Raw genomic sequence first — 121,896 nt, 5'->3', positions numbered from 1 at the left:
ACCTGAACGTACAGCTTCCGATCTATGTGATGAATGATTAAACCTTATCAAATTTTATTAACATATATTATTATTAGATTTCCTGCATAGTTTTTTGATTATTTGACGATGTCAATATTGTCTACAAAAAAAAATAAAAAATTTTGTCTCAAGATGAAAAGTATGCAATCATCAGGAAAGTACAGCCAGAAAAAGCACAATCTACATGTATGTATCCTTCCTTATTACACTATATCAGTTGTTATTTTAACATGAATGGCGTGGTAGTTTCGATGTCCCGAATAAAGTACGCGTTGAGGTTCGGTGAGGAGTATCTAATATAACGGACGTTCCATCACTTTCATCCTCTGCATGCACAAATTCGGGTCATACTTGCATCATGCTTTTCATTTCTCCTTTGCTTGGACACTTAACGTTGGAATATGAATTGAGTGGAAACCATTTGTCAAAACTTTTATTGCATATTTTACTGTAGAAAAACTAAAAATATCTTATTTCAAACATTGGATAATTTCGAAACCAAATTTAATGAAAATAAATTAAAGGTTTCTCAAAGATAAAAAATTGCCCTGTTACTTTTTTTTTACCATTTTGTTAGATATAGAATAAAAAAACGTTGAAGATCCCAAACCTTTAAATTCTCCAGTTATTTTATAAGATCCATAATGAATAGGCACGTGCATCGATTTTGAAAGGGGGGGGGGGGAGGTCGACAACTTACCTTAAAAAATGTTTGACAAACGGGAAAAAAGAGAATTTTCTCAACCCGAAAATTCCATCCAGTGGACGGGGAGTGTATGTGTGGGTGTAGGTGGGTGGGTAGTTGGTTCCATCTTAATTTTAGATACATTTGCATTGGAGAATTTCACTATACAAGTACTGTATGAAGGTCTTATGAGGGGGTAGGGAGATAACCGACTTCTTAATGAACATTTTCATACTTAATTGATAATAAGAATTTAAGTTCGGATACAAGCTCTATATATAAATGGCGTTTAACACATCACATCTGGGTATTGAATTTCAAATCGCTACATATCTGAAAAAGCTGAGGAGATCAGGAATCTGTATCCATGTTTCCTGCAAAGTCAAATGTACATCTCTCTTCATTTCAAATTCGATATACATTAGTGAAAATCGATTTCTCTTTTTTCCCTTTTTTTTTTTTGGGGGGGGGGGGTGTTTAAAAGCGGAAAAATCTTAAAATTCAAGTAAAAATTATTATACACATGTAATAAAATGAAAAATAAGCAAAGAAAAAGTAAATAAAAAAGTAAATAAGAGTGAAAAAAAGAATATACATTCTCGATGTAAGTTCCGATTCCGAAGAAACTGACTGAAACATTAGTGTTATCCAAATGTTCCGCATTTGTTTCTGTTATAAATGTCGCAGAAGTATACAGTTTATTTGATATAACAATAATATTAAATGCCATTGCATTAATTCAAAAAGAAAGGTGATTTATAAATTCTACACTTTGAGTAGTTCCCCTTATTTTAAAGTCCGAAGTCTGTTGTCCACTGTGCGCTATTCCGCAAATGTCCACTGACAGATAAGTTGATGTTACAGGGATTTTAACAACCTCATTTAAAGCAAAGGCGCTTGACGTTTTTAACCTTTCTTTTCATAAATAAAAAAAATCCCCATACTATAATAATAACAAGTATTATTATAGTATTGGGATTTTTTTTTAATTTATGAACAGAAAGGTTAAAAACGTCAAGCGCCTGTGCTTTAAAGTTAGCATTTCTTAAATTCTATGGTCGTTATGACCTTCTTGGCATATACGATCTATCATTGGGTCGTATTTTAACTGACATATATCACACCAATTGTTAGGCTTTTTTAAATACTAAATTTCACTAAGGAGTATTCCGTCTACCTGATCAATACAAAGGCTTAACGGCGGGTGTGACCAGTCGACAGGGAATGCTTACTCCTCCTATGCACCTGATTCCAACTCTGGAATGTCTGGGGGCCCGTATTTTATGCCCTGTTCACAGATTTGTATAGTTTTTTTCCTGAGATAAATCACTTCGTTTTCAGCTTTATCGTTCAATTTCTAATTTAACATGTATGTCAATTTCAAATATTAGTTATTAAGCAGCTTCAAACCGTGTTATGTAACTATCTAATAAGGGTGTCATCTTAATCATAATAATAAGGAAACGGATTAGTATAAGTTTTCAAACTTGTTTCCGAATCCTTTTTGATTTTTGTACTACTTGCCTGTATTTTCTGCTTGTCATTTTCAAAATATGGGTTAAACTAACTTCCAACAAGTGCAAGCTATTGCTTTCCCTTTACAAGAATTAGGATAAAATCAAGTAGGCCTTTGACCATAAATGATACATTTTTTGGTCTTAATTTTCCCGTTTGTTGAAACTAAGGACTGCACTAGTAGGATTATCCAAAAATCACGTAGTCAATCGTCATAAATTTTTATTTCATATCATACTATAACAAAAATTTAAAAAAAGGGTCACAGAGCCTGTCAAATTTTGTAATTTATTAAAAATGCACAATATAATGTCTATATTCATACTTCCGTAATGGGAACGGTTTTAATCATTAAAGTCCGACAGACTAGGTGTGGAATAAAGAAGGGGATGTTTTTTTTTAAATTAGAAACTGACATGATGTTACATGTATGTTGTTGACGTTACAATCTTCTGAAAGAGTGCTCCGTGGTGACAAAACATACTGATCTCAAAATTATGTCACGCGTTCCATTTGATCAAATAGATTGAATTGCAAACATTGGAGAGAAAAAACTAGAAATATGTCCATAGGACATAAATGCCCCGCCGAGGGTATATCAGTAATGCAACATAAAAATTTGTTTTAATGTATGAAAGAGCTAGAGCCACGAACCATCAAAATGTGCCTTAAATTTTAGACAAAATTTAAGTTTGAAACCACTAAGCCTGTCATATGTTATATTGTAGTGCACAATGTCATGCTACTCTACATACAATTTTTGGCCACACAGACCACCGTCTTTAGCACATGCGCAGCATCAAATATACAAATGAAGTTAAAAACTGCTAAAAAAAAAAAACGTCGATTTTATGGTAGTTATTTCAAAATTTGAATGTGGCCACACTCAAGTGCCGATTCCAAACTTTGCAGAGAGAAAAATATTACATATATGCATTTTTAAGCAAATATCTTAGAGGTACTCGAGTGTGGCCAATATGAATTTTACATTTTATGAACGATGAGCTATCAGAAAATGAAGCAAGGTCCTCCATTTTAACAGTAGTTATGAGTTCATTATATACGTAAATAGCTTAAATCAGTTATTAGTATATGAGATTTATTCTTGATAACTACATTATCCCTAATTTGTCAATTATTTTGTTTTAGAATATCTTAAACTCACATTTAACATGTGTTGTTTCATATAAAATTTAAAATTACGTTCTTTTCCTTCATGCTTACGTACATCAATGATGACGTCATAATTTGACGTTTTTGACGTCGACTGCATCTCATAGATAATTTGAAGAAGTTTGTCAAAATAATTTCAAAATAGATAATTGAAAAGTGTCGAAATCCAGTTTCCGATTTTTTGCCAGTACTACATGTTGAACGTAAAATTTATTTTCAGATTTATTATATTAATAAAAATACAAATGCCTAATTCAAAGGTTATTATCTAAAATACATACAATACGCAAAAATTATGCGCGTTTTAGATATACATGAAGCGGAAATAGTTTGACTTGTTCACACACTGACATTTTATATGAAGAAATTATACGGTTAATTGTGTTCTCGATCCAATTATCAATAATTTTATTTAGCTAACAGCTTACATATCATATACCCGTTTAAAAAATAAAACGACTTAGAATTTTTTGACGACCACAAAAAGGGAAAAAAGAAAAAAAATTCCAATGCGCGGAAAGGGGGGGGGGTTGTTTTGACAATAAAAAAAAAATCCCTGAAAGGGGGTGCGGGTGTAAGACATTTGTCTTGAACAAGCCTCTAAACAGACTCTTCTTACCAATTTACAGGGGTCCCTGTTTCTTGTGTGCATGTGTGGAGGAGTGTTTTCAAGGACATCTATCGGTCATTTTATTATATAGATCTAATAACTCTGAAATTGAATAACTCCGGAACATCCCCCCCCCCCTCCCCTATAGATCCGCGCATACGTATATGCATCATTTTGTATCTATAGAAAAGTGTCCGACCCAATGTCAAATGTATCCGAAATTCTATTACATCTGAATGCATTTTGAGGTACAATACCGAGGTGATCCAAATAAACTGAAAAAAGGTGTCCGACTTACGATTTGCACACATAGGATATATAAGATAGTAATGCCTTTCCAATACATATTTTGGACCCGCATTTACTATTAGATGGTTTGCCTACATGTACCGGCTTTCTAAATCACATCTAGGGTGATCAGACATAGCATGGATCGGACGGCTTTAACAAATTAGATCATTAAGGTAAAAAATTAGATTCAAAGGATTATTAGTTTAGTTAGAAGGGAATTCCTACGGAAGTGATGTAAAAATGTTACTTAAGGGGGTGACAATTAAACAGAAAGAATAAAGCTTTTGAAATATGAATAGTCCAGGACATACTTTATTTGTCAATCTATATTATATACTACCTATTTTAATACTACAATAAACGTGAAATTGGGACAATTATTTTGTTAGAAAAGGCCCTTCACTTAAGACTGGTAGTTTAGCTGGTTAAGCTTCAATTATTTAAATAAAATGTGGCAAGGTGGTAATTTTGACGGAATGGAGGAGTATGGGGAGAAGAGCAGCGATGAAAAAGTTTATTTAATCTAATAAAAAAGTAGAGGAAGGTCTCCAAACATAATTTGACCCTGCCCCTTTCCCGGGTACTACTCTTCTGAATGTGCATCTTTTCTTTGTGCGATTTTAAATGATGATATTTTTATAAACACATGAAACACAGAAACAATCATTTACTGATGTAAATACTTGAAATGTTCAACAATATAACAAAGAATAAACATACGTACTGTTTCCTATGCAGTACATTCTCATGTATACGTTTCGAAATTAAAATGCATGTGTAACGTGGTTCCGCTACGATACCCCCCCCCCCCCCCCCCGGACCAAAAAAAAAACAAAAAAAACCACAAATGGAAGCGATAATAAATTAAAAACTAAACATGATTCTGCTTTTAGGGCAAGATACATGTCTGATAGGAAAAAAAAAAACTTAATTCAAATACGTGTATTTAGGGGAGGGGGTCAAGAATTTTTTGTTGTCTAATATCGATAATTATTGTACATGAAACTTTATGTAAATGTTTATATGAATCAACAATTATAAGACATACCATTTATTTACAGTTTATAAATAATAGTACGTTATAATTAAATTTCATTCAACATTCATCATATTTACTTTTAAAAGGGAGGTCATGTTGAAAACTATGTGAATTGGGTTTTATGTTAGAAACACAGGCACTTGTTTCGGTAATAAATTTTTGACCTGTAGTATAATATAATAGCACTTGTTTCGGTAATAATGACTTGTTTTGGTATGTGCTAATCCCGGGCAGAGATTTTGATCGGCTAAAAATCTGCTTCTAAAATTACATCGCATAAACATCGTAATGTTTTCAGGGAAAATCAGACTTAAACAAATTCTTTTTATTCACTGCAATATTTAAACACTGGAATTGAATTATTAAACCCAGTCATTTTTTAATTTTGTTCTCTGTCCGGGATTAGCACATACCATTTCATGGGTTAAATCGACTTTTCCACTCGGCGAGCAGAGATTTGACGCTCACATGCTCGCTACGAAAAGGATTTGACAATTACCATACTGGACACCACTTTCTATTGAAAATATGTATTTGTATTTATATTTCTATCCAGTTCAGATGAAGCTTTCAAGAATTTATTTTTGATATCAGAAAATAATGTAGATTATAGCATTTATAAGTTATACGTCTATAGTATAAGATACTTTAATACTAAACAAAAGGACTATTGCAATACTCATGTGTACAAAGATAGCAGATACTGTAGAACGCTCCTTCGTCAAATGATTCCCAGTCTCGGGGATACAGATTACATGTATGCTTCAATGTACTATAGGATATAATGCAATCGGTTTACACTCGCGCAGAGTTATTGCATAAACTGCAATATGAAATCAACACCTTTGTTTGTTCGTTTGTTTTTTAATATATTGGTAAAATGATTATGATGCTTATTAGATACTTCTCTATTCCAATTTAAGTTTTTAAATGTGTTCATATAATTGCAATCATGGATTTTTTACGACGTTACGATGTAACATAATGACGTTACGTTACAAATAATGACGTTCCTCACGCAAATTTCAATCAAAACAATACCATAATGTAAAATCTCTTCTTGAAAAAGCATAATAGATATCTAAAAAAGAAAAACAGTAATGAAAAGCTAGAAGTCTCTACTATCTATATTGAAATCCTCGTTCATTTTTGAGTTAAGGCACATTTTGATGGTTCGTGGCTCTAGCTCTTTGATGAGAATATCTTGAATAAATTCTTAAAAATTGAAATTGAAATCTAAAAAGTTGGAAATAGATGATAAATTCTCACCAAATTATGTACAAGTGCATAAGCTTACATAAATATATATTAAATGGTTTCTTTAAAATTAAGCAAAATGCAAATTTAAGAAAAGTGAGGTCAAGGTCACAGGAAAGTTCAACCGTTTTTGATGCAGTTGAATAGTTCTCACAAATACGTATCAGGATATTAAGTTTAATAAAAATATTTTGAATGGTTTATTTAAACTGAGCTTAACACTAATTTACAATAAATGAAGTTAAGGTCAAAGGAAAGATAAAAAAATGTTGATGCAGTTGAAAGGTTACATCAGTATGTATTAGCATATGAAATTTAACACTAATTTAAGAAAAGTGAGGTCAAGGTCAAAGGAAAGGTCAAGGTCAAAAAATATTGATGCAGTTGAATAGATTACACCAGTATGTATCAGCATATGAAGTTTGACACTAATTTAAGAAAAGTGAGGTCAAGGTCAAAGGAAAGGTAAAAAAAATGTTGATGCAGTTGAATAGCTTTCATCAGTATGTTAATGTTTACATTTCACTGGGTGTGTTCAACTTGTTAAACTCTGCACACATTATTGAGCACCGACTGGCAAAACTAGTGAGTTGGTTTTGCTTTCTCACTTTTCTACTCTGAATTTTCTGGATAATAGTTTTAATATTTTTCATTAATAAACAACAAAATTTCTACTTTTCTTCAGTATTAAGTTTCCTTTGTGAAAGTGCAAGGATGTGTCAATCAAACGCGTCCATAATTCGTAGTTTTAATAATTTCCAGATAAAAGAAGTTTCTGAACACGCATTTATTATATTTTCGTGTGAAATGATACAGCAATATATGTCATGATATTATTCAGAAAAATTGAAAAAAAAAATACTAACTTCAAATCTCTGTCCAGGCCCTTTATTCTTAGAAATTATATATTCAGTAGAAATCATAGGTCAATTTTATAATCCAATGCAAGACTAAAGAATGTAAACTGAGACACACAAACATCAGCCATTCGTCTTTCGTGCAGGTAAATCTTGTTAATACTTTGAATCAAATTTACTACTCACAAGGAAGCACAAAGATACAGTATCCAAATTAAGTTTGGTTGTGTTCACGCCTTTTTTATCCACAACCTGAAACTATGCAAAACTCTTGAAATTTTCAATGAAAATTTACTCTCTTAACATGTTTAAACTACAATAAACATATTCTATATTCAGATTTTAAACAATGTTTAATATTATTCATATTGCACAATAAAATGTTCATATACATACTGTAAATTTCTAGGATGAATCACCAGCAAGTTATAATTTTATTCATAGTCAAAAAACTGCCAAAGGTATTATATAAGGCACTTGTATGACAGCCCTTTATCATTTTATATCAGGGACCAAGATTTTTAATCATTTACTGGTAAAATAATTGCTGTAATAACTACCACTCCTACTTAGAAAACTGAAATAAATTTCTAGGATGAATCACCAGTAAGTTATAATCTTATTCATAGTCAAAAAACTGCCACAGGTACTATATAAGGCACTTGTATGACAGCCCTTTATCATTTTATATCAGGGACCAAGATATAAACTGTTTTAAGTTTATCAAGGAACATTCCACTTTATATCACTGCTAAAAAAATTTAATTCTACAATGTATGTGCTTAAGTCCTTCTTGATCGAAGGCTACGAGAACTATTAACATCAGGGGAAGAGTACCTCTGAATCTGAGGAGATAAATTCGGGATATCTGATGATCTCCCACCATAAGATTTGATGATTCTTTTGCTTCCCTGGGGTGAAAGATAAGGCATGGAGTCAACGTCATCAATACATTCAGATCCATCTCCACAAAGTTCTCTGTCACTGTTACGTTTTGACTTTCGTCCACTCATATTTGAAAATTTACTTGGAAAATGTCTATTTGGAAAACTATCAATTTCAGAATCACTCTTGGTTAACGATTCCTTTCTTTCAGAACTCCTCAATTTTTTTCTCTTTACCACTTTTTTCTTTTTTTCTTGAATCAAAGATCCTGTTTCTCTGTCCTCTTTTACAGGTAATCCATAATCGAGAGACTTCCCTGATTTATGTTCAATGGATTTATTTTTTATTACTTTAGACTTGCGCTTATTTGGACTGGAAAAATTAAACTGAATATCTTCATCAACCTGTGCAGACACATCATTAATCATAAAACTCTGAAACTCTTCTTCTTCTTCCACTTTCCTTCTCTTCCTTAGTCTGTGAAGCTGATTTTCTGTATAACCTTCAGGAATGGATTCAAGTCTTCTTCTTCTTCTCCTCGGAGAACACAATGATGCTGCTTCAGCCTTGAGTAAAGTAATATTCTTCCTAGGAGACTTCTTTCTACTAGACAATTGAGTATCTATAAAATCCACAAATCCAGTGTCCCACGAGGAATCGGATCTCTTGCCTGGGGAAGAAAGTATTTCTGGTAACATACCAACTCCATCATCTTCTCTGTTTCCTTCAACATCTTCTTGCTCCAGATCCCACTCACGGTCTGAATTTTCATCAAATTCAACTTCATTTATTTCTACAAAAGATGCATCACTACAAAGGGAGCTGTGACCAGTTAAATCTCCTTCCTCAAACCCTTCAAAATTAGACTCCGAGTCACTCTCATGTAGAAGTTTATTGACACTACGGTCACTCAACACAGACCAGCTTTTGTTGAGCTTGATTCTTTTTTTCCTTCCCTTTGGGGTACTGCCCTTTGCATTTCTCCACACCAAAGGTGTTGACACTCGTCGGGGAGACACACATTTTTTCTCAACTGAGGTTTGTTTCAATGGAGATTTGAATTTATTGTCCTTCAAAGGTGATTTTAAATTGTCTTTCAGTGTTTCTTTCACAGTAATAAGCTTGTCTGACTGCTCCTTTTTAAAATTCAGAAATTTTTTTGAGGTAGTATTATCAACCAGTTTATTTTTAGCACCAGAAGTAAGCTGGATATCTTTGATTGCATTATCTGTGTTGGTTACCTTCTCACAGCTTTTCCCATTAGCAGTAGGATATTTCAACTTTTCCAATCTTTTCACTTTACAAGCATTGGAAGTTGTGTCATTATTCTTGGATTCTCTTCTTTTATTCCATCTTTTCCTTTTATTTGACCTTGGTGTATTGCTCAGACCACTCTTTGGACTTGACACAACTGGAGTTGTCTGATTCACATTTTCAGACAATGAAAAGATTCTCTTATTTGGAGTTTGCAATCCAGCAAGACTTGGAGATGATTTAAACAAAGGTGAGGCAGCGATGCAGTTATCTCTGATCCTTTCCCCAGGTACAGGACTGTTTGGACGCGAATTTCTTTCCTGCACTTTAACAGATATATCTTGCAGCTCACGGTCCACAGAATTCTGCCTCTGATCAGTCGACCTTAAACGGTGAACTCTATCTATATAATACAAAGACTTTTCCACCTGTGCATCAAACACCTTCTCTTCTTCAAAAGTTTCTTGCAAATTTTCAGATTGACCTACGACACCTTCTTTCCCTGGTTTAAAATCATAACAAGTTTTAAAGGTTTTAACTGTAAGTGTTGTCTCTTTTTCATTTAAAGACTGAAGTCTTTCACTTGTTAATGGTGCCGAAAGATTAGCATTTTTTATTGCTATTTTTTTGTTTATAACAGATGGACTATCACTGGTTTGTTGTTGATGAACTTTCACTGATCCTTCTGTTTTTTCAACTTCATATTGACTTGTATCATCAGGATATTCAGTCATCAGATATTTCCTTGACCTCAAGCTTCTCTGCTTCTGTGGTGAGATATCCTTGTGTGCAGCATCTAGATTTCTAGTCCTACTCTTTTTATCATTTTGCACAGTTGAAATAGAAGGTTCATAATTCCCAGTTTCTTCTTCTGATGCAGTGTTTAACACCTTTTCCTCTATATCATTTATCTCTCTATGTGACTCCAATTTTTTTGCCGATTCTTTTCCTGACATTCTTTTATCTGAGTCAAGATTAATTAGATCACTTTCCTTTTGTGCAAGTTCTGAATCATGACTCCCATGTGAACGCTTCGATTTCCTAGGCAGTCTGAGAATTTCTGACAATTTTTCCTTTGTAAAACGTTCACTTTCATTATAGTCTGTATTATCATAAGTTTTAGAGCTTCTCAATGTTTTAGGAGACTTGATAACTGTAGACACAAAATCAACAAATGTGTTCTCCATCTGACTTGTGATCACCTCTCTTAGAATATCCACTGAAGTCTCCAATTCTCCATAATTACATGAATGACAAGAACAATTATCTGGTTCCCCCACATTTTCGATTCTATACTGCACACCACTGGCATTTTTATTGTTTACATCACTTGGTCTATTAACAACCCCATCACCTCCTGAACTATCATCACAACTGACAATTTCAACATCTTCATGGTCTTCCTCATCAAATTCAACATTTGTCACTTTTGAGGAAGAACTCTTTCCTGAACATTTCTTGAACTTGCATCTAGCCCTTGCATCACCCAGTCCCTGTTTTTCCTCACATTTTTCTTGGGAACCTGCGGACTGACTAGTTTTTAAGTGTTCAGCACGACCCCTCTTTTTCTCATTACCTGCTTCTGCCTTCTGCGTGTCAACTTTAGTTGATTTACTGTCTTTAATATCATTTTTCATTGGATTCATTGTTTCTTCCCTTTCTTTTTTACTTTCCACTCCTTTGGCCTGTGTGTCTTTCTTGCTTTCAGCAGTTTCTTTATTTGGGAGAGTTGCCATCTTTGGAGATCGAAGCCTTCTTTTGAGAATGCATTCTTCTACATTGTGTTTTGTTTCTGTTGTTAACTTCCTTGCTGATTGTTCTGAAGTTACAGCCTGATTAGAATTCCCCTCACAAACAACATTTGAAGAATCAACCTCCTCTCTAGATTCTCTACCTTGTCGTGGTTGTTTTTTGGGAGATTTTAATGTCTTTTCACAATCTTCAATATCTTCATTAATACAAGGTGATTGTAACTGTTTATCTTTGTTCCTTCTATTATTAATTTTGTACTCTTGGGTCTGAATTTTACTGCCTTCTTGAAGAGCTTTGGAACATGTCGTTGTTTTTGGACTGTTTTTATTACCTGTGATCAAATCTTTCATAACTGCAGAATGATTCTGTTCATTTCTTCTGCTAATTACAACAGAACAATCTATTACTTTATTACTACCAATTTCGCCCTGATTATCTGTTCTTATATCGCTTTTTCCTATGCCAGTTCTGTCACTATGTTGACTTGATGTTCCTTGAACAAAGAGGAAATTTCTTGTCCTTGTTGGCACGTAATGTTTATCAAGCTGCAAGTCTATTTCTGCACTCCTTCGAACTTCTTTGCGCTGGCGAATATCTTGTTCTATGCTGTCTTTCAGTAATATGGTCTGTTCATGTTCACTTGCATTCTGCCAGACTTTTCTAGGGCTTTGTCTCCTTCTTCTTTTAACTTCAGAGTTCACAATTTTAAGGGTTGTTTTACTGGAAGTGTTTTTCATGACTTTTTGGACAGGCACTGCTGTTGCTCCTTCCTTAAAGGATTTTCCTCCTTCACTGCAAAGGTAATTAAAAACTGTAAATTTGCTGTAAACATTGGGCTAATAAGAATACATAAACAACATCTGAATTACAATGAAACATGAAGCTTTGAGATTTTTAATTTTTGTCATAAGGAATGAATTAACCATAGTTTTTAATTTGACTTTCATTGAAACTTAAGCTCCACCCACCAGTTATACAAAGACTGAGAAACCAACCATGAAAATGAGGATTGCGGACCACAGCACTCACCAGGGATGGGGTAATCGTAATCGAGTAATCGTAATCAATTGTAATGATTACTTTTTTCAAGTAATCGACAGTAATCTGTAATCGAAGAGATTTTCGATTCCTTGTAATCGTAATTTAATCGATTACAGCTAAAATTTTCAATGTAATTATAATTACTTTTTCAATTACTTTCGATTATTTTATGCATAAATGGATGTTATATTGGAGAATTAATTCCTGTCATTCACACACAAATATCAAATATAAACAACCTAGTGTAATGTTTGGATTACCTAACTTTTATTATCATAAGTTTAATAATGTTCTCAATAAAATTTGCATTATAGACCTACTGGTCTAGTATTAAATAATTCAGAAGTGTATTTCAACTATTTATTATTAAAATATATAGATTTTTTGTATGCATTTTACATTTGACCCATAGTCCTCTTGCTGCATGTCCTTTTTCATATTTCAAATATTGAAAAACTTTGCGGTTGCAATAGAAAATTATAAATAGCAAAAACAGATTTAAGTGCTGTATTAAATATAAATGATTTGGTAAATAAACTACATTGTACTCGAAAAAAAGAAGATGGAAATACTTATTCATATCTGAAAATGTTTAAACAACTTCAAACTTGTTGTTTAAGTAACTTTAAAATTTGCAAAATCATTCTTATGTTTTCATTCAAAATTGTAAGATTTCTTTTGTATCAGTGAGGGGTTATAAGTGTCTTTAAGAGAGGGAGTAAGTGTCACTGTGTTTGCTTATCTTGGCTAATTAATTGACTGAGACATCCCTGACTTGCAGATAATGAGGTGTAAACTGTGAACTACCTAGTTCTAACTTTTATTATTCATAGTTCTATTGAAGACAAACAATATTATTAAAACAATTAATTAATAGCTCTCAAAACACTTATTTCAATACAGAATGAAATTGTGCTATTAGTTTAATTACTTAAAGACACATTTGATTTACATGTTTATTACTAAGAGTTCTAATTTACTTATTTTTTTTAAAGAAGACACAAGAATGTTTAATGTGTACTGTCAACATACGGGCAGCCCAAATACTTCTAATGAAGTTATTCACAAAAAAATTATTTTATAATAAATAATTTTTGCAACAAGTCAAATCTGAATATGGAGGTTCAGATCCAAGGTTGAAAGGAATACATGTAATTAATTCCTTGACATATTTTATTGTAGGAATCATGTCTCCACTTTTCATGGTACAGAATCCCTCATTTGGGCATTTAGTGAGAATGTTAGCCAGAATAAAACCTTAAAAGAATCTGCACTGAAACTGCAGGAACACATTCAAACTTCAGTGGATATCATCAACATTACCATTTAAATATTGCTTTGATATTTGAAGGGATAAAAACTTGGGAGTAATCAATTATTAATCGATTACATCTTCCAAAGTAATCGATTACAGGACAAAAATGAGCGTAATCGATTAATAATCGATTACACAAAATTCCTCTAAGTAATCGATTATTAATCGATTACATTTTTCAGTAATCGTGCCCATCCCTGGCACTCACCTTGTAAAACTTTGATCCCCCAGTGTGGTCCCATCCTACCCCGGGTCTTGATTTGAACATACTTGAATCTACACTTTGTTAGAATACTTGCATATCATTATAACTAATTATGGCTTTGCTGTTTTTGAGAATATCTTGTCCTATTCATTCCTATGTAAAATTTGATCACCCATAATGGCCCGACCCTGGGGCTTGTGATTTGAACAAACTTGAATCTACAAGGATGCTTCCATTTTAATGTGACTAATCATGGCTTTGCTGTTCTTGAGAAGAAGATTTTTAAACATTTTTTTTCTATATACATGTATATATTCCTATGTAAAATTTATATCCCCCTTTGTGGTCCCATCCTATCCCCCAAGGGTCAAAATTTGAACAAACTTGAATCTACAGTACCTAAGCCTAAAGGATGCTTCCATTTTAATGTGACTAATCAAGACTTTGCTGTTCTTGAGAAGAAGTTTTGTGAAAAGTTTTTTCCAATACATTTCTTGTTAAAACTTTGATTCCCCATTGTGGCCCTACCCTACCAACAGGGGTTATTATTTGAACAAAATGGAATATTCACCATGTAATGAAGATTTCCTATAAATTTTATCTTTTCTGGCCCAGTGGTTCTTGAGAAGAATTTTATAAGATGCAACTCAATTTTCAGTAATTCATAATACTGTATAGGGGATTAATTTCACGGGTTGTAATTTTCACGTTTTTCTCTCCTCTGGCACGATCGCGGTTTGTTGAATTCGCGGAATCGGTATATAATAAAAGTTACCTCCCTTGTCTATATCCGTTTAATCCCTATCATATATAGAACGACATTAATCAGCGTTATGTATTCACTTCACGAAAAACAGTGTTGGTTTATATAAAATAGTTAGATTTAATAATTAATTTACGATTAATTAAAACAAGTGCAGTTATTAAAAGTCCTTGACTATAAACGTCGAATGACTCTCCTATATGCTGTTACGATGAGTGCATGTACACCCCAAGATCTTCTTTCCGAAGGGATAATACACTGCGGCGAAATATCACTGGACGATAATAAATGTGTTAATGTATGTCAACAAAATAATATCCTTCCACATCTTCAGCAAGTTCGATAGTTATTTGAATGATTTTTTAAAACCAAATGACGATAAAAACTACTACGCATGATAATGCAGGTAACACATTAGTTACGCACGGGTAATCAAAACCCATGACCAACGTCTTTTGATTCATGAAACATGTAGTGTTGGCTATTAAAACAGCGTTTTAACAAATACAGGTTATTATCTGCAGATTTGAATTAAAGTAAAGCGTGATAATTAAAATAATTGAATGACAAGTACTACTCGTAATTACTGAAATGACCATGTACTGCACGTATATATACCTATCGAAATCTATTCTCAAATTTCCAAATAAGACATGGAGGTTATTGAAAACTAATTCACTGTTTCTTGATTTCACGGATTTATTAACACCGTGAATATAGCGAATATTAACACCGCGAGTTAATTTCCCCCTATACAGTATTCACCTCTTTAAAGAGGACCCCATTCACCCAAAAATGCTTTGTGGCCAGTTTGATTGAAATTGGCAAAGTGGTTCTGAAGAAGTAGAAAATGTGAGGTTTTAGGACATAGGGATGCCAGACAAAATGAGATCAGAAAAGCTTACTTGGGTTTTCAGATCAGTTAACCTCAAAATGCAGAAATTAATTTGCTACTTTTCAGTGGTCAAATTGCTAAAATTTCCAACTAGTAAAATTAATCATTATACAGTAATTAGCTTATGTTACCTGTGTGTTCCACCAGCTTTACTACATTGCTGCTCTAAAACTCTCTTTAGGAAAGTGGCATCACTAGGACCAGAATTAATTAAGCTGTCCAGATCTTGATAGTGTTTCTTATCTCGGATGAATTCTTTATGCTGTTCCTCTCTAACATGCTACAAAAAAATCATAAATATGGTTTAGTGAAATAAACAAGAATTAGATTTACAAGAAACAAACACAGTTGAACTTCGGTGTCTTGAACACTGATATCTTGAATATCATGGATATGCCAAAGTGAATAGGAAGTTCCAACCACCTATTAAGCAGGGTTGTCTACAAGACCCAGAGGCCAGAGAATTTCCCTGCCTATAATGACATAATTCCCCAGTTATTTTGGTATCCCCCCCTCAACCCCCTGTTAAGGAAGGAACCCCAGACGCTCTTCTACTTTTTTAAAATCCCCCATTATTTCAACCCTGGTTAAATATTTAACCCTTGCTATCTCGAATTCTTGGATTTTTCGATGTCTTTTTTCCGTTGAGTCGATTTAGAGATAATGTGGTTTGACTGATATTGCCTCTGGATACTGCACAGTGCAATGTCAGGGAATATATAATATTTTATAATCAGGTCAAGAGGATTCAGTTAAAAAAAGAAAATAGTGACAATTCAGATTCTCTCTAAAAGCTATCAGTAAAATATATACTACTGTGAAGTTCTAAAATAAATTAAAGAAATTCATAAATGATGTTTTGTGGATCACTAAAAATTCTGTTATTGGAATGACTTTACTTTACCGGTCCCCAGGAAAATGCGCTAAAATATAGTGTCGCCATAGGCGACTTTAATATATATGAGATCGCATGAGCGATCAAAAAAAAATAAAAAGTATGAGGTTTTAAGCCTTTTGAGCCCAAATTGAATTCGATGGCTAAAAGTTTAGTTTAAAACTTTATTTTAAACGAAGTTTTTGACCTCGTTCTCTGGAAAAAAGCAATAAATATTGTTTATTCAGTGAAAAGGAGACAAAAAATAAATGTCAACGAAGCGCGTGTGGTGCATGCTTAGTGCCGTTTCTTTCGTACTTAGACATTTTTTCATGTAAACAAACCAACGAGATATCGTTGAAGCTGAATTAAGATCTTGCGAAAAATGCTGGAGCAACTGAATTTCTTACTTAATCTAAAAGAACAAGACACTAACCCTAATCTCTTAGATGTATGCGAGGATTAACCCAAATCTCCCGAGCGGATGCTAGACTAACCAATGTGCGAGGACTAGCCCTAGTCTCTCCGATGGATGCTAGACTAACCAATGTGCGAAGACTAGCCCTAGTCTCTCCGATGGATGCTAGACTAAGCCTAATCAGTAGAAAAACTTGTGCAAGGACTAACCCTAATCTTTCAGGTGGGTGCAAGACTAGCCCTAACCAGTTGAAAAATGTGCAAGACTAACCCTTATCAGTTGAGGTAAATCTTATGTCATGGTGCAATGACCGGCCGGTAAAGTCTACCCGTTATTATGCAAACAGACGGGTTCTTTGATGAGATTTATATGCATGTTATAAACTAAAATATTTATACATTATATTATATGCAATACCTAGGGCTGGGTATTGGATGGGAATTTTGCATTGCGATACATTACGATATTTTAAACGGTATTGCGATATGTATTGCAATATTTTTAATAACAGTTAAAATGCTCTTTTCTTATTTTATCAACCTTTATTTATAATCAGGGTGAATAAACCACATGTGTGTTATAAATACGTTATAGCAAAAAAAAGTTCTTGTTGATTTCACTTCAGATTTGCAACAAAATACGACCATACAACAGCAACCTTATTATTGGGCATGCTTGAAGGGTGTCTGGCATCTTAAATTTCATATTTTACTTTAGAAAATCCAAGCCCAAGCATTTTACTGATATACCGGTACTGGAAAAACTTATTGCAATACAATATTTTTTGTTAACGAATCGCAATATACCGGAATATAGATATTATTGCGCATCCCTAGCAATACCTTTACCGATGTTTACAGTAATCCACATGGTTATTCTTGTTGCTAACAAAAGTATTTATGAAAAATATTTCAGTGCATTTTACTCCACTTCTTGTCAGATGAATTTTTTGCTCCAAAGCAACACAGAGCTCCTAAAGTTTTGGTTCAATTTTGGTTTTGATACCACACACAGTGGATAAAACATGTACAAGTATTGATCATAAACAAATTTATCCTTGTTAGCTATTTAAAATTAATATAATTACTGATCAATCACTCTCACCACTAGTTTTACTTTTTTTTAATGTGACATACTTTGGTTAGATCATTGTATAATTGCTGATCTACTAATTTTACTTTTTTTCTGTGACATACTTTAGTTAGACCATCATATTTTACTTCTTTTTCTGTTACATACTTTGGTTAGATCATCGTATTTGTGACATACTTTGGTTAGATTATCGTATTTGTGACATACTTTGGTTAGATCATCGTATTTGTGACATACTTTTGTTAGATCATCGTATTTGCAGGGTTCTCATTAAGTGCTGGCGACCGGCGATTTCGCCGTCTATTTACACAATGGCGCCGGTTACTTCACTTTCAAAAATCAGTATAATCATGTCAAGAAAAATCAGTATAGTGCAGCAGAGGTCTTCGGTTATCACTTTTGTTTTATCAAACATAGTGAATAAAAAACGTAAACATAAAATCGTCATTTGACGCTTTTCTTAACAGATTACGAACCCTTTTTTAAACGTGGTGATGATTCCGGAATCACGATCAGTCTGGTTTAAGTTTTACTAAGCATTTTTCATTTCTGGTTTTGAAGCAGCATGGGCGATGGCTGCTGCCAGTGCTGGCTGCAGCCGAGAAAAATACAGACGTATAACTATTGATTGTGATTCAGGCAGCAGTGAGGAAAGTGAAAGTGAACTAGAGCTAGAATATGAATATGAATTTAACTAAAAAATGGTTTCAGTACAAATAAAATCAGATTCATTAGTCAGTCTATAAATTTGTGTCATATTTTTCTAACAAGAATAACCAGGGTACCTATTACTTTCTGAATGGATTTCAATGAAACTTGCAGATTCTTTTTAATTGTGATAATACATGTATCTACTCAATAAGCTGCAGACACTCAGACTCTTTAGTCTCCCATACACCTAAACATAAATATTAATATGCATTTAATCAAAAAACTGCTACAAAAATCATTAATGCAACAAAAATTTGTTAAAAAAATCTTTATTTACAATGAATTACAAACATCCAAGAAGTCAGATGGATAGGCCGTGTGCTACTTTTTTTTTTTTTTTTTTTGCAAAATGGGCTCCTTAAATGTAACATATTGAGAAAAAATAAAACAATTCAAAATATGCCGAAAGAGGTCCCAGATGCCACCTCCTGCAATGTAAATTTTATGGCGGAAAGGGGGGAAACCCCCCTCTCGGACTCACCCCCCCCTCGGGCCAATGGTCCTCAGTTCCGGCCTTCAGCACTCAAGTCAACAGTGCCCCCTACTTTTTCTTTTTCTCCACCTACTCTAAAAATTAATGAGAACCCTGATTTGTGACATACTTTGCAGGGTTCTCCACATTTAAAAATTTAACCATGGAGGAAGCTGCGCGAAAGGAACATGTGATTGAAAGCACGAACGCCTGTTAGACTCTATAAGCTTCATTAATCAATGATTGATTTCACAAAACTTAACCAATGCAAAACAAAAAAATTGAAATACCCCCCCCCCCTTTAAAAAAAAAAAAAAAAGAAAAGAAAATAAATAAAAATTAAACAATAAAAAGGATTATGTATCTTAATTTACAAAAGTACCAAAATTGAACCAAAACTTTTGGAGCATTTTAAAAGAATTTCATTTTTTTTATTTTAATATATAAAACATTGCAACAATAATCGTTGAATTTTATTCTAAAACTAATACATGTATACAGAATTGATTTTGCCTGTTGAATGAAAAGCTTTATTTAAATACATGTAGGACCAAAACTGATGAACGAGTAGTATTTTGAACACAAAAATTTACAGACACACAAACAAACACATGAACGAATACTGACATCTTAACACTGCCTGAGCTTTTAACTGCATGTTCTTTGAAAACTTACTGAAGGTATAAGTATCAAAACTTAACATAACCTGAGGGGCATAAATTTGAAATAACTGTAATATTGCTTTCTCTGTTCTGTTCTCTCTTAAAGTTTTTTTTTTTCCTACACTGCATTTTTCACCAATTTTCCTCCATTGTTTACTTCTCCATGTGCTCCACGGCTAAAAATAGTGCCACGCAATGTTTAAAAAAATGGGAGGTAACTCTAAAACTTGGACATGGTGATTGGCCTTCGTAGCCATTTTATCAGAATATATTAAAATTAATATTTAAAAACGGAGCTAGAGGAATTAATTGAATACAAGGGATAGAAAATTTTGAAAGGGTGAAATTTTTTTTGGCCTCAGAAACTTGATTCGAATGTTTGTCGATTATTAGACATCGTTATGTTAATACGCACGGTGTTATCTTTCGTAAATCTGTTATTATGTAACACGTTGGAGTTCCCCGAAATTACAAGTGTACAGGAAAATTAACTCTAATCATCAGCTGATTGACTCTTGTCACGCTTCACGGTATACAGATAAATTCGCCTATCAACGACCGTGGTTACTTCGCACGTACAGAACGCTTTCTCTCGAGGTGCATGCCAGTCGTAGTATAAGCATAATTAACTACTCAGGTCATTAAAAATTAAATGTCAATACTGAAATGCAATAAAATTTAATCATGGTGGCCGCCGATTTTAACCATGGCACAGCTCGTTTAACCATGGCGCACATAAATTTAACCATGGCAGGCGCCATGGTAAAACCCCTTGTGGAGAACCCTGCTTTAATTAGTTCATCGTATAACTACTGATCAATCACTCACACCACTAATTTAACTATTTTTTTATGTGACATACTTTGTTCAGATCATCATATTTAGCTTCACAGCATTCACAGTATCCTCTTCTCTTTTCCTGCAGTCTTTTCATCTCCTTCCGTCGTCTTATGTCTCCTGCGGTGATAATCCTGACGCCACCTATGATACTGGTTCTCTGTCTTTTCTGTGGTTCTTTTCTGTAAGATAGTGGAACCAAATCAAATGATGACTATCATTACTTCCAGGTGTAAAGGAACTCTTCTGTATTGGAGTAGCAAATGAGATGGGGACAAATGATGAAAATTAGATATCTTTCAACTTCATATTTCAAAACAATGAAATTTCCAAGTAAAAATAAATGATATCTGTTGTAAAATGTATTTTCCAAATTATCTTAACTTTGTATTTCAAAAAAAATATGCTTGTTTACGGTTACACGACCGACTCTATTTTTAATCGCTGACCCAATTTTTTTTTTTCATCGTAAAAATACGGTAGTCACTGGCCGGTCAGTTTAACTTTTACATTCATCTTAATTGGTCGAGCGTTTGAAATCAAAAGTACAGAAACAAAATTGCAAGTTCAATATCTACATCAACATGTTCATTGCAATTTTATTACCATTCTGTGGTAGTTATAAGGCAGTTGGCAAGAAAGATAATTTTTATCGCCCATATGACAAGCCCAAACAAAAAGTAAAGTACCACACAATGGTAAAACTGTTTTGTATTTCAACCAATTCACGTGAATTTGTGAATAAAAAAATTCAATAAAATAAAAAATAATTCCTACCTACCGACTCTATTTTATTTCAGCATGTAATAGTAAACAAACATATTTTTTTGTTTGGCCTTAATACAAACTTTTTGGAAAATATACTGTACCTGTACATAAATTGGCATATTCAAAATTTAGCGCAATCACTGGGTATTGAGTTATTGGCAAAATCAAGAATTAGCGCTATGCATGTTCGTGCCCTATATTGTATTTATAAATGATTTCTTAGTGGTATTCATGAATTAGCACATCGTTGCATGCGCCAAAGCCACTGAAATATGAAGCCTACTTTTTTAAGTACACATACATTACATGTATATTTTCCAATTTAAACAATGCCAAAAAAAACCACTCTGGCAAAAAGGAGACATGTTGGGAATTATTTTGAGTTGCTTTCCCTTGCAACATTGATGACATTAAGACAACAATTTACATCAAACTTTAAAAAGGAGAAAGCAATATGGGCTATTCCAGGAAAAATTGTATGGGGGGGGGGGGGGGGTTGGAAGGCACTTTTATTTTTACCCCACCACCCATACATTTTTAATTACCTTCTACCCCACCCCCCATCATTTTAAAATTGCTTTTGATACAACTACCCATCTAAATTAAAAAAAATTGTGTCACATATATATATATGCAATAAAATTTTATGTACTTTTTTCAGGTATTGTAATTTATCTGACTTCGAATGAGTGTTGGGTTTTGACATCTATCCAACCAGGGCCCGTTTTACAAAAGAACTTATGACTAAGATCAAAATGTTATTATGCAAATAAATTTCTTTTTTGCATTACTTTAAAAATGTTTTAAATCTTTTTGAAAAAAATGAGATAGTTTTATGCCAACAATTTTTAACAGAAACATAAGTTTTGTAAGATTTTATGAACAACTAAAGTTTTTAGTCTTAGTAATAAGTTTTTTAGTAAAACAGTTCCCCGTGTTCATGCTACAGCTTAAAAAAAAATATGTTCCTTTAGTCCTATGATACACACCACTGAAAGCCTTTATTATAGTGATTTGTATATCTGTTCTGATGCATGACTTTGTAGTCTGTAAAGCTTAGGTAAAGCTTTTACAAGTATGTATACACATGTTATTGTACTAGTAGAAATGACATTCCTACAATTAATTAAAATTAATATTATCCTTAACAATTGTTGTTCACCTTGTTCATAACAAAATGATTCCTGCTTTTTTTTTTTTGGGGGGGGGGGGGGGGGGGCGGAGGGGGACTAAACTTCTGTAGGCAGTGTCTGTGAAGTAAAAAATTTGATTAAAAAAACATATTTAATGAATTCTAAATCCCATCTAACAACTTAGACCATTGGTGCATACAAGTTCCACAAGTTAACACTTAACAGGTCAACATGGTTAAGGACTGGCATGTTTTTGACATAATATATTTCATATATTGTTTTCAAACTCATATCTCATCTTCCATTTACTCTGTATGTGGTATAAAGTAAAATATTTGACTTGCAAACTCCGTGGTCATGCTCTAAAACGTTCATTATCAGAAACGTTTATTTCTACCTTCGGTTTAAAATAAAACGATCTTTCTGATTGTTTCTATTATCATTTAATTTACCAATGTAATCATGTTTGATTAAACCGGCGAAAAGAAACTGGAACAGGGAGTCCAAAGCATAACTAATCCGTTTTCCAATCCCCCACTGTCATTGCAGTCACAGTTGCACATGCTTTTATAGTTATCTGCCCTTGTTTCCGTTTTGTTCGATTCTACTTTCACTTTCAATGTAAACACACTTTACAACTGTTTAGGACGAAAATATCAGTATTTACCGATTTATACAAAATGAGAGGAAAGAAGTACTTTGCACTTGATTATTTGTGAGGGTAAATACAACCACCCATCTAAAAATATATCGAGTGAGGACAACCACCCATACAAATTTAATTGCTCCAGACCCACTACCCATACAAAAATATATGAAGTGCCGTCCAACCCTCCCGTACATTTTTTCCTGGAATAGCCCTATATGAAAATATACGAAAATTACACCTAATTTGTCAGTAGTCTTGGGTGTGATGATGGACAGGAAATTTTTTTTTTTCACTGTACCAGCACGTACCTGCATTTACTATACATATGTTTGCTATAAAAAAATGCTTAAAATTGATTTAACTGTTATAAACAAATGCTTAAAATTGATTTATGTTTTATACTTGTTCGAGGACTTGGAATTCTCCAGTGTTTTTGTTGACTGTGTCGGTCCACTTTTTGACTCTGGAGTCCTGGGTTCCAAGGGAATCAGTCCGATCCTGTCTCCTCTCTCCTCCCGCGATCTCTCCCCGCCCACTGAGGTGCCATCAAATGGACAGGTGCCCCGTGGTGTTTCTACATTAGCGTGGGGCCAAACCTCAACTTGATGATACACCACCTTGTACTGTCTTGTGACTGATTCCATCTTAAGGTATGGAGGTTTTAGTCTCTTCACTGAAAAATATCAATTACTGTGTCAACAGGTTTGTAAAAATCAAGATCATATGAACAGGAAAATCCATTACATTAAAAAAAGTTTTTAATTTTGTTTTCTATAATATTATAAAAGAGACACTGTAAGTCAGTGCATGAATATTAAGGCCAAAATTTTTTCAGGTAGGTTCATAAAATTTTCAGTTCAATTTTGTTTTTTTTTTTTCAATTCTGTCCTTTACATTTATCTGATACTTTAAATTCATGAAATAAATCTGAAATCAAAAGCCTGAAAGGTTTCAATGGCATCGAACACAAAAAACAATTTCAAAACATTTTTTTTAATTTAAAGATAGCAAAGGTCAAATAATTGACTAATAAAAATGTTAAGTTTAAACTATATGTCAAATTTACAGCCTGGGGCATTATGCCATGGTCCAAATAGAGCAGGGTTCGAATTGACTAGACACCGTCGAAGATGTTCATGCTGGATATCAAACTCATCTTTTTTCAGTCAACTAAAGAAATATCAAGGATTTAATGAATTTATATGAATATTATTCTAATTGTCAATGTCTAAGCATTGTTTTAGCGCAGCTAAACAACAACCGTAACTCACTCTGTTGCTACGATCGAGTTAGATCGGACGTGGTAGGCTTATAGGGTAAAATGCGATATGGAAGAAATGGTGAAATACAGTAATAACTTCAGTTTTTATGATAGAATTGGTTGTAAGATTGTAAAAGTAAGGTTTACATTTGGAAATTCAATCCTTTTAGTCTTCTAGCATTCGTGTTAATTTAATATTGTGGTTATTTTACCGCCTATTAATATCAGTTGTTTGTGTTTACATGGTTCTCCTTCGTAAATGTTATTCATGTCATTAAACACAGCCTTTAGAAATTCATCCGCAAGAACTGTCACGTTTTTCTTGTGTGAAAATGAAAATTAAAACAGGGTATCTTTTTTATGTGACAAATTATTTGTAGATATAATTGATGCAATTTTATTTTCAAGCTATTATTCACTGTGAATATTTTCAAAGAAATTGATGCATTGTTATTGCTATTATATTTTGCGGATGCATGGACTGACACATTCGGTCACGTAAAGTTTGGTCACCCACTAAATGGCATTCGAGCTCAAGAGCTCGATGCCATAAAAATCTTTGTTACATTAAATTCACCTTTAAAAACAAGTCTAAACCATGTTACTATCTTGACATCGGTGTTCAGGACTACTAGACTGACTATTAGTGACAATATGATCACTCTTGCTTGTTTTAATAATTATCCTATCCTTTTGCGACAAGTGTGTTGTCATGGATAAAGTATATTTCAGTTGAGTTGTTTATCTATTACTGTTATCATCCTCATTATTTTGATTTCGACCCTATTTTATGTATAAAACAGATTCTAATATACAAACCAGACACAAACTGAAATCCGAAAAATGGATCTGAAACCTAATCTAACAACTCGGACTGTGGTTTTCGGTTCTTTGGGGGATCCAGGACTGCCCTTATAACTAGCATTTTAGTACCAAGTAATGAGCTTCAATGATTCTCAATTACAAAGTTATTGTTCGGACATGATTACATGGACAGGTAGATAAGTGATTCCTACACCCCCACCCCTCTCAAACTTGGAGGTTGGGGTGGGAGGATTTATAATGATAATTTCAAGAGTTGTTGTTCCTTCTTTAGGTATGGAAATCCTTCACTGTAAATACTTCTTTACAACGAACAGAAAACATTTTATTTTAGTTTCCTAGCTAGGCAAGCAATTATTCAGGGGTAGCTCAAAGTTCATGTGAAGGGTTCATGCCATAATCTACCATTTTACCATCAGTAAAAACATACCTTTGCAGCTTCCTTGGAGGTTGTTAACATTGCTCTGCAGAGAAAAAAACAAATGAATAAAATTTCAAAATTACCTTTCAAAATACTGAATTACCAGTACTATAAAATTAAAAAAAAAAAACACATTGATTTTCAAAGCTGCCAAACAGGGATGATCATAAAAACTGTGTTGTATATTTGGATCTTTGATATACTGCATTTACATTGTACACACTTGTTTCAGGCCATTTAAAAAGTCAAACTATTCAAGGACAATCACTGAATACAGATTTTTTCCAAAATATTTTATTTATCATTCCTTGGCTTACCTTTGGTTTACTGTTACTTTGAGGAAGCTTAGAAATTTCTCGCTGGATCCATTTTTGTGCCGCTACAAAAGCAAAATTACTCATTATGAATTTAATTCAATTAACCCAACAAATTAATGCAAAAGATAAACCTGGTTGTTCTCTGCTTCCATGTCTCTCTAAACAAAAGAGGATCTTCCTTCTCTAAAACTCAGGGTTGTCCTTAAGATCCGGGGGCCGGGGAATTTCCCCGCCTATAATGACATAATCCCCCAGTTACTTTGGTATTCCTCCTCAATCCCCTGTTAGCAGAGGAACCCCAGATCCCTTCTACCCTTTAAATGCCCCCTGCTATTTTAATTCTTAGGGACAACTCTGAAAGCTACTGTAACAATACATTTTTTCTAATACTGTCAGGTTTGAACATTCAACATTTATAGATTTCAATAACATTAACATGACCTTTGTTCAGTCATTCAAATTTTACAGGTAAGTTTTTAGTTGTTTACAAGATAAACATTTACATATTTTATACACTTACCATCCAGGGAGACAACTTTGATGCCCCAGTTTTCTGCATTTGTGAGCACCGGATTTGTCTAAAAGTATATAATTTAATTTTATGGATACATGTAGGTATGAGATGTTTGTGAAACACTTATGCCCCCCCCCCCCCCATAATTGGAATTTTTCTAAGTCCAAGGGGGGCATAACTCTGTCAAAAATTGCTTGATCGTACCCAAAACAGAACTTGACCTAGATATTCTTATGATGAATATGTATACCAAATTTCATTTCATTATGTGCAACCTCTGCAAAGAAAATGAATGGAAACTGCAAATAATTGGAATTTTTCTAAGTCCAAGGGGCATAACTCTGTCAACAATTGCTTGATCGTACTCAAAACAGAACTTGACCTAGATATTCTTATGATAAATCTGTATACCAAATTTCATTTTAGTATGTGCAAGCTCTGCAAAGAAAATAAATGAATGGAAACCGTTGGTGGACCAACAGACAGCAGCAAAGCAACATGCCCTCCCTTCTTCGAAGGGGGGCATAAAAATAATGTGACAATTCAGAAAGTTTATTTCATTTCTGAAAATTCCTGAGGGTATAAAGCTTCGACTTCTAAAACTTAGAATATTTCATGAGGTGTTTCTGGGGTTCATGAAAAATATGCAGGATTTTTTAGATGTGGAACTTTACATACTTGAGAACTTTTTATCAAAAAAAGAAAAAGGCATTACTTACATACATGTAAATTAACTATTAAATTAACTTTTACATATAAATGCACACAAATTGAAATCTGCAGATTTCATCAAATCGGCCTGGGGATGTTTTGAAAAGTTTAATGTAAGTAGAGTCATTGTGATGACTGTGGGAGGATAACTCAGGTTACCTTGATAATAAGATGATACTGAGGAATCTCTTTTTTCTTACCTTCATTAACAGTACTTGTGTAATAAATTCAGTTTTCTCTGACAACACTCACCTCTTTGGTAACTGCCCTTTTTGCAATAGCTTTTCCTCTGATAACCTAAAATATAAAAGGAAATACAACTCATGATCTTAACTCTTACTGCAAAGGAAATACAACTCATGATCTTAACTCTTACTGCAAAGGAAATACAACTCATGATCTTAACTCTTACTGCAAAGGAAATACAACTCATGATCTTAACTCTTACTGCAAAGGAAATACAACTCATGATCTTAACTCTTACTGCAAAGGAAATACAACTCATGATCTTAACTCTTACTGCAAAGGAAATACAACTCATGATCTTAATTCTTACTGCAAAGGAAATACAACTCATGATCTTAACTATTACTGCAAAGGAAATACAACTCATGATCTTAACTCTTTCATTTACTTCATCTTTATTTCCTCTTTTCAGAGATTTTACATAAAACTCATATCCAATTAAAAGAATAGACAAACCTTGTTGTCTTGAACTCAATTGGACTGAGAAAAAACTTTGAGATATCTGAAGATTCAAGATATCAAGGGTAAAATACTTAAAGAATAAGGGGTTGGGACTTCAAATCACTTTAATTTATCCATGGTATTTGAGATTTCAGTGTTCAAGATACTGAAGTTCAACTGTTTATGACAATGCCTATAACATGCACACATATCAGAAGTTTTTCACCCATATCTTAAAACCAGCTTTTTCTTTTCATTTTGGGAGGAATTTTACAATGAAATCTTCACAAAAATTCAGAAACTAGTTAAATTAGGGGAAAATAACGTCTTACTCTAGTGGAAACTACCTCTATTTAACTGTAATTAGGAGTCAGGAAAAACAATAATCTTATACTTACAGACTCCTGCGGAGGTTTAGATCCAGCAGCAGGGGATGGGGAGGGACCAGTATTAAAGGGGCTGGGGGTAGACACTGTGGAGGGACTCTCAGGGGACAGTAAGCGGTCATTTTTGTCAGACTTCGATAACCGGTTACTTGTGATCACATAGTTGATATCTTTGTGGAAGAATTCGTCAACTCGCTGAAAAAAAAAGAGAATACATGTTTACTACGTGTTATGTAAATAACTAAATACTACATAGTTTTTGCTATGACCTACATGCATGTCTTTTTTCTAAATTTTTATCCAGTATTACAGTTAATTCTTAATAGCAGAAGATGTCAGATACCAGCATGTTAATAAAAAAATCAGACAAAATATGCATGACAAAGCATAGACAAGATTCCTTGAGTGAAAAAATTATAAAAGAAACTTCAGTTGAAGTGTAGCACTAACATTATTTTGCTGCAGATCATAAAGACTATTAATAGTTATATAATCACACTAAAACTGAAAAAACACAAAAAAGAGAAACTCTTTTATTCCCAGATGTACAAAAATACATACATTTTGATTATCTAAATAGGGAATGATAATCAATCAGCGGCAAGACTGAAATCTGTCATTCTGAAAAATGATAATCATCATGTCCATGAACTACGTATTTTCGTCGTTTATGTCAATATTATTATTGTCATTTTCAACTTAATTATTTTATCCTGGTTATATAAAAACAAATTTTGAATTTACCACTGAAAGAACAGTGTTTATGTGAGTTTCATTTCACCCAGGTCACTAGTTACTGCGGACCATGTGCATTAGAGCATCAACATGGAAAATGAAAGTTATTATTTTATCGGTAAAATGTCAAATTATGGTAAAACTAATTTGCAACCTATACATGGTATTTACCCCTATAAAAACATATAGTACACTGTCTAGAAAAATAAATACTTGAAGAGAAAAGTCTTGACAAAAAGTTAAAACCATAAAAAAGTAGTACGTCCAAGAAAACAAACGAGATATTTCAGTGGCTGAGTGCACCCATTTGGGTAAAAAGTTGTAATATTGTCATTTCTTTGCTAGTTTGTGCATATAAATTGACAAATAACTCTTACGCCCTTATTTTTGCTTGGGAATTATTTGTATCGTCAACATAACCACTATTGTAGTCAACTTTATTTAAGAAATGAAGTTTGTTTATGATGTTTCTGTCTTTTTTGGGTTGGTGGATCTAACATTTTTTTTAAAGAGATTTAACTCGCTATTCTAGAAACACTCTAAATTTTTTTTACTGTTTTCATCTTTTTCTTAAAAATGATGAATTTTAGTCATCATAAAAGTTTTAATTTATGACTAGTTGTCGTCATTTTTCAAATGACAGATTTCAGTCTCACCCCTGACTGATAAATAACAATTTAATTTTTCCAACTTTAATTTTTTTTTCCAAATAAATTCATGTTTGTATACCGCTCCAAGCCTCTTAATGTCTTCCTTTATTAAGCGACTCTGAGCTATTTCCTTGACATCAACAAATATGGATTTTCCCATCAATGGTAATTTTTCTTTCTTTTCCACAAAGTTCAACTTCCGTCTTCCCTTGGGACTTGCACCTGCTGAAAAGAAAGCGAAGTTTAAAAAACTTTAATAAGGTCTTTATTCTTATATTCCAGTGGAGATTCACACACATAAAGGACTGTTGTTAAAATGGGTAGGCAAACCTTGGCTAGGGCAAATTGCAAACCCAGGTTTTTTGAGATTTTTCAATTTTCTGCATTAAGACTTTAGCAATTGAATCATAATATGTCTGCAAGAAGATAACCATAATATGTCTGCAAGAATATAATCATAATATGTATGCAAGAAGGTAATCATAATATGATAACAAGAATAAATAAAGTTTTCCAGAAGCATTATTAACTGTTACTTCTTGTTGGTTAATCTCAATCATGTCAATAGCAGAAGCAATGTAAATTTACATCATCATGGATTACTTCAGAAACCTCTGCACGGTTGCTCTATGAAATACTCACTGAATTTATAGAATGCATCAACACTAGGATTTTTTTTCTCTCCAGTTTTCTGCGCAACAATGTACTGAAGTTTAATATTTTAACAAAAAAAAATGTTTCAAGAATGTTGTTGGTATCCAATTCAAAACAAATTAACACATTACCTTTTTTCGCATCATTCTTCATATTTTATGTCCCCTGTATTTCATGTGTAACATTTTAGTAAGATGAATAAAATGTTTTCGTCCAAATGATGGCAAATCGGAGTCCAAAATACCGCGCTAATATTAGAACCGCAGAAGGTAAGTACACTTATTGTGATTGGATAAAAAAATAAACGTCCTTCACCTTTTTTCCAAAAAGTAAGAAAAAAGAATAACCGGATAAAATTGGATATCAAGATAATTCCCCACATAGTGTGGACGTTCACATTATTTCAGTAAAAAAGGAAATAAGGTTACTTTAATTTCTTTCTCTAAAAGCATGAAAAGGGTATTTCCTGTTCATAAAGCTCCTTCATATCCTCTAGGCTATATCATATGTGTTTAATATAAAAGATTGAAGGAAGGCAGGCGTGGATCCAGGAATTTTTTCCAGAGGGTGGGGGTGGGGGTGGGGTCTCTCCCCCCCCCCCCCCCCCAAAAAAAACCCAGAAATTTCTTGACAAGCGAAAAAATAAATAAATAAATTCCCTTGATGGTGGGGTCCAAAGTAATTTTATTTGCTTCAATTTACACTTTTAATAACTCTGCAAAATGAAATTCCAGGCCCCCACTCCCCTCTAGATCCGCGCAAGGAAGGGACAGCTTGTCCTACCACCCCCTCCAACACCCCAACCCCCCGGAATGTTTTTCTTATCATTCGTTATATATTTTATTCATTTATCCTTTTGGCCTGTAATTTAAAATATTTTCAATTCGGAATTTTGAATGGCGTGCCCTTCACCCCTGGAAAAAAATCACGCAAAGAATACATTTCTTGTTGCAAGATGCCAGTGGGCGCAAGTCGCGCGCCTCCAAAATCTATTTGTCAGCCCTGTCTTTTTGCAACTGTAATGTGAGCCTAAAGTATTTAACATTATAGAATACATGTATGTACTGAGTCTAGTCTGTATGACGAGGGGCTACATGCAGGATCGGACAGAAGAAGGTATACACATGGTGCATGTGTTAAAAATCAGTTTATATAGAAAAATTGTTCCATGATCGTAATTATCCGCAAATGGTTTAATTAAATTATGCGAATAATGACGCGACCACATATGATAATTAGCATACGATGCATAGAATTATATACATTGGATAGAACTTTGAGAGAGAGAGAGAGAGAGAGAGAGAGAGAGAGAGAAGTTCTAAAGCGATTATATACATGGAAAAAGTTTAGCAAAACCAGGGACCTATATACATATACTAACAAAACCATGGGTGCATGATCAAGGAGTTTTTTTTAAGGGTTGAAGGCTTATGCAATGAACAATTCAGCTATGAGTACGTAGATACATGTACTTTAATTCTGTATATATGGGTATCCATTACGTATATGTACATGTATATACATTATTTACTTTTTGCATGAGTTAAACATGTAAATGAAAAAGTTGATATAAATACGTAATGCAAACTTATTTATCAACCGTAACTACCATTGAGGCAAGTGAGGCAAATGCTTCACTAAAATTTGGATCTCCAAATAAGAGAATGTTTAAAGTAAACGTCCTAAAGGGTCAATGGTTTTTTTCCTTGCGTCATTGTAGAGAGGACATTCGAATAAAAAGTGTTTTGTAAATTTTTTATTCAATTTTTCCAGAAGCACAATTATGATTATTTATTATATATTAGTCCGAAATATCTGACGTTTTCCAGGCTTTTTTCACGATTTTGATATTTTACGTGCCAGGAAAACGTCAGAACCGGCGCCATTACAAAAACTGGAAATTCGCCGCCTCCAACTTGAGGCGGCATTCTCGGGTTGATTTTCGATACCTGCGAACCGAATTAAATGCTGAACTCACAACTTATCAATAGTACAATGCCTTTAGTACTCACCAGCATCGTTTATATGGATTTGTTTATGAAAAATACAATCTGGTGAAAACCATTTTATCACACAGTCGAATTTCTTTTCATTTCGTGCATTTTAAAATCTTGCAAAACCAAATGGAAATGTGGAGTGATATTTTCTTTTCATCGATATTGGTGAGTACTAGAGGCATTCTGGTACTGATAAATAGTAAGTTCGGCATTTAACTCAGTTCGCAAGTATCGAAAATCAGCCCCGGTTGGAGACGGTGAAATTTCCAGTTTTTGTAATGGCGCCGGTTCTGACGTTTTCCAGGCACGTAAAATATCAAAATCGTGAAAAAAGCCTGGAAAACGTCAGATATTTCGGATTAATTATATATATATGTTTCACTTGTTTTGCAAATAAATGAGAATTAAGTGTCCTAAGATTAAGTATCAGTACCGTATATTAAATTCATTGGTTGAGCAGTACTAAACATGTAAAATGTGCATAGTTATATATTAGCCGACCTATGAAACAGAATTTATTCAAAAACTTCTCTGCCAAGAAGATGAAAATGAAAGCGTATATAAAAACTGCGCTTCATTACAAAAATCGCTGAAGAACCCATATGAAAGATGTGGTTTCGATATCTGGAAAGACAAGGCTTTCACTCTGCACAGTGTTCAGATGGATTAAGAAAATACAAAAATGGAAAAGGAGTAATACAAGATCACAGTTGAACTGGTCGATCAAAATCTGTGGGGACACCGAAAAATGTCGATGCTGTAAGCAAATGATATCTCTAAATGCTAGATTTACCATTAAAGAAGTTGGTAAAACACTAAACATTATTCATCATCACAGTTTATGGAGTTCTAACAAAGGATATATGAAACTAAAAATATTTCTATATCATTTCCCTGCAGATGCCCAACAGAAAACATGCGTTAAATGTCTCAATGGTCTATTAAAAAATAAACATTAAAACAAAAGAATGTATGATAAACTTTGGAGATGGGTTTCAAAACATTGGTGCAACTTTTCTTGCTCAAAAGGAAGAATAACAAGCAAATTCAAAGAATTGTGGTCCCCGCTTTCGGTGTCTTAGTGGATGGGATGCCATTATTTATGGCATATTGTAACTGTCTTGTTTGTGTGTCCTGTCTTTTCTGTGCATCATATAAAAAAGACATAAATTATTGAATTTAAAACAGTTATGGCAAAGGTTATAGCTTCTCAAAACTACATCAAACTTCAAGATCAAGGTCATGAGGTCAAATATCAAAATACAATCCGAAAGGTCACAATTAATGTGAAAAAAATATCAAAAACCAGAGTATACAATCGGAAAGGTCTTGAAACAGGTAATGCACATGTCAAATGTAAATACCATAACTTCTTTCAATCGAAAGTTAGCGATGTTAAAATTTTTGAAAATTAGTTCAAATTTGAAGGTCAAGGTTTCGGAGTTAAAAATCATTAGTATATTTGGAAATGCTTGTTACAGGTAATACGCGTGTCAAATATGAGTGCCCTATCTTTGCTCCTTAAAAAGTTAGCAACACTGAAAAAAAGGTTTGAAAATTAGGTCAATCTTGAAGTACAAGGTCAAGGGGTCAAATATCATGGCACATTCGGAAACATTTTGAAAAAAGAAATGCACTTGTCAATATGAACGCCATATCTTATGTCATTAAAAGTAATCACCCAAGTTAAAGTTATTGAAAAATAGGCCAAACATGAAGGTCAAGGTCAAGCGGTCAAAAAATTATATCATGCTCGAAAACATCTGGTCAAAGGTAATGCACAGACCTATCTGTTCTCAATCAAAAGTTATAAGCAAAGATAAAATTTTTGAAAAGTAGGTCAAACCTCAAGGTCAACGTCACGGGGTCAAAAACCATTGCATGTTTTGAAAGGTCTTCTTACAGGTAATGTACAAATGTAATATGAAAACACTATCTTTTCTCATTCAAATTTTATGACAATTTAAAGTAATGTAAAAAAATATTTGAAAAGTAGGTCACTTCAAGGTTAAGGGGTCAAAAATCGTAGTCTATTTGGAAAGGCCTTGTCAGAGATAATAGACATGTGTAATATGAAAACCCTATCTTTTCTCATTTAAAAGTTACGACCAATTTAAAGTAATGTTAACATTTTTTGAAAAATAGGTCAAACTTCAAGGTCAAGGTCACGGGGTCAAAACTCATAGTATATTTTGAAAAGTCTTGTCAAAGGTAATGTACATGTGAAATATGAAAGCCTTATCTCTTAATAAGCATTCAAAAGTTATGACCAAGGTTAAATTTTTTGTGATAGACAGACTGACAGACGAATGGAATTTAATGTCCCCATCAATGATAGTTTTTATGCTAAAATTGCATTGATGAATGTTTCTGTTAGGAAAGTCCAAATATCGGTTCCCTAGTTATTTTCTTGTGTCTGACAACGTTAACGCGCTGCTGCAAATAAGCATGGAGATGTAAATGAAAGTTTGAAGAAAGGAACGTTTAGCTATCCTCCGTATTCGCCAGATCTCGGTCATTCTGAGATCTTTTCATTCCAAAATCCCATGAAAACAATCAAAGGAATTCACCATTTTATGTACGTCAAGGAGAGTGCTATTCATCAGTGTCTTTTGAGCATCCCTAAATTAAGAGTATGTTGAGGTGATCTTAGCATGAGTAATAAGACTTTAGACACGTGTAAAGGTTAACAAGGAATGCTTTGAGGAATTCAAAAATAATAAAAAGCTGCTTCTTGTACTTTTCTTGATTTTAGATCACATTCTGAATTACATTTTGAAGTGTATTTTAGGTTTATGCGTGTTGAAAACAATGGTAAAGTAATACCGTGTTGACAGTAAACATGCAAAGTCAATAATGGAACATAAAATTAAAACAAGAATTGCATCCAATGACAGATTTATCGAAGTCTGGAGAAAAAAAATCATGGATATATATATAACTGAATAAACTAAAAAATAAGTAAACTAAAGCTAAAAAATCTTCCTTATTAGTGTTAAAAGGTGTATCGTATCGTGTTCCAAATTCATTCACTATAGGCAACAAACGCAAAACATAAATCTACAAAAATGTTAGAAACATGTAGATGAATTCAGTCCCTGGTATATATACAATGCAATCATTGAGCAATTAACTCAAACATTTTCACTTAATACATTATTCTAAACGAGTAAACGTGTACACATTTATAATATTACCAGTGGCCAGAAATAGCTTAACTGAATTAACATCTTCATATATCCGTACCCCATGGGGATATATTACTTCTCTGTGATTCTTTATCAATGTCCGTACAAACGTTCCGTCCGTATAAAGCTGAACCAGTGTTGCTGACGAAAAACCAACCAAGTAAATATTTCCTTTGGAATCTGTGGCAACACCGCATGGATGTTTCACTTCAGGGTACTTTCTTTCAAACAGATTTTGAAAATATTCTCTATTCTTCATACAGTATAACTGTCCGCTGTTATTTGGATCTGTAAACAAAATTGCATCCCGGGTAGCACAACAGAAGCCGTATGAACAATCAGAAGTTATTTTGAATAATACAGAAATATTTCCAGCCTTTGTAATTTTTAGCATTTTTGAGCCACACAAAACCAAGAGATCCTCTCCCTTTTCGGCCACTCCTGATGGTTTGTAGTCCAGCTGAATGGATCTATCAAGAGAAAGACCTGGTAGATGAAATGTTACACTAAGAACCCGAATCGAGTTGTCTCCCCTACAGGCTACTGCAAAGTTTTCTCCCCATCGTGATATTGCCCAAAGTTCACTACTGAATTGAATACTCGCTTTGTGTGAACCGTCAATGTTATAGAGATGTACTGAACGGCCAGTCTGGGAAAAAACAATAATGTAATTTTCGTCGATAATTTCTAGATCCGTGACGCTATCCTTACATGAAATGCGGGAAACCATCTCGAGGCTGTCCTCAAGAAGGTTAACTTGACCCCTCTTCCCATTCAATGTACATCTACCGAAAGATGTGAAAGTGGTGTCAAAATTCACAACAAAACTATGTAATTCCAAAGACACGGAATATTTTTCATCTGGACTTTTCCGCTTTGCATAGTCATCATTTAAATAAGTGTGCAGTTTCTTACATTTGTTTGTTTCTAGAAACATATTTACGATACTCAAACTTTTGACATCAGTTAAAACATCGATGTTCTGAGAAATTATTTTGCTGGTTTCTTCAAACATTTCTCTTTTCTTTTCAAATTCCTCATTTTGACTTTTTTCGATATTTGAAAGATCTTGCAAAAGTTCTTGCTCGTTTTGGATGTGTAGGATCATTTTCCCGGATTTACCCTTGATATCAGTTGCTATTTGAGAACAACTGGATTTGAATTCCGAGTGATTTTCCCTCTCTTTTTCCTGCTTTGTTATGTATCCTTTTCGCAATTTTTTGAAACTTTCCAATAACGAATCCACGTCCTCGGTTTTCACCGACTTCGCACACTTTTCAAGGATCTCTACTCGATCACATTTTCGGTGAGTGATGGTAGCACACATTAGACAACATGGCTTCTCATGATCAAAGCAGTAAACTTCTAACTTTCTGTCAGAATGGTCTTCGCAGAACAGATTTCTTCTGAACACTTTCGAACTTGATATTTTAGATTTTGCTAAAACTTCATGCTTCATGGTTGATCTTATAGAGTTATGGATGTCGCGGCATTTCGTACAGAGCATGTCACTACAGTCTACACACCAAAAGCAACCATTAGCTTTTAAATTCTGTCTGGAACACACGTCGCAATGATTGGTTTTCTCCTCGGGTGCGCAGTTTTTATTGTCCTCAGAACCATCCATTCTGGACAATCTCTCCACCCACTCTTGGTAACTTTCGTTTGTTTAATCACACACCCCTGTCGACAAACAGGACACGTTACCTCAGTATTTTGAACAGCCGTTGATGATAGATAGGAAATCAAACACGATTTACAAAAAGTGTGCAAGCAGTTCGGGAGTCTCTTCGGCTCCGTTAAATTTTCGTAACAAATGGGGCACACATGTAAAGGCTCTACTGTTTTTCTCTCAGAGTTTGCCATTTTACCGTGTATAACTGCAATGTAAACTGAAAGTTCAATTCAAGAGAGGTAACTGCATTAAATGCAACATCTATATTGTCAAGTTGTAGTAATTTTATGTCTGGACGGTTACAAACCAAAAACTTTCGCTAGTGCTCACGTGATTAACAAGATTTAATTTATTTTTAATCTAATGAACTGATTTGATAATTTATGTGTATATAGTCTGCTCTAAATCCGTAAAAATTCTCATTCCATTAGCTGGCGAATCTCCCGTGTGCTGGTAATCCTTTCTCAACTATCGTCTGTACAATGAATAGACACCAGCTTTGATCAAATGAATCAAATGAATTCAGTTAGTCTTCGTACCGTCAATTTTATGTAATTGCGCTTTTTTTCTTCAAATTTCATTCAACGTATATATACAGTTCTACATCAGTGAAATAACTGAATTACGTTTATAAATGATCATGAAACGAGCGACGTGACACTCTCTGTTGGAGAAACCATTACAATAGTGGTTGAAAAGGCATTTCAAACTCAACACCACGTTGCAACCCCTGCTGAAATAATATATCATTAGTGGTTAAGAATGCAATTACAAACCCACGTAACAACCAGTATTGAAATTATAGCATTCTCTATACTGAATTCGAAATAATTATTCCAATGGTGGTTGAGGGTGTATTACAAACTCAACAATACGTGGCAACCAGAAATGAAATAACGCTCTCTAATGAAATTATTATTACAGAAGTGGCCGAGAATGTATTTCAAACCCAACACAACGTTGCAAATAACACTAAATAATAATTTTTCATTATGTTTATCAACTCAACATTTGAATGTATTGCGTTTAAGATGTGATGTTTTAATGTATGTTTTCCCCTGCTTTGGAAACAAAAGAATTTTTTTGTTGTTGAAAAATTGCAAAATTTCAAATAGTATATACTCTTACAATGCTTTCAATTCCAGTTTGAATGATTGGAGTAACTTCAGGGTGACATATGCTTTATTTGCTTGCAAAATAAAAGTTTCTAGCTTTATTTTGCATTCCAATTTTCAATTGTACATTAATTAAATTTTCATTTCATATACTTGTGATCTGAGTTTAATTTTTTTGGCATCTTTTCCTTAACATGCATACAGAAGTAATATGAAAAGATACGGAAGGTATTTACCATTATGATGTCACAATAAACCAATCCTGTGGCATGTTCCATGTTTTCAAGTGTCCCATGTGTCCAACAAACTTTTAGTGTCAAGGGTGAAACACAGAATATCATGGTCTTTTAGAATCATTTGCAAAGTACCTTTGTAACAAATTAAATCTTTCTTAAGGGATCTGTCTATGGTAGTAATATATTATAATTATTCCGTGCATATTCATGAACTCAAAAGTTTATAAACTTACACAAATAAATGAGGCTGCAATCTCTGAATTTGCTGAAAAGAAATAGGAAATAATTGTGTTTTTAATATTTTGTATACAACATACACATAGTTCGATTTAATCTTAAAAAATCGTTTTCCTTTGTCGCTCATAATACAGGGAATGATCATGAAGAAAACGATTTGTTCATGATCATACATACAATTACGCTTCGTAATTTGCCACATCGTTTTCATTTGTACGTGACATATTATGAACACGTGTACTTTTTGTTTCGCCAGCAGAGCAGAGCGGCAATTGCAGCTCACTTTACCCGGCGTCTGTCTTTCCGTTTGTCTTTCTGTCACACCTTATACTCCTAGAACTGTCAGAGATAAGGATTTGATGTTTTGCACCTACATATCTATTGCTCAATACTATCATATTGGCTTATAAAATACAGTGTATAGTTACCGACCTCGTGCCCCTTGAACTTGACGTACTTTTTAAAATAGTTCATAGTGCCGATATACAGCATATTTTTTTCTAATTTAAAGAGGTAATTTTGAATTTTGAGAGGTAGGGTTTTGATACTTAGCATTTTTATCACCTGTTTATGACCTTATGATACTTTGACACTACAAGATATACATAGTCACACGAAAGAAAAAACAAAAAAACATCGGGATCAGTATTCCAAGACAGACAATTGCAGAAACCCATTTGGAGAATAGTTGGAAACATGCATCAATAAAATGAAAGATAATTATTACTAATGATTTCAATTTCATTGTTCATTTTACCTTTGAACGTTGGGGAATCCTATTTCTATTTGATTGTCTAATTCTATCATAGTCTTTCTATCCGTGGATTTTTTTCTTGCGGGCAATTGCTTGAACTATAAAGCTAGTATATAGCAAATAAATAGGTGATCGCTCTTAGATTGATTTACATCTTTAATGATGCTATATAACAAGTGACACATGCGTTCCTTGGAACGCTAGTTTCATGTTTAAAGCATAGGTCAGCGATTACGAAGGAAAAAATACGCGGATTTTCCAATTTAGCAACTATTATCACTGAATTAACAAACACGGAAATATTTGTTTTTGGTTAAAATCGACACAATTGCACGTTTTTTTATGTAAGTGAATACGTAGAGGAAATGATGTTAAAAAGTTCTTATTTATCTTTACATGTATTATTGTTTTGTACTCTGAATAATTAATTCATATTTGTTTGAGTGAAACGAATTAGAAATAAAAGAAATATAATAGAGCACTTCAAATTTTCTGTGTTGTATTTTGATACGTTTTGTATTTCCAGATTTAATTCATTGGTTACATTTCTCTTATATTACGTATTTTATTACATCATTCAGAATGCATGGATGGACGAAAATCAAATGGCAGAATCAGCACGATTCCCAGAAATGTATGATTTCATTTTGTCTTTTCTATTGTTAGATTCTTCCAATACATTTGTAATCTTAGAAATTATTCAACAAACACACTAATCTATCAACATGAATTTAGCAGAAAGTCCACCTAAATTTCTAAGTATATAGATAATAATGAGCATTGATGAAGTAATTTTGCCATCTGTTTAAGAGGAGGCGTAATTGATCATTCGATATCTATCTGTGCAAAAGTTCAGACTCTTTCTCAGATTTATCAAGTTGAAATAAAAAGATGACAAGAACCTTCATGATAAGAGAATAAAAAAAAGTGAAAATAACAAACAGTGATCAATCTCATAAGTCCAATAAAAGAATACGAATCTTGAATAGGGCAAAAACACGGACCCCTGAAACATCACAGATGGGATCAGGTGCCTAGGAGAGGTAAGCAACCCTGTCAACCAGTCATACCCGAAGTGAGCCCTATGTATTGATCAGGTATAAACGGAGTACTCCGTAGTCAAATTTAGTATAAAAGCAATGAGCTAACAAATGTTATAAAACATGCCAGACAAAATACGTCCCAACGATAGGTTGTATTTACAAACAAGGTCATTATAACGATCGTGGAATCAGGTGTCTAGGAGGAGTTTAGAAAAAAGATATACATGTATATTTTTTTAATTGTAAATATAACGCGATTGTGAATGTAATCTTTCTTCAAATATTCAGGATTAGTATCCAAAGTGCTATGCGTTTTAAAATTAGATATTGTAAAGGAAGGGATAATTAAAGATCGATTACATTTATTAATTTCCTCTTTTATTCAGAAAAGAAAGAAAATTAAACCAACTTAATGAAATTCCATTATAATATAAAGCTTCAGAATTATTTCATTGATTGCTATTCCTTTATTTCACGAAAAACCTGCATGACAGACGTTTGGGCATCCAGTTCTAATCAATAATCATGTGTTATTCATTGTTAAACTTGAGAGTTTCTTTTCACATTTTAGTAAGGCTTACCTGTTTACTGCGACGAATATGATCGTACACAAATAAAACAAAGCGGGCGTATTTCCGAGAACACTTTTAATGATACTTTCAAACAGACTGCTGGAGCTAATTAAAAATGGAGCTCATTACATCTAGGACCGTTGGATTTATGTCCTATCTGTGTTTTTTTTTTTTTTTTTGTGAAACTAGATCTATCAAAACACAAGATAGCCCGATCTCTACAGAAAAGATATAGCGAAAATTAAGTCTGTTCGTTTAGAGTGCCGATCGATAATTATTTTGACAGAATTCAATGACTTATTTTGCCCTTTATCTCAAGATGTCTTTGCTGTAAGAAGGTATTCTTATTTGTAATATTTATGGTAATGGACTTATGTTTTAAATATAAAATGACAAATATTTGTCGAAAGCAGATAGTTTTGCACAGACGCAAATATAATGTGGATCCAAAGCATCTTATTCATATTTGTTGTCTACAACACATATTTGTATGCGTTAACCACAGGAGATATAACACTGGAGTGTGACGATAAACTTACAGGTAAGTCAATTTATATTTCATTCAAAGAAATGAGCATGCGGCGGGTGTGACCGTGATACCTGATCCCACCTCTGATGTTTTTAGAGGTCAGTGTTTGCTCTGCTACCGAACTGTAATTTTACAATTGACTTTTGAGCTTGATTACTGTTCGTTATCTCCATATTTCATCATATATAAGGAAACATATTACATTCAATTTTTTTAGTTCTTAGTTTTGAAAGGAAAGGAATGTTCTGTTGTTTTGTTTCTTTTCTGTTTGAGTTTTTGTTATTTTGTTTCTTTGAAAGAGAAATAATAAAATACTCGAAGAATTTTAATTCCCTGTATAATTTAAGAGGTCCAAATTTAATAGCATTTTAAATGGATATTCGATGTTTAAAGTTGGATATCGCACTCCTGAAAGTATAGATATCAAACATATATAAAATAAATGGCTTAGTAAATTTGAGCAAATAACCACCTTAGTTACTATTAAACTTTAATGGTAATTTGAACGTTAAGATATGACAGATTTGATTTTTTTTTTGTAAATTGATTTTAAGAAAAGGCGAACTTGTGCTAACAAGTAGTACTTTTCATTTCTGATTGTAATAATAACACCTGTGAAAGTATCATTTTTATTCAACGAAAGTTACAGGTATGATTTGTAGTACTTCACTGTTGAAAAAGAAATGCCTTCATACTACCGGAAATACTTTTGAAGAAACAGATTTTGTGAATTCTGTCCAAACTCATTTTTTTTCATTTAATAAAACAATTAAAAAAACATATTAGAGTAGCTTCCGGGGCTTCCCCCGCCTGGGCTCCTAACCAGGGTCCTGCAGGTCGTGGACCCGTTGGGGGCCTCAAGGCAGACCCATACATCTTGCCTTTTTTGAATATAGTGAATTGTTTTTTATAGCTACGCCACTAAAATTGCACATATTTTAAAAGTAATGCCAAGCAGATTGATACTATTTTGACGTAAGTCCTTATGACTTAGGCATCATAGGTTATACGATATTAACTATTTTTTTAGCCGATCAAATGACGCGTTACAATAAAAAAAATTATATATTCATATATCTATATTTCATTTTCTTCCTCCCATCTCTATTTATCAATAAAAAACTGAAGTTACGGTGCTATTTTAATCAATAAACAATTAAGATGTACACTTTCTCCTGCCAAGCATTTATACACTCCTGAACAGATGAATCGGGGGAAAAAGTATTTATAACAGTACCAGTATAACAGCAACAGTAGCTGTTACAGTCCCTGAAACGTTCTACTTTCCCATTTTTCCGTTCGCTCACCGTTCGTTCACCGTTCGTTCAGCGTGCGTTCACCGTTCGTTCAGCGTGCGTTCACCGTTCGCTCTCCGTTCACAGTTTTGCGTTTACCGTTCACCGTGCGCTCGCGTTCACCGTTCACAAAGCGTTCAGCGTTCGCTCTTCGTTCCGTTCACTTTGCGTTCACCTTGCGTTCAGCGTTCACCTATCGTTCAGTTGTCATTGCCATTCGGAACTCCCAAGTGAAAGGACTTATCTTTTTGTAGGTAAGGAGTAACGGATTTTTTAATTTAATACTAACATATCGTCTTTGAAGAATCATTATTTCATGGGGGAAAAATCTAAGATATATATTTTTATTATTCTAACTTAGCTATTAGGTTATTTATTAAATTACTCTGGAAAAAAATGTTGTTATAAGCACATCCTGTACCTATGTAGAACGATGCTGAAATATTAAATTTAGCTAAGGCCAATGTGCAAATACTTCAAGCACTGCAACATTTTGATGTTTTGTTAAAGACGACAAATCGTTAATGGAGATATAATTATCCAAGTCAAATAATTACGCAGCAAAATTACGAAAATATTTATTTCTAATGCGGTTTTTTTTTATTCAATTACAACAGAAAATATGATAGAACTAGTTCTGAGAGTTATACATAGTACTGCCGATATCCTGCTAATTTATTATCTTTGGAGCGAATTAAATTGATAGTGTGTTTAAAGGAAATATTTATTTAAAATGTAATGCACTACAGAATATTCGCTACTATAATACATGTACATGTATGTAAAGTCTATAGTTATAGAGAAAAAAATCTTTCTTCACCGTAACTTTATATGTTTGCTATTCGATATAATTAATACCCCCCCCCCCCCTTTCCCCCTAAATTGGTTACTTAGTCAGTACTGTATTTCCAGAAAATTTTAATTAACCTGTTAAAAAAAAGTTAAGGTCTTTTTTAGAACAAAAAATTCAGTCTCAAAACAAACATGCATCTAAAAAAGTCACAAAACAATAGTAGTTCAAAATGTACACGTGTCGGCGGTGGTATTTGAAATTGGCAGAGTATGTTTCAAATTCAAGTGTTAATGCCCAATATATTTTATTCACTAATTATTCAAATGTTGGTGTCAAATCTAGAAATGATAAAAATAAATGTTATAACTTGTTGGAAATACTCGCACTTCGTCTTCGATGTGACGAAACTTTCACACCTGCACAGTGTCGAATGATTTTGATTGACAGGACAAGCACGTGGACTTCGTGTGAACTTGAAGCAGGAAAACAAAAACGAGTAATACTGTCAAACAGATGGATATGATTTGTTGATTTAAAAAAAGTTACTTTCACTGTCTAATATATTTAGAAAAAAATATCAGAGTTATTGTTTGATATAGGTGCAAACATTTAGTGAAGCCTGAAAGGAAAGGGGGGGGGCTGAAACGGAATCTCTCTCTCTCTCTCTCTCTCTCTCATTTGTCTGTTTGATAAAAATTATAACAGCATATTACTTAAATATCAAGTTCTGAAAATTGAATTTATAACAAATAATATGAATATGTATCTTTGTATTATCTTGTCTGAGTATAATCACGGCCATCTACAGATACATGTAGAAGTCTGCTCAATAAATCATCATGAAAAATAGAAATGACACATAATATATTATTGTATTAAACATTTAAAATACGAGCGTATAAATGCAAAACGTCCACTGACCTTTGTAATTAATTTTTTTTATTACTTTACATGAAATCGCCTTGACACGGAGATACATATATGAATGGTTGTTACAAGCGCTTTAATTCATTCTATAAGTCAGAACACATGCAGAAGTTTTCTCTGATTTGTTATCAAATAAGAATAAACATTTTTATTTTCCGACTAAAAAAATATCTTTTATACTTCAGCGTTCGGCGCGGCAACAATTGCAATGTTTTAATGCGTTAAAAAATCGTGTGATTAAAAACTTAATGTACATGAATCGTCTTTCTTAGGACAATTTTGGAGAATTTATTTTATTGACTTATTTATTCATTCATTTATTGGTTTACTTATTTTTTTATTATTATTTTTTTTTTGGCACCTGACATTATAATACAATAAAATAGTTTCAATGCAAGGAAAAGATCAGAGGCATTCCGAATATATCGTTCATCTTGCGTTCACCGTTCGTTCACCGTTCACTTTGCGTTCGCGTTTGCGCTCCGTTCGCGTTCTGCGTTCGCTCACCGTTCACCGTTCACACATCGTTCACCAAGTTGCGTTCAGCGTTCACACATCGTTCACTCACCGTTCGCTCTGCGTTCGTTCAGCGTTCGTTCACCGTTCGTTCAGCGTTCGCTCACCGTTCAAGTGGGAAAGTAGAACGTTTCAGGGACTGTACCAATAGGCCACAGCTATTAAACAAATATAATTTTTTCTTATGCCAAAGTAATGATAAGGTTTTTAGTCATTTTTACCATACACACTTGTGTCGTGTATATAAATTCAAATTTATTTCATTGACAATTACGATGTCTGCATACATTCATGAACATAAATAACATAAAACTAATTAACACGATTAATACACGTATATACAAAGTGACAAAAGTGACAAAAGTGAGGATAACAAAATTCAAAATACTTTAGAGTACAATCACATATTCCTAAGTATTCATCGCTGACTTTCTTTTCTGGTGTCAAAGCACTTTTTTCAAAAAACAACATTTCCTTCTAACAGTACTAGTATTTACGGAAGCCCGTTGAGGCCAGTTCAGAGAAAGAAATATTTTTTATTGCGTTTAAACGCAATAATTATTGCGTTTAAACGCAAACCATTGCGTTTAATCGCAATAATTATTGCGTTTAAACGCAAAAGATTGCGATTAATCGCAATGTATATTGCGTTAAAACGCAAAACACTTTGCGTTTAATCGCAAAAGATTGCGTTTAAACGCAATACTTTTGCGATTAAACGCAATACTTTTTGCGTTTAAACGCAATAATATTTTTGCGTTTAAACGCAATATTTTTTGCGTTTAAACGCAATAATTTTTGCGATTAAATGCAATACTTTTGCGATTAAACGCAATACTTTTGCGATTAAACGCAATAGTATTGCGATTAAACGCAATAATCTTTGCGTTTAAACGCAATAATCCTTCCTTATAAGGATTTGTTTTGCATTGAAACACAATGATACTGTAGTTTCAAAATCAAACATGAATTAGTCAAAGCTTATAATTACATGTACTAGGACCCGACACTTCAACTTTAAGAAGATCCGATTTGTTCTGTGTCTTTTTGCAAAATTTTCCAGTTTTTGAAAATTGTAATAAAACAATGGCATCCTAACAACCTGAATGTCTTAAATGTATTAGAACCCAAAACTCTTAATGAAGTCTCTGATCAATTGTTTACGTGTATCACAACTTATAGAGAAAGTTTCAGTGGTATTAATAGCACTTGTCAATTTGATACATGTAGTACACATTGATCAATTTGTTTTCATTTGATTTTGATTTTGACCTCATATAAATCCATCACATATGTTCTTGTGTTTACTGTATGCAACCATAGGAAGGGTTATGAATGTACATTGAAGTCTAAATACTTCATCATGTTGTACGTAATTCCAACATTTCCTCAGTCCTTTCCAAAAATCCCTTTATACATGATTTAAACTTGTGACTGCAACGTATGGGACAGTTTTTTTAGCAGAACAACTGACCGAAACTTCATTAGAAATGTAGAGAATAAGCATAAGACATGTCTCGTTCTTAGGATTCCTTTGAATTTACAACCCGACATTTTTTTTCTCCTCTATAAATTCTTATTAGTGATTTACCTTTCAGAGAGTGTTTGCTCGGAGAAATCTGATTCTATAAAGACAACACACAATTTCCTAATAAGTAAAAAGAGAAAGAAATAAAAGATATAAGTATGCGTGGGTCCATTGTTCTCTGCAAGGTTTGATACAAATGACTGCCTTTAAACACAAAGATTATTGCCATTGAACTCAAAGATTATTGCGTTTAAACGCAAAAGTATTGCGTTTAAACGCAAAAGTATTGCGTTTAAACGCAAAAATTATTGCGATTAAACGCAAAAGTATTGCGTTTAATCGCAAAAATTATTGCATTTAAACGCAAAAATATCATTGCGATTAAACGCAAAAATTATTGCGTTTAATCGCAAAAGTATTGCGTTTAAACGCAAAAGATTGCGTTTAATCGCAATCTTTTGCGATTAAACGCAAAGTGTTTTGCGTTTAAACGCAATATACATTGCGATTAAACGCAATCTTTTGCGTTTAAACGCAATGATTATTGCGATTAAACGCAATAATTATTGCGTTTAAATGCAATAAAAAAATATTTCTCTCTCTGAATTGGCCTCAACGGGCTTCTGTAGGATTCAATGGGCTTCCGTAAGTATTTTTATAGGATTGACAATTTTTCTGATGGGATTATCACTAGTCTAACAATTTGTTATGAGAAAAGATGGATGACTTGCAGACGTTAATTATTTTACCTAACACATCTTAATCTTGCGGTGCTTTCGATTGTTTGTCAATTGTCGCGGGAGACATTGATGGAACCGGTGATGACGAGTGTGTATAGAAACGTTCAGAAGTATTTAATAATTAATCAAGACGTTCTATTTCACTAAAGATACACGAAGGGATTTAAGTTTGATTGTATTCTAATGATATTAACAGCACGTGCATTTGACGTTTCAAATATTTCTAGTGATAAAAATTAAATTCTACAGAATGATAACTATATTATTCATTTTTTTCAAATAAAGAGAAATATTTGAAAAGTCATATGGCTGTGATTGACACTTAATTTTGTATGTGTTTTTCTTCAATTTTGATGTCCCGTACTATTTTCAGATATTATGAAATCAAATGTCATTTCAAAGAGTTATTTGCAATGTAAACAGATTAATGAAATTCTCTATATATGTTTAATATGTATTCATAACAAATATACATTATACAGTTCTCAAATGATTAAGTAATTGGCCGTTGACTGTTTCCATGCAAGCTAATGGAACCGGCAAAGTATGCTTGATTTTAAAAATAATTACCTTTTGCTTGACTTTAAAGATAATTACCTTTTTTTCAGGTATATTATATGATGATGAAGTATCGGGGAATTTTCAAAGTAATCAGAAAAATAATTGTCTATTGTACAGTGCTGATTTTTCCGAACCATATCGAGTGCTTCAAAAAGGTAACGATGAAAGTGTATTTTAAAAGATGTGTTTAGTACTGTTAACGTATTTTGTCCTCTTGGGATTAATTGAGCTATGTACGCGGGCACAAATATATTAAGCTTCAGCGATTATTTATCAAGGCGTAAATAAAAATGCATTTATGACATTTAATGGCGACACAAGAAATCCGGGTAATTTGACACTTGCGGATTGAAGTGAAAGTCAGTTTCGGCGGAATTATGACCCCGTGGAAAAAGTACTTTTACAAGTATTAAAATTTATAATGAATTATTTTGTTGTCTAGAAGAGCTGAGCAGATAAGTTAAAATATCACAAAAATGTATTCTTTTTTTTTTTTTTCTAATAAAAATATTTTTTTTTTCTTCAGCCCTGGAAATTGAACAAAGGAATTTGGATGTAATATTTGTTCCACTGTATGCCTCAAAGCTAATTCACGTCATCGCCGAACATTTTGTAAACATCACCCACTATTCTTCAGTCACTGATGGCTGTATGTCTAATTTAAACTCTCTGGAAACAGTATTGAGTACAAGCGCCGGAAAAGATCGCAATCTTATTTTCACAGTGAGCGGAAATTTTCTTGATGTTCAAACAGCAGCTACAATGTCTTTTGCAGTCTTCACAAAACTTAAATGGCATCTTTCAATCATTTTCTTCGACTCTTCTTATGGTAAGAGGAATTACGCAAACAGTTTACCAAGAAATAATGAGAATTCTAATTTTGGAACTGAAGCGTTAATTACATTATCGAGATTATTTTAACTGCCTCTGAAGGGAATTTTTTAAATGATTTTCGTATAAAAATTATGTTCTTTATCTGTATTACTGAATAATTTATAAACGCCGATGAAAAATATCTTCTTTTTTATTACAAAGTAAAATTGCTTTGAAACAATCTATTATTGTAATGTATACAAATTTCTTTTTATTAGCATTTCTTCTGGATGAATTCGCTGCAAAAACAAACAAAGAAACACATATGCAGAAGTTATACAACATAGATGACTTTTCCAACGAAGATGATGTAATGGAGCTTTTGAAAAATCTATACTCCGAATTAGCAGAAAGCCATATCAATTTTACTGTTCTTTGCAACCACGAAAACGCAAGAAGACTGTTAAGAAAGGTAAACTCTAATGTAAAAAGTAAAGATAATGGACAGTGATCGATCTAAAAAAAAAAAAAAAATCCATCAACAATACAAATATGTGAAGAGGGCATAAAACACGGACCCCTGGTAATTCCAGAGATGGTTACAGGTGCATAGGAGATTAGTAAGAATCCCCTGTTGACCGGTCACACCCGCCGTAAACCATATGTATTGATCAGGTAGACGGGGCTAACCGTAGTCAATTCAGTACAAAAACAAGGGCGTAACAACTGGTAACAAGTCAGGCAAAATACGACCCAATGATAGGTTATATTTGCTAACAAGGTCATTTCAACGACCATAAAACTTACGAAATTCTGACTTAAAACGAGACTGTTGAAACCCCTGTAACATCAACTGATCATTGAGTAGCCTGCCTCGCTTTAAAAATTAATCGTACTCAGAGCAAGCTCTTGGGTAGGGAATAAGATGGGAGACACAAACACTATAAGCAGGTGATAGTGGAATATTACTACATAATTAAGGAAAGTTGACGATGGAAAAGCTACATTAAGTCATCTCGTTTATCATACAATTTAGTTGCTATTTGGCCTTTATCGTCTATAGTCATCTAAATATGAAACAGGTGTGGCGGACTCTGTCTTGTTTTTTATTTCAAGTTCACTGGAATATATCGAGTCGACATACGAATGAAAATAATTATTGTTAATTGATAAAACATCGTCGATATATCTGAATATCAAGTTGAAGGCCACAGCTAGTGTTTACCTCTTCTTATGTTTTTGAATGAATTCTACTTCATAAGAATATACAAACAGGTCAGCTAATAAAGGAGCACAGTTATTGCCCATCGTTAATCCCTACACTTTGTTGGAAAACTTGGTCTCCGAAGACTACATAAATGTTGTCAATGAGGAACTCCAGCATCCTTTTAATATCAGCTTCAGAGTACTTTTGTGTTCAATCAGAGTGATTTTTAACGAAGTAATTTTGCTGATGACCAATCACAAGATGTGAAAATCTCCGAGTTCCGTTTTTATTTAACTAACTAAGTGTTGCTCTTAGGTAAAGAGTGGATGTGTGTCTTAGGGGGTATATGTCATCATATATCTAGAAAACTAAATAATAATTGTAGATTCTATTGCGCTTTGATACCGGTTAATCGGGAGGGAAATTTGCTTTGCTTTGAATATTAAAATCATTGTACTCAAGTTTTTAAATCGGAACTTATTGTTTTTATTCATTAGGGTTTAAAAATTCATTATTTACGAAAATGACTCTTAAAAATAAATTAAAAGGTTACAAATTTAATTGTTTATTTTTTTCCATAATCCTGTTATCACTTATTACAGCGTATCCTCCTTCAATGAATAAAAATCTGTAAAATGGTTTGTCGTGTCTTGCCACCTTTTTGACATTTAATAATTTGTTTGAAATTCTCAAAAGTATTATTAACAATGGCATTTAACCTTAGCAGACAAAAAATATAAATGTGAGAAATAAAACAATTTTGTAAAGGGAAAAAATCCAATTTTCCAGTAACAAAACTTTGACTTAATAGAAAAATCATGAAAATGGGTGTGAAAGCGCCACTGACCTAACTTAACCGGAATAGGGAATGTTCAGACAAAATAACCATGGTAATGCACCCCTATACAATATTTCAGACTTTAACATTCAAGGAGGACACTTATTTAATAATTAAAAAACTTTAGTAAACTTAAATCTATTGAAAGTATTTTTCTTTAAATTTATTAAGTTGCTAGCTCTATTGACTTGGATTTCATTTCGCCAATTAATTCACATCATCCTCAACCCGTGCTAGCAAGGGTTAATGTCTAGTACATGTAACTGATATGAGTTCTTACCCAAAACCTTCACAGTCTTATATAAGGATAAACTAGCTCACGCTCAGACGTATGAAATCTTTCAGGTTATTGAATATTCATGCCACGAAGGATATGGCTAAATATTGTTAGCCTCTTTGTTATGGTAAAATCAATATGGTTGCCCGCTTTTCCAACTCAGGATCGGTGAACTTGTAAACCATAATAAAAAAAACAAATTGTGTTTTTATTTTTTACTTTTTGTCCTGTAACTCCACCAAACAAAATACAGTTGAACCTCGTGTTCGAACTTTGATATCTCGAATATTATGGATATGTCGAAGTGATTCGAAAATCTCAACCACATATTTCTATAGTATTTAACCCTTGATACCTCGAATCCTCAGATATCTTGAATTTCGAGATTAGAAGGTTTGATTGTTGTTCATTTTTTACCTAATATTGGGATTGTATAATGATCGGATCATTTTGAGGGAAAATAAGATGGTTTTAAGATGTTTAGGTTGATATTTAGGCGAGTGCCTTTGACCAGACCAAAGAGAATTTTCGCCATACTGCTCTTCGGGATCACTCATCCTGGATTGTTGTGACAGCGGCATCAAGTCTAAATGAGGACATTGATACAAGCACCTCCCTGCTCGATAACGTACTAATACTTAATCTTTGGCAGGAGGAAGCAATGAGTAATGTAAAGGTAACAAAGACTTCAGTTTCCCTATATGCAAAAATATTCATCACTTCTTCACCTAGTTTTATTTTATAACTGCTTATTCTTATTATTTTTAACCATCATCGGACTTTTGTAGAACTGCAGTACCAATAACAAGGCACAGAATTATTATATATACACACTAATGTGGAAAACAAAAACACAGTGTTCTCCAAAATGCAATTTGTATAGACAATTCGAGATAATTGGATGCATGAAACCAAATGGATCTCTTCAAACAAATTCTGTGTTTTTCCCAAATTCCAATTATGGATTTAATAGACGACACATGTTGGTGACAACTAAATGGGTAAGCCAAAACCTCGGCATATTCTGCTTTATCGCAATTTGCTGACCACAGAAATACAAATTACATTTAAAACATAATTTTCGTATAAACATGATTTTAATCGTTTTTTTTTTTTTTTTTGAAACATTGTTTTCAGTGGCCACCATTTACAGAAAGAATACAGGAAGACGGGAAAACAGTTGATTACGTTGGATATTGTATGGATCTTCTTAGAGAAATGGGAAAAGCACTAAATTTTACGTGAGTTTGTTTTACTGTCAAATTTTCAAACGAAATTATTGCGTTGTTCATGCATATGTACATATAAAAATTTCATTCATCAAGATATACTGTGACAGAGCCCGTGGATGATGAATTTGGTAGAATGCTGGACAATAAATCATGGAGTGGCATGATTGGTCAGCTGGAGAGACGGGTAATATACACTGCCAATTTTCCAGAAAAAAAGTATTATCTTCATATAGTGATTTAAAACACTAACATCAAAACATTTTTACACAGAACTTATGCAACACTTAAGCAAAGTTCCAGTATAACATTAAAAAAACAAAAGGTTCATATTCAAAAATGCATTATGTATGCGCACTGTATATCAAAATTACACAAAACTCAGCATTCAGATTAACGTAAAAATCAAATATGTACAATAGTCCATTTCTGATTGACCTTGTTCTACTTTCTGCTCCTTTCTTTTACAAGAGAATCGCAAGAAGGGAAAGAATTCGAAAATCCCTTTCTAGCTAGTAAATCAAGAAATTAAAAAAAAAAAAACTTGTAAAAAATTTCCAAAGCCACTGTATTCTTAAAGGCTAAATTAAATAAATTTTCTTGTATTGCCTCATTTTCTAAGATTAAAGGATTAGAGATCATAATTAAAGCGTGAAGATATTAAGATAATTCCCAATACTGTTCATCTCTGAAAAGAAGGTTTTGTAAAGTATAATGTATGAATAAATCAAGGAAGGTGAAACACAAGCATGAATGAATGAAGAAAAGTGCAACTCAAGCATGAATAAATGAACATATTCCATTGATATTTTGGAAAGGGTATATCTACAAAGCAAGGTCCATTCTTATATATTTGATACTTCATTTAATACTTTGATTGGTCGCCCGCGTGACACAGTGGTTACAGCGTTTGCTCTAGAGTTGCGGAGTAAGTTGATCCTTACGTCGCGGGTTCGAATCCCACTGCGGGACGTGGAGGCCGGTCCTTCGGATGAGACCGTATAAACTGAGGTCCCGTGTCGCAGTAGGTGCTGGCACGAAAAAGATCCCTCACTGCTCAATGGCCCTGAGTGCCGAGTATAGGTCAAAATTTGCAGCTCTCAATTGGCCTGTGGTGGCATCTCCATATAGGTGAAAAATTCTCAAGAGGGACGTTAAACAACAAACAAACAAATACTTTGATTGACTATGAAACAATTTCTTTCACTGATTCTTTGATTTTGTTAGCCTAAGGATACTTTAATACTTTAATTTGACTGGATTATCTTTATAACTTTACTCTGACTAGAACTTGTTTGGAGAATTAGAGCATTATTATTTCTCAAAGTCCATGGCAATGATAATGTTTGGAAATTATAATACGAATTTGCAAGCGAAATTTCTTATTAACGTAAAAAAACTGCTTTTGCGAATAGGAATAAATAAAATATAACGATGTGAATTTCAAAGTAAAACTACTTTGATAAACTATGGCAAACACTTTGAATTACTATAGTAAAAGCTGTGATACTTTAATTACTTTGGCAAAAAGTTTGGTTCTATTTCATAGTAAACTATTAGACTACTATACTAACCATTAAGTGTTAAAAGATAATGTATTTTTATTAAAATTCTGTGAACATTGTTCCGGGGTAGGTCAAGTTGCTTAAATCCCCCTCCCCCTTCAATGTATGCTCAGACATCCACAATGAATTATGCGCTCTTTTGGTACAATGAAATTCCTAAATATCTTCAAACCACTTTACAGGAGGTAGATTTAATGGTTGCCACTACTTCAATCCGACCAGACCGAGAGAAAGTGATGGACTTCACATTGCCTTTTTATTACGACACATCGACACTCCTCATGAAAAAACCTGACCCCAATGAAAAAAAGTTGTTGATCCTTGCCAAACCTTTACGTTGGGAGGTGAGTATAAGTCAAGTATGGAGATGTTGCAGTGGCACTGAGACCAGATATGGTTTTCGGTCGGATAGGTTCTACATAGAACATGCGAATTTTCCTCCAACTCAAGCTCCTTATTGTCTTTTGAGAATTAAAGCTACGAGACCTGAAAAAAAATCTTGTAACTGTAGAGGACATATTTTAGAACTTATTGTCTCCATTCGTAAAATAATTTTCTTCGAAACTTCTTTTTTTGCATTATTCACTTCACAAAAATAGCAAGGCAACCAATTAAATGCTCACAAAAACTAACATGTTTGAGACCCCCCTCCCCCCCCCCCCCAGTACATTATTCGGAAGTTATGAAAGATAGTGTGTCTATCGGTCTCACCTGCGTGAGCCCTCTTTTTGATCGGGTAACAGGGTAACAGTCATAATGATATAAAAACAATGACCTAACAATTGATGGAAAAATGTCAGTCAAACTCTCAAACAACTCTCAAACTAGGTCATAATAACGCCATAGAATTTGCAAAATGCTAACTTTAAACGTGATAATTGAAAACATCAATTCATTTGTTAGTATCCTGATTCTGTTTAAAAAGAGATTGTTTTCAGAACATGATCTTGAGTATCGAATCGGTTGGAAAACATAAACACTATATGCATATTACGATGGAAAAGTTGAATCATCCTGTCATACAATTTCAGTTGTTAGGTGACCAACAACGTCTAAAGTCAGTAATTATAAAATACCAACTTATGAAACAGATGTGGTAAATTTTATTGTGCACTTCATTTCGATTTTACTGGAATATATCGAACTGATTATGAAGGAGAATAATTATAAATTAACTGATAAAACCTTCGATAAAAATCGATATATCGATATAATGAAAGCCACTGCAAGAGTTTTCCTTCTCATTTACAAGGTTTGAATTAATTCTGCTTCATAAAAATATAAAGACAGTTTGGCAATTAAACAAAGGAACGCAATTAATGCCTATCGATATTCCAAAAGAATGTAGGATGTAGTTTCATTTCCTGTTCTTATTTAAGAATTAATCTTTAAAAAATCAACAGGAATGTCGAAATTATCCTTATTAACAGAATGATTTACATAAATTTTTAGTCCTTTGGTATAAATTAGGTACCTGTCGATAATTAATCACATGTTGACCAATAATCATGTATATATTTCCTAGCATCTGGCAGATAATTCCACATGCAATGAAACAGCTTGTATATTTTCCCTAAGAATCATACTCAATACTACTTAGCTTGAATAGGTGTTTGCATTATTTATTACAACATAAGTTATAAATAATGCATTAAAACTGTAATCCTGAAAGTACTGTAAACCAACTATTCTTCAGTATGCTGAATTCTCGGTAAACCGTTCACCCCTCTAGTTCGGCCAATTTTATTCAGACGGGCAGCTGGCCGTTTGGAGAAGTTTAACCGTACTTGTGTATAGAATCAGAATGGTTGTTAATGAAGTAATTTTTTGAATTATGAAAATTTTTGTTGCGGAAGTAGCTTTCTTTGATGTCAAAAAGCCTGTTCTCTAATTTATCGTGAGGAATGAATCTTGGGGATGTTCATGCCGTATTAAATTTTGTTAAGCGAAAAACTTGTACGGGTCTTAGATAACCTTAAAATAAATCCCGATAAGTTAATCTACTTGTAATGTATGAGATAATTTCTTATTTCAAAGTAATTAATTGATGGTTTGATCAAAGTACATTTCCATTCAAATTGCTATAAACATTAATAGTGCACTTTTCATTTGAAATTCAAGGATAAAAGAATTTTCAATTATTGATTTCATATCTTGAAGAACACATCAAAAACGTTTCAAAAAAATTTGTTTTTAATTGATTTAACAGCTCAGCCTGTCAATAATGAAGGATGTATTACATCAAAAATATTCTCTTTGCAAACATATAAAACGGATTGAATGTTTTTTGAGAAAGTAAAGGAGAAAGTCTTAAGTGTGTTATTTTAACTGTTCGACTGTTCAGGGATCTCAGTATTTTTTAAACAAATTTCTTAGAATCATTCGTTTTGAGCTTTACGTTTTGAGCATTACTTTGTTATCCTACAAACCTGAGTTTAAAATATATTCATTTGACTTAACATTTATACTTTACCGCTTTTTGACTCGATTGCAAAAGTGCAGTTTTCAGGAAATGTTTCATTTTTACCTTACATTTAAGCATTCAAATATTATTTTTTGAAAGATTAGTCTCATAGTAGCCACAACTGGTGCCTTATGAATATCTATTACACACATGGTTCAACCTATGATACTACATCTGTCAAACAAGAGGCCCAAAGAAAAGAGCCTTAACGGTCATCTGTAATATACATCAATGTAAAGGATCCATACAAGTATAAAGCAAAATAAACTGATAGATCAAGCTGTTGCCCAAAGGCAATAGAGACTGGATGATCAGTGATCAACAAAATAATTAGTCTAGTACTCAGTAACAAATCTAACAGTAGATTTATTATCTTGCCTGCCCTTTGCCCCCCCCCCCCCCCTTCCCTCCATTTGCCTATTTCTACATCCTGACTAAACAGAACAATAGTGCTTGAGCACTATTGGAAACCCAATCTCATTCCCTCTCACATTGGCCTCTCTTGTTCTTTGAAGAGCATTTAATGTACTAATGTATTTTAAACTCATTATTTATCTATTATTTGCAACTCTACCTGACCATTTAAAACTATGAAAGTACTTCTTATATTTTATATAAAAAAATCTTGTATAATTATCTTATTCAACTGACCTTCTAAATACATTATTTACAGTGACTAGTTATCATTGGTGAAGAGCAAATGGGGATAACTTTTCTCAGTAACTACAAATTAATAGAGGTTTGACCAGGACCATGAGGTCCAGAATTTGAAAAATCTGGGAACCATTCCTGCTTATTACAGCTTTGTACCCCGTTTGCCTTATAAATGCCCAAGAGCAGAGAAGATTTTCATAGAATATAGCATTTACCATAGATTCAACACAGATCCACCCTAACACCAGAACCCCTGATTCGGGAGCTATGAAATTCACAATTTTGAAAGAGTTGCGCGTCTTTACCGTGCACTTAGGTTGTATTCTTAATACCCTGGAGCAGACAAGAACATTTTAAATATTTAGTGTATTTTCACTATATTATCAATAAAGAGCCCCGCCCAAACATCAGGGGGATCTAGATTCAAGGAACGAGAAGTTCAGATTTTAGAAGAGAAACCCTTGCTCATCATAACCATGCTCTCAGTATGATTTCTTAAAGTACTAGAATCATTGTGCTATTGATAAATTGTGAGTTCTGCATTTAATTCGCTTTCCAAGTATCGAAAATCAACTCATGTTGGAGACGGCGAAATTTCCAGTTTTCGTAATGGCGCCGGTTCTGACGTTTTCCTGGCATGTAAAATATCAAAAAAAAAAAAAAAAAAAAAAAAAAAAAAAAAAAAAAAAAGCCTGGAAAACGTCAGATATTTCGGACTAATATATTTAGTGCAGAATTATGATAGCAAAGGTGACAAAATTGTTAAATTTAAGGCCCCTGGGTCAGGAGTTCTAATTTTTGGCAGGATTTTATTGATTATACAGTGAAAATGCATTAATTCTTCAAAAAATCTTCTCTGCTCTTTTTAGCAGATAATGTAATTTAAGTGCATGGTTATGATGAACAAGGGCACCTCTTTCAAAATAATGAATGTTATAGCCCCTTGGTCAGGGACTCTGGTTTTAGGACAGGGTTTTATAGTTTAAATATTGAAAATGCAAAAATTCTTTAAATATATTCTTCTCAGGCCCTGGGTATTAGCAATTTAAGTAATTGTATGATTGTGATAAGCAAGGATGCCTCATTCAAAGTTATGAATTCTATATCCCCTGCGCCAGAGGTTTAGGTGTAAGGCGGGGCTCTGTTTAATGAAATATGAAGATAACGAACAGTATTCAATCTCAAAAGTTCAATGAAAGGATACAAATCAGGAGCAGAACAAACACAGACCTCAAAATTTAGAGGTGGGATTAGGTGCCATGGAGGACTGAGCATCCCCTGCCGACCGATCACACCCGCCGTGTGCTCCTTGTCATGATCGGGTAACAAAAACCGGAAAAATCCTTAGACAGTTCAGTGTATAAATAATTGCTAACAATTAGTATGACTCAATGATTGTATGTGCTGACAAGGTCATTGTATCGACCGAAAAACTTGCGAAAAGATGATTTCAAACGAGACTGTTGATATCCTTGTTTTGTCAACTTGTTTGTCAATAGCTTGCCTCATTTTAGAAATTGTTCATACGTAGATTATGCTCTAGCGTATCGAATCAACTGAGAGACATAAACCCCATATGCAGGTAATAAAGATATATTGTTACATAAGTAAGGGAAGTTGACGATTGAAAAGTTGAAGTCAGCACATTTATCATAAAGCTTTGTTGTTAAGTTACCATTAACGTCTTTTTCTAGTAAAACATCTAAATATGAAACAGATGTGTCAGAATCTGTGGTGTCTTTTATTTCAAGCTCACTGGGATATATCGAGTCGACAAATGAATGAAAGTGACTATTGTTAATTGACAGTACGTCGTTGATAGATTGTGAAAATGCATTCATTCTATGAAAATCCTTTTCTCTAGTATCGATGAAAAGAAAACACCACTCCACATTTTGATACAGGACTTGCAAGATTTTACAATGCACGAAATGAAAACAAATCTCGACACTCAGATAAAATGTTTTCATCGGACTGTGTAATTTATAAACGAACCATAAAACGATGTTGGTGAGTATTAAAAGTATTGTACTATTGATAAGTTGTGAGATTGAAATTTAATTCTGTTCGCAAGTATCGAAAATCAGCCCGAGAATGCCGCCTTCGATTGGAGGCGGTGAATTCCCAGTTTTCATAATGGCGCCGGTTCTGACGTTTTCACATAAAATATCAAATTCATTAAAAAGCCAGGTAAACGTCAGATATTTCAGACTATAAGTATATTTGCTAAATACCCACATTTTCACAGTTTCTCACTATATTATCAATACAGCCCAACCCACCTCCTCAACAGAACCCCTGTGGCCACAGTTTTAGAAGAAGCACCTTTTCTCACCATTACCACACGCTTATTTCATCTGCTAAATATGCACTAAGCCCCACACTAACACCAGAACCACTGTCCCAGAGATCATGAATTTTCCAATTTTGTAATTTTGTAATCTCTCTTATCATTACTATCTGCTTAGTTTGTATGTATTATACCAGTAGCAGAGAAGATTGTCAAACAAATAATGGATTTTCACTATATAATCAATAGATCCTTCCCCTTCCCATGCAGATTTTACAATTTTGAAAGAGGTTCCTTGCTCATCATAACAATGTCCCTTGTTTATCAGCTAAATAATCAAGGGGAGAGAAGAAGGTTCTTTAAGATTTGCTATGCATTTTTACTATATTGACATCAGAGCCCCACCTTTACTCAAAAGCCCTGACCCCGAGGTGTAATGTAAATCTTAATTTTGTAGAAGGCTTAATGCTCATTACAATCATGCCAACAGTTTGACTGCTTGGTGTCCAGGAGAAAAGAGAAAGATTTTTAAAGATTAGCTTTACTGTTGATGTTTAGCCCCAGGCCCAGGCCCCAGAGAGGCAGGGACCACGAAATTCATAATCTTTACACATTGATGCTTTATACCAAAATTGGTTGAAATTTGTTGAGCAGTTCAAAAGAACAAACTGAAAATGTTAAGAAGTGTACGACCGACGAACGAAGCACAATGGCGGACAAAACAGATAGGAACAGGTCATCTGAGTGACTCAGGTGACTTAACAAAAATAATTCAATGCTTATATTTACATTTTTTGAACCCCTATATTGTTTGAAATTCTAAAATTCCAGTCAAATCCTTATGGGCTTATGGATATGATGCAATTAATGGAAGAGCATTGGAACATTTAAGAAAACAAAAGTGTACACAATGTTGCAAGATTGTGATTTTCCATTTTTTGAATTTTTCGGTAAATTTGATAGTTGTTTTTAAGTATAAACAATCCAATATGACTCGTTCGTAAAAACTAAATTGTTCTAGTAATTGGGTCTTGTATGTTACCAGTAGGTAAAACTTGAAACTGTCTAATATTTTTTATTAGAAGAAAAGAAATACAATGTAAATATTGTATTTTATATAGTACACATACAAGATGCTGTTACCTAATCTGAGGCAAAGCCTCTGATAAGCTTTTCTGATCAAAGTTTGTCCGTCTTTTGTCCGTCTTGCTGTTCGTTTGTCCATCTGAAGAACAAGTACACGTCTGCATATTGATAAATAAAACATTTAAGTCGTTTGGATTGACTTTATCAAGTTATAGACTATTGGGTTAGGAGAGGGTTCAAAGCTGGGATCGAATTTTGTAATTAAGAAACAATCAGTAATCTAAGAAATACTCCCCACAAGAGCATGGTCTTTATATTTTTATATTGATATTCAGTATTTACATATAGTATGAATGTAGGTTTGGTTTACTTGTAACTCCTTTGTGCTACAATATGGGGCTACATATAAGGTGGGCCAGAATATGGGATCAAAACTTTTTGTTTGAATATAGAAGGAAGAAATTTTTTATATCTTCTCCTGAGGAACAGCAGGGTCAAGGTGACTCAGGTGAGCATTATTGCCCATGGGTCTAGTGTATCTGTAGGTGATGCTATGTACAGGAGTGGTGCTGGTTGTGTGTGGATTGTTTTTATGCCTGACTGAGCATATTTCCCCTTACTACATAATACACGGAAACAGAGGGAAACAGGATTTCCAACGGTCATTTTGGTACATGTTTGGTGCTTTACTTACTCAAGGTTAGTCACAAATAATAACCGTATGTGTGTTCTAGGGGTTAAGGTTAAGGCCAGCATATATATATTGCATGCATACTATTTTCTAAACGTAGTCACAAGAATCAGTGGTGGGTCCAGCATTCTTGAAAGGAGGGGGCGACCAGTTGGGGGTCGGGTAAGGTCCAAGGGTTTTTAAAGAAGTTTTTTAAAACAGTTTTATAACTTATTTTAACCATATTTTAGGTATAATTAATACAATATCCCATACCAAAAAAAGATAGATTTATCATGTATTTTTTGGTCACAAAAGGGGGACCCGGACCCCCTCCTAATCCACCAGTGAGATTTTTTTGTTAATGTGTCTCTTTCTTTCGGCCATATTTGTATCAACTGAAATCGTACAAAACAGAGTCATATTACATGTATTATATGTTTTTTTCTTAAAAATTCTTTTTTCCAAGGTGGTGAAAGTGTTCCAAAGTCACCAAGTGGCAGGACACTCATTAGTGCGTTTTGGTTATTCTCCATCGTTTTAGTTGGGACCTACAGTGGGAATCTTATTGCTTTCCTTACCGTTCCTCTGGATAAACCTCCTTTTAATTCCCTGGATGAAATGATTGCCCAGTCGGAATACAAATGGGGTACCATAGGGGGTACGTTCTTCGTGACATGGTTCAATGTAAGTTTGAATTTATATGAAGAACAAGCATATTCATTTATCACCGGTATAAAGCTTTATAATTAAATCAAGTTATACTTAAAAATGATTGATAAACACTTGCTGAAATACCAGCCATGTACATGTACGTTAATTTTTTCATTAAAAAAAAATGCTGTTCACGACTTTACCAGACAACGCTCGTTAAATTGTCAAATCTTAAATTATGTTCAAATATAAATACAAGCAGTTAAATCATGACGCTAAATTTTCTTTAAAATAGGAATTATAAGTTTAAATGCTAAAAGAAAATTAAAACAAAAACATGTATAATGCAATAATGCAATTGCAGACATCAACAGTTGAAACATTACAAGCTGTGTGGGCAGGAATCAAAAGGTTCAACAAGACTGATCCCGAAGTTCTGAGCCCAGATCCCAATGTTCACATAGCAAAAATGTACAGAGAAAAATATGTGTACTTCGGCGATAAAGTTTATATGGATATTCGGAAATCGAACAGGTGCGAGCTCATGACAGCAGAGGAAGAAATTCCCAACAACTATTATGCAGTAGGACTTCCCAATAACTCCTTGTATACCAAAATATTTTCGGATCAGTAAGTTTAAATTCATTTTAAAGTACTTACTGTTATCAAAATAAAATCTAGAATAATCCCTATTCAGTGTTTTTGAGAGTTGTGCTCTTTGATTTTTTTTGCCATATTTTGACACTTTTTTTAAAAATACATGTACCGTAACTTACGGTCGAGAAGATTGAGTTTTCCCCATGTTTTGCTGATTCTGTGGTTATCTACTTGTATATCAGCAGTTTTTATCTTCAATATTCATATTCTATATTTAATCATGAAGCTCAACTATTTATATCTAAAAATAAAATGCCAATTTTTGTTCAATTCAAGCCACAAATTCTTTGCAGAGTGTGTTTCTGAAACACTAAAAAAAAGAAAATATAAGAAACCAAAGATCTATGAGAAGTAATTTTATATGTCAAAAAATATTAAAATACTATTCTGATAGTGACTAAATACTGTTATTCTTTCAGAATTATATCACTTCAGGAAGGCGGAATCATGCAAACATTTAAGGAAAAACATTGGCCAAAATCTATATTCTGCTTTGCACCATCTGGGCTTCAGTCCCGTCCGATCTCTCTCATTGACCTCCAGGCTGCTTTCTATCTCATAGGTATAGGCATTCTGATGGGATTTATTGTTCTGAAGTTGGAGTTCATACTTAGTTGGCTTTCAAAGAAATGCTGTCATCAGACACATGAAAAATGTGTTCACTTGAGAACTATTCCGACCAATCAGGACGTATTGGATGCCATTACAGAGGAAAATATCGTATCTGATCCCATTGTTGAACTTTCAGACGAAAAAGACGAAACTATTATTTTTAGTCATTTTATCCAGTTGTGATATACATATAATGCACTTTTATACCTCACCATAGCAAAAGACTTAGATAAAAATTTTTGATTTTCAAAAACCAGTAACATTAAAATGTGTATCTTCTACACTTTATACAGTTCTTCTCGATAAGTTTAAAACCAGGGGTCATATGCATAAAATTTCGTAAGTTCCCTAAGCATATACTTAAACACGTGTACTATTATCGGGATCCTGCTCAGCAGATTAAAACTTAACATTGTGACTTGTAACCGAGCGGATGTTACAAAAATAATCAAAAATGTTTACAAAAATAATATTCCTAAATTTAGACTGAGCTACTTGTTCAAAAAGTGATTCGAGGGAAAGCTCAGATAACTTAATAATAATAATAATAATAATAATATTTTATTTAAAGAAGGTAACTCGATTAGTGGAAGAACTATTCTTCTCCGGGGCCTTCTGTAGACAAAAAAATAATATACATACATATACAAATACACACAATCAATAAATAATCATGAATTATTGCGACATTGTTTTACATATTTTTTGACTTGGTGCTTGAAGGCATTGAGTGTTGGAGACATTTTTATATATACAGGTATGTCATTCCATAACATAGCACCAGAGTATTGGAAGGAATTTTCAAAGAGTTTACATTTATGAGCTGGTACACACAGGTCTAAGTTGGATTCAGATCGAAGATTGTATCGATTATTATACTAGAAATCAAACATATTATCTAAATAAGTAGGGTTAGAGTTAAACAGTGATTTATATAACAAAACATATTTATTTACAGTAAGTTGCTCATACACTTTGAACCAATCAAGTTTCTCAACGAGAGGTTGTGAGGGCGCATCAGGGGGAGCATCTAAAATATACCTTGCAGCACGTTTTTGAAGCTTATGAACTCGGTCAAGATTTGAGTGAGATGTATTACCCCACACGGTTAAACAATAATCAATTGAAGGCATAATATAAGCATTGTAAAACAGTCTGCGCGTTTGAATAGGAAAAAACTTTTTAATTCTACGGAGGGCAGAAATTTTACGTGACAGTGTTTTACACACACAGTCAATATGTACATTGCATTGTAAGGAATTATCTAAATAAACTCCAAGGATTTTTTCATTTGATACAATGTTTAATTTTTGGTTTGATGCGCATAGATTAAGTTCATGCTCAGAGAAATTTGATCTCTTTTGATGCGTATCGACTAACATGCATTTAGTTTTTGTAGCATTTAGAACCATTTGATTCTGAGAACACCATTTTTCTTTACAAGCTATATCCGTTGATAATGCATCTACAATAGTATGGGAATCTTTGCTGGATGCATGTAAAGTGGCATCATCTGCAAATAAGTCTATTTTGGATTTTGTAATATATAATGGAAGGTCATTAATGTAAAATAAAAACAGAAGAGGTCTTAGTATAGAACCCTGTGGGACTCCCGCTGTGACTTGCTGATAAGATGAATGTTTGTTGGACAGATGGACACTTTGAAGTCTGTCACTATTAAAGTATGATCGGAACCATTGTAAAGTTATTGCATCAAAAGTATAACATTGTATAGTTTTTTAAGTAGAATATCATGATTTACACGGTCAAAAGCTTTACTTAAGTCAAGAAACACAGTACCAACAAGTTTTCCTTTGTCCATTTCATTTAACCATTCATCTATAATTTTTGTAAGTGCTGTTTGGCAAGAATGTAGTTCTCTGAAGCCTGATTGTGATTCTACTATAAGATCAAAGTCAGAAAAAAGAGATCGTATATACTTTGCCACATGTTTTTCAATAATCTTGGATAATGTTGGTAAAATGGAAATGGGTCTATAGTTATTTGAATAATCTGTTTCCTTTTTTATAGACTGGAGTAACTTTTGCAAGTTTAAAACTCTCAGGGAAAATGCGAGATATGATACTTGAATTTATCATATGGATCACAGGTTTATGTTTTATTTGTGAAGTAAGTTTCAATAGACGTGGCCCGATGATAGCGACATTTGAAGATTTACTAATATCTAGTTTATTGAGAAAAGATAGTACTTCGTCATGACTTATAAGCGGAATACCAAACATGTCTGTACCCAATTTAGACTTTACAAAATCCGAAAGATCGGTAAAGTCGTTTTCCTCCTTACTTACGCCTGCAAGAAGTTCTGCAGAAATATTTGAAAAATGAGAATTAAACATTTCAACTATTTCTTGATCCTTTGTGATATTATTATTTTTTTCAAGTGCGGTTGAAATATAATTATGTGATTTAGAAGCTAAACTGTTTAATACATCCCACATCTGTTTTTGATTTTTGTTTTGTTCTGTAGTTGTTTTGTAATAACTTATCTTGGCGTTTTCAATTACTGCTTGCAAACCTTACAAAGAGAAAGTATTTGCAAAAACTTTGGGACGGGGCAATCATCTATGTTTCAATTGAGTCTAACTACAGATAAAATAATATAGAGAGCTGAACAAATACAGAAGAATATTTACCTGTCTCTTAACGAACTAAATGAGGAGGTTTTGCAATAACCTTTAATTTAAAAGCTTATGCAATATTCTTACGTAAATAACCTCGTCATTTTGTTTAAGAATCATTGCTCGCTTATATAAACTCATGACTAATATATTATCTTAATTGATCAGAAGAATGCTTATAAATAATTGAATATTTCTTACTGAAATCAAGGATACATGAAAGGCGAAAAAGGCATTCATCATGGATGACACAACAATTGTTCTTTTATTGCCAGTCATCATGGTAACGTTTATCCTTCTTTCTTGTTTAATTTGCCATGTACGATGCAGGGAGGTTGAAAGGTCTTTTTCCACAACTGAGCAGACGGTATAATACAATATACATAGCGTCGGGAAAAGGTAATATTTGCAACCTTTTAGCATATTCAGATCCATGTTTTTTTTAATATGAAAATTGCTAAAATTGGACAGTGTATGCATTATGAAAGAAACGAAAATAATTTTTTGAATAAAATTATACCTCCCTTAACTGGAGGAGAAAACAGTATAGAACCTGGCATGCCTGTCTGTGTGGCCTAGTCATTAACGTTCTGTGTTTTGTTGCTGATGACTACGTTGTGATCTTGACTGGAATTCACATTTTTAAATAAGCAATTAAGGTCAAAGGGCATGAGATACTGAAATCATGTTCAACCAGTATCTTTTACATGTTTGCTTATGAAGAAGACTTAGGGAAAGAAGTTTTTAGCTCTTAATATCAGAGATTCTTTATTTCCATATAAGAAAATGTTATGATTTTAGTGATGCAGAAAAGTTTAACTTTATAAATATTTCTTTTGGTCTGTTTTTTTTTTGCGCTGAAGCTATAATTTTTTTTATATCCATTTTATTACGTTGAGTTGGTCTTCCAGGAAATTATAATTTGGATTATGAAGCCAGAATTTTATATCAAAGCTTTACTTTTTTCCTTAAAAGCTTTAGAGATTTACTTTAATAGAGGATAAAATATAGTAACCTCAGTTACACACTGAAATGTTTACAGATTTTCCCGTTTTTGTCAATTTTTCCGATCATGACAAGGAGCACACGGCGGGTGTGAGCTGTCGGCAGGGGATGCTCACTCCTCTATGGCAACTGATCCCACCTCTTGTGTTTTTATAGTTCCATGTTTGTTCTGCTCCCGAGATATATTGTTTTAATGGATTTTGATGTTGAAAACTGTTAGTTATTTCCATATTTCGGAAAAAGAATTTCAGTGATGCTCATTTCATGTGCATAGCCAGCATACTCCTGACTTCATTTAGAATAGACTTGTAATAGTCTTTTTATGAATAAAATTTGTAGAGGGAAGAAAAATGTCTATTACATTCATCTTCAATATCCCGATATTTGTGTGATTATGTGCTTGAATATTCATTCAATATATATACAGTATATATTTTCATTTCAATATTCAGATCGAATGTTTTTAATTTTGCACATTTTACAGGCAGATTTGATGACGGGAAACAGGAAGGATTGATTTACAGATATTATTTTGTAGCTCTGAATTGTTTCAGTGTCCTATATGGCATTTGGACTTACTGTATAACATGAATTACACAAGCAAACCATATTAGTGCAATGTTTTAACTTTAGTATAATGCTAACAAAATTGCGAAATTGTATATTTGAGTTCGATTATTTCTTTACAAGTAATTGAAGTCTATCAACATGATGTAATATTTTACTTTCTGCTTGTTCATATACTCTTTATTTCAATATTAAAACTAAGATCAAAAGATTTCTGTATACATGAATGGGGTTAAAATACAATGGACTTTCTTTATTTTTATCTATCTATATACATGTGTCTATCTATTTATTAATTAATATATAAATAAAATTTATTTATTCATTTGCTTGTTGATCAATTTATTTATTTATAATAAAAAATCAAACGATTTAAGCTCCCGTAAAATTATATGAAAAAAATTTAGAATGTAGAATAACTTATGCCGTCTGGAGCATCTGGTTGATTTGAATTACTGTATAAAGGGTTAATTTCTCCCTTTCACACCTGCAAATAATTTTAACCCCGTTTTGAATTCGCCCATACACATTTCTATTTAAGAGATAATGCAGTGTTCTTTGAATTCTTTCTGTTTAAAATTCGCCCAATTGCAAAAATGGCGAAAGGGTCGAAAAATTAAACGGGGGCAAAAAATTCCCTGTATACAGTTTCACAATTAATATACTGAGTTATGATTCTGAGTTATGATACTGAGTTATGATTCTGAGTTATGGTACTGAGTTATGATTCTGAGTTATGATTCTGAGTTATGATACTGAGATATGATACTGAGCTATGATACTGAGTTATGATTCTGAGTTATTCTGAGTTATGATACTGAGTTATGATTCTGAGTTATGGTACTGCGTTATGATTCTGAGTTATGATACTGAGTTACGGTACTGAGTTATTATACTGAGTTATGATACTGAGTTATGATTCTTAGTTATGATACTGAGTTATGGTACTGAGTTATTATACTGAGCTATGATACTGAGCTATGATTCTGAGTTATGATTCTGAGTTATGATTCTGAGTTATGATTCTGAGTTATGATACTGAGTTATGATACCGAGTTATGATACTGTGTTATGATTCTGAGTTATGAGACTGAGTAGTATTCCATTATGTGATGAAGGACGTTATTGAGACTGTTCTTATCCTTACAAAATTTACTATACTTAGCTAAAGTAAATACTAAGATAATTTGATTTACTACCAAAAATTTACTCTAGGACTTGTTTTGAGATTTTGAAGCTGAATCTTTCTTAAATTTGATTACAATGATATAAAATTTGGAAATAATATGTTAATGTGCAGGTAATTTTTCCATTAAATAGTAAGATTGTCCATGAATAAATTGGAGAACATAAAACATAACAATCTGAAAGCCATACTGAAATACTTTTACTAAAGCAAAAAGTTTGATACTATAGTAAACTATAGTAAATCTAGTAAATTCAGTATATGTACATTTTGTCAGAAAAACGACAGCTAGAAAATAAATATATGACAGATAAAACACCCAAAGATCTACGAATGTTAGTGTTTCCCAGCCCTTTATTTTTAAAGTTATATTTCAATTAATGTTAAAACGTGATATGATATTGTGCATTAAATATCATAGCTAATAATGCCACAATTAACTTGCTTATATATACGGTATTCTAGCATCAATATATACGCTTTTTTTCACCACTCCAAAATAGTTGATGGTTCCGCAAATGAGTTGGGGCTAAGTATAGAGGTTTCTATGCAAAGACCTGATTAAAAACATTAAAGGTATATCTTTTATACGTTAAAATTCAATTTTTAATAGGTACCTACGACATGTTAAAATAAAATATATACCAATGAAAAAACAAACCCTTAGACATGTTTTATTGCATGGTTATTGTTTTAGCAGCTCGTTTAGTCTGGAAAAGAGTTCTCCATAGCGCTGCACAAAATTTTAGGTATGCTCGCTGCGCTGCCTTGACGTCAAAATACATTTTGTCGTCGTTATCAGATTTCTATACCGCGCTTAAATTTTTAACCTCCGTATTTCTTATCTAAATTCTAACAAACTTGCACAAAATGAAGTCAATATTAAATTGAAAAGTAATATACATAATTTGAATTATTTTTGCTATTACTATGGGTCAACCGGGAGTTTTAACGTTGGTGTTACATAATTTCAATATCTGATTTCGTGACTGCGCCGGGTACCCCTACCATTGACAAATTAATATACCACTGAAAAGAAGAAATAAAATATTTGTAAAATATTTCTTGCTTTTATTAATTCTTATTGTTTGTCAAACATATATGCAAATTTTCGCCGAAAGACGTTCATTAGAAAAGAGAATATACACAATGTCTCAATAATTTCCTAACAACCCTCGTAAATGGCCACAGTGCCGGGTGATCATATGATGTCTTTTTTTATTTTATGATAATTTGGTAAATATTCAGGGTATCAAGCTAATATTTTCAACATTTCTTTAATTTTTGTTGCTTAATGTTCCTTAAAAATTGTGTCAGTATAAACTACATAGTTTTAATTTTATCGCATCAGTCCACGAACTTTCCGAACAACCCTCGTATTTACCAATTTATTGAAACCCGCATTTTCGACCTTACGGAAACAAAGTTTTTTCAAATGTTGCATACTACAAGACACATTACTTATGAGTGACTCTAAGGCGGAATGCGCAAAAAATGTTAAAGCGCATTACTAGACAAACGAATGTAGAAAAGTCAGTGCTTGTTCCTTCAGAGAACATTGAAGTTTTAGGATTTATCATCAATTCAAAAACAACGACCGTGTCTTTGACGGACAATAAGGCAAATATATACAAGACATGTGTATTAAAATCCTTGCCGCACAAAGTCTGACAATTAGGCAATTAGCGCAACTGATAGGAAAACTCGTGGCAAGTGAGCAAGGGGTTCAATTCGATCCAGTTGGGTGCCGAGGGATCAAATGTCCAACCCGAAAGCAGATCCCACCCGTTTTGATCCTACTTTGTTTATCTTAATCCAAATTTTTGTGCTCTGAAGTATGAACCACGCGGTAACCTTATCATCCCATTTGATCCCTCGGCACCCAACTAGGCGAAGAAATTACAGTCAAACTTCACATATTGCATAAGATATTGCAACAAGGATCAGTTACACAAAAATAGATATAAATTTATTAAAAAATGAATGGAAAATGTAATAAAATAAAAAAGAAACTTCTAAATAAAATTAAATTTAAGTCCGTACGTATTACTTTAGCCATGGTTTTTTAAAATCAACATGAGAGAAAAGCATATAATGAGGCCTATACTTGTATATTATTAATATTATAAGACTCTATTTCATTAAGCATGGGAGACCTTGATCCTCTCCTCTTGGGAGAGGTATCAGGGTACCGGCAGCTGTGACGCTGTGCATAAACTCGTCCTCAATATAGCCCATTTATTGCATGGGGGCCTGTCTTGCGGATTGATAAATGTAAAATAAATTAACGAAAGTTTTGATCTACTTTTAATACACTAAAACAGTTGTTTCAATAAATGTTTTGACACTTTCACGCGAGAAATACCATGGGTTTTTTTGCTTTTGTTTTTAAAAGCCGCAAGATTAATTAATTTTTGAACATTCTACACAATAAAACGCGATGCCTGCTTAAAATTGTAACACGTTACATACGTTAAAGATCAAAATTTGCGCTGCAAAATTTTTGTATTACCAAATATAAGTATACCAAAATTACCTAAATTGCGAGCATTATTTTGAAGTTACTGATGGGTTAATAAGTCTGGCACCTAAATTAAACATCGTGCGCAACTACACCACACCTATATAAACCAAAACATCTTTAAGTTGACACAATTAGGAGTCAGGCAATTCATATTCAGTAAGGCAGTCAACGTCAAAAATAATATAAAGAGCTGAACAAATACAGAAGAATGATATTTACCTGTCTCTAAACGAACTAAATGATGAGGTTTTGTAATAAATTTTAATTTAAAAGCTTATTTAAAAGCTTATGCAACATTCTTACGTAAATAACCTCGTCATTTTGTTTAAGAATCATTGCTCGCTTATATAAACTCATGACTAATATATTATCTTAATTGATCAGAAGAATGATTAATATAAATAATTCTTACTGAAATCAAGAATACATGAAAGGCGAAAAAGGCACATCATGGATGACACAACAATTGTTCTTTTATTGCCAGCCATCATGGTAACGTTTATCCTTCTTTCTTGTTTAATTTGCCATGTACGATGCAGGGAGGTTGAAAGGTCTTTTTCCACAACTGAGCAGACGGTATAATACATATTTACATAGAGTGAGGAAAAGATAATATTTGCAACCTTTTAGCATATTCAGATTCATATTTTTTTTCATACAAAAATGCTAAAATCGGACAGTGTATGCATTATGAAAGAAACGAAAATAATTTTTTAACTTAAAATTATACCTCCCTTAACTGGAGGAGAAAACAGTGTAGAACCTAGCATGCCTGTCTGTGTGGACTATTCATTAACTTGAAAGGAAACCGTTCTGTGTTTTGTTGCTGATGACTTCGTTGTGATTTTGACTGGAATTCACATTTTTAAATAAGCAATTAAGGTCACAGGGCAGGAGATACCTAAATCATGTTCAATCAGTATCCTTTTTTTTTTTTTACATGTTTGCTTATGAAGAAGACTTAGGGAAAGAAGTTTTTAGCTCTTAATATCAGAGATTCTTTATTTCCATATAAGAAAATTTTATGATTTTTGGTTAACTTCATAAATATTAGACTTTATAAATATTTAGAGATTTACTGTAATAGAGGATAAAATATAATATCCTCACTTACACACTGAAATGTTTACAGATTTTCCCGTTTTTTGTCGATTTTTCCGATCATGACAAGGAGCACACGGCAAGTGTGAGCTGTCGGCAGGGGATGCTCACTCCTCCATGGCAACTGATCCCATGCACCTCTAATGCTTTTAGAGGTCCATGTTTGCTCTGCCCCCGAGTTAAATTGTTTAAATGGACTTTGATGTTAAAAACTGTTAGTTATCTCCATATTTCATTGCATATTTCAAAAAAGAATTTCAGTGATGCTCATTTCATGTGCATAACCAGCATACCCCTGACTTCATTTAGAATAGACTTGTAATAGTCTTTTTATGAATGAAATTTGTAGAGGGAAGAAAAATATTTATTACATTCATCTTCAATATCCCGATATTTGCGTGATTATGTGCTTGAATATTCATTCAATATATATACAGTATATATTTTCATTTCAATATTCATATCAAATGTTTTTAATTTTGCACATTTTTACAGGCAGATTTGATGACGGGAAACAGGAAGGATTGATTTACAGATATTATTTTGTAGCTCTGAATTGTTTCAGTGTCCTACATGGCATTTGGACTTACTGTATAACATGAATTACACAAGCAAACCATATTAGTGCAATGTTTTAACTTTAGTATAATGCTAACAAAATTGTTAAATTGTATATTTGAGTTCGATTATTTCTTTACAAATAATTGAAGTCTATCAACATGATGTAATATTTTACTTTCTGCTTGTTCATATACTCTTTATTTCAATATTAAAACTAAGATCAAAAGATTTCTGTATACATGAATGGGGTTAAAATACAATGGACTTTCTTTATTTTTATCTATCTATATACATGTGTCTATCTATTTATTAATTAATATATAAATAAAATTTATTTATTCATTTGCTTGTTGATCAATTTATTTATTTATAATAAAAAAAAGATTTAAAACACACGTAAAATTATATGAAAAAATTTTAAAATGTAGAATAAGTTATGCCGTTTGGAGCTCTGGTTGATTTGAATTACCGTATACAGGGTTAATTTTGCCCTTTCACACCTGCAAATAATTTCGCCCCGTTTTCAATTCGGCCATACACATTTTCTATTTAAGAGATAATGCAGTGTTCTTTGAATTCTTTCTGTTTAAAATTCGCCCAATTGCGAAGATGGCGAAAGGGGTGAAAAATTAAACGGGGGCGAAAAATTCCCTGTATACAGTTTCACAGTTAATATTCTGAGTTATGATTTTGAGTTAATATTCTGAGTCATGATTCTGAGTTATGGTACTGAGTAATGATTCTGGGTTATGGTACTGAGTTATGATTCTTAGTTATGATTCTGAGTTATGATACTGAGTTATGGTTATTATACTGAGTTATGATTCTGAGTTATGGTACTGAGATATGATTCTGAGTTATGATACTGAGTTATTATACTGAGTTATGATACTGAGTTATGATTCTGAGTTATGATACTGAATATTATTCCATTATTTGATGAAGGACGTTATTGAGACTGTTCTTACCCTTACAAAATTTACTATACTTAACTAAAGTAAATACTAAGATAATTTGATTTACTACCAAACTTTACTCTAGGACTTGTTTTGAGATTTTGAAGCTGAATCTTTCTTAAATTTGATTACAATGATATAAAATTTGGAAATAATATGTTAATGTGCAGGTAATTTTTCCATTAAATAGTAAAATTGTGCATGAATGAATTGGAGAACATAAAATATAACAATCTGAAATCCAGACTGAAATACTTTGATTTACTATAGCAAAAAGTTTGATACTATAGTAAACTATAGTAAATCTAGTAAATTTAGTATATGTGCGTTTTGTCAGAAAAACGACAACTAGAAAATAAATATATGACAGATCAAACATCCAAAGATCTACGAATGTTAGTGTTTCCCAGCCCTTTATTTTAAAAGTTATATTTCAATTAATGTTAAAACGTGATATGATATTGTGCATTAAATATCATAGCTAATAATGCCACAATTAACTTGCTTATATATACGGTATTCTAGCATCAATATATACGCTTTTTTTCACCACTCCAAAATAGTTGATGGTTCCGCAAATGTGTTGGGGCTAAGTATAGAGGTTTCTATGCAAAGAACTGATTAAAAACATTAAAGGTATATCTTTTATACGTTAAAATTCAATTTTTAATAAGTACCTACGACATGTTAAAATAAAATATATACCAATGAAAAAACAAACCCTTAGACATGTTTTATTGCATGGTTATTGTTTTAGCAGCTCGTTTAGTCTGGAAAAGAGTTCTCCATAGCGCTGCACAAAATTTTAGGTATGCTCGCTGCGCTGCCTTGACGTCAAAATACATTTTGTCGTCGTTATCAGATTTCTATACCGCGCTTAAATTTTTAACCTCCGTATTTCTGATCTAAATTCTAACAAACTTGCACAAAATGAAGTCAAAATTAAATTGAAAAGTAATATACATAATTTGAATTATTTTTGCTATTACTATGGGTCAATCGGGAGTTTTAACGTTGGTGTTACATAATTTCAATATCTGATTTCGTGACTGCGCCGGGTACCCCTACCATTGACAAATTAATATACCACTGAAAAGAAGAAATAAAATATTTGTAAAATATTTCTTGCTTTTATTAATTCTTATTGTTTGTCAAACATATATGCAAATTTTCGCCGAAAGACGTTCATTAGAAAAAAGAATATACACAATGTCTCAATAATTTCCTAACAACCCTCGTAAATGGCCACAGCGCCGGGTGGTCATATGATGTCTTTTTTTATTTTATGATAATTTGGTAAATATTCAGGGTATCAAGCTAAAATTTTCAACATTTCTTTAATTTTTGTTGCTTAATGTTCCTTAAAAATTGTGTCAGTATAAACTACATAGTTTTAATTTTATCGCATCAGTCCACGAACTTTCCGAACAACCCTCGTATTTACCAATTTATTGAAACCCGCATTTTCGACCTTACGGAAACAAAGTTTTTTCAAATGTTGCATACTAGAAGACACATTACTTATGAGTGACTCTAAGGCGGAATGCGCAAAAAATGTTAATACTAGACAAACGAATGTAGAAAAGTCAGTGCTTGTTCCTTCAGAGAACATTGAAGTTTTAGGATTTATCATCAATTCAAAAACAACGACCGTGTCTTTGACGGACAATAAGGCAAATATATACAAGACATGTGTATTAAAATCCTTGCCGCGCAAAGTCTGACAATTAGGCAATTAGCGCAACTGATAGGAAAACTCGTGGCAAGTGAGCAAGGGGTTCAATTCGATCCAATTGGGTGCCGAGGGATCAAATGTCCAACCCGAAAGCAGATCCCACCCGTTTTGATCCTACTTTGTTTATCTTAATCCAAATTTTTGTGTACTGAAGTATGAACCACGCGGTAACCTTATCATCTCATTTGATTCCTCGGCACCCAACTGGGCGAAGAAATTACAGTCAAACTTCACATATTGCATAAGATATTGCAACAAGGATCAGTTACACAAAAATAGATATAAATTTATTAAAAAATGAATGAAAAATGTAATAAAATAAAAAAAAAACTTCTAAATAAAATTAAATTTAAATCCGTACGTATTACTTTAGCCATGTTTTTTTTAAAATCAACATGAGAGAAAAGCATATAATGAGGCCTATATTTGTATATTATTAATATTATAGGACTATTTCATTAAGCATGCGTGACCTTGATCCTCTCCTCTTGGGAGAGGTATCAGGGTACCGGCAGCTGTGACGCTGTGCATAAACTCGTCCTCAATATAGCCCATTTATTGCATAGGGGCCTGTCTTGCGGATTGTTAAATGTAAAATAAATTAACGAAAGTTTTGATCTACTTTTAATACACTAAAACAGTTGTTTCAATAAATGTTTTGACACTTTCACGCGAGAAATATCATGGGTTTTTTTTTGTGTTTTTTTTTTTTTAAAACCGCAAGATTAATTAATTTTTGAACATTCTACACAATAAAACGCGATGCCTGCTTAAAATTGTAACACGTTACATGCGTTAAAGATCAAAATTTGCGCTGCAAAATTTTTGTATTACCAAATATAGGTATACCAAAATTACCTAAATTGCGAGCATTATTTTGAAGTTACTGATGGGTTAATAAGTCTGGCACCTAAATTAAACATCGCGCGCAACTACACCACACCTTTGTAAACCAAAACATCTTTAAGTTGACACAATTAGGAGTCAGGCAATTCATATTCAGTAAGGCAGTCAACGTCAAAAATAATATAAAGAGCTGAACAAATACAGAAGAATGATATTTACCTGTCTCTAAACGAACTAAATGAGGAGGTTTTGTAATAAACTTTAATTAAAAAGCTTATTTAAAAGCTTATGCAACATTCTTACGTAAATAACCTCGTCATTTTGTTTAAGAATCATTGCTCGCTTATATAAAGTCATGATTAATATATTATCTTAATTGATCAGAAGAATGCTTATAAATAATTGAATATTTCTTACTGAAACCAAGGATACATGAAAGGCGAAAAAGGCACATCATGGATGACACAACAATTGTTCTTTTATTGCCAGTCATCATGGTAACGTTTATCCTTCTTTTTTGTTTAATTTGCCATGCACGATGCAGGGAGGTTGAAAGCTCTTTTTCCACAACTGAGCAGACGGTATAATACAATATACATAGCGTCGGGAAAAGGTAATATTTACAACCTTTCAGCATATTCAGATCCATGTTTTTTTAATATGAAAATTGCTAAAATCGGACAGTGTATGCATTATGAAAGAAACGAAAATAATTTTTTGAATAAAATTATACCTCCCTTAACTGGAGGAGAAAACAGTATAGAACCTGGCATGCCTGTCTCTGTGGCCTAGTCATTAACGTTCTGTGTTTTGTTGCTGATGACTACGTTGTGGTATTGACTGGAATTCACATTTTTAAATAAGCAATTAAGGTCAAAGAGCATGAGATACTTAAATCATGTTCAATCAGTATCTTTTACATGTTTGCTTATGAAGAAGACTTGGGGAAAGAAGTTTTTAGCTCCTAATATCAGAGATTCTTTATTTCCATATAAGAAAATGTTATGATTTTAGTGATGCAGAAAAGTTTAACTTTATAAATATTTCTTTTGGTCTGGTTTTTTTTTTTTTTTTTTTTTTTTTTTTTGCGCTGAAGCTATAATTTTTTTTATATCCATTTTATTACGTTGAGTTCGTCTTCCAGGAAATTATAATTTGGATTATGAAGCCAGAATTTTATATATAAAAGCTTTACTTTTTTTCCTTAAAAGCTTTAGAGAATTACTCTAATAGAGGATAAAATATAGTAATCTCAGTTACACACTGAAATGTTTACAGATTTTCCCGTTTTTGTCAATTTTTCCGATCATGACAAGGAGCACACGGCGGGTGTGAGCTGTCGGCAGAGGATGCTCACTCCTCCATGGCAACTGATCCCACCTCTTATGTTTTTATAGTTCCATGTTTGTTCTGCTCCCGAGTTATATTGTTTTAATGGATTTTGATGTTGAAAACTGTTAGTTATTTCCATATTTCGGAAAAAAGAATTTCAGTGATGCTCATTTCATGTGCATAACCAGCATACCCCTGACTTCATTTAGAATAGACTTGTAATAGTCTTTTTATGAATAAATTTGTAGAGGGAAGAAAAATATCTATTACATTCATCTTCAATATCCCGATATCTGCGTAATTATGTGCTTGAATATTCATTCAATATATATACAGTATATATTTTCATTTCAATATTCATATCAAATGTTTTTAATTTTGCACATTTTTACAGGCAGATTTGATGACGGGAAACAGGAAGAATTGCTTTACAGATATTATTTTGTAGCTCTGAATTGTCCTATATGGCATTTGGACTTACTGTATAACATGAATTACACAAGCTAGCCATATTAGTGCAATGTTTTAACTTTAGTATAAAGCTAACAAAATTGTTAAATTGTATATTTGAGTTCGATTATTTCTTTACAAGTAATTGAAGTCTAACAACATGATGCAATATTTTACTTTCTGCTTGTTCATATACTCTTTATTTCAATATTAAAACTAAGATCAAAAGATTTCTGTATACATGAACGGGTTAAAATGAAATGGACTTTCTTTGTTTTTATCTATCTATATACATGTATCTATCTATTTATTAATTAATTAATATATAAATAAAATTTATTTATTCATTTGCTTGTTGATCAATTTATTTATTTATAATAAAAAAAGATTTAAAACACACGTAAAATTATATGAAAAAATTTTAAAATGTAGAATAAGTTATGCCGTTTGGAGCTCTGGTTGATTTGAATTACCGTATACAGGGTTAATTTTGCCCTTTCACACCTGCAAATAATTTTGCCCCATTTTGAATTCGCCCATACACATTTCTATTTAAGAGATAATGCAGTGTTCTTTGAATTCTTTCTGTTTAAAATTCGCCCAATTGCGAAGATGGCGAAAGGGGTGAAAAATTAAACGGTGGCGAAAAATTCCCTGTATACAGTCTCACAGTTAATATTCTGAGTTATGATTCTGAGTTATGGTACTGAGTTATGATTCTGAGTTATGGTACTGAGTTATGATTCTAAGTTATGGTACTGAGTTATGATTCTGAGTTATTATTCTGAGTTATGATACTGAGTTATGATTCTGAGTTATGATACTGAGTTATGATTCTGAGTTATGCTACTGAGTTATGATACTGAGCTATGATACTGAGTTATGATACTGAGTTATGATTCTGAGTTATGATACTGAGTTATGGTACTGAGTTATGATTCTGAGTTATGGTACTGAGTTATGATATTGAGTTATGATTCTGAGTTATGATTCTGAGTTATGATACTGAGTTATGATTCTGAGTTATGGTACTGAGTTATGATTCTGAGATATGATTCTGAGTTATGATTCTGAGTTATGATACTGAGTTATGATTCTGAGTTATGATTCTGAGTTATGATTCTGAGTTATGATATTGAGTTATGATTCTGAGTTATGATTCTGAGTTATGATTATGAGTTGTGGTACTGATTTATGATTCTGAGTTATGATTCTGAGTTATGGTACTGAGTTATGATTCTGAGTTATGATACTGAGTTATGGTACTGAGCTATGATACTGAGTTATGATACTGAGTTATCTTTCTTAAATTTGATTACAATGATATAAAATTTGGAAATAATATGTTAATGTGCAGGTAATTTTTCCATTAAATAGTAAGATTGTGCATGAATAAATTGGAGAACATAAAACATAACAATCTGAAAGCCATACTGAAATACTTTTACTAAAGCAAAAAGTTTGATACTATAGTAAACTATAGTAAATCTAGTAAATTCAGTATATGTACATTTTGTCAGAAAAACGACAGCTAGAAAATAAATATATGACAGATAAAACACCCAAAGATCTACGAATGTTAGTGTTTCCCAGCCCTTTATTTTTAAAGTTATATTTCAATTAATGTTAAAACGTGATATGATGTTGTGCATTAAATATCATAGCTAATAATGCCACGATTAACTTGTTTATACAGTATTATAGCATCAATATTTTTCACCACTCCAAAATAGTTGATGGTTCCGCAAATGAGTTGGGGCTAAGTAAAGAGGTTTCTAGGCAAAGACCTGATGAAAAACATTAAAGGTATATCTTGTATACGTTAAAATTCAATTTTTAATAGGTACCTACGACATGTTAAAACCAGTGTACATTGTCATGTCGTAATAATTCTTTAATAATCGAGGTAATTAAAAACATTAAAAACAACGTCGGCGCAGGGCATATTCTTTTTAATTCCATTGGACTCGAAATAAAAGGCTGGCATTTCTGTTTCATATTTGGTTGTGTTAAGACAATATGGCAAACTAACAACTTTACTTTATGATAAGCATGATTCTTTAAATATTCTATCATCAACTTTCCTTGAACAACTAACACGTAACAATTGACAAATAAGTCGATGATTCAAGGATATCAGCAGTCTTTTTAAAGTCAACGGTTTTCAAATCCAATGGTCGATACAACCCTTACAAAAATACTATAGTTAACTATAGTTTACTGTATTTAACTATAGTTAACTATAGTAAATCAAAGTGTCAAAGTTATCACCATAAGTAAATCAAAGTTTTCAAAGTGATCACTATAGTGTCATAGTTATCACTATAGTAAATCAAAGTGTTCACCAGAGTAAATCAAAGTTTTCATAGTGATCACTATAGTAAATCAAAGTTTTTATAGTTATCACTTTAGGAAACCAAAGTGTCAAAGTTTTCACTATAGTAAATCAAAGTGTCAAAGTTATCACTATAGTAAATCAAAGTTTTCATAGTGTCAAAGTTATCACTATAGCTAACTATAGTTAACTATGGTAAACTATAGTTAACTATAGTATTTTGTTAGGGAATGACCTATTTGCAAATATATCTTTCGATAGGTCGAATGTTGATTGACGCCTTTCATACAAATTGTTCAGACATTATTTCAAACTGAATTTTCTACGGCACCGGATCATGACAAGGAGCACAGGGCATGTGTAAACTGTCGTCGAGGGTGCCTACTCCTCTGATGTTTTCAGAGGTCCTTGTTTGTTTTTCTCACAATTTGTGTTGTTTCCTAAGACTACCGAGCATATTACTGATCATTATTTTCAAAACAAAACTGTTTTAAATCATCATTTTCTGTTCTTACGTTTTTACCATTACCTAACAAACTATGCCTCGCGCTTCTTTAATCATACGAAAATACATTATCAAATGTGAAGCCAATGGCTTTGATAATTAGAAAAATAATTAGAAAAATTAAACAGACACAATGAACATACACATTTGGCATGGACGTGACAAAGAAGCTTTCTACACATGGAAAAGTGGCTCGCATGCTTTTCATGCGTTTGCCTTTTCGCATGAAATTTATGCGAAAATCATACAAAAATTATGCGAAAAGTCCCACATGCGAATTTCATGCAAATGTTATCTCAAATTTCATGCGAAATTCATGCGATTTTCATGCCACTAAAATTTTGCATGACATTCATGTGAATTCCACTTTGTCTGTTATTCATGTGAAAATCGTGCGATATTCACACGAATATTATGCAATATTCATACCATATGAGGAAAAGCAATGAACCAAAAATTGAACATTTCAATGTTTATTTAGATGCATCTGTCACAGTGAGTGGTAAAAAATTGCCAGTCTCTGATGATTCTAATATCATATTGTTTGGATGCTCCTTATAAATCCTTGAACATTAATGATGGCTGTGTTTAAAGGCAGTTTTTCAGTCTTTTTACAGTCTTTTGTCCTGACAAGCATTTCCTACAAAGAAATTAAATCATAAACATATTTATTATATCACCCATAATGATTTTACAATTGTTTCCGTCAAAGGGGCTAACTCCTAGAATTACTGAATAGGACGTCATTACATACAATAAATTCCATGTTATCACCTGAAAGGTCCATGTTTTGTCAACTTGTCTATGTTAAATTGCACTGGTACATGTACTATATGTTTTTAGCAAAACAGAAGACCCTGTGTTTTGTTCATTTAAATAACTGCACAATAGAGGCATATGTCAGACATCAGAATATGTTATTGACCAATAACAGATATAAGTAGTGTTTTCATTTAGAACCAGCTACCGGCCAAATAGATCGCTTCAATTAATAAAATTGCCGCTTTGAAATAAAAAAAAAATAAATAAAATAAAGTTTTGATTCTTTCAAATTCAAAGTTACTTTTTGTATAATCATGGATTACTTGTATCTGGACTAACTGACTAAATTAAAGTAAAAAAAGAGAAGATATTAAAATCATGGTAAATGTTCAAGAAGAATTCATTTGCAAGAAGCAAAAATTCTGTTTCCAAGGAAGAAGGATAGAATTAATCGGGATGGATTGAGGTTTTGGGCACTAATAGATAATAGCTTGATATTAATTTCTGGGGGTACAAAAATATGCTTGTCTTCGCATGATATTCATACGAAACCTGGGTTCTTTTTCCACATGAATTTCGTACGAATTTCTTTTCGCATGATATTCGTGCGAATTTCATGTGAAAATCGCATGATATTTTCGTGCGAATTTCATGCATGGTCCTTTTCGTCTCCTTCTCATGTGAAGAATTCGCATGATATTCGTGCGAATTTCATATGAAATTCATGCGAGCCACTTTCCCTGTGTAAATCAATAATGATTTTTCAACGTCTCTTCGAGAATACTTCACTCATATTCGGATGCCTCCACTGACCGGTGAAGGGCTTCAAATTAGACTTCTACTCGGCACTTACACCCTTTGAGCAGTGAGAGATGTTTATAGTGCAAGCACCTACTGCAAACCGAGACCTCGGATGATCTCATCCGAAGGACCAGTCTCCACGTCGCACAGAGGATTCGAACCCGCCACGTAAGGTTCACTTCCTTACGCTGCGACTCTAGAACAAACGCTCTAGATAACCACTGCACCACATGGCGTCGTTGTAATTCGGTGGACCAAATATTATGCGACACCGGTTACAATCTTAAAAGCATGTTTTCAGTCATTTATCATGTTTCAACTTTGAACATTTCACTGTAATTGTTAATATCGACTTAATAGTGTACTAGCTACTTGAACATATCTTATTCTGGATGATGTGATTCAATTTGACATGGATATTAACGATTTTCCAAGAGAAAACTAAACTGCGTGCACTCTCTCTAATTTGTTTATTCTGGGAGTGGCGTAGGTTAGTTTCAGATTAGCGATTGGTTAATTGAGGTTACCGGTGTATATGGTAAGAATATATAAACAGCCGAAAATTCGTCCTCTAGAAGAGAAAGAGGGAGAACAGAAGCTTACAGAAATATATTGTAATATCTCGTATTTTCGTAGGGTCAATTTTTCGAGGTTTGAGAAAAAAAATGGGTTTGTGGGAATTTGATTTTGTTAATGAAGAAATAGTGTAATAATATAAATGGAATTTTATATTTTATGGTTGACATTATTCATGGGTCTCTTCATACTTCGAAACCATTGAGGATAACACCATCATGAAAATTAATGATTTCACAGTACCTGAGGAAGTTCTCCCATTTACACTCTGTTTAGGGATGACTGACGCAATGTAGTGTAGAGCAGATGGTAAATTCTATTAATTAAGTTTTATTCAAATAGAGGCGCTGAGATACCTCTATGGGAGGCCCACAAGTAGAGTGGCAGAACCATCAAAGGTAAAACGGGAGGATTTATGGGAGTCAAAATTTATTTATAACAGTATAAAAGACTAAGAGATTCGGTATCAACAGTATATTGATCTAAAGAAATTTTATTGATTTTATTTTTATTAGAAAATTAAGACAATTCATGCAGTCTGTGGGAGTGATACAAGTTAAGGTGTCAAATTGCACAAAGTGTAAATAAATTCTATCTGTTGAAGTTTTAGCCTGACTTGTTTATTTGAAAATAAAGTTAGCATACGGGAGTGAAAAGCTCACAAAGTTGGAACACTCCCTCCTGAGGGTGAGACAGCAACAAGTGAACAAAATGAACTGATATTAATATTCTAAAAAAGGCTTAACCTGCATGGGAGAGTACGTTGTGAAGACAATTGCTGATAGGAAACATCATCACTGTAACAGGTCGGGTACACTACCTTTTATGAAAGGCATTTTTCAACACGTGACGATGTTTTCGTCAAACCCATACTCCAATCAATTGAATGAGTTGCAAAGCATGAGGTCTACTACGTTTTTACGATTCAGTAGCAACATGTGGTTTTCGTCGGTTTACTGCATAATATTTACTTGGTCACCGGAAAAACCGTAAAGCTTCTTTTTTACTTTATAAGGCTGAAATTGAAAGATTATATTCAGAAGACACTGTTCCATGCTCACATTCAATGTTTGAGTTGTTTTCGATGATTAATAGTTGATTCAAATACCGTACAAACGCTTTGATGTTTGAGTGTACATAAAAAAATTTGATGATGTCGAGGAGTTAAATAATAATTGCGCACCTTGTACTGCTGTCTAAAACTATGTACATGTATATCACGTGAAAAAAAACACACCCAATGCTTTATCGACATAATAGCACCTACGTCTCTGTGAACAATGGTTTACGCCGATGTATTACAAGTTGATATGAGGCTTCATAAAGCAAATTTTGTAAATGTGAGCATAGAAATGAAAGATTATACATCATATTCAATAATTCTTCCATAAATATCAAAAAAGAATTAAAAATGAGTTTCCAAGGGACAATTCAAGTTGCCTTTTATTTTCAACACAACTGAGTTCGTATTGATACTTGTAGTAGCCCATACTGCATTGCGACTCATTCAAGATTCGGTAAAGCAAACAGATAGCTAATTTATATGCAAATTTATGCTGACGTCAGAAAATCTAGTGGTCTCGACCTGTGTAAACATGTACTTTGATTGATTGATTTATTTATTGTATGTTGTTTACGTCCCGTTCGAGAATTTTTCACTCATATAGAGACGTCACCATATACCGGAGAAGGGCTTCAAATTTAGACCTTTACTCCGCACTCAGGGCCATTGAGCAGTGAGATCGGTTTTTAAGAACTCATCCGAAGGACCCGCAACTTTCACTTCAAAGTGCCGAGCGCTTGGCGAAGGAACAGTTGCTACCTATACTATATACATAGGTCAGTCGCGGCCGTGATGCGAACACACGAAGCGAGCTCTCTACTGACTGAAACAAGTACTTTGACGGCGGATTTCATAATATATTATCTGATGTACCTGTATAATTTGGGATTTACAGGACCTCGGTTTATACGGTCTCATCCGAAGGACCGGTCCTCACTTCCCACACTGGGATTCGAACCCGCGACGTAAGGATCAACTCCTTACTCCGCGACTCTAGAGCAGACGCTCTAACCATTGCGCCACGCGGGCGACTCGTAAACAAGATGATAGGATGTGAAGATAACGAACATTGACACTGGAATGTGAAAAAGGTGAAGATAACAAACATTGATACCGGAATATGAAAAAGGTGAAGATAACAAACATTGATATTGGTATATGAAAAATGTGAAGATAACAAACATTGATATTGGTATATGAAAAATGTGAAGATAACAAACATTGATATTGGTATATGAAAAATGTGAAGATAACAAACATTGATATTGGTATATGAAAAATGTGAGATAACGAACATTGACACTGGAATATGAATAAAGGTAAAGATGAACAAACATTGATACTATGATGTTAGAAAAGTGAAGATAACGAACATTGATACTGGAATATGGAAAATGTGATATAACGAACATTGATATTGGAATATGAATAAAGGTGAAGATAACAAACATTGATATTGGAATATGAAAAAGGTGAAGTTAAAGGGGCCGGGACACAGTTGCATTATCTACATTTTGAATTTCTATGCTTATTCAAAAAAGAAATCTGTTAATTGAATTGAACATATATGAATATTCTCAAAATTCAGTGACAACGACATTCTTCTTTACATCATGTCAAACATCTGTTTTTGTAAACGGGGCACAAGCTCTATTATTGTTAATGTTTACGTTTCACCGGGTGTGTTCAATTTGTTAAAGTCTGCACACGTCCCTGAGCATGGACTGACAATACTGGTGAGTTGGTTTTGCTTTCTCATATTTCCACTCTGAATTTTCTGGATTATAGTTTTGATATCTTTCATTGATACGCAAAAAAATTCTACTTTTCTTAAGTATTAAGGAAAAAGTTTACTTTGTGAAAGTGCAAGGATGTGTCAATCAAACGCATCCTGAAATTCGAAGTTTCAATAATTTCCAGATAAAAGACGTTTTTGGACACGCTTTCACTATACTCTATATGAAATGCTATAGTAACATATAAGTCATGATATTTAACAGAAAATTCATTTGCTACCAGGGTTCCATGCAAAATTATTACAAAACATACAAAAGAACAAGGATAATTGTTCCTTACCAAGAGATACGTTTACTTTTATTTCTTTGCATAGAGCTTAAAAGAAACAAAAAATAAGTGCATCTACTCTACAACGTATTTTATATATGATTGCACAAGACCCTGTAGTCTCGTTCAACCAGACGTTCAGCTGTCTCCGTAAATTCCGACGTCATGTGACGTCTCAGTCTAGACTGTGTCTCGTGCGGTTTGAAGTTTGAAGAGGCGGATCCATCAACTTTACAAGTGTACGCTGTGTATAGGTTTTTGATGGCACAACTGCGCTCGCCCCAATGGTCACACCGTAAAACATATTAACTTCAAATCTGTATCCAGGCCCCTTTAAAGAACATTGATACTGGAATATGAATAAGGTGAAGATAACGAACATTGATATTGGAATATGAAAAAAGTAAAGTTAATGAACATTGATCTAAAAAAAATCTATAAATAATACAATTCTGTGAAGAGGGCATAAAACACGGACCACTGGATCTTCAAGAGGTGGGATCAGGTGCCTAGGAGGAGTAAGTATCTCCTGTTGATCGGCCACACCCGCCATGATCCCTATGTGTTGATCAGGTAGACGGATTATTCTGTAGTCAAATTCAGTACATGAAACAAAGGAGTAACAGCAATTGGTATGAAACAAGTCGGCCAAAATACTACCAATAATAGGTTATATTTGCTAACAACATGGCTGTCTCGCAGACAGACTTTGACGATGATTGTATAACACCCCTTAATACGGAGATATTCTGTCCTTTCAATCCTTAAAATTGTTTATGTAACCTATGTTGGCTACGTCAGAAAATTGACTGACTTCTAAAATTTATCAATCCTCTTGATATTGCATGTAAAAGTAGTCATTCGGGGGGAGGGGGGGGGGGTGTTTCCTTTTTACATTGCTTGTTTAAAATTAAATTACAAGTAATATATTAAATAGCCATCCGAGTTATACAGGGTAGCCTCTGTGTAGATATATTTGTTTCTTAAATAAATATATATTTGAAACAAAACAGATAAGATGTTCATATAAAAGGCATTCTTATCTTTGTTCACATATGTAAGATTCACCTGAGAGAACTCTTGTCTTCTGATTTGTCTAAATGTTGGTTAACAATTCTTACTCTTATGTATGAACATCACTTAGAAGATAACAAATTTCTGTCGAATAGTCGTTTTTCTTTTTAAATCAGTAGATAATGGTATCAACAATCAATTGAATTGTTGACATTCCTACATAAAAAAAAATACATGTTCTTTAGTTTTAAGATTGATTAAACAATTGATTGTTGTTTATCTCATACACTGCATACAAATTTAAAAAAAATGTGCCGTAAAAATCATTTCATAGATTACCTCTGAGACGACTTTAATGGAAATAGAAAAAAAGACAATTCAAAAGTTTTTGATTTAGAAATTTTCTTTAAAATTTTCTTTACAATTCTGAGTTTAATGTGATGAAAATTTCTACCATCACCAGATTAATACCTACATTTAGGTATTTTATGCAAAGAACATATTGAGAGGGAATAAAGTATTTTGTTTTTACATAATATGCCTTAATAATTGTATGACAGTGATTGTTTGTTTGTTTGTTGTTTAACGTCCCTCTCGAGAATTTTTCACTCATATGGAGACGCCACCACGTGCCGGTAGAGGACTGCAAATTTATACCTAAACTCTGCACTCAGGGTCATTGAGAGTGAGGGATCTTTTTCATGACAACACCTACTCCGAAAAGGGAACTCGGTTTATATGCAATCTCATCCGAAGGACCGGTCTCCACGTCCTACAGTGGATTCGAACCCGCGACGTAAGGATCAGCTCCTTACTCCGCGACTCTAGAGCAGACGCTCTAACCACTGCACCACGCGGGCGACTGACAGTTATTGAAATAGTATTAAAAGCGTCAATGATGGATCACATACAAGTATGAAAAAAGGAATTTTAAAATAAATTCATTCCTTGCAATAAACGAACTGTATATAATTTATACATGAAAAACAGACTGACTACTAATTGATAAAGAACTAGAGGCATGTGTTTTTCTAACCACACGTCATTTTTTCCATACAGCTATTCATGATTCAATGATCATTAGATTAACACGATTGTTGGTCCTGCCTTAAGATTCAAAGAAAAAAAAAGATATCAGTGCTGAAACATCGCAGTTGCCGTATTTATAAAATTCTTCTATTCTTATATAACTTTTCTGAATTCTCTCACAACCTGTCTGCACTTAAGGTCTAACGCAAGTTACGTGTACATGTGCTTTACAATGTATACTTTTCCCACTGATAATTTTCCATAATATTCTTAATCTAAAATCATAGTACCACGGGCTGGTATTTCCTCAAAAATTGATTCGGTGGGGGTGTACGCCATTACCAGGCATCACAAAATAGCAACAAAGGTCCTCGAAGAATTGGAATTCTTAAATCACACAGATAAAAAGAAACTAAAGTTGAAAACTCCGTTATGTCCATAATTAGAAGTGGTAAGGAAGTGATAAAAGGAATTTAATGAGATGTTTCCCAATGCGAACCTAGTGTTTATTAACACTCTTGACTACTGTGAAGATTTTTAATACCAATACATTATTTAGCAAAGGATTTTCAAATTAGATTTAACCCAATGGAATATCATGCCTTGAGTCTAAAAATAAAGGAAAATAAAATTTCAATGAGGGAACTCAAAAATTGCGTTTGCTGGGTTTATTCTATTAGGAGACTATACCAAAAACTTTCAACTACGGAGAGACATGATTTGTACTTAAGAACATGATACAAAAACCATACCTCTGTAAAAAGAAGTATCATTAGATTTATTCAAATATAAAATATTCTTCTAAAGTTTAAAGAAAAGACAGAAAGATTGATCAGGAATGGAGAAATACCCTCTCTTTGAATATAAATTCAATCATTTTTCTAATCAACTAAACAATAAATGAACCTGTAAAATCCTGAGAGCCGTAATGCAATGACCATTACGGCTCTCAGGACTTTACAGCTTCATTCAGCTTCATTCATGTTAGGCCCCTATGTGTTTTAAATATTTGTGTTTAACTGAGGAAAGTTTTTTTCTCGTCATGACTAAAACAAAAAAAAAAAAAAAAAAAAAAAAAAAAAATAAATAAATAAATAAATAAATAAAATAAGAAAAAATAAACTAGAAACTCATTGCGAGCAATGAGAGGTCTTCCGTCCGATTTTGAAAATAAAAACGTAAATTCAAGCTGAAAAGATGATAAAAGAAATTCAGACACTCTGGAGATTTAACCCTGGTCGTCAGCGTGAAAATCCAACGCGCTAACCATTAACCATCTATCAGTCCTGAAAGTTTTAGACTTCAGTCGTTTACTGTTGCTGAGCAATATTGTGAGAACAAATTCTAATTTTGAGGACAGGTAAACACGCCACAGGAAGTGAATTTTATTTAAAAAAAAAATCTCTGACGTTTCTCTAGACATTTGCAGTATCTACAAAATGCATAAAAACATTTCAAGTACTTTATCGATAAGCAATATTTATAAGGAAATTAAATATCGAAATAACGTAGTTTATCACCTAAAATCGGAAGTTTCTGTTTTTTGTTTCCGGTGGAATCTAACATATTTAAAAACAGCGAAAGAGATGCAATAAAGTGATGCAAATTTTAATTTAAAAAAGAAAAGTTAAAATTTTTGATTTCTTTGATCACTTCCTGTGACGACCGGAAGTTACGACTGACGCGTTTAACCAAAATGACTTTACCTACTAATCAAGGTCTGTTACTCATAAAAATTTGGTGTTATAATCTTTTACCTGTTTTTGAGATCTCGCTCAGAAAATTACTCATTTTGAGGACAGAAAAACACGCAACCGGAAGTGAATTTTTGAAAGATATTTGAGGTTACTCTAGAGATTTGCAGTCTGAATAACATATTTAAAATTCATTTCAAATACTTTATTTACAAAAGATATTAATGGGAAAGAAAAATACTCAAATTATGTAGTTTTTCTCTTATAACCGGAAGTTGTCGTTTTTGTTTCCGGTGGGACTGACATATTTCGAAACTACGAACGAAATGCAATAACGTGATGCAAAAAAAGATTCAAAAATGAAAAGTTGAAATTTTTGATTTCTATTATCACTTCCTGTGACGACCGGAAGTGACGGCTGACGCTCTTAACCCAAATGGTTTTGCCTACTCCTCACGATCTATTAACCACAAAAGTTTGGTGTCTTAATCTCTTACCGTTTTAGAGATCTCACTCGGGGAAGTTCTCATTTTGAGGACATGAAAACGCGCGACCGGAAGTGAATTTTTGAAAGATATTTGAGGTTACTCTAGACATTTGCAGTCTGAATAACATACTCAAAAATCGTTTCAAATACTTTATCTATGAAAGATATTTAGGGGAAGTAAAATACTCAAATTATGTAGTTTTTCTCTTATAACCGGAAGTTGTCGTTTTTGTTTCCGGTGGGACTAACATATTTCGAAACTACAAATAAGATGCAATAATGTGATGCAAGAAAAATTTCAAAAAGGAAAAGTTGAAAATTTCGATTTCTATTATCACTTCCTTGAGCGACCGGAAGTGCCGACGACGAACGAAAAGTAGCGACCAAGCTAGTATCTATCACGATCTATAATCCCTGAAAGTTTGACATTGAAATTTTCAGCCGTTCTTGAGATTATCTGCGCACAAAATCTCATTTTGAAATCAGAAATTCGTCCGTAACTCGGAACCGGAAGTGAGTTTTCCAATTTCCTCCCGGATAAAATAACTTCAGATTACAACACACTGTTCCTGTGAATTTCATTTAAATCCACCGAATAGTAATTTTGGGCGGAAAAATAATAATAATAACTAGAAACTCATTGCGAGCAATGAGAGGTCTTCCGTCCGATTCTGAAAATAAAAACGAAAATTCAAGCTGAAAAAGTGATAAAAGAAATTCAGACACTGGAAATTTAACCCTGGTCGTCAGCGTGAAAATCCAACGTGCTATCTCCTTAAACCGGAAGTTGACGTTTTCAAGGTTACTCTAGACATTTGCACTCTGAATTACATAGCTAAAATTCATTTCAAATACTTTATCTATAAAGAATATTTATGGGAAAGTAAATTACTCAAATTATTTAGTTTTTCTCATATAATCGGAAGTTGTCGTATTTGTTTCCGGTGGGACCAACATCTTTCGAATCTGCGAAAAAGATGCAATAAAGTGATGCAATTTTCAATTAAAAAAAGAAAAGTTGAAATTTTTTATTTCTTTTATCACTTCCTGTGACGACTGGAATGACGGCTGACGCTCTGAACCAAAGTGGTTTTGCCTACATCTTAAGGACTGTTGCTCATATAAGTTTGGTGTCTTTATCTCTTACCTTTATCGAGTTCTTGCTCAGACAACTTCTCGTATAGAATTTTTCAAGAACTCTTGAGTAGTTTTAGTTGTAATAAACAGGCTATATTCTGGATTATTTAACCCGCCAAGCCAACCTTCTTCCTTTTTTTTTTTTAGATTCTGTCAAATCAGTGTTTTTGCAATTCTCAATGCATTTCCTATGTAAAATGTTGAAAAAAGGGACCTACATAATTTTTCACCATAATATTTCTCCAAAACTCACTTATTTCATATGGTTTTTGTTTTATATACATTATTGTATTTTCATTTCCTATGACTTCTAGATATTTTAGCTGAAAATGTAAATATAGAAACAAGACAAGGACATACCGGCACCGATCTCTATTTTTGAGTTTCTTCCCTTAACAGCTATAATTACATATTATTCAGGGTCAAGAGAGTCAGACTGGTTGATTGATTCTATCATGTAATTGACTAAATTGATTGAAACATATTGTCATAAAAATATTGGCATGGATTTATTTCAATTTTTATTTGTAGTTACTAAATGCTGCTTCCTTCGTGCAACCTATAGCTAGAAACTGATCTCAGTAGGTCTACCTTTCAGCATATATGTCACATCTTTGCCTTTCCCAGCATACTGAGCATAACTATGGTAAATGACGACCTGTTGGCTCTTTGTCTCCTGAATACAATGTACAACAAAGCCATTACTACTTTTCTTTCTTGCTGTATAGATGATTCTACCCGTTGAAGGAGGTACACATGCTTTTTGTTTACCTCTGTAAACATATGCTTTATTGGTTTTCACCGCTTTCACCGCTTAGAGAATTCTACACGGGAGATCACTCTCAATCACTATTTCATAAGTGAAAAAAACCTATGTATTTAACCTTTTTTTCTCAGGAAAACTTTGACTTGCCAATGTCAGTAAAATACAACATGGGTCCTTCAAAACTGCAAGGATTTTTAAGGATTTATTTAAAACAAATGAAAATAGCACAGGATTCACACAGAAAAAAACATCATTTATAAAGATGAAAACGTAAATTAAAGGTAAAAAATGAGAAAGAAAATTCAGACATAACCCGAAATAATAGAACACAGTTGACGTTGTAGGTTAGTGTGCGTGGTACCAGCCACCCGAGGAGCTCCGAGTGCCGACCTGCTCGTCGGAGTTTACGGAGAGAGCCGCCATTTTGGACCCGCTTCAAATTTTAAAATGCTAATATCTAGACTTTGGATTTATCAATTTTTAAACAAATTATATATTAAACCTTCTTGGAAATGTCTCTATTAACCCTACTAATATCAAAGAAAAATATTGAAAACAAAAAAGTTAGAAAATTCATTTTTTTTAAATTCGCATCCGGTAACGACCGGAAGTACCGACGACGAACGAAAGGTCATGTTCCGGCAAGGATTTATCACGATCTATAAACCCTGAAAGTTTCAAATTGATATCTTTTACCGTTCTTGAGATTATCTGCGGACAAAATGTCTTTTTAAATTCAGAAAATGGTCTGTAACTTGGCACCGCAAGTGATTTTCCAAAAAATCTCTCGGATAAAATAACTTCAGATTACAACACATTGTCCCTGCAAATTTCATTAAATTCCATCCAGTAGTCTTTGAGAAATCGCGTGCACAAAATTAGATGGGCGGAAAAATAATAATAAGAAGAAACAGTAGAATCACTATAAGGTCTTCCGTGAAGACGGAAGACCTTAATAAATAAATAAAAAGCACACAATTTCTTCATATAATTAAGGTAAAGATATAATAAATGAAAGCAAGGTGCCTACAGGCTTTTCTAATTGTACCGCAATAAAAGTGTTATATAAGATATATTAGGGCACACATTTTTGCAAAAAGATAAAATGATGTATTAAGTTGTAATTTTTAATGGAAAATGTTTGATTGATTGATGGATTATCTTGTTTTACGTCCCGTTCGAGAATTTTTCACTCATATAGAGACGTCACCATATACCGGTAAAGGGCTCCAAATTTAGACCTTTACTCGGTACTCAGGGCTATTGAGTAGTGAGGGATCTTTAACGCGCCTACGCCTGCAATGACACGTCGCCTTGGTTTTTAAGATCTTATTTGAAGGACCTTTCACTTCAAAGCCGAGCGCTTGGCGAAGGAACAGTTGTCTCCTATTTTTTATCGACTTCCAGGAAATGATATTTTTCCCCTATTTATTCCTGGATTTTCTCATTCTGTCAATATGTATGCTGAATTCTAAGAAAAAAAAATGTTCACTTACCTACAGACCCAATTTTTTTTACCCTGAGTCGGGAGAGGGCAAACAAACATTATTTTAAAAAGGGAATTGAATTTATACCACTACCGAGAGAAAAATTCCAATAATATATATACTGTAGTTTCTACTGACAGCCTAGAGGCTTATAACAGGAACAAGATGAAATACTTTGTTCAAATCCCGCATTTAGCTTTGGTGCAGAAGTAGATGTACGTCATCCCCCTCCTTCCGTCTGTAAAAACTTTTTAAAAAAATCATTTATTGACGTTTATTGTGAAACCTATTATACTGTTATGGGTATTGTACTTCATGTGCTCTTATTTTATTTCTGTCAAGGATAAATGCAGCGGAAATGCACATTTTAATGATAAATTGATTTTTTTCTTTTTTCTTTGTAAACATTAGCTTTTAACGCCTTATGAAGAGGCCGAGTATTTGATACAAAAGACTTTATTCAGAAGAAAAAAAACTGAAATGTATTGATTAAAGCACAAAATTTTAAGAGCTTTAATTGTATTAAATATTTGAACAATACCTTATTCATGAAGGTTTTTTTTTTATGTCAATGCATCTATAATTGCCTCGTTTTTCTTTTTAACATCGGGCTCGATGCTATATGATGTTCTAGAAGTGTCCGTCAATATTAAGATCGGCGAATGACGAAAATAATTTGCACATCTCCCATTTTAAACGGTTATCACAACTTATTTCTTTTATATCATTTAAATCAAGTTTTGATTGAATAATTCAGTGATGACGTTTTATGAAATAAATAAACGATTGCTTGTTGTCGGATTCATTAAAAATTGCCAGTAACTTAGATCCGCCAACGGGAACCGCCACCGTACTCACATTTTTGCGATTTCATGTCTGTTTATAGAAAATGAATGTATACTTTTAATCTAATGTACGATACTTAGTATGCGAGTGTAATCTGAATATAGTTTACGGACATCATTTTGTATCTAGTGTATTCATAGAGGAGGTAGCAGGAACTCTGGTGCACCCGTTTCGGAGTTTATTTGCAAAATGTATTAATTTATTAGTATAGATTAATTGGTCAATCACTTCTGTCAAACTCATTATTTGCACGTCCTATATGCTGTTTTCTTTTAACAAAAATGGGGAAATGCCAAAGATATGCATTTTATAATTCTGCAATTGTGTATTGTAACCTAAATAAGAAATTTTTAGTTTACTATTTTTTATTTATTCCTGTGAGAGAATTTCAATATGGATATGCAAACATGTAGACTTTCTATTTCAAGAGAGTATTTCAAATCGTGGAATGACTTGTAGATGTCAAATTGTGAGAACCTGAATTCGGAGATTTTGATGAAGACATTTTACAAGTAATTCAGCGATAAAAAAAATTAAAGCAAGAAATTTTGTTTGGTTAGTGGCATTTCTCGAGAAATCACGTAATAATAAATTCCTCCCGAATTTTTAAAAAAGAAATTAGAGAAATACAGATGTACACCAAAAAAAAAAAAAAAAAAAAAATACAAAAAATATATTTAAAGAAATATATACAATTGAATAAAAAATTCCTTAGCAACGTGTCCAAACAGATAATTTTGAAAACTTTCGTTGCTTGATATGTATTATTTTGCTGAAAATTACACAATTTCTACAATAATTAAAAGTAAGAAGTGATAATTAGAATCTAAAGAGGCGTGGACGTATGAGATCCTACTGTTTATTGGCTTTTGATATTGATAAATGAATTCATCAACCTCTTTCTGACTTAATACAAACTTTTGTGGAGGAAAGACCACCTATATCATGGACGAAGCGGCATTTGTTTTTGTTGTTGTTTTGATCCCATTCATAATCTTAGCTTCTGCCGCTGTTATGTGCATAATTTGTAAAAGATTCTATAAAGATGTCGACATTTCTTTTTCATATTTTTCTAGTGGGCACAGTACAATCCAACAGGCATAAGGCTGAAAAAAGGTAAATTGTACAACTTTTCTTATTTCATTCATTGAGGTATTTATTTTCTGAAAGACAAATAAAAGATTTCTAGTGATTATTTTTCTATTTAATTCTCCTCACTTGTTTCTTCAAAAACTAAGCTGTTGTCTTTTTAAACTTGATATTATTTATTAATCATAATGCAACCCCATTTACAATTTTTAACTATCCCGGGTCAAGATAGTTAGCATAATAAGAATAACAAAATAACAAATATTAATTATTGCTTTTTAACAAATGTTACAATCTTATTTTTGAATGTATGAATTTTCGATATATAACTTCAGAAATAAATCCATATTGTTTTTGTATTATTTTTTACATAGGAAAGTAACAGATCACTTGTTTCAGTTTTATTCTGACATCTACAAAACATTTTAAAATTAATTTATATACATGTATCCTATATGCTAGGAAAGACACAAACTTTAAGGTATTTAAAAATTGTGTCTTTGAATTCCGTTCAGAATAAAACCCTAAGATAACATGTTTCCTGTATACATCAAAATGTAACACAGAACTCAGTTTTTCCATAATATTTGAACATGTTCACATTTAATCAAAAAGTAAATGTCTAATATCTTCAATTTCATAAATATATTGCATAAAGCAGATGATCAAATGTTACAACACAATGTATTATTTAACAGTTTGTAATTGTTGTCTTTAAACTTTTTTAATAATTCATCGATATGCCAAATATAATTGTTATTCCTTAAATCAAGCTTTGATAAGTCAAAAACTCTCGAATACTTTGCATACAAATGATAGAGCAGTGGGACAAAAATTGAAAAAACTGCACTATGCATTATATATGCAGTCATAAGGCAGAATGTCGAAATCAGAGGAATGCTAGTATAACTTATCTCTAAGAGGCTAACCGAAACCACGATATTAGGGTAGAGATATTGATCCAGATGATAAAGTCGATTAAAAATTCCATAATAACCGCCTTTTTAGTTGTATATAATGTCAATGACGCTTTCTGGATCCATGCTAGAGAATGTTACATATATATGTATAATTGTTGTTTTCTCTTTTTGAGAATTATATTCAGTTCTTTTATTACAGTTCATAATTTTCATGGAAGAGTGCTGGATCAACCGGATGAGTGACAAACCTGGATGAGTGACAAACCTAGTGTACATTATTCAAACGTATCAAAATACCATCAGGTTCATTTATAATATTTTTGTGTGTACTTCTGAAAATTGTAACTTTAAGTAGAGACTTCGTTCAGCCTAAAGGGTTTTCATTCATTAATGATGAGAGAAAAACTAATATTGAAAAATGCAACGCAGTTCTTTATTCTAAGGAAAAATGATATTGTTTGTGCTAAATGTATAGTTTGCACATTGTTGGAAAATGTCATTTTTGGTATGTTGACTAAATATTTTAGGCTTAGGATGTCATAAGTATATAAAAACAGCAATTAAAGGGTGTTCAATATTGGTAGTTGGCGCACGGCAATTTTTTGACTCTTAAAAGTAGCATTGTCAATGACGTTTTCTTCATTACCAGGTTTACCAGGTTATCCGGAAATATAATGTCACAAAATTTACCTCCATAAATACGCTTTGATCTGGTGTACTCGTGTATAAAAATTCATTAATTTGACATCATTAATGACAAATGTATTACGTTATAAGCAAAAGCACTTTTAATTAGATATTGTCAAAAATGGTGACGTTTGGCGATAATGTGGAGCACCAAATTATTAAGCAGTACTGTGTTGAGCGGGATATGACTCCTGTCCATACGATGAAAGAGATGTTAACGATGGAAAAAAACAGAAAAATAAATCTCGGTTTATCCCTAGTTGAAGAGGTTTGAGGATGGCTTGACTGGTTATCCGATAGAAGAGGCGTTTTGTAGACCAACAAAAATGAAGACAAACTGAAAATCAGGGGCTGGACGTCATAGGCCTAAGTGAAGGCCACCGTTAAGCAATGCGAACTGTTAGGATTATTATCGGGATTGAGAACTTGTCTATTAAAAGAATTGACTCGGCAATTGTTTGGTAACACTAGTTTTTGAGATGTATAACTTGGTAAATAAAAGAAAATGAAATACAGTGCCGAATTTATGCTTAAACAAATTTTATCAGAAGCACATTTCCAGAACAAATTCACAAACGCCACGAGCTACGTTTTGACGTCGTCAGTGTTGCGCCAACAACTGATTTGTAAAATTCGTTTACCTAAGAGGGAAATGTTATTTATAGAGATATTTCACTGAAATTTTTATTCATTATTCCAAAAATGTTGATCAGGATGTATGCCAGTTTTTAACTTTATAGTATTAGCGACACAAAAGATATTGAAAATGTTCGCGTATTTCATTGAGTGGGACAACCCTCGTATATGCAACAGTTGCTAATACTACATCGAAAAATTCTAATAGAGAATCTCTTATTATATTTCAACTACATTGTATATATATATATATATATATATATATATATATATATATATATATATATATATATATATATATATATATATATATATATATATATATATATATATATATATATAAAAAGCACTAAAAACCAACAACACTGTATATCCGAAGTGTCGGATCTACTAAGTAGATACAAGGTCAAGGATGGAAATTTATATAAAGCACTAAAAATGACCAACGACACGAACAATAATAATTGTCAAATTTTCGGGACAACCTGTCCCTTCCTCAGGACAAAGAAAAAAGTTAAGAAGTCATAAAAACAAAGGAAATAGAGAAGCAAAAACAACTAGCACTACTACTAAACTACCAAACACTAAATATTTACAAGGTTACATGTTTAATTTGGAGTTTATAAACAGTTGTGAACAAAGAAATCCGGAGCGCTATGAATTGCGTCCGGTCTATCGGGTGTACTCGGTGAAGTGTGATTTACATAATTGAACGAATTAATTATCGCTAATTAATTACGGCCAACAGTAAATCGTACATTGTCTTATTCTCTCAAAATAGCGTAACTCTACATGATAAAAAGAAATTAAAGAAAGATAATATGGAAGGACAATTTTGAAATATGAATTTGGATATATTATAAATTTGGAAATCGGAAAAAAGAAATAAACAAAAATGTGAGCTGTAAATATTTGGGTAGGTTGTTCCAGGATTATTAATACGAATTAACGGTAAAGTTTACGTTATATAGAGAGAAACAAACAAGTTCATTCTCTCTATATAACGTAAACTTTACCGTTAATTCGTATTAATAATCCTGGAACAACCTACCCAAATATTTACAGCTCACATTTTTGTTTATTTCTTTTTTCCGATTTCCAAATTTATAATATATCCAAATTCATATTTCAAAATTGTCCTTCCATATTATCTTTCTTTAATTTCTTTTTATCATGTAGAGTTACGCTATTTTGAGAGAATAAGACAATGTACGATTTACTGTTGGCCGTAATTAATTAGCGATAATTAATTCGTTCAATTATGTAAATCACACTTCACCGAGTACACCCGATAGACCGGACGCAATTCATAGCGCTCCGGATTTCTTTGTTCACAACTGTTTATAAACTCCAAATTAAACATGTAACCTTGTAAATATTTAGTGTTTGGTAGTTTAGTAGTAGTGCTAGTTGTTTTTGCTTCTCTATTTCCTTTGTTTTTATGACTTCTTAACTTTTTTCTTTGTCCTGAGGAAGGGACAGGTTGTCCCGAAAATTTGACAATTATTATTGTTCGTGTCGTTGGTCATTTTTAGTGCTTTATATATATATATATATATATATATATATATATATATATATATTTATGTGTGTGTGTGTGTGTGTGAGGGTGTGTGTGTGTGAAAGGGTGTGTGTGTGTGTTTATTAATATTGAATAATTATATGTTTATTAATATTGTTAATATTGAATAATTATATGTTGTGAGTGTGATATTGAGAAATAAAAAAAAATGCCCAGAATTGATATCATCTGATTGTCATATATTTTTATTGAGAATATAGTAAAATAAAAAAGTTTCAAATGACTTTATTTCTCATGTTTCTTACAATTATTGATTTTGTTGATAGATGATGCCCAAGAACAAGTTTCGAAAATGCATGCCTTAGAAAATTAGATTTTGGGTTTAATCTTATATTCCACCTGATTGCCATCTCTCTCGAGAGATGACACATTAAGTTTGTAACCCGGATATGAAGCCCCAGTGTAAGCTGCCATTGATAAGCTGGTGGTCTGGCAAATGACACGATTTCTAAATATAGAGATGTAAACAAAACTGCTCATTGACAAAGAATGGGCGATCTGTCAAACAGGCCATCTTTAAAAAAAAGAAAAAAGAAAAACTACTTATAAATCATAGAGAGTCACAGAGACAATATCGCTTGGGTAGTGGTGGGTCTTTAAAATACATGCAGTTATCTAATCATGGTCAGCGCGTGTGTATCAGATTGCACTAAACATGGCATCGATTAGAACGGCCTAGGCGTGGATCAAAGTATTTACAGAAAAACAAAGTGGCGGGTCTTCAAATAACATGCAGTTATCTAAGATGTTACGTGAATGATGGCCAGCGCGTGTGTATCAAAGTACACTTTACATGGCGTTGATTGGATCAGCCAAGGCGGGGATCCAAGAATTTACAGAAAAACAAAATCAAAGTAAATACTCGCATTAAAAGTTTAAATACAACTGATGTGCATTGATGTCGAAATTTTTACTTTTTTTCTGTATCTAAGTCATTCAATAACCTGATGCCATTTTTTAAAATATTTTTTTAAACAAATAGTTAATGTTGAAACTACAGGCATTGGAAGAAAGATTATAATTATTGTGAGTTTTTACGCATGTCTGCACTATTCTTTGTTTTTTGTTCTATAAAAAATAAATGTCAGAAATACAATATTGTTACCTTTGTGTAAAAGACGCAATTTCTTTACCCGACTCGTATTTTGAGAATTTATAATTAAAGCACCTGCAATCATTTTCTTTGTGTAATTTTAAATTGCATTTTTGGTTAGTGGCAAAAAAGCTATCAAATCACTTCTCTTATTCTTGAAATATTATTATATAAAATGATTGTTTCATTGAACAGCCTAAATATCAGGGTTCGTAAATTGGTACTCTTTCAGATAATTCGTAAATGCCTAATTTTAGCTTATAACGTGTAAATTTTATTACTGACCTATATTTAAATGCATGTGAGGGTTATTTCTTTGGATAAACCATATATTTAAAAGTGGAAAATCTTTCGAAATCAATTGAGGGTCAGTGTCGTATAGTGAGACTTCCCCATAGTGAGATTTTCCCGGAAGGCTATCTATATAGTGAGATATCCCCCTGGAAGACTGGCTATATAGTGAGACTCCCCCCCCCCCCCCCCGGAAGATTGACTTGCTATAGAGTGAGACTTCCCTCGGGGAAGTTTCACTATATAGCCAGTCTCTCCCCCCTTTCATAGTGAGACTTCCCCTCAAATGTAGTTTCCGGAATATTTTATTTCATTGTAAAACAATATTTTTCAGTATATGAATAAAAGTTCTCCGTTAATTAATAATTAAAACATCTTAAAAGCCTTTTAACAGTCTGTTAGCCAAAAATATTTTTGGGATGACATGTACATGTATATTGATGAAGGTTAACATCAGCAAATTCCAAGAGTCTACGAGTAATGATCTCTTAAATGTTAAATGTTTTTCTTTTGATAAGAATCTTTTTGGAACAATTCAATTATTTACTGGGCACGATAAATTTTTAATGCGCACTTCTATATTTATTCATACATGTATCTATTTTATAAGATCATTATCAAAATGCAAATATATACACATCGTCGATATAAATAAAGTACTACTGAACATGGAAGGGGGAAGCCTCACTATTGTCGTTTAGGGGGGAAGACTCACTATATACTAATTCTCCCCCCCCCCCCCTCCACCGGGGAGTCTTACCGTAGCTAGATTTCCGGGGGGAAGTCTCACTATGGGGGGGGGGGGGAGTCTCACTAAATGACACCGGACTAATTCAAGTTAGCGCTTTAAACTTCTTGGCTGTTGTCCGAGTAAGCTGCTGTGATGTAAGTCGATAGGAACGCTTTAGGTTTTACCCACCCTCTTGTATAACAATTGTTTACAAATTTTACGAATACTGCTTAGTTGTTACATTTTTTAAACACATCTACAAAAAAATATTTGAAATTACTATTGCAAATGTTCTCTGAAAGACGGTTTGCCTCTACCTTTCCCACATTTTTTTGTTGCAGCATATTCATACCCCCCCCCCCTCCACCCACCCCATGTGTTTTTCAAGAAAGTCAAAAAGTTTAAATCTTCCCATCCATCCAGGAAATAAGAATTTTGAGTTTGAACACCCTCTTTTTTTCCTAGTGAAAGATTATTCAGGTAAGTTGCAATTTTTTTTCTGACTACCCCGGCCCCCCTTTTTTTGAAAAAAGTTATGCTTGTAATCGCTGAGGAAAAAATGTTACATTCCACTGTTTATTCTGTGCCCTCCCCCCCTTCTTGAAAAAAAAATTTCTTCTGTCTGTGATAGCTGAGGAAAAAATGTTACATTCCACTGTTTATTCTGTGACATTAATGAAGCCAAAGAGATGACATTTCAGGCTTTCTGGAAAGCCAAACTTAATGAAATTTAAGTCTACACCTCATATTTATTTCAAATATTTATCGCTTATTGCACACCTTATATTTCTTTCAAACATTTATCGCTTATTGTTACTTTTAAACACACACCTACATGGTCTTCTCCCTACAGCTATAGTCCCCTTATAACTGGTATAGCTGGTACAGAATATAGTTAATGATGATGATCTGAAATTAAGTATTTTAAAAGGGCCAGAACAAAAAAAGAATGATTTTTCAAATTGCGACGAAAGTTCATATTAAAAACTCTGAGGATCTTTTTTTCCGCGGGATCGTCATTTCGCGAGAAACTATAGGTGAGAAATTTTTTCGGATTTCTCTGATTACCATCCTTTGTCTTAAATGCACTTAAGTAAAGTGTGACAAATTTCCGCGGAAAATTTGTACAAAGTGTAAATTGATACCACGCAGAAAAAGTACCTCTACAGTTTTATGAATTCTGTTGACGATTATGAAAAACGATGGGCCTCGTAAATATGCGTTCCTATTATTGTTGGTTATCTGAAAACTTATTTTGTTAAAATACACCCTGATTCAACACATAGGTACATCAAGATTAATTTAAAAAAAAAAAAAAAGATGCAAGCTTGAGTTTTTCATTGACAGTATCTGAGGATTTTTTGGGGAACAATCTGTTGGAATTCTCATGGACCCTAATTGTTTCCCGTAATTAAAAGCCAGGTTATCATATTCTTATAAAGGACCATTTATTTAAAATTTCTCGTGGATAAAAGATCTCTTGTTGTGGCCTTCAGTTCGACATCTAGTTTTAGATATATCGACAACGTCTTATTTCTCAACAATATTCATTTTTTTTTTAAATTTCTTCGTTGATTATTTCGATTCTTATGTCGATACGATATATACCAGTGAACTCTTAAAAAAAGACACCACAGTCTGTCACATCCGCTTCCTATTTTGATATCTTACTAGAGAAGGACATTGATGTAAACTAATAACTTCACTTTATGTTTAAAATAATGACTTTAACTTTTCAATCCCCAGCTTTCCATCTTTGTGTAGCAATAAACCACAATCAGTTGCATATGGAGTTCCTATCTCCCAATTAATTCAATACAAGAGAGTATGTTCTTCATACGAGCAACTACTAAAACGAGGCACATTATTAACAGATAAGGTGATGATGCAAGGATATCCACAATATCGTTTAAATTCAACGTTTAATTACAATGACATAGTTGGCAAATACAGTCTGTTCTTAGGTGGAATGTTAACTGACATCTTTGACACTGGGTGAAATAAGCAGTTTCCCGTCATGGGAAACTATATGGAAACCACATGGAAACCTCATGTTTACATCATGTTTCCTAGTGGTTTCCGCAGCGGATGCCAGGTTATTCCGTCAAGTTTCCGTACCACGGAAACTACTACGCTCCGATTCCATAAGGTATCCCGAACCACGGAAACCTCAGGAAACCTGGAGTTTCCTGAGCCTCCATGTAGTTTCCCGTAATGGGAAACCTGAAGATTCCACTGGTTTCCATAATTAGGAAACTATGTGGAATCGGAGCGTAGTGGTTTCCATGGAATGGAAACTCGATGGAATCCTCAGATTTCCCATGAACGGAAACTAGAGGAAACCTCGTGATTCCTCAAGTTTCCATGACTCAGGAAACTATATGGAATTGGAGCATAGTGGTTTCCGTGTGATGGAAACTTGGTGGAATTATCTGGTGTCTCATAAAAGAAAATTACAGGGAAACTTCAAGATTCCCTTATTTTTCTGAGACGGGAAGCAATGTGCAATTGTGGTGTAATAGTTTCCATACCATGGAAACTACAGGGTAGGTTGAGCATTTCAATTTCGAAAAATGATTGACAAGCAACTGGAAGCTCAAGGATCCCTGTATTTTCCATGGTTAATCTTTCTTGTCTAGAATGTGAAAAGAGAACAGCAGGTTTAAATCAAAATATATATTATTAATTTCCTTGGTAAACTGTGTTTTCTTTTCAAAATCTATCAAGAAAATGTATAAAAAGGAGAAAGCATTATCAAATCATATGTTTAATAATTCATTTGATGTGCAAAAACATTATTTGAAAATGATATCAAAATAAATAAAATCATATATCTTGGTACACAATGAAGTAGTCTTTCACATCTAAGTCCATTCATAAAAACTTCTTTAAATACTCTATACTTCTTTCAACATCAGCTTCCGTTGTATTTTCTTCACATCATCTGCGTCGATCTGCAATATATTTTCATATAAAATTATTATTTGATGTAAGAATTGTATGCTTGAATATTATTTAGAAATCTTACAAGATCACTCAATGTCCTTTAATGTACCAATATCAGTGATTATAATTAGTTTCAGTCTTTAAATTTAATGACATGAAATCCGAATAATGAACATTACATAGTAAGGTTTTAAGCCAGATTAATATTAAAGCAGGTAAGATTGAGAATATGACCATCTCGTACATGTAGAACACTGCTTTTAGTTGAGTGAATTGGAGAGAAATGTGCTCTGGACAAGGATATTACGAATCTTTTTTTTTCTTATTGACATTTGACCTAGAAATTTTGTTAAAGATCACTTAAAAAACCCTTCATCCCATGGCACACAAGCAAGATCATACCAAGGGAGAAAAATTATGCTCTGGACAAGGACTTTAAATAAAGATATATAGTGTGTTTTGATACTGACCTTTGACCTTGATAATTGGTCCAAGGTCACTTTTTACCCTCCATCCACAGGCACTCTATGAGTTAAATTTGAGTGAGATTGGGCTAAGAGGAGAAAAAATATACTCAGGACAAGTGATATCAGATGGACAGACAGATCATCTCATGGCATCTGCAGAACAGGACCTTAAAAAAACAATGCACATACATGTTAAGCTATATCCATACAAGTCAATATGAATTCATCATATGTTGCATTGCATACACATGTTTTAATCATGTTTAATACCTTATGAATAATTTCATATTGCATGTACACTCAGTTTACATACAAATAATCTAAATTTCATCAAAAACGACCAACATATCAGCCATTCAAGATTTAGCTAATCAACATTCAGTACAAGTTCTAAATGCTATATCATATGTACAGACACTTACTAGTATTATTTACCTGCATTCTAAATCTTGTTTTATGTCATTGAAAATTAAGGCGATAGCCATTACCGATAACCAGTTTTTACCCCCAATTTACATACACGAATGTTTAGTGTTAATTCTAAAGCAAACTAGCATGGCGCGGCGCCATGCCCTTTTCTCTCGGCGCCATGCCCTTTTTTCTAGCACCATGCCCTTTTTCCTTGCAAAAATAAATAAATATGCCTAGCAGAGGCAAGATGGACTAGCGGCTTTGTTTATTCAGTGCATGCTGATTAGCCCCTTTGTTTATTTAATGCACACAAAGGTGTGAATTCAAGACAGGAAATCACTTCTCGCTTGAACGCACACAGCCACCTGGCCAGGTAACATGCCTCAGGCTGTTAGGGTATAAGAGATAACACGAGAAAATATCATTTGATTGCATTGATTATGCAAGAACTAGCCCAATGTCAAAGATAGATTAATTTGTAAATTAAAATGTTACACATTTTAAATCAGGATCGTTTTTTTTAAAATTGAAAGTAGAAAAAACAGAGTTGATAAAGAAAAATAAAACTGCTGATGAATTAAGTCAACTTACAATGTACAGTACAAAAAAAAAAAAAAAAACAAAAAAAACTGAATATTATGTTTGAAATGAGCTAGGAGACAACAAAGCATGAAGTTAGTTTCTTTCAACATGTTCAATGATTCTGTGTTAAAACTTTTTGAGTTGACGACCAGAGGCTCAATGTTTCTAAGCCAGAAAAAAAGTTTTAACCAATTTATATATTATTTCAAGTTTAATTTTTTGGTATTATCAGTTTTCACTTGATTTTGTTCGTAGATTATTTTCAAAATAAAGAGAATGCCCTCTACATTTATTATCCAAGTAGCCCCCCTTTGCAATTTTGTTCCGTTATTTACCTCATACACAAATAACAATATTAAATCAAGGAAAAAAAATTCATACCCCAAACTAAAATAATTCTTGAGCAAGTGACAAAAAGATTCACACCTATTACTTTTTAAGCATAACCTTGATAACCATACTAATTTGTTGATTAAAAAATTTGAATTTAAATTTTGGCAATAATTGCCCTCTCAGTGTGTATTAAATGAATTAAGCCGACAGATTTATAATTTTTTCTTTTAGATACTTGTATAACTAAAGATAATTTAAGTACATAAACATGATAAAGAAAATATTATTTTATAATTTCAAAGACACTAAAAAAGTGCCCTCATGAAAACTTGTCGCGGCGTAAAGTGCCCTTTTGATTATTGGATTACCATGCCCTTTTTAGGGTCTGGATTTAACACTAATGTTGTAATGTTTGTTCAAAACTTCTCATTTATAAATATTATCTTATAGTATATTTAGTTAACATATACCTACAGTTAAAGCTTCAAAGTGTTTCATTGAATATTTTAGAAATTACAGTCATCAAAATACTGACCAGCCAGAAACCACTAAATTTTTATTTTTCATTTTTGTCTTGTTTCATTTAACATATTTCAATGTTAGAAAGTTTTAGTAAGTTATAATATTTACTACTTTAGCATAGCCATACAGTTGAACTTTGGCATCTTGAATACCACAGATATGTCGAAGTAATTGGAAGTATTCTCTAAATATTTTACTCCTGATATCTCGAATCCTCAAATACATGTATCACAAAATAATTTTAATTGAACTTTGAACCTTGACAAAAGGACTCTTAAACAAATATTCATTATTCTTAAAATAAAGTCTACAGGTTACAAAATTATAAGTTGCTCAACAATGATCATATCAATAATATCTGAAAGAGTTGATCATTTCCCCTTGGGGTGAAGGAGGGGAGGGGAGGGGGCTTCCTCTGTACAATTTAAAATATCCTTACTTTGTGTCAACCTTGGTTAAAATTAGTGGTTCTTGAGAAGAAGTTGAAAATGTGAAAAGCTCACTGATGGATCGACAGTTTGATGGACAAAAGACAAAACAAAAGGTATCAGAAAAGTTCACTCGAGTTTTTAGCTCAGGTGAACTAAAATCCTCACTGCATGGTGTATGTTATGCTAGACATCTACCAGACAGAAAATTTTATAGAGAAGTGAAAAAGACTCCAAGCCATACAATTTCATAAGGCCAAACAAAAAAAATATGTTTGTTTACTGTTACATGCTGAAATAAAATAGGGTTGGTAGGTAGATTAAGATGCATGTAAAAGTTAAACTGACGAATGAGTGACTTATGGATTTTTACAACGAAAAAAAATTGTGTTGGCTATTAGATATTGGATCGGGAGGGGGGGGGGGGGGAAACGTAAACAAACATTTTTTTTTTCATTATGCCTAACCTGTTGTAGTTTGCAGCTGGTAGTTCAACATTCCAATTAAAATTGGAATCAAGTTCTTTTCTTTTAATGCAATTGTCATACATGCCTATTTATGATTGAATTTATTACCACTTACCACATGATCACATCTTGATTCATCATACATCTTTAGTTACTGGTTCTCCTTTAATGTCAATTTTCTTCTCTCTGAAAGAATATATTATGTACAGTTACTACACTGTATTGCATTCTGATTTCACTTGTAAGACCAACAATAAACAAGAGTCCTAGGTGCCACTTTGCTCACCTGAGCACTTTGGGTAGGAAAAAGCATAAATCAGTTCTGTATTTAAAAGTTTAAATATAAAAGTGGTTCGGGGGGGGAGGGGGGGTATGAATTCTATACTTTCGAAGGATGCTTTTGAATTAATATGATACATATTAGCATTGCTGTTCTTAAGAAGAAAATTTTTATTCATATATTCCTTTTCTTCCTTTTTACAGTAAAACTCGGTTATAACGAAGTCACTGGGACCTGTGAAATTACTTCGCTATATCCTTAATTTGTTATATCCATATAAGGAATTAGTGAAATTTATTTCGCTGGGGATCCAAGAAAACTTCGCTATATCCGTGAATTCACAATATGCATGTTCGTACTAAATTAGTTTTACTGTATAACTATGATTCCCTGTTATGGCCCTTTTATTCTCCTGGGGAGGGAGGGGGGAGTGTCATGATTTGAATAAATTGAATCTACATTACTTCAGGATGCTTTTATATTATTATGACCAATTTTGACTATATTGGTCTTGAGAAGAATTTTAAAGATCTTTCCTATGTATCAGTATTGTTAGTAAAATGTTGATCGCCAATTGTGGCCCCATCCTACCCATGGGGGTCATGATTTGAACAAACTTGCATCTACACTACCTGAAGATGCTTCCATATAAATATGACAAATCATGGCTTTGCTGTTCTTGAATAGAAGAAATTTCTAAGATTTTTCCTATGTACTTTGATCCTTCATTGTAGCCCCGTCCTACCCCGGGGGTCATGATTTGAACGAACTTGAATTCACACTAGCTGAGGATGTTTCAACATAAGTTTCATCTTTCCTGATACAGTGGTTCTAGTGAAGAAGATTTTCAAAGATTTTATCCTATGTATTCCTACGTAAAACTTGATCATCAATACGTTTTATTTCCATCAGTGAACTCTTCAAAATTAGAGTCGCGTTTGGCCGTCTGACTGGGACAGCATGGCGTTGCGGATAATAAAAACCTGCCAATCTCAATCCAGTTTTAAATGTTAAATGTATTTGTCATTCCAATTAAAGAATAGAAGAACTAAAAGACATATGTGAGAGAGCGAGAACCCTAAATTTATCATCCATAATGATCCATTAATAAAAAATACGACATTTCCGAGGCATGTGTACCGGTATTGTATTTAGAGGTACCATACGATAAATAGATACTGTATCATACATACTGTATCATAGACATAAATTGATATCGTTGTCATTCCTACTCTTGATGTATATAAAGTTCACAACAATAAAATATTTCATTTGCATTTTCTTAGGATTTGTTCATTGACATTCAACATATTGTTTACCATGTTTACATGTTTACATGTTTATGTTAGTTTGTCCCAGAAATCCCGCGAGATTTGTACATTTTCCGACTTTTTCATAAAAGAGTAGCACTGTGCACTAAGAAGTATAACTCTTCCATAGTGGAAATAGAACGTATTGTGGCCCCACCCTACACCCGGGGGTCATGATTTAAACAAATTTGAATCTACACTTCCTGAGGATGCTTCCAAATAAGTTTAATTTTTCCTGGCCCAGAGGTTCCAGAAAAGAAGATTTTAAATGATGCCATTAATTTTTCATTTATTTGTAATTATCTCCCCTTAGAAAAAGATATGGTCCTTCATTTAAATATAGTTGAATCCCCTTTACCCAAGGATACTTTGTAGCAAGTTTGATTGAAATTGGCCCTGTGGTTCTTGAGAAGAAGATTCAAATGTGAAAAGTTTAAGACAATGATAGCGACAGACAAATTTTGATCAGAAAAGCTCAATTGGCTCAGGTGAGCTATGACTGATTTGTTTTATGTACTCCAAAAGATCCATCAAAATCACCCCTACCCAATCATTTTTTTAAGTATTTTAATTTTACTTCATTTTTTTTTTTTGGTTCCAGGGAAATAAAGTTTGTTTCATTATAAAGTTGAGGTTTATAATTTCTCCAAGACACTTGTTTTAACGAGAGCAATAAATATTAAACCTGTCTAGCTGTCCAGTGTGTAATGAAACATCAATAAATTTCTAATTCTGTGTTTTTGTATGACAAAAAATCAATTTGTTAGATACTGCCAAAAAAAAAATCTACCTACCTACTTACCTATTTTACAAAATTTGGGTCGAAGTACACAGGGTTGTCCCTAAGAATTGAAATAGAAGGGGACATTTAAAACGTAGAAGGGGAACTGGGGTTCCTCCCTTACTAGGGAGTTTAGGAGGAATATCGAAATAACCGGGGGATTATTTACATCATTATAGTTGGGGAAATTCCTCAGCCCCCAGGTCTTAGAGACAACCCTGAGTACATCTGATCAAACAAAAGTATTTTTAATAATGGCCAAAACTTCAACAACTACCAGGGAGGAATAAAATAAACAAACAAAAATTTATCGTTATCATACAACATATATCAAACAAAAATTTCAAACAAATAACGATTCACTTATTTTTACCATTAGACTTCTATGATGTTGCGACCACCATCAATAACTGATGATTGTTACTCAGATGATTCATTTGCATGACTTGAAATACTATCAAAAATGATCAATATTTGTACATCTTGTACAGCTGTTGTAGGCTTATTATTTTTAACATTTTCAGTAAATCTTTCAGCAGGTCACACATGAGAAATTTTGTCTTTTGAACAGTAAACTATTTCAATTTACAATCTATCACTAGATTGTTAAACAGTTGTTATATTATTATAGACAGTACTTACAAACCAATACATTTTCCCTATACATATCATTATTATGCATATGAATAAGGGTTGTGTTATGACTTTGTAAGATGTATATGTACTCTAGTTACAGACAATCTATTTAAATTGTTCTAATGATTCTTCATAATTTCTAATATTATCTGCCAAATAAAGGCGGCTTACAATAGTCAGAACTCTCTCTTTTAACTGTTTAAATTTCCATCGATGAGGATGTCCTTCGTGAATAATCTGATAAGTTGAGATTGCGGACACTTTTTGTTTAAATATTGATGACTTAATCGTAATTTAGTAAGAGAAATAATTCATTTTTACCTTGTCGTTACATCATAAAAAGTTCCAGAAGTCCAAAAGTACAACAAGTTGCATTCCGAGAACACATGTATTCAAACCGGATATATGTTTGTCTGTATTAACAAAGAAACCATATTCGGTACAAACATTATTATCCGATTTAGCAACGAAAAAAATTTCATACACTTTTCATTTATTTATAGAGAGAGAGAACTATTATAGTAAGCATTCATTTTCATTAAAAAAAATCTACAAAGGCGAAACGTTAACATACAACATACAGCATGGAAAAAGACAAATGTGGTGCCATAGGGCCTAACTAAACAAAGTCTACTATCTATACATCTATGATTGAACGTAAAACACTAAATATTGTATAATTCAAGTTTCTCTTTCCGTTTTTTCAATGTGTAAACTAACATATTTAAAACTTTGATATCAAACTTTTCAAAATGGCGTTAAAACGGATGTGGTCTTCGATGGGAAAGATTTGTTCTGCCCAATATTAATATTATTTACCGTAAAAAGTATATAAAAATATACGTACACTAATCCTTGGTTGTTGATCATTTCATTTTTCATAGTTTTAAAGACACTGGGTGGCGAAAACATCGTTAACTTTTCACATTTGCACCTTACACCCGAGTCCATCTCCGTCTTGCTCAACTCCAAAAATGGCGCCTCGTGAAAATTGACCAATGAAATTAAAGCCTCTGCAGAGCGATGCATTATGGGAAACGGAACCTGTTTACGTTAATTATGTTAGAGGGTAATAAAAGTTTTTACATATAATATAATTTCCCTATTACGGTGATTATGAGTTCATATCCTTAGTGAAGTTCTTCACTAATCATAGAAAGGGGGTGTTCCTCAATAAATTTGTTGATAATTAGTATACTATAGAAAACAAAGAGGTTTTCTGAGAGTGACCAGAGACATTTTATGTTTCTGATGTGACCCCTCAAATTATTTGACTGGGGGGGGGGGGGGTACGTAGTGCCCATCCAAACAGAAAATGTTCGGTTACCCCCCCCCCCCTACTTTTTCATTAAATTATTCATTATTCTGATTAATGTATAATGTCACAACGAAAGATGTTAAACCTTTATACATGTATACATGTTTTAGAATTTGAAGCGTCAGAAAATGAATATTAGTTGAGGACCGTAGAAAATTGGGGGGGGGGGGGCATAGTGGACATGCCATACGTCCCTAAACATATTTTTTACAGTATAGAAAACAAAGCTTATTTCCTGTTGCGCCCCTCAAAATAAACGTTTGATGACTCTTTATCAGCTGTTTTTTTTTATTTTGTGACAAGAATGTTGTCCTTTGAAGTCTGCCGTAAATTTCGATCTGCATTTGGCATGCAAATGAACTACATGACATGTATACAGAACAGTATATTTTATTTTTAGTGATGATGGAAAAGTTCGGTGTCAACAATTGCTAGTTAGTAGAAGGAATCAGGGTATGTTAGACTAGTATACACTAGTGAAAATCAAGACAAAATAATTTAATTACCAGCAAGGACGGTTCAAGAATAATAAAGATTTGATGATTTTTTTCTCTTGTTCGGCTTTAGATACTATTTTGAACCCCCTCCTTTTTTGGTTTCGATTTTAGCCTGATATCAATAATAATCAGTGGACGAAATTGCTGGACTTTTTTCTATTTGCTATATATTACTTCAAACATCTTTGCCTTTAGTTAAGATAATTAATTCTCACCGTTATAATGTATCAGAATTTTTCACATTAAGTTTGAAAATTGATTTATAAAAAAAGAGAGTAAACACAAGGTGGAAAAAACGAATCAATATCTAAGCAAAGGTAGGGAAAACAGTATTTTAATTTGGAAAACACCGGCCCGTAGAATGCGGGGGGGGGGGGGGGGAAGGGGCAGGGGGTGAAAGTAAATGGTTATGCTCTTCTTATTTTTTTTTTGTTGGCTTGTCAGATTTTTATGGAAGCCCCCCCCCCCCCCCCCACTTTTGAAACTGTTGCTACTGACCTGAAACACATAATTAAAATAAGCTCAGAATTATTGTAGGTAACCTACAATCATGTCCATTGCGTTCAGAATTTTAGTCGTAACTGGTAACAATTTGTCAATATTTGATCATCTGATTTGTTGGAAAATAATGCCCGGTGTATACTCGTTGATGTGCAGGGCTGTATATATATACGTGGCTTTAGCCGTTCAGCCAATACCGCCCTGTATCTTTCATATATAACTTTTTTCTGGTAATTTCTGGTAAGGTTTGCTAGTTAAGAACGTATTAACTTTCTGGTAAAGTTTGTGCCCCAAACTGAAATTATACAGGCCTATGGTTTGAGTAGACAGTTTTCAGTGCAGTTTTTTTTTAATAAGTAATGGTGCATGTAGGGGTATAAAAATCAAGAAATGGACGGCATGTACATGTATAAAGAAATGTTTGTACATGTAGAAGTATTGACAATCACCACATCAGTACATTATACCTAAATATCGAAAGAAACTATTTTCTCTCCATTTTTTGAAGGAGGGGAGGGGGCTTAAATTTGAAAGGGGTAACCTTCCGTTTAACACGATTTAAAAATATTAAGTTTTCGCTAAGCATCTACGTGTAAAACAATTAATAATTTTTTTTTCTTCAATGAATTGCCTTAGCATGCAGTTCTTCAGAAGACGTTGTTCTTTTAAAAGGAAAAGAAAATCATGTAATATAAATATCATAGACTTTTCTTTATTTAGAGCCAGCATTGGCCTTTGTGTACAAAATGGCTAAATTAAATATACGTGCATGTATGCATTTAAGACCAACATTATTGTAATTCCCTGCGAAAAATGAAGACATATCAGGGTCTGTGTATAGATATATATAAAAAATAAGTTATTTAGTTAACACTCATTAATTTTGTATATGAATATTATTCTGCTGTGTTATCTTATCAATGTCTTTGTAGAGGACTATATACGAAGTTCACACAAAACATTAGTAATTTAGTTCTTATGTTGTATAATAGATCCACCTGCATCCTTTCTCATAAACAATTTGCGAATTAAGCAGGCAACAAAGTTGATAATTAACAATGCTTTCTATGTTTTCAATATTCAAAGTTTACATTGATGTCAAACAAAGACGATTCGTTATTTACCGATTAAAGAAATTTTATTTCATTTATCTATGCACTTACAAATTTGTTTGAAAAAGAATTATGATTTAACACATAACGAGAATTTAGATTTATTCTAGACCGATAGAAAAGTATATTTAATTTTTAAACGGTTAGGAAATTTTGTTTTGTAATCAGTAATGAAAAAATAAAATACAATTCTTTTTTTTTCCTTCTCTCATTGAACATCTTAAAATTAATGTAGCTTATTTTATCAATATTCTGTGGTCTTATTGATAATTTAAATTATTTTTTTTAAAATCAAATCAATGGCCAGCAGTTATCACCTAAATTTAAACTGAGTTTGTGGAGACTATGTGTATGTACATGCTTGACCACAGCCCATTGTTCCCCTTAGGGAGAAAACCCTCTCAAATCACATAGAATATACAAAAAATACACAGTCGCAGGTGTCTTCACGACACGTGTCTCCACCTGTGGTACGTGAGAACAGGTGCCCGCGATTACAAGGGTTAGAGCAATGACTGAATTTTATCTGAACAGTTTACACTGATTTTTCTAAAATTAAAAGTTGTATTAAATCTTCTCTTACTACTAATTCCAATTCACGTGTCTTTATGAGTTTTACCGAGACTAAAATGTTAAAAAAATCTTTTATTTGTCACAGAATGTTCAATTTTATTACACAGAATTACACAAACAGTTTTTTTTATTATTCTTTTGATACACGTTTCCAAAATGTCTATTATCGGGAAAATAGGTGTAAACCACAGCATACGTGTTTTCCATATCTGGAAAACATGCAGGAAACTACAGGTTGATTGCTTCCATATCGGGAATATACGTGGAAACCACTACTGCATGTTTCCGCGGTTTCCCATATTGAGAAGCTTATGGGAAACCACAGGTTGGTTGTTTCTATATCGGGAATCTACGTGGAAACCACTACTGCATGTTTCCACGGTTTCCCATATTGGGAAACTTATGGGAAACCACAGGTTGATTGTTTCCATATCGGGAATCTACGTGGAAACCACTATGTGGTTTCCATAAAATGGAAACTATATGGAAACTACTGATGTCACGATTCCCATATGTTTCCATCGGGTTTCCAAATTTGGGAAACCTGGCTTTTCATCCTGTGTGAAATACATTGTTATGCCATATTTATTACATTTCGTTGTGTACGGAATTTTTCCCATCTACCCGATCATGACAAAGAGCACAGAGAATTTGACCGCTCGACATGGGGTACGTTCTTCTCCTAAACACCCGAGCCCGCATCTGGAGTTTTCAGGGGCCAGTCTTTTATGCCATGTTCACAAATTTGTATTCTTCGTAGTTTGTATGAGATATATCACTGTTCGTTAGTTACTTCACCATTTAAGTACAAGAATATCAACAATCTTGTTTAAAGTCATCATTTCGCAAATTTTATTGGCGATACAACAACCTCATTTGCCAATACATTCTGTCGCTAGGTCTAATGCTGAACGATGTCTTTTGTACGAATTGTTAAGCCATTAATTTCACAGATTTTTCCGTACAACCAATCATGACACGGGGGCACACGGCGGGCGTGTTTGTATTGGTATGAAGCAAAGGAAAATTCTTATATAATATCAATTACATCATTTCATGATAGCAGGTTATCTCCTATTCATGAATTAGAGAAGTTATTTCATTCAACTAAAAGTGATATAAAGCAAATTTTCATTTTTCGTATCCAAAGGTCTTAAAGAACTATAATCAGAATTAATATAAAAAGGGTCATAGAGCCACGATTCTTTGATCATTTTGATGATATAAACTATATTTTTCACTAAAAAATGTTTGGACGCATTGTAAACTACATGACTTTGCTATATAATAATAAGAAAAGTTCTGTAAAAAGTGTATTGAAATGATTCTCAGACAAAAAATTCTCCTGAAGGCTGTATCCTACAGTGAGCTTGTAGAGTATGCAAGAATACAATCGCCATTGGGTTAGCTTTAATAACTTGTGATGTCTCAGCGCTGTTACGATATACTGTGGAATCATCAATGTTCGTGGGGGACCATTGTTCGTGGATTTCGTGGGTCACCCTTATCCACGAATTTACATCCCCACGAAGAATTATTTTGTCAACATATTTATTTATTGAATCTTCTGTGTATACGAGTTACCCACGAAATTACGTCCCCACGAATCAACAAAATTTTGCTTGCCCACGAACATTGACCCCCACGAATTAAAATGATTCCACAGTATATGTATTCTAGGTACTACAGGTCAGGAGTGCAACTAAGGGTGTCCCGAGAGAGAGAGAGAGAGAGAGAGAGAGAGAGAGAGAGAGAGGATATATATTTCGACAATTCTGTTGTTTCTGCTTTAGTTATGGTTCGATTAAAATATTTTAAAACGCGACTTCAGGATATCTTAATGAGGATTTGCTGTCGCTTCATCTCCTGTTTTGTTGCTGTAAAAGTTGTTTTCCCCCAAGTATATTCTCTTCGTGTCTTCAAATTAAAGAAAAATTACATAATTGAAGGATAGGATATTTGTGATAGCGAATCAGACACTAAACTATCCTTTGTCTTTTTTAATTAATCATTAATACAATCTTCTGTAGGTATCTGATTAGACAACATCCTATCATCTTGTTTACGAGTCGCCCGCGTGGCGCAGTGGTTAGAGCGTCTGCTCAAGAGTCGCGAGGTAAGGAGTTGATCCTGACGTCGCGGGTTCGAATCCCACTGTGGGACGTGGAGACCGGTTCTTCGGATGAGACCGTATAAACCGAGGTCCCGTGTCGCAGTAGGTGCTGGCACGAAAAAGATCCCTCACTGCCCAATGGCCGTAAGTGCCGAGTGTAGGACAAAATTTGCAGCTCTCCACCGGCAAGTGGTGGCGTCTCCATATGAGTGAAAAATTCTCGAAAGGGACGTTAAACAGCATACAATCAATCAATCAATCTTGTTTACGACTATGTGCAGGTATCTTTGCTATTGTAAAAAGCAAAATTCCCCTCTCAGGAAAAAACCTCATCAAATTAGGATTTGTACATTGTAATAACATTATGTATTCTATCTTTGTCATTTATAAAACCTTTCACTTCATTCTGTTAAGGTATGTCACTCGTGAAATTAGTTATATCAAGGATTTTTTGAGAAGTATATTTTAAATAAGTACTCATATAGCATGACTCAAAATCGCAAAGAAAATGGGGGGTCAGTGAGCATCCTACCGAGCTAGGGTACAATTAAGTTGACCTTTTTGCACTTAAATTGTAACTCTTTGGTCAATCACTTTAATCTTTATCATATTTTATCAGATGTAATTTTGGCAATAAATATAATCTTATTTTGTGTAAAATAGTTTAAATGATATTTATCATTGAACAAATCATGCAAATTAATGCGCATAAATTATTGTGTGACCTTTTTGGACTAAAAAAAGTATCATATCTGGGGTATAAAATATCTAAATAGGCAATAAAATATTTCCTTGTATCAAACTTTTTATGACTTAAGTGCTGATCGGTTGGAAGTATCTTGTTGTTTAAATTATGAAAGAAAAAGTTGGGGTCAGTGATGTAAATTTTGAGATATTGGTCAAAATTTGCGATTTTCAGGCAAAAAATGGTGTAAATTTTATCTTGACTTCTTTAATATATCTTTATTTCTTGGCGAAGTCTGTTGAGTGAATGTGTAAAATTTATTCTAAAAATATAAATTGAGACCTATATTTAATATTCCTAGCATATCATAAAGGAAAATTTTCTCTAAGTAAAAATATGTGGGGCTATAGTTCCAAGACATTAGATTTAACAAATGTGGAGATTTGAAGAATTTTCTTCTAAATATCCTTCCACCACAAAAAATAGTCCCTCATAAATCTTGCTTTTTTATGAATTTCTGAGCAGTTTTTTTCATTGAATGTTGAATAATTTGCATTGTTTAATTTAAATATGTTATAAAAATTGAATTGTAATAAACAGTTTTGAAGCTAAGGGTTCTGACTGAACTTTTCTAAAAAGCTGACGAGTGACATACCTTAACATACCTAAGAGCTTCATTCATGCCTTGCTTATTTTATAAATAAACTTCAGACCTTGCTTATATAATTTTCATCCATATTTGGCAAAACCAGTTAGAAATATTTGAAAAGTTATTTTCTTTTTGTAACATGCATCACTATGTTTTTGAATGATGTTTCTTTTGTGAGAATTTTTTTTCCCTTATTAAATACGATTTGTATCCAATGTCTCTTCTGATTATTGTAAATTGAACTCTAACTTACTGGTTTGTATTATTGTATGTCTTTGGTCATTAAAAAACACTTGCTAACGGTATTACAGTCCGGAATAACATCACTTAAAGCAATGCAAGCTGCAACTTTGATTTCAAAAATTTTTGCTGCAAAATTGTAATTAACTATTTCAATAACAGAGTTAAAGAACGTTTATAAACTTATATTGTTCATATTTGCGATGGAAGTATTATTTATATGCTTTGAATGAAGCAAAATCACATTATTGTCGTCCTGTGCAATATTGATTTCTGATATAATACTATATATTCGATTGTACAGAATACTTTATTCTGAAACAGTTTGATACTTTATATCTGACTAATTGATTAAAGAGGTTTAAATTACATACAAATTAATCGGAATGACTTGTAGATGTCATATTGTGAGAACCTGAATTCGCAATAGACTGTGATGAAGACATTTTTCATGTAATTCAGCGATAAAAAATTAAAGCAAGAAATTTTGTTTCGTTAGTGGCATTTCTCGAGAAATCATGTGATAATATATTCCTCCCTAATCTTAAAAAAATATTAAAATACAGCTTTTACACGAAAAAAAAAATGCAAAAAAGAAGATATATAAAATTGAATAAAAAAATCAGGAAACACTCCATGTCTTTCTTCCGGAGCAACGTGTCCAGACAGATATTTATGAAACTTTCGTTGCTTAATATGTATTATTTTGCTGAAAATGACACAATTGCTACAATAATTAAAAGTAAGAAGTGATAATCAGAATCTGAAGAGGTGTGAACCCACTGTTTATTAGGCTTCTGTTATTAATAAATGAATTCATCAATCTCTTTCTGACTTTATACAAACTTTTGTGGAGGACAGAACAACAGTTGCTGTAGCATGGACGAAACAGCATTTGTTTTTCTTGTTGTGATCCCATTGATAATCTTAGCTTCTGTTGCTGTTCTATGCATAATTTGTAAAAGAGTCTATTATAAAGATGTCGACATTTCTCTTTCATATTTTTCTACTGGGCACAGTACAACATTAACCCAACAGGTATAAAGCTGAAAAAAGGTAAATTGTACTACTTTTTTTTTATTTCATTCATTAAGGTATTTACTTTCTGAAAGGCAAATAAAAGATTTTAAATTTATATATCTTATATATACTAGAAAAGACACCAACTTTAAAGTTAGGTATTAAAAAAATGTATCTTGGAATTTCGTTCAGAATAAAACCCTAAGATTACATGTTTCCACTGTACATCAAAATGTAACACAGAACTCCGTTTTTTTTTCCATAATATTTGAACATGTTCACAATCAAAAAATAAATGCTAATATCTTCAACTTCATCACATATATTACATAAAGCAGATGATCTGTATTTGCATTCAAAAACAAAATTGTTACAACACAATGTATTATTTAACAGTTTTAATAATACATTGTGTTGTACCAATTTTCTTTAATTGTTGTCTTTAAACTTTTTTTAATAACTCATCGATACGCCAAATACAATTATTGTTCCTTAAATCAAGCTTCGATAAGTGAACAACTCTCTCGAATACTTTGCATACAAATGAAAGAGCAGTGGGACAAAAATTGAGGAAACAATACCTCCTTCAAACATCGCGGACTAAGAAATGATATTATAAATTGCATGGAATATTAGCTATGGATCTTCTCAGATAAGAAGGAATATAGCATCGGGTTTTTTATGCTCTATTTATAGATGTGTATCGTTTGTAGATTTTTTTATATAGATCACTGTTCGTTATTTTTACGTTTTTTCATACAGAAATGCCACTTGTTTAACACGATATCTCGAATATTATGGGTATTTCAAAGTGAGTTGGGAATTTCTTACTACTTTCTCTTTCGGTATGTTGACCTCTATATCTCGATTCCTCGGAAATTACAATTTTTAGACCACATCGATCACATATGGAGGTTTTACTGTACTATGCAGTGTTTATGCGGTCATAAGGCAGAATGTCGAAATGAGAGGAATGGTAGTATAACTTATCTCTACGAGGCTTACTGAAAGCACGATATGAGGGTAGAAATATTGATCCAGATGATAAAGTCGATTAAAAATTCCACGAGAACCGCCTTTTTTTGTTATGTATAATGTCAATGACGCTTTCTGGATCCCGTTGTTACTGAGGATATTACATATATATGTTTATGTGATTATTGTTTTCTCTTTTTGAGGATTACATTCATTACTTTTATTACAGTTTATAATTTTCATGGAAGAGTGCTGGATCAACAGGATGAGTGACAAACCTGGATGATTGACAAACCTTGTGTTCTCTATTCAAACTTATCAAAATACCATCAAGTTCATTTATAATCTTTTTTGTGTGTACTTAAAAAAAATAGTAACTTTATGTGGAGACTTTGTTCAGCTTGAAGGGTCTTCATTCATTAATGATGAGAGAAAAACTAATATTAAAAAATTCAATGCAGTTCTTAATTCTAAGGAAAAATGATATTGTTTGTGCTAAATGTATAGTTTCCAGTTCAGTGATGGAATTCCACAAACATATATATAGTACCGACCAGACACAACCTAACAGAAAGCGAACCCAGAGCGCACCCCGGGTTCGCTCTCTGGGTTCCCTTCGGGTTCGCTTGGGGTCCGCTAGTGCTGACCCCGAGCGAACCAGGAGGGCACCCGTAGCGAACCCGCAGCGAACCCAGAGCGGACCCAGAGCGAACGCTGAAAGCGAACCCCAAATTCAGTAGCGGTCCCAGAAAGCGAACGCGCGTTCGGTGTTGCGTAACAGAGCTGTCAATCAGGATTAGCGATTAACTCATCAGCGCGTCGACCAATCAACATGCCGAACAGGTCTGTCAATCAGGATGAGTGATAAAATGAGTTGACCATCAGCGCATCGACCAGTCAACATGCCAGTTTGTAATCTAAACATTGTACAAGCAAAGCGTGTGAATGTACAGTGTAAAAACATTATTAATACGATCTTTAAACATGATTTTATATTTATATATTTTAATTCTCCAGACAACATGCATTATTTACACACCTATTTTCATTATTTTTTATTTTTAAAATATATTAATGTATTATATATTTTTATTATCCAGGTAGCATATTACATGTAGAGTTACATATTTATTTTCTTTATATTTTTAAAATCCATTTATATATAAATATACATTGCGTAAATTTATCAGACAATAAGTACTTCAATTCATAATAGAAAAAAAGATAATAATGATTAGGGTCTTCCGTCTCCAACGGAAGACCCTTCTATTATTCTATTGTTTCTTTTTCACTATTATTAGGGTCTTCCGTCTCCAACGGAAGACCCTTCTATTATTGTATTGTTTCTTTTTCACTTTTATTATTATTATTATTATTATTATTCCACTTTTTCTTTACAATTTTTGTGCAGAAGATATCTCGCAAACGGTTCGATCGATTTTCATGAAATTTTCAGGGGTAATGCCTTTTGATCTGAAGATGATCCTTTTTTGTTCAAAT

At 33.0% G+C, this 121,896-nt stretch overlaps 3 protein-coding genes and 1 long non-coding RNA gene across 5 annotated transcripts; 1 reads left to right on the top strand and 3 right to left on the bottom strand.

The window, feature by feature from the left end:
• Positions 1 to 7,474: 7,474 nt before the first annotated feature.
• On the bottom strand, positions 7,475 to 30,520 carry LOC133194157 (uncharacterized). Its single transcript, XM_061330151.1, has 11 exons — positions 30,464 to 30,520; positions 29,758 to 29,903; positions 28,306 to 28,488; positions 27,473 to 27,517; positions 26,516 to 26,573; positions 25,996 to 26,057; positions 25,688 to 25,721; positions 23,577 to 23,847; positions 20,650 to 20,806; positions 15,690 to 15,838; positions 7,475 to 12,131 (listed from the first exon to the last, which is right to left on the bottom strand). The coding sequence occupies exons 1-11, from the start codon at positions 30,483 to 30,485 to the stop codon at positions 8,231 to 8,233; spliced, it is 5,028 nt and encodes a 1,675-aa protein (XP_061186135.1). The 5' UTR covers positions 30,486 to 30,520; the 3' UTR covers positions 7,475 to 8,230.
• Positions 30,521 to 35,485: 4,965 nt separating this feature from the next.
• On the bottom strand, positions 35,486 to 37,144 carry LOC133193546 (uncharacterized). Its single transcript, XM_061329508.1, has one exon. The coding sequence runs from the start codon at positions 37,142 to 37,144 to the stop codon at positions 35,486 to 35,488; it is 1,659 nt and encodes a 552-aa protein (XP_061185492.1).
• Positions 37,145 to 41,587: 4,443 nt separating this feature from the next.
• Positions 41,588 to 63,305, top strand: LOC133193545 (glutamate receptor ionotropic, kainate glr-3-like). Its single transcript, XM_061329507.1, has 12 exons — positions 41,588 to 41,690; positions 48,565 to 48,867; positions 49,130 to 49,323; positions 51,670 to 51,849; positions 51,962 to 52,174; positions 52,311 to 52,414; positions 52,499 to 52,589; positions 54,150 to 54,311; positions 61,007 to 61,160; positions 61,601 to 61,818; positions 62,150 to 62,415; positions 62,862 to 63,305. The coding sequence occupies exons 1-12, from the start codon at positions 41,588 to 41,590 to the stop codon at positions 63,235 to 63,237; spliced, it is 2,364 nt and encodes a 787-aa protein (XP_061185491.1). The 3' UTR covers positions 63,238 to 63,305.
• A 40,996-nt stretch (positions 63,306 to 104,301) lies between these two features.
• LOC133193789 (uncharacterized) lies at positions 104,302 to 111,131 on the bottom strand. 2 transcript variants are annotated; one of them, XR_009722012.1, is made up of 4 exons: positions 111,035 to 111,131; positions 107,822 to 107,892; positions 104,967 to 105,130; positions 104,302 to 104,504 (listed from the first exon to the last, which is right to left on the bottom strand). It is a non-coding gene; the product is annotated as an uncharacterized LOC133193789 (long non-coding RNA). The 2 variants fall into 2 exon arrangements; XR_009722011.1 differs by having other exon boundaries at positions 104,967 to 105,116.
• Between the last annotated feature and the right edge of the window lie 10,765 nt (positions 111,132 to 121,896).

This window comes from Saccostrea echinata, unplaced genomic scaffold (assembly GCF_033153115.1).
Source record: "Saccostrea echinata isolate AGI-Se365-2 ecotype Australia unplaced genomic scaffold, CSIRO_AGI_Sech_v1 ptg000028l, whole genome shotgun sequence".
In the NCBI taxonomy this organism is placed as follows: Eukaryota; Metazoa; Mollusca; class Bivalvia; order Ostreida; family Ostreidae; genus Saccostrea; species Saccostrea echinata.
This window is presented reverse-complemented; position numbering and strand designations above follow the sequence as displayed.

Bases quoted from the DNA above. Each gene is read 5' to 3' on its own strand.
- LOC133193546 (XM_061329508.1), bottom strand. From the start codon at position 37,144: ATGGATGGTTCTGAGGACAATAAAAACTGCGCACCCGAGGAGAAAACC.
- LOC133194157 (XM_061330151.1), bottom strand. From the start codon at position 30,485: ATGAAGAATGATGCGAAAAAAG. The intron at 28,489-29,757 runs GTATACAAACAT...TTTTTTTTTCAG, and splicing joins ACATTAAGAGGCTTGGAGCG to CGAGTTGACGAATTCTTCCA. The intron at 27,518-28,305 runs GTAAGTATAAGA...TTTATATTTTAG, and splicing joins CTAAACCTCCGCAGGAGTCT to GTTATCAGAGGAAAAGCTAT.
- LOC133193545 (XM_061329507.1), top strand. From the start codon at position 41,588: ATGTGGATCCAAAGCATCTTATTCATATTTGTTGTCTACAACACATAT. The intron at 52,590-54,149 runs GTAATATACACT...ACCACTTTACAG, and splicing joins TTGGTCAGCTGGAGAGACGG to GAGGTAGATTTAATGGTTGC. The intron at 61,161-61,600 runs GTTAGTCACAAA...CTTTTTTCCAAG, and splicing joins TGGTGCTTTACTTACTCAAG to GTGGTGAAAGTGTTCCAAAG.